General features: G+C 41.3%; 3 protein-coding genes, 1 long non-coding RNA gene and 1 pseudogene across 6 annotated transcripts; 3 read left to right on the top strand and 2 right to left on the bottom strand.

Annotated features, from left to right (window-relative positions):
* Positions 1–55,198: 55,198 nt before the first annotated feature.
* Positions 55,199–55,933, bottom strand: LOC136401166 (uncharacterized). Its single transcript, XR_010750479.1, has 3 exons — positions 55,810–55,933; positions 55,533–55,701; positions 55,199–55,342 (listed from the first exon to the last, which is right to left on the bottom strand). It is a non-coding gene; the product is annotated as an uncharacterized lncRNA (long non-coding RNA).
* Positions 55,934–56,027: 94 nt separating this feature from the next.
* On the top strand, positions 56,028–58,717 carry RRS1 (ribosome biogenesis regulator 1 homolog). Its single transcript, XM_066378944.1, has one exon. It carries the CDS (start codon positions 56,118–56,120, stop codon positions 57,213–57,215), a length of 1,098 nt encoding a protein of 365 aa, XP_066235041.1. The 5' UTR covers positions 56,028–56,117; the 3' UTR covers positions 57,216–58,717.
* A 458-nt stretch (positions 58,718–59,175) lies between these two features.
* ADHFE1 (alcohol dehydrogenase iron containing 1) lies at positions 59,176–100,480 on the top strand. 3 transcript variants are annotated; one of them, XM_066378941.1, is made up of 15 exons: positions 59,176–59,248; positions 65,356–65,393; positions 66,691–66,737; positions 68,730–68,783; positions 68,958–69,112; positions 69,259–69,455; positions 71,093–71,170; positions 72,648–72,753; positions 76,376–76,528; positions 78,333–78,431; positions 82,136–82,214; positions 83,147–83,243; positions 85,774–85,931; positions 93,758–93,894; positions 95,087–100,478. In XM_066378941.1, the coding sequence occupies exons 1-14, from the start codon at positions 59,193–59,195 to the stop codon at positions 93,839–93,841; spliced, it is 1,401 nt and encodes a 466-aa protein (XP_066235038.1). In that variant the 5' UTR covers positions 59,176–59,192; the 3' UTR covers positions 93,842–93,894; positions 95,087–100,478. The 3 variants fall into 3 exon arrangements, with proteins under 3 accessions (XP_066235038.1, XP_066235039.1, XP_066235040.1); XM_066378942.1 differs by lacking the exon at positions 59,176–59,248 and adding an exon at positions 61,751–62,037 and having other exon boundaries at positions 95,087–100,479; XM_066378943.1 differs by lacking the exons at positions 59,176–59,248; positions 65,356–65,393; positions 66,691–66,737 and adding an exon at positions 67,565–68,004 and having other exon boundaries at positions 95,087–100,480.
* On the bottom strand, positions 72,862–74,503 carry LOC136397464 (small ribosomal subunit protein eS8-like; annotated as a pseudogene).
* A 10,722-nt stretch (positions 100,481–111,202) lies between the features above and the next one.
* On the top strand, positions 111,203–139,015 carry VXN (vexin). Its single transcript, XM_066372450.1, has 6 exons — positions 111,203–111,430; positions 116,479–116,534; positions 125,654–125,804; positions 130,537–130,598; positions 135,562–135,656; positions 137,444–139,015. The coding sequence occupies exons 1-6, from the start codon at positions 111,364–111,366 to the stop codon at positions 137,625–137,627; spliced, it is 615 nt and encodes a 204-aa protein (XP_066228547.1). The 5' UTR covers positions 111,203–111,363; the 3' UTR covers positions 137,628–139,015.
* The last annotated feature ends 5,164 nt before the right edge of the window (positions 139,016–144,179 follow it).

Genomic DNA, 144,179 nt, shown 5'->3' with positions numbered 1-144,179 from the left:
CTCCTACTTTATTATTCTTTTTTAAGATTGCTGAGGCTATTCGTGTTCTCTTTTGGTTCCAAATAAATTTTTGGAATATGTGATCTATATCTTTAAAGTATGTCATTGGTATTTTGATTGATATTGCATTGAATTTATAAATTGTTTTGGGTAATATAGATATTTTAATGATGTTTATTCTTCCTAACCATGAGCAAGGTATATGCTTCCACTTGTTTGTATCTTCCCTGATTTCTTTTATCAATGTTTTATAATTTTCCGAGTACAAGTCTTTAGTCTCCTTGGTTAAATGTACTCCTAGGTACTTTATTTTTTTGGTTGTAATAGTGAAGGGGATTACTTCCTTAATTTCTCTGACTGTTCATTGTTGGTGTATAAAAATGCCTCTGATTTCTGAGTATTAATTTTATATCCTGCCACTTTGCTGAATTCATTTATCAGGTCCAGTAGTTTTTTGACTGAGACTTTAGGGTTTTCTATATACAATATCATATCATCTGCAAATAATGATAGCTTTACTTCTTCTTTTCCAACTTGAATGCCTTTTATTTCTTCTTCTTGTCTGATTGCTGTGGCTAGGACTTCCAGGATTATGTTGAATAAGAGTGGTGAAAGGGGTCACCCCTGCCTTGTTCCTGATCTTAAGGGGATTTCTTTTCATTTTTTCCCCTTGAGTATGATGTTGGCTGTGGGTTTGTCATAGATGGCTTTTATCAAGTTGAGGTATGTTCCCTGTATTCTCACTTTGTTGAGAGTTTTGATCATAAACGGGTGCTACATTTTTATCAAATGCTTTTTCTGCATCTATTGAAATTATCATGTGGTTTCTCTCCTTCCTTTTGTTTATGTGATGAATAACATTGATTGATTTGCGAATATTGTACCAGCCTTGCCTCCCCAGAATAAATCCCACTTGATCATGGTGTATGATTTTTTTTCTATATATTGTTGGATCCGGATTGCTAATATTTTGTTGAGGATTTTAGCATCTATATTCATCAGGGATATTGGCCTATAATTTTCTTTCTTTGTGTTGTCTTTGCCTGGTTTTGAAATCAGAATTATGCTCGCCTCATAAAAGGAGCTTGGAAGTCTTCCTTCCTCTTGAATTTTTTGAAATAGCTTGAGAAGGATAGGAGTTAGTTCTTCTTTGAATATTTGGTAGAATTCACTTGTGAAGCCATCTGGCCCAGGCCTTTTCTTTGTTGGGAGTTTTTTGATAACTGTTTTGATCTCATTTGGTGTAATTCGTCTGTTTAGGTTTTCTGATTCTTCCGGATTGATTTTTGGAAGATTGTATGTTTCAAGGAATTTGTCCATTTCATCTAGGTTGTCTAGTGTTTTGGCATACAGTTCTTCATAATATTTCCTTAGAATATTTTGTATTTCTGTTGTGTCAGTTATTTCTCCCCTCTCATTTCTAATTTTATTTATTCGAGTCCTCTCTCTCTTTTTCTTGGTGAGTCTAGTTAAAGGTTCATCAATCTTGTTTACCTTTTCAAAGAACCAGCTCCTAGTTTCATTGATCCTCTGTATTGTTTCTTTAGTCTCTATGTCTTTTATTTCTGCTCTTTATTATTTCCTTCCTTCTACTACATTTGGGCTTTACTTGTTGTTCTTTTTCTAGTTCTTTTACATGTAGGGTTAAGTTGTTTATCTGAGCATTTTTTAGCTTCTTAAAGTGTGCCTGTAGTGCTATGAACTTCCCTCTCAGTACTGCTTTTGCTGTGTCCCATAAATTTTGAGTTGTTGTATGCTCATTATCATTTGTTTCTAGGAATTTTTTTATTTCCTCTTTGATCTCATTCTTAATCCATTCATTATTTAACAACCTGTATTTAGTTTCCATGTGTTTGAGAAGTTTTGAGCTTTTCTGTTGTTTTCCGAGTACTTCTAGTTTCATGCCACTGTGATCAGAGAAAGTGCTTGATACGATTTCAATCTTCTTAAATTTGTTGAGACCACTTTTGTGCCCTAACATGTGGTCTATCCCAGAGATTGTACCATGAGCACTTGAAAAGAATGTATATTCTGCTGCTTTAGGGTGAAAGGTTCTGAAGATATCTATTAAATTGAGTTGATCTAATGTGTCCTTTAAGTCTGCTGTTTCTTTGTTGATTTTCATTCTTGAGGATCTATCTAGTGATGTTAGTGGGGTTAAAATCCCCTACTATTATAGTATTGCTGTTGATCTCGCTCTTTATATCCATCAAAGTCTGCTTTATATATTTAGGTGCTCCTATATTAGGTGCGTAGATATTTATAATAGTTATATCTTCCTGTTGGATTGCTCCCTTTATCATTATGTAGTGGTCTTCTTTATCTCTTACTATATCCTTTATTTTAAAGTCCATTTTGTCTGATATAAGTATTGCTACCCCAGCTCTTTTTTCATTTCCATTTGAATGAAATATTTTTTTCCATCATTTTACCTTCAGCCTATGTGCATCTTTTGTTTTAAGGTGTGTCTCTTGTAGACAGTATATATACAAGTCCTGTTTTCTTATCCATGCAGCTACCCTATGTCTTTTGATTGGATCATTTAATCCATTTACATTTAAGGTTATTATTGATATGTAGTTGTTTATTGCCATTTTATTCTTTAAAGCTGTTTTCCTCTTTTGCTATATTCTTTTCCCACTTTGTTCTGTTTACACTATGCCCCTTAACATTTTTGCAGCATTGGTTTTGTTGTAATGAATTCCTTGAGTTTTGTTTTGTTTTTGTCTGGGAAACTTTTTATTTCTCCTTCAATTTTAAATGATAGCCTTGCTGGATAAAGTAATCTTGGTTGTAGGTTCTTGTTCTGCATTACTTTGAATATTTTTGCCATTCCCTTCTGACCTCAAGTGTTTCTGTTGAGAAGTCTGATGTTATCCTTATGGGGGCTCCTTTGTAGGTGATAGCTTTTTTTCTCTAGATGATTTTAATATTTTCTCCTTATCACTTAGCTTTGATATTTTAATTATGATGTGTCTTGGTGTAGGTTTCTTTGTGTTTCTCTTTAATGGAGTTCTCAGTGCTTCTTGAACTTGTGAGAGTTTCTCCTGCATTAATTTATGAAAGTTTTCAGCTATGATATGATTGAACAAAGTCTCTATCTCTTGTTCTTTCTCTTCTTCTTCAGGAACCCCTATAATGCAGATGTTATTTCTCTTTATGTTGTCACAGAACTCTTTAAGAGTTTCCTCAGACTTTTTGAGTCTCTTTTCTTTTTTCTTCTCTGCTTTCATGCCTTCATTCCAGTTGTCCTCCCACTCACTGATTCAATCCTCAGCTCTATCCATCCTGTTTTTAATTCCTTCTACTGTGGTCTTCATTTCTGATATTGTATTTGTCATCTCTGACTGATTCTTTTTTAATATTTCAATATCCTTTTTTATACTTGCGATTTCTAAGATCCCTAAGCATCCTTACAATCATTATTTTGAACTCTGCATCCGGAAGTTTGGTTATTTCCACATCACTCTGTTCATTTCCTGGAGGTTTCTCTTGTGGGTTTTTTTGGATTGCACTTCTCTGTCTTCTCATTATGTCTGTGTGTTTGGGTGTTTTGTTTGTAGAGCTGGTTGAGTCTAGGCTTGGTGTTGTCTGCCTCCAGTTTTCAATTGTGTTATTTCTAGGTCTTCTTGGGTTGGCATCAGCTATTATTTGTAATCCATTTTCAGATTTGGGCCGCTTTGAAGTCTTGGTTTGTTTGTTTTCTTAACAGGTGATTGTCTTGTTTGCTGATCTCAGCAGGGGGCTTATTTGAAACAGTATCCAGGAATGGGGTGGGTGTGACCTGAGGCTCTGAAGTCCTCTTCTGCCAGTTAATCTCTCTGAGGGTGGGTTGCTTTCTCAGCTTCAGTAGGAGAGGTGTATCTCAGATCTCCATGGAGACCTGAGTTACTGCCCCTCCTCCCCACTTCTTGTTTTCAGCTGTGTCTTGTTGTGCTGGTTGGAGCTGGAGAGATGTCTGTATCTCTGTGACCTGGAAGTACTTTTGTATTTTGCTTTGTGGAAGGATCAGCCCCTCCCCCAGTTATGGCTGCCTCCAGCACTGAATGAGTCAGCTTTTCAGGTCATCACCTGCATTCCTCTCCCCCTCACCATGTGTGTGTCTCTCTCTCTCCTTTCTTTTTGGAAGACAAGCGGGCCCCTTCAACACACCTCATTCTCTGGTCACCAGGGAAGTGGCTGTGAGCAGTATTTACTTCTCTTTTCCTTGGAGTGAGAGCCCAGCCTCACCACCCCATTCCTGTAAGCAGGGGAGATTCAGGCGCTCCCTACCAGATTTGTTGTGGCTTATTCTTTGCTTCTTGGTTTCTGAGAGCTGTTCTTGTAGTCCAGATTTGGTTTTTCACACTGATTGTTCTTAAATTAGTTTATAATCCAGTTCTGTGGTGTGAGCTGGGAGTCTGTGTATCTGCCTAATCCGCTGCCATCTTCAGGTCCTCATCAGAAATAAGTTAAGAAAAAAGAAAACAGCAATTCTAATTTTTGAAAATGATTTGCATTGTTCAAATTACCCTGTTTTTATTCATTCATTCATTTAGTTAGTTAGTTTTTTATTGATTTGAGGGAGAGAGAGAGGAAGAGGGGAAAGGAGGAAGAGAAAAAAAGAAAAGCATCAACTTGTGTTTCATTTAGTTCTGCACTCAATGTTTGCTTCCCATATGTATCCTGACTGGGGACTGAACCCAAGACCTCTGCACACAAGGACAATACTCTATCTGTTGAGCCACTCAGTCTGGGCCCAAATTATCCCCTTTTTAAAGAAAAGCAAACTTAGAACTTTTAGAAAATCAAGAAAAAGGTCACTAATTAGATATTTAATATTGTTTATTCTAAGTAGCATATTACCGATAGGCCAAATGTTTAATATAATACAGCTCTATATAGTGTAGGCTTTATGGAACAACCTCTTTAATTAATTAATACACCCTTATTTTCATCTTTAAAAATAATAGCTATAATTTATGTAATAGTTTATATTATACAAAGTATTTTAAAATATACAACCCTACTCAATCACTCGTACCCTAATCTAGACCACAATATTTCCATATTCAATTATTGTAGAGGATTCCAATTTAGTATTACTGTTGGTTTTATTATATTGTTATGAAATCCCAAGTTACAATATTGTTCCTATTAGAAAACTTTATATGATTTATAACAATCTGTCTACAATGTCATATTTAAGGATACTTTGCTGCCAAAAAATAACTGCCTTCAAATGGTTATCTTTTCAAATTTGAACATCCTAATTCACCTGGTCAAAATAGTGTTAATGCACTTTAGTCTGAATTTCCTAATTTCCACTTTTTTGCAGTCATTGGAATAAGGGAACTAATTATTAGTCCTTCAGGAGACTGTTACTGAAAGAGAATGCCAGAACAGCTATTGGACAACACATACATGGATTCCTTAAAAGCATGTCACCACATTCTCATACTTTAAACCTATATCACTTGGTTCCAAGCTTTAAAGTTGAATAGTCTTTAATTCATCTTCAAAGTAGTACAGAAGAGGCTAAGGTTGAGTTGCTCTCCTTGATGGTTGAGAGAGTCATTAATATCTTTTTGGCACAAGGATAATTTCACTGAGGGATGTGGCAGCAGTTCCTTTTGCTTCCTCATCCTTAATCTTCAGTTCTCTCTTACTGCTACACCAAACTCCTTCAGTACAGTGTGCTGGAAGTGAGCCATGGAGCCACTGAATTAATTGCCTTTGCTCCAAGCACCTCAGGCAGCTTAGCAGCAGACAGCATCACATGACTTCAAAATGGATAATTCAGACATCAGCCTATTATAGTGTGTGCCCAAAGTAAAATGACTGGAAAAGGCCATAGTCTCAATTTATCTTTCATCTTTTTGACCTCCCTATAAAACACCTGACATAATACATTTTTGTTCTCTTTGTGCCAAATAACTATATAGCCCAGAGTGCTAATTATTCCAATTTACATGAGCTAAGTAAGGTATTGATAGTGTTCCCCTAAGACCTTCAGACAATCACTGTACAGACTGCATCTCAATTCTGAGCCTATCCATTCACCACTTCTACATCTTTCTCTTTTTTTATCTGTGAAAAATAAAACAAACCTGCTCTCTTTTTTTTCATCTGGTCATTTGCCTCCAAATACCCAAGTAGTATTAGTCCTGCCCTGAATTGGAGAGGCAAGGAGACTCCTAGCGGTTAGCCAGCTGGTTCAGATCAGTGGACCTGAAGACTCCTTCACTCATTCTCTCATTTATTCAATATCTATTTATCAACTGCCTACAGTAAGGCATTGTGCTAAGTACTGTGGGAAAATAAAGATGATTCAGATCCAGGGCTTATCCTGAAAAAGTTTACTGTCCATCCATCAGTTGAGATAAAATATGCACATAAATACCTACCATAATGCCAGGAGAGAGTACAGTGGTACCTTAAGATACGAGCAGACCAACATACAAATTTTTTAAGATATGAGCTGCAACTCGGTCCATATTTTTGTTCAAGATCTGAGCGAAATTCCGAGATACAAGTCATGATTCAGGAAGCTGCTGCTAGTTGATGTGTTGGTGCACAGGTCCAGTATTGGCAGCACAACACCAGCATCTCATTGTTTCTCATGTGTTACCCGCAGAATCAAGTTGAATCTCATGCGTTGTACTCGTTCTTGCATCATTTTTGCATTTTTTACTAACTTTTTTTGTGTGCTATCATGGGGCTGAAGAAAGTGACTGCAAAGGACAGTGGTGAGAAGAAGAAGAGAATGACGTCAATAGAAGTAAAGCAAGAAATAATAGAAAAACATGAGCATGGTGTACGAGTGATTGAACTGGCAAGGCTGTACAACCACAATACATCTACAATTTGTACCATCCTTAAACAAAAGGATGCCATCAAAAGTGCAAATCCAGCAAAAGGAACTATAATTCTGTCCCAATTAAGGACAAATATCCATGAAGAAATGGAGAAGCTTCTGCTGGTGTGGGTGAAAGAGAAAGAGCTGGCAGGAGATACAGTGATGGAGACTGTAATATGCGAAAAGGCACATATTATTCACGGCAACTTGAAGAAGAAAGAACCATCAACCTCAAAAGAGGCAGCAGAAGATATGTTTAAGGCAAGTCACGGCTGGTTTGAAAATTTCAAGAAAAGATCTGGCATCCACTTGATGGTGAGGCATGGTGAAGCTGCGAGTGCTGACGTTAAGGCAGCTGAGGAGTACATCGCAAGTTTTGCTGTGCTTATCACAAAGGAAGGCTACATCCCCCAACAAGTGTTCAACTGTGACAAAACAGGATTGTTTTGGAAAAAAAATGCCCCAGAGGACTTTCATCACAGCAGAGGAGAAGAAGCTGCCAGGCCATAAACCCATGACCCTTGCATTGTGTGAAAATGCTAGCAGTGACTGTAAAGTAAAGCCACTGCTAGTGTATCATTCTGAAAATCCTTGAGCCTTTAAGACTCACAAGATTCTTAAAGAAAAACTGCAGGTTATGTGGCGCACCAATGCTAGGGCATGGGTTACATGGCAGTTTTTTATTGAATGGGCAAATCTCGTCTTTGGTCCTGCAGTGAAGAAATATCTTCAAGAAAATGAACTCCCAATGAAAGCATTACTAATCCTTGAAAATGCTCCAGCCCACCCATCTGGTCTTGAAGATGACATTCTCGATGAGTTCAAATTCGTGAAAGTCCTCTACCTCTCACCCAACATGACTTCAATCTTGCAACCTATGAATCAGCAGGTCATCTCCAACTTTAAAAAGTTTTACACAAAGCATTTGTTCCACCACTGCTTTAAGGTGACTGAGAATACAAATCTAACCCTTTGAGAGTTTTGGAAAGATCACTTCATCATCGTGATATGTTTACGCATTATTGACTTGGCATGGCAAGAGGTTACAAGAAGAACCTTGAACTCGGCATGGAAAAAGTTATGGCCTGATGTTGTTGCAGACAGGGACTTTGAAGGATTCGAACCAGAGACTGAGACCAAGGTAGAAGCGTTGGAGGAGACTGTGTCCCTCAGAAAGTCAATGGGTCTGGAGGTAGATGAGGGTGACTTAAACAAGCTCGTTGAGGAACATGAGGAGGAACTCTCAACTGAGGAGATGAAGGAGCTACAGATGATGCATCATACAGAGCTTCTGCAAGAGATTAGTAGTGAGGAGGAGGTAGAGTCAGAGGAAGTGATTTCTACAAGTGAAATTAAAGACATGCTGGTAATGTGGGAGAAGCTTTCAAGTTTCATTGAAAAGAAACACCCAGAAAAAGTTTCAACTGGTCCTGCTTCAGCACTTTTTAATGACACTTGTTACATTTCTGTAACATTTTAAAAGGTAGGCAAAAGCAAACCTCTTTGGATAGATTTTTATTCAAAAGTTCTGCAAGTGAAAGTGCCGATAGTGCAGCCAAAAGGCAAAAACAGGTTATGATTAAATGAAAAATACGTAATGTTAAGCTTAGGTTAAGTTTAAAGTTAAGAAAGTACATTATTTTACAATTAAGTTTTTGTGGTTTCATTTTAAGTAGAGAAAGTGCAGTTTTAGTTTTGTTTAAAGAAAATGCAGTTTTAGTTTACATTTAGTGTTAAGTAAGTGCAGTTTTAGTTTACGTGTCTACAGTACCTGCATCCCTTCCTGCCTCCCTCCTCCTCCGCCATTCACCTCCATTAGCCGCACTCATCTGTCTCCAAGGTAAGAGTACAGTACTAAATTAACTTTTTCCTTTTATTTCATATATTTTTTTATGCATTGGTAAAGTATATATGTGTGTTTCTTAATTAAAAACATGTTTTTTTTCATAATTTAGGATGGTTTGGGGATGTTTCACAGGGCTGGAGCAGAGTAAATCTATTTCCGTTATTTTAAATGGAAGAAAAAATGTTTGATATACGAGTTGACTGACTTATGAGCTCGGTTACAGAACGAATTAAACTCGTATCTCAAGGTACCACTGTTCTATAAAATCATTTCTGAGGAAAAAACAAGCGAACTCTTAAAAAAATCTACAGCCTCAAAGCAGCAGTATGAAAAGGTTGGTTGAAAAGAGAGGTGGTCATGAGTCTTAAGTACTTTTCCACTCCCTGAACAATTCATTGGGCTCTCCACCCCTCCCCCCTTGTGATTAATAAAGCTTCAAGAGCTGTTCAGTCTCCAGACCATTTTGTGTTAGGAAGCTTTGATTTGAAAAATGAGACAAGTGGTTTCAGTGCTGTCATCATTAGGGGATAAAAAGAAATCTATTTAAATGGTTTTTAAATATTCACAAGAAGAGCCACAGGGTCTCGGCCATGTTCTTTTCCTCTGTCCCCCTTGCCCAGATAACCTACTGCATCAGAATAAGGAACACAAACTGTACCACTGTCAACAAAGGCTGAAGACAGTCACAAGGAGTTTGGCCAATGGTGACCTGAGCTCTTGTCCTTCAGGAACTTAGGTCTTTAGGGACATTGTTCAATAAAGGATCTTTAACATAAGTTCACTCAAGCAGGATACAAGATAAGATGGCTGGAGAGCTACAGGCACAGGGAAATAATAATCTGATTTTTTTTTTAAGCCTTTAAAATTAGTTCTATATAATTGATTGTTTGTCTTTCTTTTTAGCATCCAAGAAGATCAGAACCAAATCTGTGGCTCACACACTGCACTTTGGAGGCCCCTATAGTTGGCAGATTTATGGTCTATTGTTCCTCGGAGAGGCAGGACAGAACAGTGGTTAACAGCATGAATTCCAATATTAAACCGGTTTCAAATACTGGCTCTATGACTCACTACCTACCTGACTCTGGGCATCATATTTCATCTCTCTGAGCCTCAGTTCCCTATACCTCAAAATAAAGGTAATAATTGCAACTACCTTGAAGGACTCTTTTAAGATTAATGAAATACTGTACACAAATTCCTTTGCATGCAGGAAGAACTCAATAAAAATCAGCTGTACTTAATGAAGAAAAAGAAGTCTTTAAAAGAGGGTATAAATTGGTAGAACCTCTTTGCATGTATAGTCAAATGCATCAAAATTTAAAATGTGAATTCCCTTTGATCAAGTGATTCCACTTCCAGGATACTTATTAGAACAAGTGTGCAGATGTATATGCAAGAATGTTTGCAGACACACTTTGTAATTTAAAAACCAGCAACATAAACAGGCGTCCATAGTGGGATAGTTAAATGAATTAATTATACTTTATACTAAGGTATAGATTACACAGTGAAAAAATGGATAAGATATATGTATTTCAACAAAGAAAAAGGTCCACAATGTATTATTCTGTGCAAAGATAAAAGTAGAATGCAAGGCAGTATATATGGTATGAGCTCATGTATATAAAATATACAGATAAAATATAATCTATACACTCTAGTGGTGCTGCACAGCTGTGCTCAGTAGAAGCTCCCTGATTACAGAGTTCCCTCCTTCCTGTCATGCCTTCCCCCAGATTTGGCCTCTTCCCCTTCCTGCACTAGAGACCAGGTGGTTACCAGAAGGGCCAGCTAAGGAAGCTAAGAGATCGGGGCTCTTAAGCCTCAATCCTTCAGTGACCAAGGCTCTGCTACTGTAGAAAGGGGTAACACCCATGCTTGTGAAAGGCTGGCTAAATGCACAATCTCACTCCAGCCCTGTTCAGAGATACATTTGTATGTAAACGTGGTCACAGTGAAATCTAACCTGGGTAATTTTATTTGTTGAAAGGTGAGTGCTGGGCTGCAGAGCACTCTTCTTTTTCCATTATAAATATCTTCAATATTTAAAAAAAACTTTAAAAACCAGAATGATCCACCCCAAATGCTAGCAGTCATTAGCTCTGGGGATTAGGATGGGCTGGGGGCTGGGAACAGCAGCCTGTCACTCTACAGTATGTAGTTCTCCATTTGTTAAATTTTGACAAGCAAATGATATTTTATATTTTTTATAAGATTAGTAGGCCTCATACTTTTGAGCTTAATCCCTCATAGAAGGAAAAAATTAAGCAAATCAAATACAGATACACTAGCAAATGGAGCTTTGAGCATATAATTATGTGATTTGTTTCAGCCATTTTAACTGAGTAAAATTCAATATAATAAATAATAGAATTATGAAAATGTTACTCTGGGTTTCACAATACACACTTGATCTCAAACTGTTTAACTCAATAAATGTATACTTCGTTTTCAACTTTATCAATGCAACCTTAGCTTTATTTTCTTATACACAAATCCTTCAAAATTCTGCACACCTGCCTGCTAGGTCCTTCCACCTGGATGTTCCAATGTAGTCAAAACTAACATGTCTAAAACCAAATCCATCATCTTCCCAAAATGTCCTGCTTTTCCTAAGGATATAGTCCTTTCCTCCCATCACCCAGACCTGAAACCCTAACACTTATTGAGTAGTCCTCTGTCTTATTCCCTTAGCAAATTGGTCAAGCACTTTTTTTTCATCATCCATAGTATCTCTGACATCACTTCCTTCTTTGCCATCCCCAAGAACAGTGCCTAAATGAAGGCCTCCCACTTCAATGTCACCTTGCATCTTTATTACAATATCTATAATACTGTATACACCTCTCCATCCCACCCCCTCAACTGCAACCCTAATAGTCTATAAGCTCTTCAAAAGAAGGATTCATGTTCTAGTCATCCCAACATCTAGAATTATGCCTACAAGACAGTGGGTGCTAGATTAGTATTTTTTCAGTGAACAAATACATGGAAAGAAGTAATTCGTTTTTATTTCTAAAAGATTCTCCTTTTTTCCATTTCTATATCCCCCACCCATTTTCTTCAATTGTTCTCCCTAGTTGATAATTCAATGTATCATCATTATTGGTAATTTGCCACTTCTCAGATGAAAATGTAATGTTTTCAAATTTAGGCATAAATAGAATTTAAAGGGCTTTATTTGATATATTCAGTACTTTTCAAAGAAAATTTGAAAAATTCAAAGCTATAGAAACTGGAAAGCCTTAATAGGTCTTAAATTTCTATTGAGACCCTTACAGAACAGTAGAAATGAGCATTTATGAATTGTGAGAGGGTTAAAGACCAATTCCCTTAATTATTAACCCTTAAATATTATTTTATAAGTGGAATACATACACATTAAGAATAGAATAATGCAATTTACAAATCACTTCTAAATAGCTCTCTGACTATGATGTTCAGCTTATTAGGAGTTGTTAATATTCTATTACTCAGAGGTCATTAGCACATTCTGCTAGCAGTATAGATCACAAAATATCAAGTGACAAGGGCAGAACATGAAGTATCCTAATTATGATTTCTTTTAAAAAGAGCTGTCGTGACCTTCTTCCTAGAGTGTGAACTGTATCTTACAAAGTCTTAAAATGCTACAACCCTTCTCCATTAAATGGACTACCATAAGGAAAGGGGAAGATTACCTAAACAGAATAATAGCTAACATTTATTATCTATACTCACTATGTGCCAGGCACAGTTCTAAGGACTCTGTAATTCACTTAATCCTCAGAAGGACTTTATGAGATAGGTACTGTTATTATCCCCATTTTAGAGATAAGGAGACCAGTTCCCACTGAGGTTTTAAGTAACATGTCCAAGCTTATACTGCTTTTAAAAAAGGAGCTAGGTGTGGCATCATGGAGATGTACCACCCAGATCCCCTTCACAGAAGGATGTGTTGTCCTTCCTTGCTTCTGGAAGTACTATCAGCAACAGCCTCAAGGTGTCAGCTCCTTCAGAGTCAAGCACCTCGCCCAAGACTATATACCCTTCCCAGGGAAGCCCAACTCCAATGGTTGATTATCATTGAGTTTTATTTTTTTATTTTTTTACAGAGACAGAGAGTGAGTCAGAGAGAGGGATAGACAGGGACAGACAGACAAGAACGAAGAGAGATGAGAAGCATCAATCATTAGTTTTTCATTGCGCATTGCAACACCTTAGTTGTTCATTGATTGCTTTCTCATATGTGCCTTGACCACGGGCCTTCAGCAGACCGAGTAGCCCCTTGCTGGAGCCAGCGACCTTGGGTTCAAGCTGTTGAGCTTTTGCTCAAACCAGATGAGCCCGCGCTCAAGCTGGCGACCTCGGGGTCTCGAACCTAGGACCTCTGCATCCCAGTCTGACGCTCTATCCACTGCGCCACTGCCTGGTCAGGCTATCATTGAGTTTTAAGGTCTAGCCTTTTGGGATCTCCAAGGGACAGCAGTAATGGGTCTTACATATTCCAGGGCTCCCACTGGGGTGGGCTGAGGTTTTGCTGAACCTACATTGCAATTCCACTCTTCCCTCTGCCCAAGCCTGCTTCCTCTTTCTCCTATCCACAGGAGTCAATCCCTGTAAATATCTGGCATGTCAATCTCCATTCAAAGATGCCAGCCCACACCAGGGTTGGGACCAAGTCAGCTGACTCCACAGCCCTCAATCTTAACTCTCCACTGTCTTCTCAGGTAGAATGGAAGACAAAAAGAAATTTTCAAATCATTCTATAGCCTCATCCTAGCTATTGATTTCTTTGTCTACTTATACCAAACGTTGTTAGAATTGTTAAGCATAAAAGCAACATGGTACAAATTGGTCCGAATTCTGGAAGAAAACAAAAAAACTGAGATCTTGGCTATCTACCCCAATATCAGGCCCCAAAATACAATAATCTGCATTTTTAATAACCTGAATATACCTATTTGTTATTCTTAATTCTATAACCAACTCATCAATTCAGGTGGATTTTTCTCCTTTGTTCATCTACACTATTCAGTGCTTAAAGTGTGGGCTAAATATAGGCATACTGACAAATTTTAAGGTTTCCACTCACTTTTCTGTGGGAGAATGCTTGCTCACAAAGGAAATAACAGGGACTCTCTCTCTCTCTCTCTCTTTCTCTCTCTCTCTCTCCTTCCCTCTCCTCCTCCTCCCACTGCTTCCTTGCAATATATTAATAGCACAGCTCAGAAATGGAAGCTAAAACAAGTACAGATGTTCCCAGAGTTTTCCCATTATCAAAAACTCCCAGGTGAAGCACCAACATGGTGTCCAAAATTCTAATGGAACCGTCAGTTGAATACTGATTCATGTTTAAGGTGCAGCAAATTGGTGAGATCCTCAATAATACTTATCCTTGAATTCGTATCAGATATTTTTATTCCACATGCCTAATATTATTGTTATAACAACTCCAAAAGGAAAATAAATGTTAGTAGTACTTGTATCTATTCTTTTTTAAAAAAATTTTTTTTTTAGATTTTATTTATTCATTTTAGAGAGAAGGTACACAGGGAGAGAGAGAGGGAGGCAGAGAGAGAGAAGGGGGGAGGAGCAGAAAGCATCAACTCCCACATGCGCCTTGACCAGGCAAGCCAGGGGTTTTGAACCAGCGACCTCAGCATTCCAGATCGATGCTTTACCCACTGCACCACCACAGGTCAGGCCCTACTTGTATCTATTCTTTATGGTTCACCAGAAGAGTTTAAACAAGGCATTTCTTATTTCCGTTTACTCATTGACAAGGAGTCCACAGCTGGCTTTGTTCACTATCAAGGAAGAATGAGTCCATGTCCGCAGAGATTCTTTGATGAGAAACAGGCCAATGCTTCATGTCTTGATCTCAAGGGTCAAGAATCAAATATTAGCACTGCACATAATGCATTAAGATATAGAACATGACTTCTAACTTGTTAGACTTTTATCATTGATTTAAGGAAATGTTCTAGCAAAGGAAAGGGAATGAAATATTCAACTTAAACAGTATACAGAATCACCCCTACACTGAGGTGGTCATAGTCATGCCAAAACCATGAGGTAAAGACTAACCAACATTTATAAAGTAAAAATAATAATCTCTTTAAGTAGTAAATGAGAAGGGGGCTGTTTCCTCATTCTTCTAAACTCATTGCACACTTTGGACTTTCTCTTGCCTGCTTTGGCCCTTCCTGTGTTTTCTTACCATGGTATGTTAAAGAAAATACAAATGAGTAAATTTTAAAGACATATTGGCTTTATTCAGAGATTTATGAATTGGGTAGCATCTAATCCAGCAGATACAAGGCAAGAGATTTTATACGCAGAAGGGAGCAGGAACAAGAAAATTGCACTGAGAATTTTCTGATTAGTTATTGCAAGGTTACTTCCCTTGTATGGAGGACAGGGAAGTCTTAGAGCCAGGTGAGGTAACTTGTGTTGAGCAGGCAAACACTGACCTAGGCCTTTTGGAGGGGTGGGGGGAAGCTAAGCATAGATACTTGGCAAAGTTTTTATTTATTGACACGGGGTTTAGTAGGAATTACTCCATCTCAGATCCAAATGGTTATTTCAACAGGGAGTTGAATAAAGCCCAGGCTGTGGTAGCAAATGTAATCAGAACAAGTAAAAAGCATCCCACCTCTACCTGGCTTTTCCCTTAGATGACTGTATGATTTCCTAATCTCACCTATCCTTGTCTGCTTCTCTAGAGCACTTCCATTTCCTACCAGGCTGGTTTTTATTTTTTATTTACTTTTATTTTTATTTATTTTTTTAGTGTCTCATTGAACACCCCAAGGTTTCATTACTGAGGGAAAAGAGATATCTTTGGTCAATATTGGATAAAATCTCCCAGTCAGGTGTGTAAGATCTCCTCTGACCTCAGCTAAACAAACCACTAGAGTTTAAGCACCCAAAGCTATAACACTCTCCCTAATGTCTGCACTCTGAGAAATACAATCATGACACCCTCAGATCTTCCCAAAAAGAAGGAAGTCTCAGCTCTGGAAATGACTTTCCCAAGAAGAATGCACTCTTTCTCATGGAACTCTGAGAAGGTCAGGTCAGATCTCCCAGCTTGACTGAAGTCACCTAATAGGGACCATTTAAGTCCAGGTCCTTCTGTGCCAATGCTGGTGTTTTCTTCTATCACACTTGATTCTGGTTACATCACAAAGGTAATTTTATCCATTCATGTCCATACACATTCACTAAACTAAAGTCTGGAATTAACTGTGATTGGCTCAATGAAATGGAATGACTAGCTCTGTTAGACATCATGAGAAAAATGTATTGAAATAAAAAATACGGCCAACATATATAGTGCTTATACTAGCAGCAGAAAAAGGACTAATCATGTCCTATGAATTCCATGTTCCTAAGGGTTTTAAGCTCAGGAAGGCAGGGCCTGATAATACAGTAGTAGTAATAATAATAATAATAATAGCTAACATGAATTCAGCACAGTTTTGAACACTTTTATGAAGTAGTTCATTTAATCCTCATAACAACCTAAAAAGTAGGTATTATTATTATCCTTATTTTATAGATGAGGCTTAAAATAGTTAAATAAGTTGCTCAGGGTCAAATAAGTAGTAAGACACAGATCCTGTGTACAAAATTACCATATTTCCCCATGTATTTCTCTCATGTATAAGATGCACCTTAATTTTGGGGCCCAAAATTTGGAAAAATAATGTATTACATTAAGTTATTGAACTCAGGTTTTATTCATTATAAAATTCATACAACTCCTCATCTGCGTGAAAAAGTGGGAAATGTAAGTAAAAAAATCTACAACCACTGTATAAGATGAACTGGTTTTAGACCCCAAATTTTTCCAAAAAGGGTGCATCTTATACATCAGGAAATACAGTAGGTTGTCTGACTCCAGAGTCTGTGCTCTTCACTCCACTACAAATGTGAATCTTGAGGAAGTCTGTAAACCTCCCAGAGTTTCCTTTTTCTCCTTTGAAGCTTGAGTGAGTGGTAGACTTCCAGTTAAACATGGAGGACTGTCACTTATCTCTGTTTCCTCTCAAAACCCATAAATTTTTTTTCTGTTGAGAGGATAGAGAGATAGAAAGGGGCATGGGGAGGAGCAGGAAGCATCAACTCATAGTAGTTGCTTGTCATATGTGCCTTGACCAGGTAAGTCCAGGGTTTCAAATCCATGACCTCAGCATTCCAGGTTGACACTTTATCCACTGCGCCACCACACATCAGGCTTATAAATATAGTATTTTAAAAATAATTAGAATATCATCCACCCAGAAGAAAAGAGAATGGGAGAGACAAGAACTGCAGATGAGAGATTTCAACATGTTTGGAAGGTAGAAATCAGGTGAAAAGGAACTATCTTAAAAGAGCAGATGATGTTCCAACTTTAGATCCCTCAGAAAGGGAATATAGTCAGAAGAGAACCATGTGCCTTGTATAGACCATGAGAAGCTCAGCACTTGAAAGCAATAGAAGGAATCAGGCTTAGAACAGGCACACATCTTAAAAACCTGTGCTGATTGGTTGATCACCAGTCTTCTTCACTGCACAGTCACTGCATAGACAGATCAGTGATTATCTTTCCCCCACAGAAAAGAGGGCTATTATTTTCTGGAGAAATTGAGCTAAAGAAGCTCTCATCTTGAGTATACCAAACACAATGGTATGACAGGGAAAAGGAAACAACAGGGTGTGAAGGAAGGCAGAGAATAAAAGTCTTTCCCCACCCACTCCCAGAGTACCTACAGATAAGTATATACACACACTGAGGTGAACTTATTGAGGTGACATTTATCAATAAAATCATATAGGTTTCAGAGTTACAATTCCATAACACATTGCAGTATTCTTTTAGAGGGAATTGAAGGTCCCCTCCCAAAATACTTTAACATACTGGTATTTGGAGATCACTTTCTAAATGAAACTGACAAGTCCTTCACAAACACTCAGACACTGGTCAATATTTCATTGCCTATTTTTAAAATAAAAACAAACAGTCAAAGATTAAAAACACTTAAGAAAAGTTTCCACAGAAAGCCAACTAAATGGGAAATGATTTTTTCAAACGACAGCTCAGATAAGGGCCTAATATCCAAAATATACAAAGAACTCATAAAACTCAACAACAAACAAACAAACAATCCAATAAAAAAATGGGAAGAGGATATGAATAGACACTTCTCCCAGGAAGAAATACAAATGGCCAACAGATATATGAAAAGATGCTCATCTTCTTTAGCTATTAGAGAAATGCAAATCAAAACGGCAATGAGATACCACCTCACACCTGTTCGATTAGCTGTTATTAGCAAGTCAGGTAACAGCAAATGTTGGAGAGGCTGTGGAGAAAAAGGAACCCTCATACACTGTTGGTGGGAATGTAAAGTAGTACAACCATTATGGAAGAAAGTATGGTGGTTCCTCAAAAAACTGAAAATAGAACTACCTTATGACCCAGCAATCCCTCTACTGGGTATATATCCCAAAAACTCAGAAACATTGATACGTAAAGACACATGCAGCCCCATGTTTATTGCAGCATTGTTCACAGTGGCCAGGACATGGAAACAACCAAAAAGCCCATCAATAGATGACTGGATAAAGAAGATGTGGCACATATACACTATGGAATACTACTCAGCCATAAGAAATGATGACATCGGAACATTTACAGCAAAATGGTGGGATCTTGATAACATGATACGAAGCGAAATAAGTAAATCAGAAAAAAACAGGAACTGTATTATTCCATACGTAGGTGGGACATAATAGTGAAACTAAGAGACATTTATAAGAGTGTGGTGGTTACGGGGGGGGGGGAGGGGGGAATGGGAGAGGAATAGGGGGTGGGGAGGGGCACAAAGAAAACAAGATAGAAGGTGACAGAGGACAATCTGACTTTGGGTGGTGGGTATGCAACATAATTGAACGACAAGATAACCTGGACTTGTTATCTTTGAATATATGTATCCTGATTTATTGATGTCACCCCATTAAAAAAATAAAATTATATATAAAAAAAAAAAAAAAAAAAAGAAAAGTTTCCAAATTGAAAGAAAATGCAAAGCAAATGAAAGGGAAAAGGAGACTAGTGGAAACATAGCAATATAGGAAAATGAAACAAATGTTTTTAAAATCTATAATCATTTTCTTCTTTTTTTTTTTTTAATTAAGTGAGAGCCAGGGAGGCAGAGAGACAGACTCCTGCATGCACCCTGCCTGGGATCCACCCGCCAAGCCCCCTATAAGGAGATGTTCTGTCCATCTGGGGCATTGCTCCCAATGGAGCTAATTCTAGCACCTGAGGTGGAGGCCATGGAGCCATCCTCAGCGCCCAGGGATAACTCGCTTGAGCCAGTAGAGCTATGGCTGCAGGAGAGGGTAGTAAAGGAAGAGAGGTGGAGAAGCAGATAGTCACTTCTCCTATGTGCCCTGACTGGGAATCGAACCCGGAACATCCACACATTAGGCCAATGCTCTGTCACTGAGCCAACCAGCCAAGGCCTATAATCATTTTCAAAACAATAAAAGAATCCATCATATTCATGCAGCAAAACTGAAATGCTTTAAAAAAGAAAGCATGAAAGAATAAAAAAGTACTCCTAAAAGTTAATATTATAACCAAATGGAAATTTTAACTAAAGTGTCAAAAGAAAAAAATTCCCCCCAAAAGTTAAAAATTGGATCAAAAAGAATGACTTAGAAATAAATACTAAAGAAGAAGAAGAAGAAGAAGAAGAAGAAGAAGAAGAAGAAGAAGAAGAAGAAGAAGAAACAACAACAGCAGAGGATCAGTCCAGAAAGCCCACAATCAATAGGTGATCCCCAAAAAGAAAATTTTCAAAGAAAGAATACAAGAAAAATTTCCAGTATTAAATATAAATTTACCAGAGCACAATAAATTTTTTAAATCTATACTACATCTCATCATCATGAAATTTCAGAACATAAAATTTCCACACAAACTCATATTCAAAGGAATGGAATCATCAGTATCTCATTAGATTCTCAGTATCAACACTGGACTCTAAAAGAAAATGGGGAGAAAGTGCCTTCAGAATTCTGAGAGACAATCATTTCTAACCTAAACCTATATATTCAGCCCATCTACTATACAAATGTAAAGAAAGAATAAAGATATTTTCAAATAAGTACTCAAAAATATTACCTCTCACCTGACCAGGCAGTGGCACAGTGGATAGAGCATTGGACTAGGATGCAGAGGACCCAGGTTCAAGACCCCAAAGTTGCCAGCTTGAGTGCGGGCTCATCTGGTTTGAGCAAAGCTCACCAGCTTGGACCCAAGGTCACTGGCTCAAGGGGTTACTCGGTCTGCTGAAGGCCCGTGGTCAAGGCACATATGAGAAAGCAATCAATGAACAACTAAAGTGTTGCAACAAAAAACTGATGATTGATGCTTCTCATCTCTCTCCATTCCTGTCTGTCCATCCCTATCTATCCCTCTCTTTGATTCTCTCTCTCTGTCCCTGTAAAAAAAAAACAAAAAAAAACCTAAAATAAAGAAAAAAAATATATTACCTTTCATGTACCCTTTTTTGAGAAGCAACAGAAGTAGGGGCTGCTTCAGTTTAAGCTAGTTCCAAGAAAGATAAAGATATGGTATCTAATGCAGGAAAATTGCAAAGAAGTCCCAGGCTGACTGGTATACCAGATCTAGAGAACACCAGTCCTAATCAAAGCAAGAGGCCAGGTGACTGTGGGAGAGAGGCCTTGAGGGGAGAGATGAAACTAATACATTGTCTGATATGCTGGAGATTTTGGAAAAGTTTATTGCTAAGCCAGATATATGTAATACTGGGAGGAGAAGAAAGTAGGAATAACTATAAATATAAAGAACACTAAAAAAATGAAGGACTTTTTAAAAGTTTAGAGGGAACAAACCACCATTGTTCAAGAAAGAAAACATAACTGGAGAACATTTCTTAGCTCAACAGTAAATAATTTTATATAATAATAACAATGTAAAACTGATTCTTTAATCCAAAAATATGATATTGGGAGGTTAGGGGCAGGGAAATTAAGTGATTTTGGTATAAGAGAACTAAGTACTCAAACACCAAAACAAGAGAGCACCACTAAACAGGATAATGTATCATTTTTAAATATGAAGGAAAAAAACCCAGGGAGCATTTGAGATCTTGCTCCCCAGCATGTTGTCAGTTTGGCTCGTATATCCTCAGAACAAAAGAGAAAAAAATCCAGATATAACAAAGTAAAAGATTAAAAATGGCTGACTCTGGGAAGCAAATTAAGAGATTGAGAAAGAAAAAAAATTTTATAAAAAAGGATGTCTTTTAGTACTATTAGATGGTTTAATTATTCATAGACCACTTCAATAAAATAAAATTTAACATTATACAAATAAATATGATCTCTCAGTCAGAAGGGGCTTATTTTATGCTTTGTGGTTAAAGATTACAAAAATGTATTTCTTGCCCATGCTGTATGTACTCTTCAGGGTGTCAGAGTGGCTTTGCTCACTGTGGTCAATTTGGGACTTGGACTGATGAAACAACCATCATTTTGAATGTTTCTGATCCCCGTGCCAGAGCAAAGAGAGATCCCTGATGGCCTAGTATCACCAATGAAATGTTCCTGGTTTAAAGTGGAACAGATAATTTCTGCTCACAGCTTACTTACTGGCCAGGGCCACAAAAAGACCAGGAATGGCAATCCTACCATGTGATCAGAAAGGGTGAAGAACTGAAAATATTTGATGAATTGCAGTAATCTCAACACATATATTGATGGAAATGGTCTAAATCAGTGGTTCCCAAACTTGGTTTTGCATCTAAACCACCTGGAAAGTTGTGGGTTTAGTACAAATTCCCAGACCCCACCCCATATCTACATAATTAAAATATCCAGAGCAAAGCCTGGTAATAGGTAACCCCATTGCAGCCAGCCTGAAGTCAACCTAAAACTGTATACCTGCAAATCACAACATTAGACTACTTCAGGATTCTTTCCTCCAAAAAATGTATTCTATAAAACAGGAGACACAGATTTTGGTGGACCAAGTTGTTTTGCAGATGTGGATTTTATTTTATTAGTAAAATTTTAACTGTTTAGTCTCTTTTATTAAATATTTCTAAAACATATTCTATGTCTTCATAACTTTACATAGAGTAAATCTTTCCTTGTTGATCCTGAATGATCATTCAGTCAGCCAAAAATTCCTACCTTTACTCCAGCACTTTGCTTATGGAATATGGATACCAGAATTTAGATAGTAAATGATTAGCCAAGAATAGTGAGAGATGAAAGTTAATAAATATACTAGTATCCTAATATCCAAAAATTAAACCATACAAGTAAAATTGGGGAGACATATATCCTGATAAGAGCACATATTTTAAGAACCAAGAGTTTGTTTGATTGCCAACAGCATGATGTTACTGCCAAAGAACATAGAGATCTTGGCTACATTCTCAGAAGCAAAGTGTCCAAAATAAAGAAAGTTTATTTTCTCCATGCAAGTGGGATTATACCTAGAGTCCTATATTTGGCTCCATATAAGGTCCTTTAATAGGCTCATTAACAAATTAGAACCAATTTATTATTTATTAGTGATTGAAAACATGGAATTCAGAATTCAAAAGATGGGAATTGTTTTGGGCTTTAATTTCCTTATCTGCCAAATGCTGATATTAATAATGCATATATCATGGGATTGTTGTGAGAATTAAAAGAGAAAATACCTAGTAATATTTAATGAACTCTAAAGGTAAAATATTAAACAAAATGCTTAGCAAAGATAAGATTCTCAAAAAATGGTTTAAATATTGTAAGTATAATGAATATACAAAACAATTAATTTCCTTTGCATTAACTTCATATAAAATTATTAATAGAACTGGGAGGGTTTAGCTGGGAGAGGGTCATCTTGAGAAGAACAGAGGATTGCTATGTTCAAATATTTGAAGGTTGTCAACAGATAAAGGAACTAGGACCAATAAGTTCAATAAATTATAGGGAGACAAATGGTTTTTAACTCGAACACAGGAAGAACTGTTCAATGAGCAATTGAAAAGTTAAGCTGCTGCCACACTAAGTGGTGAGTGTCACAGCAGTGATAAGTTCTATAACTACTTCCAGAATCTATGAATCTATGAAAATCCTCTAATGCTCCTCTACTGTGTGGAGTTTCTCTCTGGACATGTCATCAACTTACCAGTCACTTCAAGGCTGCAAAGGTCTACAGACAAAAGTCCTGTATTTCCTCGTCCCAGACTCATCTCAGCTTTGAACCCTTGCCCTATGTTCTCTGTGCCAACTGCCCTTCTCTACTCTCACAAAACTGAAATAACCAAAGATATTCCTCGTTTGGGGAAAGACAGAGAAGAAGCCATAAACACAAAATAAAGTGATCACCTCCTTTAATCTCTAGCCCAAACAAAGCCCAATTTCCCTCCAGATGAATTTCATCCCATTCTGCACAAACTTTTAACTTCTGGTGCAGTAGCACTGAAATAATCTGTTGGAAACCTATCATTTTTTCTGTTTTCAGCATATTATACTTTCATTTATTCAGAGTGAAGCAGGAATCAGAAAATTGAAACTTTAAGGGATCAATTTTTAGTTTAACAAAAGAATAAATTTTAAAATTATTGCTGTCCAGTAATGAGGTGGCTGTCTCTAGGGATAGTAATGGTCTTGTCAAAGTGTTAGAACTGAGGTTATGCAGGTACTGGAGGTAGAGAGGGTGTCAAACTATATAGATTACCTTAAAAGTCCTTTGCAAACATAAGAATCTATACTTTTGGCTGACTGGTGTTGGTGCAGTGAATAGAATGTCAACCTAGGATGCTGAGTGCCCCAGTTAAAAACCCTGAGGTTGCTGACTAGAGTGTGGGCTCATTGGCTTCAGTGTGGGTTTGGCAGCTTGAGGACAGGGTCACCAGCTTAAGCATGGGATCATTGACATGATCCCCAGATCATTGGCTTGAGCCTAAAGGTTGCTTGGCTTGAAGCCCAAGGTTGCTGGTTTGAGCTCAAGGTCACTAGCTTGAACAGGAGGTCACTGGCTTGGCTTGAGCCCTCAGTCAAGGCACATATGAGAAGCAATCAATAAAAAATAAAAAATAAAGTGAAGCAACTACAAGTTGATGTTTCTCATCTTTCTCCTTCTCCCCTCTTGTCTCTCTCTCTCTTAAAAAAAAAGAATCTATACTTCTAAATATACAATGGTGTGGTAATTTCAAATAGAGTATGGAGTCAAGGAAGAAAAATCACCTGGGTGTACAAATAAATGACTCCAGGTTGAAATGACACACCTGTACTTGCTATAAACACTTTAATTTAAAAAAACAAAACAAAAACTTCCATTTCAAATAACTTTGCTGCTATTTTCTTCATCAAAGGTATTGTGTCTTAGTGATAAATACTTGTAGTATATTACAAATAAATAAGGAGTTTTCTGAGAATCTACACATAAATGACAAATAAAAAACTTAGTCTATAAAACTTGAAGTGATATCCCAAGGTGGCAATTATATAAGGTCCTCTGAAAATGTGTAAAAAGGTTTGACCTTGGCTCCTGATTCCCCTTTCATGAAAAAAATTTACCCAGTAGAGTATAAAATTAAATGTAGAAAAGAAACTACTATCAGATTATCCCAACACTGTTCCTGTAATCAAAACTCTGTATTTCTGACTCTTGCAAGGAGCAATGGTGTCTCATTGAACAATTTCAATCTTTTAATGTCCTCAGGCACTTAGGTGAAGATAGATGTGGAGACTTGTGACACACTTCCTTCATATTGCTAAGGGTATACACCTCCTCCAGAAAACACTCACTCTCTTTCTTAACAAAGAGCATAAGAGTCTCAACCCCTGGCATTTTCTCTTTAATAAACCGGAAACTTGAACATGGGCTAAAAAACCTCATTAAACACACTTCCTTTAATCACGCACTTAAATTTAGTTACCATGGTAATCTTTGGTAACTTGAAAAGTACTTAGGAATGGTCATTTCTAATGCTTTTTTTAAAAAATTCTAGAAAATTTAAAAGTCCTAGAGGATAAAGAGGCTGAAAATGCCTTTTTCTTCAATTTCTAACCATGGACTCACTAAATGGAGTACAGCTATTCACAATATGACATCCATTACACTCTGACAATGATCACTTCATCATTTCCCACCTCAAGACATTCTTATAGACTTCCCGTATCTTCCCAACTGAATGAAGAGCATTAACTCAGGTCTCTGTGGCAGTGAAGAGAATTAATGCATGAAATAAGCACTTTCCCATAATAGCCCCAAAGCTCACAATTGAGCACTGTCATTTTGGCTTTCCATCAATAATAGGGTGACAAAGTACATTTTGAAGCAGTTTAACAAGGAAACATCAGATAACTTGGGACTTGAACACATCCAAGCTGCTACCCAAGAAAACATTGTTAGGTAGGAGGCTCTGATAATTCACAGCTCTAATTCTCTCTGTTCATCAACCTCATCAGGGCTCAAAAGGTTTCAGGAAACACTGTTTGGAAAACTTTTTTTGGCGAATAGCTATATTTGACAACTGACCTTTAATCTTTATTTCACATTACCATCGTATCATTAGCCAAGGATAATACATGAGCATTTTTTATTGTAAATACGATTTTGTGGACTGAAGATGTTCTAAAAACTCTTCATCCAAAGAAAGACACTATTATTAGTTTTACCAGACTCTGACTATATCCTAGATTTTTAAAAAGAACTTAAGTAAAATTAATAGTTTACTAGAGGTAAATAAGCACTAGAGGTAAATAACACACAATTTGTTTCCTTCTTTTCTGTAGGGCTCTTGGTCACATTAAAATAGGATAACACTCATGAACTAAGTGCAGGCTATGTGGAAAGAAGTAGTGACCTAGAAGACAAGAGTCTGCTTTGATCTTAAGCAAACCTATTTACTATTCCTGAGCCTGCTGCCTCATCTGTGATCTACAAGGACTGTGCTAAATAGGAGAGCACGTGGCTCCAGTCAGTGTGTATGTGGAACACAGAGAGAGAAGTGCACAGAAGGAAAGATGAAATTTGGTTGGACAGGTAGGCAGGGATCAGGCCATGACTTGTAGATTTTCTCAGACTCTGATATTTACTCTAAGAACAGTAGGATATAAGGCACTGAAGGATCTAAGCAATGGGGTGAAGTGATCAGAAATGTATTTTGGAAAGCTCACTGTGGAGTTTGGATGGGAAATTAGAGCAGAGACATGTAAACCAGTCAGTAAACTACTTCAGCAGCCCAGGTGATTGATGATAAGTGCTTAGACTAGAATAACATAAATGAAGCTGGAAATAAGGGGATGAGTTGAAATAAAATCAACAGAAATTTGTTGTGGAGGGAAGGGAGAAGCACTTGTCAAGAATGGCTCAAGGGGGACACTTTGTAAAGTATTTAAATTGGTTAAACACTATGATGTACAAGTAAAACTAATATAAAATATTGAATGTAAACTATAATTTATTTTTATTGACTGATTTTAGAGAGAGAGGAGTAGGAGAGAGAGAGGAGAGGGGGAGAGGAGGAGGAGAGAGAGAGAGAGAGAGAGAGAGAGAGAGAGAGATTGATTTGCTATTCTACACATTTACACATTCATTGGCTGTTTCTTATATGGGCCCTGACTAGGGGTTGAATGCACAACCTTGTCATAGTGGGGCAATACTCCAACCAACTGAGCTATCTGACCAGGGCCAAACTAAATAATATTTTTAAAGATTAAAAAAATAAATTGGAATGTACTAAATTAACAAATGGAAAAAAGAAAAAGAATGGCTCGGAAGTTGATGGCTCATGCAACTAGTTGACTGATGATGCCACTGGCTAGAAAAGAAAACATTGGAAGAGAACCAGTTTAGGAAAAACTATTCCATTTTCACAAGTTCAGTTTTGGATAAATTGAGTTAGAGGTGCTTTCAGATATCCACATGGGAATGGACTGTCACAGCTGTAGATGGGTCTGGAGCTTAGAAAAGGGACCTGATCTGGAGATACACATTTGAAAGTCATCAGCATATGGAAGTCAACTGAAGCCATGGTATGGAGCAAGTACAGAATTGAGAAAGAAGAAGCCCTACAGCCAAACTCTCAGAATCTCCAACAACTTGACCTCAGTATATAAGTAAGAGTTTTTAACAAGACTAGGGAGAAGCCACATAAGAGGAAAACCAAAATGTAGCAGTACAAAAGACAAGGGAAAAAATATTTTTCTGGAAGGACTGACTGTTCAATACTAAATCTTGTGACTGGTAGTCACTGATAATCTTAAACTGTGATGAACTCAGAAGTGAGATTAGAATAAAGGGTTTAAGTCTCTAAAACTTTATTTACACATAACAGTTTATCCCAGAGGAATTTTAGATAAAGGGGAGTCACAAAAAGAATATTTAAATGAATCATTTAAATGTTTAGAAAGAAAAAAAAATATTTGAGCAGAATTCTTCAGTAAAAGACCCAAACTACTCTATAAATAAAGCTACAGTGTGTTTCTGCACCACCAGGCACAATATCCCTCAGTGGAGAATTTATATTCCATTTGAATATAAGACACGCCTTCATGACTCACAGTCCCAACAAACCCTAGAGGCTTACTATATCAAGTTCTCACAGTCTGGGTAAGGAAACTACTAAATACATGAAACTGCCTTACTGCAAGGACTTTCAAAAACATTTGTAGAGTATATTCTATGTCCAGGGGACTATGCTGGGTGCTCAAGGACAAAGAAAAGATCTGTAGGTCAGTTAAACCTATGGAGGGACTACCCTGAGGACCTTTCCTGGGTATGACTATACAATTACTCCCTTCAAATTCATAATATGGGCCGAATGAGAGATGATAATGTGTTTTAGAGGCACTGAATTTTGGTTCAATCAGTTCCTTAAATAAAATGATCCTAGAAATAGCATCACCTTCATCTCTCAAGTCTTCTTTGGCAACTGTGCTCATTTATTCATCACTCTCCAGTAATTCAACTATGTACCAGGTTCTGGGATCAGCACTGGGAATTAAATGGTGAGCAAAATGGGCATGGTCCTGGCCTTGTGAAATTTACTGGATTCCCCATTCTGGATGTATTGGCCTGAACAAAGCTGAATGATCAGTACCCAGGACTGATGGGGTGGGGCTATCAGCTTTTTATAGATGGCTATGTTTAGGATCAGGGTCCATTTTTGGCCATTATGGGAACTGTTTGGGGAAAGAGTAAGAGAGCTTCTGAGGAGCCATGGAGTGATTGGAGGTGGACAGAGGTAGTGAGGGGTGTGATGAAGTACCTGTAGGTGCCCAATGAACTCCTGATAAAGAATGATCTCACCAGAAGCTCTTTATTCATAAACTTATAGATGCTGTGATTTGGAAGGGAACTTCAAAGTCAGGTAATCTTCTACTACTTTCCCAACGCAGGGCTCCCCTCTACTGCATCCAGGTTCTTTTACAAGGTGTCATGTTGAGTAGTAGTGTTAGGGTATTGAGCTCCATCTCCACTACTCTCCTTGGTCCTAGGATGATCTTCTTATGTCCCTGCCCCTGTGGCAGAGGCCACCTTATCCACAGTAGATCCAGCCCTGCCCCCAATGTTCAACCAATTCTTCTCAATGAAGATCATAATCCCACCTTCACTGAATTGTTAAAAAATGCCCAGAAGAGTGCTTTATGAAACCATGAAACCGACTGCTGTCTTGTTCTGTAATCTCCTTGCCTTAGAACAAGGATCTTCTGATTATGAGATCTTGGGATGTTTGGTTGGCATCAGGGGTCCTTCTATTTTTTAACTTATTTTTAATTTAATTGATTTTAGAGAAAGAGGAAGGACACAGAGAGAGAGAGAGAGAGAGAGAGAGAGAGAGAGAAACATCAATTTGTTATTCCACTTATTTATGCATCTGTTGGTTGCTCCTTGAATGTGCCATCAGGGAATCAAATCTACAGCCTTGGCATATCAGGACAACACTCTAACCAACAGAGCTAACCAGCCAGGCTCAGGGGTCCTCCTAGAGACCTATCACCAAATCCTAGTTCCAGAGTTGGGATTCTGCTTCCTGCCAATAGAACTTCTCTCTCCCCCAAAGCAGGGCAGTGTTCTGCACCTCTGTCAGAATATAAACCTGTTTGGTCTTAGAGTCAGGAGTCCTAAGTCCCCAGATCCCATTTTGCTACTTCCTGGCCATGTGACTTTAACAGTATTTTTACTGTTTTATTCTCATCTGTAAAAATTGGGGTAATAACACCTATCTCACGTTGGGGTCAGGATGACCAAATGTGATCACCTATTGAAAACACTTTGGAAATCATGGAGCATTCTGCATATTCTAGACCTCCTTCTATTTTCCATTCCTGGGTATCGGTCATACAGCAGGCACTGGACCTTCCAGCCTTTGAGTCAGGAGTCCTAAATCCCCAGACCCCATTTTGCTACTTCTGGGCTATGTGACATCCCCTGTGGATGGAGCCTGGTATGGTGGGCTCTGCTCTGCCCTTAGAGCACACTGAACAAACCATCCCCTTCTAATACATGAAATCATCATATCATCAGATAATGGCCTCACTTGAAGGCCTTCCTTTGTCCTCATTCCTATTTGGTAATAACCCCCTCTAGCTTCAGTTTTCATCAGATTGCTTTTTTCATCCTCCTCTACAATTTTCCAGTTAACTTTTTGGTCTAGGCATCTAAAAAATGTGCAGGTAGGAGGTAGGAGGAGCCTAGGGAGTCCCATGACAGTTCCTGGAACACATGTGCCATGTGAAGGGTGGCTGCAGCTTGAACAAATCTCACTAGTTTTCCAGATGCTTCTGTGTGTTTACCTTTCTACTGACAATGATTATGCAAATGTGACATTTATTTAATGAGCACATTAGGTGTGTTTTGCTATAACGTAATACATGATTAACTACTACATTCAAGTAACAACTTGGTGACAACTGCATAAGAATATGTGAAGCTGTAAAAACACAGGTCTGGCAAACTTCTAACAGGTGCACAATCTCTGTGGGACAATACTAGCCTTAACTTTCTGTAAATCTATTCGCACTAAGTGACAAAAACTCAGATATTCACGACTTTTACCTAGTGATCATGTCTGCCAAACTCCTTTGGAGGCATAAAAGTGGCCTGGTGCTCCAGCTAGCCAGTCAGTATTCTTAGTTTTCAGACCATATTGGACTTTTTGGAGGAGCTGTCCAGGATTAGAGAAAGGGCATACTTTATTCTAAAGATGCACACTGGCTGATACTTCCAGAGTTAGACCATACATGAGGTTTTTTCTTCTTCTTCTTTTCCAAGTGAGAGGAGAGGAAATAGAGAGACATACTCCCACATGCACCCCAACCAGGATCCATCCAGCAATCTCCATCGGGAGCCAGTGTTCTGCTCATCTGGGGCCATGCTTGCAATCAAGGTATATTTAGCACCTGAGGTAGAGGCTCCATGGAGCCATCTTCATCGTCCCAGGCCAATACACTTGAACCAATCAAGCCATGGCTGCAGGAGGGAAAGGGGAATGGGGAGGGGTAAAGAAGCAGATGATTGCTTCTCCTGTATGCCCTGACTGGGTAATTGAACCCAGGACATCCACATGCCAGCCAACAATCTACCACTGAGCCAACCAGCCAGGGGCCACACCTGAGTTTGAATTCTGGTTTTGCCCTTTCACATAATCTTAGCAAAATAACTCTCTGTGGGTCTTGATTTTCTTAAATCTGTAAAGTAGAGATACAGGATAATTCATACTTCATGGGGTGTTATAAGAATTTAATGAGGTGTGGCCCTGGCCAGTTTGCTCAATGATAGAGCATCTGTCCGTGTGTGGATGTCCTCGGTTCAATTCCCAGTCAGGGCACACAGGAGAAGCAACCATCTGTTTCTCCACCCCTCCTCCTTCACCCTTCTCCCCACCCCCCACAGCCATGGCTCAATTGGCTCAAGAGAGTTGACCCTGGGTCCTGAAGATAGCTGTGGCCTCTGCCTCAGGCACTAAAATTGGCTTGGCTGCCAAGCAATAGAGCAGTGCCCCAGATGGGCAGAGCATCGCCCCATAGGGGGCTTGCCCAGTGGATCCTGGTTGGGGCACATGCAAGAGTCTGTCTCTCTGCTACCCTTGCTCTTACTTAATTTTTTAAAAAAAGAAATTCAATGAGGTGCTAATTGCAAAGCACTTAACATAGTACACAAGTCCTCAAAAATATTTTAGCCTGACCAGGTGGGGATGCAGTAGATAGAGTGTTGGTCTGTGCCACTGAGGACCCAGGTTTGAAACCCCAAGGTCACCAGCTTGAGTGTGTTCTCATCAGCTTGAGCACAGGTTCACCAGCTTGAGTTCAGGGTCACCAGCTTGAGTGCAAGATCATAGACATGAACTCATAGTCTCTGGCTTGAAGCCCAAGGCCTCTGGCTTGAGTAAGGTGTCACTGGCTCAGCTATAGTCCCCAGTCAAGGCATATGTAAGAAAGCCATCAATGAACAACTAAGGTGCCGCAACTGTTAGTTGATGCTTCTCATCTCTCCCTTCCTGTCTGTCTGTCTCTCACTCTCATGCATGAGCTAAAAAAAAAAATTTACATATATATATTACATATATATATTTAAGGCTAAGACTGTTAAGGCATTAGCTTTCTGTTCACCATCTTAGATGTTGGTGAAAATATTTAACCTCAGATTTGTCCTCCCATATTTTCTTCCTGTCTCTACCCTCAATTCTCCCTATCCTGATTACCTCTCTGTGCCTGTATTGTAAAATGGCAAACTTTCTTCAGAGAGATACATATAAGTGACCAGAACAATGAACTGCTGATCTCTCTTCTCGTTGGACTCTGACAGTTGTCTGGCAGGATCAGGAGAGGAGCTCGCTTCAGCCTCTGCTCTTTTGTTACACATGGTTGGGCAGGGGAAAACGGTACCCTACTGGAAGAAGAGCTCCCATCATTCTCTGGGACACAAACAGAGCAGCTCCAAGGAAATCAACACATCAAAACTGAGTAACAAAGACAACTTTTGACCAAAATCCATGGTTAGTTCTTTGATTTCTCCATATTACCTCTAGCTATTGCTCTGGTCCTTACTATCACAACAAACACTTGTACATATTTCACTCAAACCACATAAGATTGGCAGTAAAAAAACAAACATCATGGGCCACAACTTGGTTATTTTATCTTCATACTCCTAACTCTAGAAAAATATACAATGGGAAATATAGCAACAGCAAAACAGAAAACAACAACAACAAAATCTATGAAATACTTGCATTATTATGTAGTAACTATAAAGGTTTCTGAGCATTTCCTGTTGTCATAAAGGTAAAACCACTCTAGGCAGTCTAAACATCAACAATCACTTATCTGATATATGGTTTGCAAATATTTTTCTCCATTCCATTTGTTTTCTTTTCATTTTGTTGATGGTTTTCTTTGCTGTGTAGAAGCTTTTTAATTTGATATAGTTCTACTTCTTTATTTTTGCTTTTGGATAAGATACCAAAAGCAAAAATCTGTTTTGGGTGTCGTATCTAAAAGTCCATTGCCAAGAACAATGTCAAAGAGCTTCTTCCCTATGTTTTTTTTTTCCCTAGGAGTTAGAAAAACGTAATATTGAAGAAATATCTGCATTCCTATACTTATTACAGCATTATCCATGATAGCTAAGATATGGAAATAATCTAAGTGTCCATCAGCAGATGAAGGGATAAAGAAAATTACACACACACACACACACACACACACACACACACACACACTGAAATATTATACAACCATGAAAAGGAAGGAAATCCCACCATTTGCAACAGTATGGATGGACCTTAGGGGCATTATGCTAAGTGAGATAAGTCAGACAGAGAAAGACAAACACTGTATGATACCAACCACCTACATGTGTAATCTAAAAAGGCCAAACTTGTAAAACAGAGTACAATGGTGTTAACCAGGGGCTGGGAGATAAGGGAACAGGGGAGATGCTGTTTAAGGGTAAAAACTCACAACTAGTAGTTAAATAACTCCTGGAGATTTAATGCATGGCATAGTGATCACAGTCAACAATACTATATTTTAAACTTTAGTTTTGCTAAGATACTAGATCATAATTGTTGTCATCATAAAAAATAATAATAATAAACAGATCCAGCCTTTAGGCTTATTCTATAACAGTATCCAAGTCTTTTTTAACTTTGGAGACAGCACTGGTAGCACTCTGTTCTCTTCAAGTTCTTCTAGATATTTTCTGCTCAGTTTAATCTTCTTAAAATGTCAACTTTTTTTTAAAGGTTTTATTTATTTATTTTACAGAGAGAGGAGCAGGGGCAGCAAGAAGTATCAGATCATAATTGATTCACTTTAGTTGTTCATTGCTTGCTTGTTGTATGTCCCTCAACCAGGCAAGCCCAAGATTTCGAACCAGCAACCTCAGTGTTCCAGGTCAACACTTTAGCCACTGTACCACCACAGGCCAGGAAAAATATCAAGTTCTTTTCACACACACACACACACACACACACACACACACACACACACACACACTGGTTTTGCTTTATGAACTAAGGTCCTCTGTTCCCTGTGCCATCAGTGGACCTATGACAGTTTCAGAACTTGATCAGCTAAAGCTGGGTATAAATTTAATCTATGCTCTCCTTGGGTTGCTAAGCTGAATTCTTAGGTTGTATTATAAGACAAATTTACTCATTTCAAATACTGGAGGCTTTTCTGAAACTGAAATATCTGAAATTTTTAGAATAGTTTTTCTTTAATATCCACAAATAATCCAAAAAGTTTTTAATAACTAGAGTCCTCAACCTTGTCTCTCATGAAAAATTTAGCCAGAATTCCTAATGAAATGAGTGATTTGAACTTTAACTCAGTGGTCCCCAACCTTTCTTGGGCCACGGACTGGTTTAATGTCAGAAAATATTTTCACGGACCGGCCTTTAGGGTGGGATGGATAAATGTATCACGTGACTGAGACAAGCGTCAAGAGTGAGTCTTAGATGGATGTAACAGAGGGAATCTGGTCACTTTTTAAAAATAAAACATTGTTCAGATTTAAATATAGATAAAACAGAAATAATGTAAGTTATTTATTCTTTCTCTGCGGACCGGTACCAAATGGCCCATGGACCGGTACCGGTCCGCGGCCCGGGGCTTGGGGACCACTGCTTTAACTCATATAGCATAGGATTAAATATTTCCAAACCAGGTTGCTAAAAAAAAAAATCCAAAAGGCCTAAACAATTCATTGACAGTCAAGAATTGTATATCATTCCCAAACCCCAGAATGAGGTCGAGCTGAATGAACAGAGAAATGATGTATAAAGTTAGACACGGGTGGTAAGGCCTTCCCAAACTGACAACACAGTAACACCTCACCCCTCACAGCACAAATAGCAATTCATCATATGCTACTATCTTTTTAACTTAAGAATAGCATTTAACAAGCTTATTTTAGAATCTGATTCATTATCATTTTTAGGAAATTTAAAGGTTTTAAATCTTCTCCATACTGTGTGTGATTATACCTAATTAAAGTTCACATCTTTCACAGAAAGGTGGAACATCAGTTCTAATTTTATACAATAGTGTGATGGAGAGCACAAAGTATAGATTGCAAGTCAGGAGACCCAGGTTCTATTTCTGACTTGGTCACTGCCTTTCTTAAATGCCTCAGTTTTTCCATCCATAATACATGGGGAGATTCATTAGAACTTGTCAGAGTTCATTAGAACAAATTATGTCATCAGCATTCATTTTTAAACTATTGAGCCCATACTATGGGCTGGATACCATGATATTTGCTAGTATGCATGTGACCAAGAAAGGCATGGTTCCTAATTTTATAGAGCTTTCATTTGTTCCAAATATTTTTATTGCTATTGAATCACTAATATGAGACTCTCAGGGTCCACTGAGGACACATGAAGTCAATATATTGATATAAGTCACAAGTCAAAAAATATTTGTTGAGTATTTATAATGTGCGAGGCATTGTTCTCGATGAATGAAAAAAAATGTCTCTCATTAGACCTATGCTCATAGCAAGAGGATAGAGGCCACATTCATCATTGTACTCTATGTCCCCAAAGTCTAACATAGTGTCTGGTACTCAGTATGTGCTCAATATGTAACTGTTGAATGACCAAATGAGTGAGTTTTTGAGTGAAAAAAAATTATGGTCTTTGCTGTCAAGGGATTAAAATATAACAAGGAATTTAAAGTATCTGCACATTTATGCATCAACTACTATAAATCACAGCATATTATAAAAAGATATGAAGGGTACAAAAGAATTAAAAACAAGAACTCAGATACTTGTACTATACTAAAATGTCACAGCAACATTATTCATCAGCTGAAATGTGGAAACAAACTAAATGTGGTATATCCATGCAATGAAATATTATTTAACCTTTAAAAGTAAGAAAACTTTGATAAACCACAATATGAATGAATCTTGAAGACATTATGTTAAGTGAAATAAGCAAGACACAAAAGGACAAATACTGTGTGATTCCACTGACATAAGGTACTTAAAAAAGGCAAATTCACAGAGACAGAAAGTAGAGTGGTGCTGGTCATGGAGGGGAACAAGGAATGAACCGTTAGTATTTAATGAGTACAAAGTTTCTGTTTGAAATGAGGAAAAAAATTCTGGAAATGAATAGCAGTGATGGTTGCACAACAATGTGAATGTACCTAATGCCACTGACTCTAAAAAAGAATCGAAATGGGCGCTGGCCAGTTGCTCAGTGGTAGAGCATTGGCCCGGCATGTGGAAGTCCCAGGTTTGATTCCCGGCCAGGGCACACAGGAGAAGCATCCATCTGCTTCTCTACCCTTCTCCCTCTCTTTCCTCTCTTCCCCTCCCACAGCAAGGCTTCATTGGAGCAAAGTTGGCTGAGGACAGCTCCATGGCCACCACCTCAGGTGCTAGAATGGCTCCAGCCCAATGGAGCAACTCCCCAGATGGGCACAGCATCGCCCCCTGGTGGCCATGCTGGGTGGATCCCAGTCAGGCGCATGCAGGAGTCTGTCTGACTGCCTTCCTGCTTCTAACTTTGGAAAAATAATAAATAAAAAAAATTAAAATGGCAAATATTATGTTATGTATATTTTGCCATAATAAAAAAAATTGTTATAAAAAGACATGAAAGAGTCGGTGAGGCAGTAACATCTGCCTGTCTTAATCTAGGTAGGGGGTTCCTAGAAGTGGTATCATTTGAGCTCGCACTTCCTTTTAATGCCCAAAAGTCAAAGTTTTCACTGTTAACAATGAAAGCGCACATTTGTTTTCATATGACTCACCAGTTTTATATGACTCCTTCTTCTACAAGAAACTGATAAAAGTCGTTGCTTCTGGGGAGAGGCACTGGAACTCTACAGGTTTAGGGATCTAATGGGGTGGGATAGGAAAGATTTACTTTTCACTGTATATTCCTTTTGTTTAAAATACTAATATTAAAATAAATTTGTAAACAAATGGCTTCTTATCCTCTTTATAAAGATTCTCTACATGTGATCTGAAAGACAAATGAATTGTCTTAGTTCCCTACACTCCTTTTATTAAAAGGACATAAAAACAGTCAATGTTCCATGTCAGAAGCATTAATCAGATAACTACCAAAGTACCCTTTTCAATTTTAAACTCTAACCATCTCTTCTGGGGCCATTGGTTTTATAATTTTGATATCTTCCTCCCAGCTAATCACCCTTCAACACACAAATACAAAGAACTAATGATATCAAAATACACAGACATTACAATTTTAACCAGCAACCCTTCCTCCCAGGCATCTTAACTCAGGGTGGTCTGACTCTTTAATGCTCTGTGTTTTAATTTTGAGTCCTCTTCTAATAAATTTTAATTTGTCCATTTATTCCTATGGCAGAGATATTTGCAGTGGGCAATGCCCCAGTGTAAAAGACCAGTTTCCTTAGACTGCTTTGCAGTTAGGTATGACCAGGCAACTAAATTCCAGCCCATGGGAAGTATTGTGTCCTTTTCTGGCAGACTCTTCAGTGAGGAAATGCACTCCTTTTGCCCTTCCCTTTGCATCCTTCCCCAAAGTGATTCTGAGGATGGAAAGCATGTGCTGAAGATGGTGGAACAGAGAGAGAGGACACTGGATCTCTGATGGAATCCTGAAGCCTCCATTCAACACCTAGCTCCCTTTTATTTTATTTGGGAAAATAAACAATTTTGTGGTTAGCTACTATTATCTGGAATTGCTGTTATATGCTGTTTACAGAGCTTGCTTGCTTTCCCACGCCTCACCCAGATTCTATCTTCTTCATGTTCCCTTTTCTGTAATTCCTGTACTTTTGTACATTGTGATACACTATGTTTTCTGGAAGCTTTAACTTTTCAGCACATCACTCTATCTTTTGCTTAGGGCCACTTCCAGGTGTTCTCCTCCCTCTTTTACTCCTGTGGCTGCTCTATCAGCCCCTCATGCTGTCCTCTACATAAAATGCTGCACTCTCTGCAGATCCGCTATTTTGCAGTTAGTTCCCACTAGGAACGTCAGCTCCAAGAAAGAAGAGCTATCCTGTCTGTCCATGGCTGTATTCCTAGAACTTAAAACAGACTTGACTTTTAGTAACTACTCCATAAATATTTCATTGAGTTTACTGAGCAGTATTTATTGAACACCTTTCTAAGCACTGGGGACACATTAGTGAACAAAATGGATAAAAATCCCTTCTTTGTGACATTCAACTTCTAGTGTAGAAGAAAAATAAACATTAAGTCAATGAATCATTCAGTGAAAAAATGAAAAATAAATCTAATACATTGCCAGGGGACAGGTGCTATGGAAAACCAGTGGAGGACAAAAGGGATTGGGGGATCATGTTAGAGAACATGTGAAGAAAGGAAAAAAGGTCTCAGTTTTAAATAAATAAAAGAGTAAGAGCCTTGGCTGGGTAGCTCAGTTGGTTAGAGCCTTGTCCCACATGTATGTGCCCTCAATCCCCAGTCAGGGCACATACAAGACTCAACTAATAAATGCATAAATAAGTAGAACAACAAATCAATGTCTCTGTCTCTCTCTTCTTGTCTCTCACTCTCTCCCCTTTCTCTCTCTCTCTCTCTCTCTCTCAAATCAATGAAAATAAATAAAAATAAAGAAGTAAGAGTTGGCCCTTGGAGAAGGCAAAAGTTGGGTAAAGACTTAAAGGTGGTAAGGAAGGAAGCCATTCAGATATCTCAGGGTAGAGCATTCTAAGCAACTAGTACAATGAAGGAATAGCTAGTACAAAGGCCCTGTAGTTTTAAAAAATAGTGTTGAAGATACTGAGCCTATAGGAAAGTGAGCAAGTAGGAGAGGGGTGTGAGAAGAGGTCAGAGATCTTGACCCTTATAGGTCTATCTTAGATCTATGGCTATTACTCTGAGTGACATGGGGAATCATTGCAGGGCTTAGAGCAAAAGAGAGAGAGGATATGGTTTTAATTTTAGAACACTCTTGCTGCTGTGTTGAAAACAGGTTATAAAGGAACAAGAATGGAAGCAGGGAGACCAGTAAAGAGACTTGCAATGATTCAAGTGAGAGATGGTTAAAAGCTTGGACCAGGGTGTAGCAAAAAGTGGGGGGAAATGATCAAATTCTAAATACACTTTGCTCTAGAGGCAAGGGGATTTGACAGCCAATTGGATGGGGGTATGACAAAAATAAAAAAAGAATTCCTCGCATGATTCCAAGTTTTTTGGACAAAGCAACTGGAAGAATGATGTTGCATTAACTGAAATAGAGAAAACTGTAGGTGGAGCAGGCTCAGTGGGAGGATTTGAGTGTGTCTGTGGGAGGTAGGAGAAGTCTATCAAACATTTAAGTAGAGGTGTCCAGCAGACAGTTGAAATACTCACTTGGAGTTCAAATAAAAGTTCTGCATTAGGAGTATAAACTTTGGAGTCATCATGAATATATGAAAAAAGAACAACAATAAAACATTTATATTTACTCAAGGAACTTTAATACTTTGTAGCTGATGGAATGGCTTCCAGAGAGTGAATAAGACCATTTAAAAAAACAAGTCAAACCATCTATGATACTTCCTAAACTTTTAAAGCAATGTCTCTCAAAACATGGTCTGAGCCCTGGCCAGTTGGTTCAGTGGTAGAGCATCGGCCTGGCGTGCAGGAATCCCGGGTTCAATTCCCGGCCAGGGCACACAGGAGAGGCACCCATCTGCTTCTCCACCCCTCCCCCTCTCCTTCCTCTCTGTCTCTCTCTTCCCTTCCCGCAGCCAGGGCTCCATTGGAGCAAAGTTGGCCTGGGTGCTGAGGATGGCTCTGTGGCCTCTGCCTCAGGTGCTAGAATGGCTCTGGTTGCAGCAGAGCGATGCCCCAGATGGGCAGAGCATCGCCCCCTGGTGGGCATGCCGGATGGATGTGGGCCTGCGGGAGTCTGTCTGACTGCCTCCCCGTTTCCAACTTCAGGGAAATACAAAAAAAAAAAAAAAAAGCTTTTATTTAATAAAACCTATTCAGATGGTGTGATTTTTCTCCCTTTTTCTATTAATTTGAATTCTGAATGTGACCCTGGCCAGTTGGCTCGGCAGTAGAGCATCAGACCGGCATTTAGATGTCCCAGGTTCGATTCTCAGCCAGGGCAACAGGAGAAGCAACCATCTGCTTCTCCACCCCTCCCCCTCTCCTTTCTCTCTCTCTGTCTCTCTCTCTCTCTCTCTGTCTCTCTCTTTCTCTATCTCTCTATCTCTCTCTTCTTCTTCCACAGCCATGGCTCAGTTGGAGCAAGTTGGCCCCGGGCGCTGAGGATGGCTCCATAGCCTTGCCTCAGGCCCTAAAATAGCTTGGTTGCCAAGCAATGAAGCAACGGCCCCAGATGGGCAAAGCATGGCCCCCGTGGGCTTGCTGGGTGGATCCCGGTTGGGACACATGGGGGAATCTGACTGCCTCCCTGTTTCCAGCTTCAGAAAAGAAAAAAAAACAAGAAAAAAAAAAACAAAAAAACATGGTCTGCCGATCCCCTGAATCAGAATAAAACTGACTTTTGTCATAAGCATTCTTAGTGATTCTCACGCATATTCAAATCTGAAAATCACTTCCTCTGTGTATGTAACTCTGTGGCATACAGTGTCATTTGGGAATTTCTACTTTCATACTTACAATGGCATCTAAGTGTGGGTTACACGTGATGGGCACACCTGTGGGCAGTCAGTAGGAATCACTGATATCCAATTCATTTTATAACTGCCACAGATTGACACGTTTTGCCTGAGATTTATCAATATTCAAGGAAATATATTTCTGGGCAATCTTCTGAATCATTGCCTGCAGCATCTCCATAGCAACTTTGATCATTCACTTTAAGATGGTTCTCTCTTGCTATGAGTTATAACAACTTAAGTTCAGGTGTTTGAAGAAAGAGGCTGCTGTTTCTCAGCCATATTTTTTTTACTATTTTTGCTTGCTGATGAAGTTTAAGAGCATATGAGACTATATAGTCTGATGAACTGGAAAGTCCTTACAGAATAATTGGTTACTCAGAGAAACGAACACAGCAGACATGTGAAAGGATTACTCAGGTACCCTTTCAGGGAAATGTTAATTCCAGACGACTATGCAAACACACTTCACAGGTTTCTTGACTAACTATTTTTATCACAGATTAACCTATAATAACTAATAGTTTCAAATTTTCTGGACCAGGGAAGCCATAACCCAAATAAACAAATAGTTTATCAAAATGTGTGGTAGCTATGGGCATCATTCATGTACATTTCCTGTGTGATCCTTTTGAGTACTAAAGTTACTATTCTTAACCTAGATCTAGTGTTCTCACGGGTTCCAGATCCTAGAGCTACATGTTTAATCCACTATATCTAAAAAAAAAAAGAAAAAGCCACTATGTTTGGTATGCTATGAAGAATCTGGTATTAGAGAATCTTTTTTTTTTTTTTTTTTTTTACAGAGAGGGATAGATAGGGACAGACAGACAAGAACGAAGAGAGATGAGAAGCATCAATCATTAGTTTTTCGTTGTGACACCTTAGTTGTTCATTGATTGCTTTCTCATATGTGCCTTGACCATGGGGCTACAGCAGACTGAGTAACCCCTTGCTCAAGCCAGCGACCTTGGGTCCAAACTGGAGAGCTTTGCTCAAAGCAGATGAGCCCACACTCAAGCTGGCAACCTCAGGGTCTTGAACCTGGGTCCTCCGCATCCCAGTCGACACTCCATCCACTGCACCACCGCCTGGACAAGCTGTTATTAGAGAATCTTTAGAAAGTACTTAGGCCATTTTTAAATCATAAAACCCAAATTTATGATATTTCTAGGTTTTGTTTTCCAAAATTTTAGGTATTTCTGACTTCAGTTCCACTGGACAAATGTTTTACATTTGAAATTATAGTTGTCACTTTCATTTGTCTTCATTTAAAAATAATATAGTATCATATATTTATAATTTTATTATATAGAACATTAATAAATTTGATAGATTGCACTTAATTCAGCAACAGGACCCCAGGACTGAGTCTGGAACAGAAATTAGAGATCATAAAGAACCACAAGCATGTGGTTAGGAGAAAGCCTAGGTTGGAGGTCACTGACCACAGCATCTCAGAACTGACATTTGTAACCCAAAGAATAAAGGACCCAGGATAGGGGAGAGCAAATGGTGCAGTCAAAAAGTGTCGACTCTGATGACTCTCTAGCGCTGTCCTAAGAACCGGCTCTGATCTGGACTCTGGTAGTAGTGGGAGAAGAGTACAGTGGAGGCCCCAATCCAAAGACAGTAGTCGGAGAACAGAGCTGCCAGAAAAGTCACTCCGCCTCTCTGAACATAAACTGCAAGGAGCAGCAGCAGCATCAAATAAACTTCGACTTTTTCTAATTAAACTCATGAGCTATGATTCCTGGCAGAAAGTTTGTAAGTTTTCTCTCTCTTTTTTTTTTTTTTTTCATTTCCCACTGGTTACTGCTAAACAGATCAGAGAGGGCTTCATAAATATTGAAATATCCCTTCCACTTTATTCAGATGAAACTTCATTCAAATCTTGTTTCCTCCTGGGAGGCATGGGATCTTATTCCAAAATATTAAGCTACATGATTTCCCTTCTTTTTCTACCCATGGTAAGGAAACACATGGCCATGAAAAGCAGTGGGACTGGTATTGAGGTGTGATGGGAAGGGAGCAAATACCCGTGCCAAGGTACATTACAATGTCTGGGAAGTTCTGCCACACTTTCTACATGTCTCCCCATGATGGTATTTTTAGTTACATTAACAGTCCCTGCAATACAGGCATCCAGGTGTCTTTCTATAGCACTTGGAGTTACGTTGTATTAGGGATTCACCAAGTATTTGTTGACTCATGATCTAGGCAAACTAGAAAAGAAACAAAATTAAGATACCCTATTATGTGTCCATTTTCAAGGCTACAAATAGGATGAGATGCAGTCATGGAGGCTTAGCAGAAAAGTTGCAGTGTGCTTATGTACATGGCTAACCTGGGAGCTGTAAACAGAAAGTAAAATATAATGTAACAAAATGTTCTCAACACTTATGTGCTTAGAAGAAATTACAGTTTGGAAGATATCAACAGAGTCTGCTAAATCATCCCTTATTAAATATATTGTCAAGAGAATAAATCCTTTTGTTGCATATTGGAAGAAAACAGCTTTAAACAAGATTACAAGAGAAAGAAAAGGAAAAGGATATTTAGTAAGATATCTTTGTTAAAGTAGCAGTTTCCATTTCCCCTTTATATTTATAGCTGTTAAAGATGATAAAGGCCCTGGCCAGGTAGCTCAGTTGGTTAGAGCAGTGTTTTTCAACCAGTGTGCCACGAGACATGGTCAGGTGTGCCGTGGGGAAATTAAACATGGATCCCCAAACTACGGCCCCGCGTGCCGGATACAGCCCATGGAGGCTATTTATCCGGGTCGCTGCTAGCCGCCTCCATCCGAACATAAACATTCCCCTCACAATCCCTCCAGCTATCAGTGACAGGAAGAGTGGAGGCACAGGGAACGCTCACTGACCAATCACCTTCTAGGATTCATCCCGACCACTAGCGATGAACCAATAGTAGGCCGCCTCTCATCCACACCCAGGAAGGTCCTCGCTCGGGCTGCCATGCACTTGTCATTGTGTGGCCCCGGCGAGTAGTTGAAGCTGCTACTCCTCCCCATGGTCCCGATTTCTAATCCTGGTCAGGACTGGAGGTAAATGTTGCTACCACTAGATAAAGCCTCAGCCTCAGCTGGTTATGTCTATCCTGATGGTGTATAGATATTTGACCTTTTTCTTTTTAAAAGAGGCCCCCGCAGAGGGTGATATACAATGCATCACAATGTTATCTATATTGTATATGGCCTCCTGAAGGGTCATCTTCTTAAAGAGCTCAAATCTCTATATACACCATCAAAACAGACAGAACCAAGGCCCCTGCACCCAGCTGACCATGGGATTTGAACCCACAACCTCAGGGAGAACTCTAGTATTTATCAGAATCCTTACCTAGAAAGCAAACTTCTCAATCTAACAGTAGAGATGCTCTGAGGACTTATAATGTTACACAGGTACCCAACATTTTCTAAAATTGATTTTGTCCAGTCTCTATATAGAGAGAGTATTTGCCAAATTGATTTGAACCTTGTATCTATTAGCAGGACTATATATATATATAGTATCTATTAGCGGGACTGTATATGAGGGGATACATGGGACTGTATATATGAGGGGTTACATGGGACTGTATATATGAGGTTACATGGGACTGTATATATGAGGGGTTACATGGGACTGTATATATGAGGTTACATGGGACTGTATATATGAGGTTACATGGGACTGTATATGAGGGGATGTTACATGGGACTGTATATGAGGGGATGTTATGTGGGACTGTATTTATAAGGGGATGTTACATGGGACTGTATATATGAGGGATGTTACATGGGACTATATATATGAGGGGGTTATCCTTTTTTATTTAATTTTTTTTAATAAATGTAATTTATTTAAACTTTAAATAAATTCTAACAGTTAGAGTGTCATTTTGTGTCATTTTGGTAGGTGGTGTGCCCCAGGATTTTGTAAATGTAAAAAATGTGCCACGGCTCAAAAAAGGTTGGAAAATCACTGGGTTAGAGCATCGTCCCAATATGTCAAGGGTTATGGGTTGGATCCCACAAGAAACAACCAATGAATATATAAATAAGTGTAACAACAAATTGATGTTTCTCTCTCTTCCTCCCCCCTCCCAAAGTCAATTTTAAAAAAGATGAAGAGTGCTCAGTTGGTTAGAGCATCATCCCAAAGTGTAGAGGTTGCTGGGTCAATCCCCAGTCAGGGGACATACAGCAACAGATGTGCCTGTCTCTCTCCTGCTCTCTCCCTTCCTCTCTCTAAAATAAATAAAATAAACAAACACAAAAAAAGATGGCTTGACCAGGTGGTGGTCCAGTAGATAGAGCATCCACCTGGGTCTCTGACGACCCAGGTTCAGAACCCTGAGGTTGCCAGTTTGAGCACAGGCTCATCCAGCTTGAGCACAGGGTCAACAGCTTGAGCTTGGGATCAGAGACATGACCCCACGGTCGCTGGCTTGAGCCCAAAGGTCACTGGCTTGAAGCCCAAGGTCGCTGGCGTGAGCCTAAGGTCGCTGGTTTGAGCAGGCAGTCACTGGCTTACCTGGAGTCCCCTGGTCAAGGCACAGATGAGAAAGCAATTAATGAACAAGTAAGATGCCGCAACTATGAGTTGATGCTTCTCATCTCTCTCCATTCCTATCTATCTGTCCCTGTCTGTCTCTTGCTTTAAAAAAAATGAAGACAACAAAAACTAACAGTATCTAAATATTTCAAACTATGAACATATAAGTACAATTATACGATACTGTCTTATTTAGCAATTCTTGTTACAACAACTATATGAGATGATTCACAAAACTGCCCTAAAGGGATCTCTAAATATTCCAGTAAAACACTTAGAAAATAATTGAATCCTCCACAGGAGCATTTCCAATAAGTCAACAATGATAAAACAGGATGTTAACTAGACTTAATGTGGTGATCATTTCATAATACATACAAGTATCACATCATTATGTTGTATATCTGAAACTAATATAATATTGTATTTCAGTTATATCTCAATTTAAAAAAAAGAAAGAGCCCTGGCTGGATAGCTCGGTTGGTGAGAGCATCATCCAAAACACAAAGGTTGCAGATTCGACCCCTGGTCAGGACACATACAAGAACAGACTGATATTTCTGTCTACCTGTCTCTCTCCCTTCCCACTCTCTAAAGTCAATAAATAAATTTAAAAAAGGAAAAGAAAACTCAAGATAATAAAATGCAGGAGCAGAGAAAAATAGGTACAAAAAAGACCAGATAAATAAAAAGCATAAGATAAGAGAAACAAATATTAATAATCACAATAATACAGTCTAAATGTATTAATTAAAAGTCATATATTGTCAGATTTGATTTAAAAAGCAAACCACCAACAAATCCAACTGTGCACTGCTTATGAGAGACATATCTATGCAGTTTGGAAATAAAAAAACAGAAAAATAAGTCAGACAAATACTAAACAAAAACAACAATATAGTTACAGTATTATTGAAAGTGTAATTAAGTACAAAGATGACCACTATGTTATGATAAAAAGATAAGAAATTCACCAAGAGGATTTAGTAAGTCTAAATTTTCATTTGCTTTAATAACATAACATCAAAATATAGAATAAAAATTTGGTAGAATTATACACTGAAGAATCTATAATTAAAGTTGATCTCAACATACTCTTAGTAATTGATAGATTAAGAAGATAAAATATTACTAAGAACATGGAAGATAGAAACAAAATTAAGAAAATACCATTTTGGTTATATTTTCACTGGTCTAAAATCTTCCATGGCTCCTTACTGCCTCTGGCATCAAATCAAAATTCCTCTTTTTGACCCTAACAGTACTCCACATTTGGTACTGCTCTACCTATCTAACCAAGCTATATCATACCTTTCCCAATACAAATCATTTATCCTAGGAAAACCAAACCACCAATGGACCAGAAAGAAGCTCTATTGTATTAGTGCATATCTGCCTGGATTGGTAGACTACAAAGGTTCAAATCCTGGTTCTACCATTTACTAACTGCATGACCTTTGACAACTTACTTAACCACTGTGATCTTTGGTTCTCTCATCTATAAAATGAGGATACTGGTAATATCTACCTCCTAGGTTTATTTCGAGGATTTATAAAGGAATCAGCACCTGATACACACCTCTCTTCCACCTCCCATCTATTCAAACTCTAAGCTCACAGGCCAACTCAAGGTCATTTTGTTTCATAAAGCCTTCCCAATAACTCCCTCTCAATTTTATTTATCTCCCTCTTCTACAGTACACTAGTTCTTAACCTGGTGGGGGAGAGGTAGAGAGTCAAAGATGCCTTAAGAGAATCTAAGGGGGGAAGAGTCTCCCATCTATAATAATACACACGCATAACTACGTTTGCATAAAACGTCAGGGGACTCATGTTTCTCCGTAGCTTGCCCATGGAACTCAAATTAAAGAACCTCTGTCTTCAAGTCTATGCTTCACTCACTCTTTTCTCCTGGGACCATATTAACAAAAGCACAGAATGCTACTCCAAGGTAGAACAGTCATAAAGAGAAGCTAATGAAGCTCACTTCAAGATAAGAAAACTGACTGAGAGAGGTGAAGTGACTTACCAAAGCCACACACAACTACAGAGTGGCAGAGATGAAGCCAAAACCTGTCTTCTGACTACCCTTCTAGGGTTCTTTGCAAAAGTGAGTTTAAATAATTTACCTTCAACTCACAGAACTCTAAACTTGAGAAATAATATTAGCCTATTTTTCAGGTGGGGTGATTATCCCTTGGGGAATTTGTCCCCAGGTAACCAGACCGGAAATCACCAAGACTCATTCTCAGAATGGTAATTACTAAATATACCAGAAATGTTATTATATTTTATTCTACTTTACCTTCCATATTTTAAAATTCTCTCATTAGTTTTCTCTGAAGCAACTCCAAAGTAGGAAACAGAAAACTGCTCCAATTTTATTATATGAGGGAGTTAATTTTGAAGCTTTCTTTAAAACTTTCCTGTAATTGTAATAATCAAAAATATCATCAATTCCACATCTTGGGCCAGGAAAGACACAAATAAAGCCAATCGAAAATCTCTCATTCTCAGACTTGACCTTATAAAATATAAATAATTTAATAAATATTTTATAAATATATCTTCTATCTTTTTTCCCTATATTTTTCCAGAACCACTAACAAATAGTAAAATGAATTACACCTTGCTCATTTTCTACTCTACCTTCCAATTCTTAAAGTAGTTCAATGGTAAAGAAACAAAAGCGGCCCTGGCCGGTTGGCTCAGCGGTAGAGCGTCGGCCTGGCGTGCAGGGGACCTGGGTTCGATTCCCGGCCAGGGCACATAGGAGAAGCACCCATTTGCTTCTCCACTCCCCTCCCCTCCTTCCTCTCTGTCTCTCTCTTCCCCTCCCACAGCCAAGGCTCCATTGGAGCAAAGATGGCCCAGGGCTGGGGATGGTTCCTTGGCCTCTGCCCCAGGCGCTAGAGTGGCTCTGGTCGCGACAGAGCGACGCCCTGGAGGGGCAGAGCATCGCCCCCTGGTGGGCAGAGCGTCGCCCCTGGTGGGCAGAGCGTCACCCCTGGTGGGCGTGCCGGGTGGATCCCGGTCGGGCGCATGCGGGAGTCTGTCTGACTGTCTCTCCCTGTTTCCAGCTTCAGAAAAATACAAAAAAAAAAAAGAAACAAAAGCATCATAAATAACCTACAAAACATAATAATCAGCCTCCATGTTATTAAAAACTGATTAGCACTGGTGTAGTCACAGTCTCTTGTGCATGCAGGGAGCTGTTTCACTATGTGGAGTTATACAACCAACCTAAGAATGAGATAAATGACTCAGGAAGAGGAGGCGGGGTTGTAAAATGAGGTATATTAGTCAAAAACTTTAATCAACAACCAGGAAAGACAGCACTTTATAAGAAAATAATATTGGAACACCTGAAGAGCACAGATTGTTAGCAAAGGGATCAAAGAGATGGATCAAAAAGGCCACCTAAGTCAAAACCTTTTATTTTCAAGATAATACACTGAAGCCTGAGACCTAAACTGTATCTCCTTTGAAATTCACAGGCTTTTCAGAGAAGAGAACCCAGGACCCACCATAATAAGCCAGCCTTCCCAACTAAAAATTAACACTATCTTGGATAACGTGGCAAGTGAAATAAAGACTGGTAAATACCAGGAACATTATTTATACATTATAAAGAACAAGTTTTCCTTAGGCCTTATGGAAAAGTACACACTCCATAAGCAACTGGATCTCATAGATTACAAGTGGCTCAGGGAGCTAGATGAGATTGCAGTGCACTCTTGGATGCTCATAAAGATACAGTGACATATCTCTTTGCCTTTAAGAGTCTCTTTCCTTTGCTGTCTTCCTTTGGTCAGTAAAAACACCTAGAAAAAAGGAAAGTGTTGGCTACAGAATTTACCATATATGTAGTCATATTTTTAGTATTTCTCTCTCTCTCTCTCTCTTTTTTTTTTTTTTTTTAGCAAGAGAGACAGAGAGAGGGAGAGAGAGGGAAAGAGAGGGACAGACAGGCAGGAAGGAAAGAGATGAGAAGCATCAGTTCTTCATAGTGGAACCTTAGTTGTTCATTGATTGCTTTCTCATATGTGCCTTGACCAGGGTGCTCCAGCAGAGCGAGTGATTCCTTGCTCAAACCACTGACCTTGGGCTCAAGACAGTGACCTTGGGCTTCAAGCCAGCAATCTTTGGGCTCAAGTCAGCGACCATGGGGTCATGTCTATGATCCCACGCTCAATCCAGTGACTGCACTCAAGCTGGAGAGCCCACGCTCAAGCCAGATGAGCCTGCACTCAAACCAGCAACCTTGCATTTCGAACCTGGGTCCTCTGTGTCCCAGTCCAATGCTCTATCCACTGCATCACCACCTGGTCAGGCTATTTTTAGTATATCTATTCATATTTTTCATAGATGTATCTAAAAAATAATAGGTCAATAATGTCTATAAATAATTCTTGTTTAGGTGAGGCCAAGAATTTATGTTATTTAGCATAGCAGTAACTTATTGTGAATTAATAATATGGCTTATGTAGAAAATATAGAAGAAAAACTTGATTAATATATATTCACACATGGTCTATGACGACAAAGACAAACTGAAGGCTGCATGACAACAAAGTTGCTTTCCTGAACAAAGAGACATTTATGACTCAGATGACTAATCGAGACTAACTCACTCAAGTTACTTGAAAAAATTGTTTCTATTTTATTGACTCAGAATACACAAAAGGATTTTTCACTTACTGCTATTTTCCTTTCAAAAAGTAAAATATAACAGATTTAATAAATAGATCTACATTTTGTTTTTTGGGGTTTTTTTGTTTTTGTTTTTGTTTTTTTGGTGAGAGGAGGGGAGATAGTGAGGCAGATTCCTGACTGGGAGCCACCAGACGCTTAAGAATTTTTAGTGTCTGAAGCTGATGCGTTCCAAAGGAGCTATCCTCAGCACCTGGGGCCACACTCAAACCAATCAAGCCACTGGCTACAGGAGGGGAAGAGGGAAAGGAAGGGGGAGTGGAAGGGGGAGAAAAGAGGGAGAAAAGGGAGAGAAGGGAGAGAGTGAAAAGTAGGGGAAGGGAAAAGAAGGGAGGAGGGGAGGAAAGGGGAGAGAAGTAAAGGAGGGGAGGGAGAGGAAGGAGAGTAGAAGCAGATGGTTGTGCTTCTCCTGTGTGCCCTGACCAGGGATCAAACCTGGGCACATCCAAACACCGGGCCAACACTCTATCCACTGAGCCATCAGCCAGGGCTTACATTTAGTTATTGTATTCTTTGAGTACAAATATTCCTAAAATTCTGAAACTTCAGTTTTCCTTTTTATACCAATCTTTCATCCTCATATTAAACTACTCATAGAAGTAAAATCTGAAGCATAGCACCAATTTCATCCCCTTAGGATTTGGTTATAGAGTCTTATGAATGAAAACCATCAGCCAGTAGGGCTTACCTATTTTACAGGTGGTAACAAGATTTTGGCAAATAAATAAAACTGCACTTGTCAATTTGTAAACAGAAATCATTGGATATTTTACAGAAAGCAAAACAAATTAAGTCAATTCCAAAATGTTACCATCATTTTTACTATCCTAAAATCCAAAGTACTTTCTAGGCAAGTGTAAAATGTTTGGTAGTTTTTTGTTGTTGTTTTTTCAAATTTGCTTCTACACTAACTATACAAAATTCTTTTTTTATAAAATGTTAAATGTATTTTATTTCAGAAAGAGCTGCTTATAAATATGACATGAATAGTTATATTTTCTAGATAGTTAAGTGATTTTTATTACTATGTACTTTTTATTGATTTAAATTTATTGTGTTTACATAGATTCAAGTGTCCCACCGAATACACCCCCCCACCCCCCGTGTTTCCCTCAACATCCCCTTGCCCCCCTTCCTCAAGGCCGTCCCCCCTCCCCTCCAGGATTTGCTTTTCTGCTCTCTATAATGCTGTTATGTATATATAATTTCACCAATCTCTTTCCCTTCTCTGATCCCATCCTCTCATCCTCTTTCCCTCTGTCCGCTTTCCCTCTGGTCCCTTTGATCCCTCCTCTGCCTCTGTTCTGTTCTTTACTTTACATTGTTCATTGAATTCCTCAAATGAGTGAGATCATATGATATTTTTCTTTCTCTGCCTGGCTTATTTCACTTAACATAATAGTTTCCAGGTCCATCCATACTGTCGCAAAAGGTAAGATTTCCTTCTTTTTCATGGCCCCATAGTATTCCATTGTGCTGGTGGGAATGCAGACTGGGGCAGCCACTGTGGAAAATAGTATGGATATTCCTCAAAAAATTAAAAATGGGACTGCCTTTTGACCCAGCCATTCCACTTTTAGGAATATATCCTAAGAACACCAAATCACTGATTCAAAAGAAGAAATGTACCCCATGTTCATGGCAGCATTGTTTACAATAGCAAAGATCTGGAAACAGCCCAAGTGTCCATCAGTGGACGAGTGGATTAACTACACAAAATTTTAATGCTATATCTTTTTGTTCCTTTTTAAAATAATGATTTCTTGTACAGCTTTTTGACTAAAACTGAAGCACATGAATACACAGATTTTTGTTTATGATTTAAAATTTTTCAAAATTAAATTTTCCCTTCTAGTACTTCCAAATTAAAATTATAAATCAGTAAAAATGAACTAGGTCAGTAATGTAAGTGTCTTAAGGGCCCTTTTCTTCTATCTTATCAACTTACTAGCAGATTTAATTTCCTACACAAAAATATTCAAAACAAATATGTTGAAAGAATGGTTGAATCATCCCTAAAAATTTCCATTACCAGAAAGGAGCAACTGAAAAACATTTAGAAAGTAAATCTTAAGTTCATACAGTATCAAAAGAATGAAGAAATTGCTTACAAAAATGTTTTACTGGATAAAGTAGTTACATTTTGAAGGAAGGTGAAAGGTGTAACTTTCATGTCCTTAACCTTCTCATCCCTGGTTGAAGGTGGGAGTTGAAATCTCCCTACATAATTACTCTCATTAATAAAAAACTTCTCAATAGTTGCTACTAAAATGTAATTGGAAAAAAAAAAAAAAAAAAAAAAAAAAGCCTGACCAGGCGGTGGCGCAGTGGATAGAGTGTCAGATTGGGATGCGGAGGACCCAGGTTCGAGACCCCGAAGTCGCCAGCCTGAGTGTGGGCTCATCTGGTTTGAGCAAAAAGCCCACCAGCTTGGACCCAAGGTCGCTGGCTCGAGCAAAGGGTTACTCCGTCTGCTGAAGGCCTGCGGTCAAGGCACATATGAGAAAGCAATCAATGAAAAACTAAGGTGTCGCAACGAAAAACTAATGATTGATGCTTCTCATCTCTCTCTGTCCCTGTCTGTCTGTCCCTGTCTATCCCTCTCTCTGACTCTCTCTCTCTGTCCCTGTAAAAAAAAAAAAAAAATGTAATTGTTTCTTCTTTCCTGCACCTCATTTTTGCCTTTCTTGAGAACTGTTCCTAAGGTTGTAGAAAGGTAGCTGAGATAAAACATAGGAATGGGGAGGAAATATCTGGAAAACAAGCATATGGAGTACTATCATACAATGTCAGTTAAGAGTTGTTTGGGGCCCTGGCCGGTTGGCTCAGCGGTAGAGCGTCGGCCTGGCGTGCGGGGGACCCGGGTTTGATTCCCGGCCAGGGCACATAGGAGAAGCGCCCATTTGCTTCTCCACCCCCCCCTTCCTCTCTGTCTCTCTCTTCCCCTCCCGCAGCCGGGGCTCCATTGGAGCAGGGATGGCCCGGGCGCTGGGGATGGCTCCTTGGCCTCTGCCCCAGGCGCTGGAGTGGCTCTGGTCCCGGCAGAGCGAAGCCCCGGAGGGGCAGAGCATCGCCCCCTGGTGGGCAGAGCGTCGCCCCTGGTGGGCGTGCCGGGTGGATCCCGGTCGGGCGCATGCGGGAGTCTGTCTGACTGTCTCTCCCCGTTTCCAGCTTCAGAAAAATACAAAAAAATAAAAATAAAAAAAAAATAAAAAACTTAAAAAAAAAAAAAAAAAAAGAGTTGTTTGGGACCAGATCATGAACATTCAGCACCAAAAACAATCATATTTTGTTGGGTAGAGAAGGGAATTTTTTTTAAAGGTAGCCCTTCCCTTCAGGGATGTGTTTGTTTGTTTGTTTGTTTGTTTAAGATTTTATTGATTGATTTTGCGGAGAGAAAGAGGTAGAGGAATGACAAGTATCAACTTATAGTTACTGCACTTTCGTTGTTCATTGATTGCTTATTGTGTGTGCCTTGACCAGGCAAGCCCAGGTTTCAAACAGGCAACCTCAGCATTCCAGGTCAATGCTCTATCACTGTGCCACCACAGGCCAGGCAAGAAGGAAGTTTTTGAGTAATGTGATTTGACCAAATCTGTAGAAGATAAATCTTCAGGACTGGCCTGTAGAGAGACCGTAGGCAGGAAACTTGGTAGGATGCTTCTGGGATAGCTCCCTGGGTATCAGTCAGGGTCCTGGTGGGAACAGTCAAGCAGGGTAATTTAAGAAAGGTCAATAAAAGAAATATTACAAAGATGGGGGCATAGTTTCAGGAAACTCAAAAAGAAGAGTGCTACAATATCAAGAACCACTTTCAGGCCTACAGGAAGCAGGGGAGCAGTTAGAGGAGTCTGAGAGGCTGCATGGAGAGAACTGCCTGATTGGAGCTATGGCCTTTTAGAGGAACCAGCCAACCCATGGCAATCTGCAGGGGACTACCGGTGTGCATGCCTTCACCCTACTTTCTTCACACCCTATGATCTTCTGTCTCACCCGCCTCTGGCTAGCTGTAACCAGCTGAAAGGCAGAGGCAAAGAACCTAGTAAAGGGAAGATCTAAAGAAGAAAATGAAAGAGACCTTGTCCAGGGTTAAGGTCATGGTAGTGGGAATAAAAAGAGACAAATTTAACAGTACTTTCTGCCTGAGTGGATTTGGAGATGGAAAGAGAAAAGTTAAGGATGACATCATAGTTTCAAACCTTAGTTACTAGGCTAGAATACAATAACATCAAGTGAGCCTACTTTTACTAACCAAACTAACCAGTATATTCCCAATGCCTAGCACAGTTCCTTGGGCATAAAAGGCCTTCTATAAACGTTTGTTGGAGGGGGAGGGGGGGGGAGGAGGGAGGGCTGATGAAAGAAGCAATTTGTTATGTGTTACGTAGACTTACACACACTGAGTTTAGAGTATGGTGGAAGAGCCCAGCAGGTGACTGGAGATTAGAGCCTAAAGCTCTGAAAAGGCAAGAAATAAAAGCATACCCCTAAGAACCATCTGCACAAAAATGTCAGCTGATACCACAAGAGAGGACCAAATGGCATAAAGAGAGGGTATAAAAAGAATAGAAGGAGGGCCTAATGACAAAACTTGAGAGCTATGCCTTATAGGACAAAAAAAGGAAGGGACGCCAACAGAGAAAAGACAACAAAGGGAAAAGACAATATGTGCAACTGTTTGCTGTACTATTAAAATAATTTCACATATATTTGCACATCCCTGGCAGGCTCTCTTCTTGACACTGCAGTGTTGCCTAACATACAGATGATACAAATGCAAGCTGGAGACCACTTACCTACTTGCCTCAATAAAAAAAATTTAAAGCCCTAATTCCCCATCTTACCCATTTTGCTTACCTTGAATCTAACGCAGCCAACATTAATTCTTTTATAATTCAGAAAAGTCTATTTATTAAACTTATTCTTTCAAGTAATCATGTATTGAATAGCTCTTATGCATCCAGCAAAGTGGAAGTAAAAATCAGTCTCCAGTCATCAAGGAAATTAAAATCCACTTGGACTAAAAAAATCATTGAGCATAAAATAAAAGTTCAATTAAGAGCTAGCCTGTATGATTCAAACCAAATAGCATTTCATCCACTGAGAATTCACACCATTCAGCACTTGCCGACATCTGCTTTTTCTCCCCCCTAACTCAGGTTGATAGAGGAGATAAATCCAATATAGTTGTACTTCCTATTTAATGCCCAAGCATGCCACAGGGTAAATTCTTTTTTACCTTTGTTTCTTCCCCATTGTTCCATAAAGACTCAATAATCTTTACATCTGTTGTCTAGAACATGGTAATCATTCAAATGTTTGTTAAATGTATAATACCAATGAATCAGAAGCTAAGCCAAGCCCAGAGCAGCTGTCAATGTCCTTAACTCTCTCCAAAGGCAAATCCCAAAAGCTTTAGAGTTAAGAGCTGTTACCTACTATGGCCATTGACCGAACCTTGGCCCAGGAGATGGTTGGTATTAAAGACTTGATACTGAGTGTTAAGGTAAAGGCTCAGAAAACCCCTGACAAAAGCCTAACACCTTTAGAAAAGAGAAAGAAAAGATTCTGCCTGAAGCATAAAATGTGTTCATTAAATGTTTTATGAGTGAATGAACTAAGGAAAGAATGTGAGCTCAAGAAGGGACCAAACTCAGGACAGCTGTGACAGATGGGTCTGTAGCTAAAGCCTTCTCTAACAGAAAATCAACTGAGTCTATTTCCTAATAGCTATTACGTCCGTTTCTATAGGTTCTCCTGCATAAACCTCTCTTTGCTACTCCCAAGCTCCCTTTAAAAGGAAACAAAACCTTTAATCCCACAATCAGCAGTGCCTTCCAAACCTGACTGTACATACCCATCACCTAGAGATCCTGTTAAAATGAAGCTTCTGCATGACCATATCTGGAGTGAGGCCAGCAATTCTACATTTCTAACCAACGCCCAGCAGGGCTAAGACGCTGGTCCAGATACCACCCTTGTAGACGATCCGGCTCCCACATTTCCCAGTTGTTGAACCTTAGCCAAGTCATTTTACCTCTGAGCGAAGCCTTTATCATCAGAGGAATATGGTGAACAACAGCGAAGAATGACTGAGTGCTTTCCATGTGCCAGAAACTGTTTTATATTTATCAAATTATGAATAGAATTTGGGTCGAACAGCCTCTCCAAGGTAGGTACAGTAACCACAGATCTGTGTCTATGTGGTTTGACTCATGCACCCGCTGTTTAATCACCGTGTAAGATGCCCGTCAGCTCCGCTCGCAGAGCCTGTAAGAAAATAGTAACCTTGTAGAGGTCCAGGCCCCAGTATAAGATCTCGTGGGGTCATATTAACTCACTTATCTTTATAAAAAGCCCTAGAAGGTCACAAGTTTTTAAATAGGTCCAAATAAGGTACAGCTGGAGGTCAAACGGTGGCACAGTCAGCGCCGGACCGGCTGTCCAACGCGGAGCGTACCAGGGCTCCGACTCAGCGCTCAGCCGCCAGGAGGCGCACCGCTCAGCGCCGGGCACGCCGGAGCCGGGTCTCCATTCGCCGCTTCAAGTCTGTGGAAACTTTCTCGGCCCGCACCCCGGACCCCTCCACAAATGGGTCAGGTTTCTGGTGAAACAGAATTTGTCCAGTTCTAAAAAAAAGCTGACTGGTTAAATATTTTGAAAACACATTTTCACTGAAATTGTGACGGAGTCGCAGGAGAACACAATCTGCGGCCCGACGAATTTGCACTGCCCACCTGCGCAGCCACCTCCCCGGAACTGTGGTAGCAATTACACCCTGGAATTTGTAGTCTGGGCTCCTCGCGCCAGCTCCGCCTCCACCCGGGCTCAAGCCAAAAAGGCCCCGTGGAATCCCATCTGCTCTCCAACACCGCCCTCTGCCGGTCTCTTCTGGAGACGCCCGGATTATGAGCCAGTTCCGGTTGCTCCGGAAGTGAAACTTTCTCTTCCGGGGAGCGCTTGCACGTGGTTGTTTTACCCTGGCTTCAGCCGGCGGTAAGTGATTTGAACTGTCTTCTTTGAGCTAGTGAGCCGAGCCGGAACCATGGAAGGCCACAGCGTGGAGGAGCTGCTGGCAAAGGCGGAGCGGGATGAGGCCGAGAAGCTGCAGCGTATCACGGTGCACAAGGAGTTGGAGCTGGAGTTCGACCTGGGAAACCTGCTGGCCTCGGACCGGAATCCTCCCACGGGGCTACGGCGCGGAGAACCCACGCCTGAGGCTGAACTGCGGGCCTTAGCGCGGGACAACACGCAGCTGCTTATCAACCAGCTGTGGCAGCTGCCCACGGAGCGCGTGGAGGAAGCGCTGGTGGCGCGGCTGCCGGAGCCCACCACTCGCCTGCCGCGCGAGAAGCCCGTGCCCCAGCCGCGGCCGCTTACACGCTGGCAGCAGTTCGCGCGCCTCAAGGGCATCCGTCCCAAGAAGAAGACCAATCTAGTGTGGGACGAGGTGAGCGGCCAGTGGCGGCGCCGCTGGGGCTACCAGCGCGCCCGCGACGACACCAAGGAATGGCTGATCGAGGTACCCGGCAGTGCGGACCCCTCGGAGGACCAGTTCGCCAAGCGGATTCAGGCTAAGAAGGAGCGGGTGGCCAAGAACGAGCTGAACCGGCTGCGTAACTTAGCCCGCGCGCACAAAATGCAGCGGCCCAGCTCGGCCGGCTTGCACCCTACCGGACACCAGAGTAAGGAGGAGCTGGGCCGCGCCTTGCAAGTGGCCAAGGTCTCCACCGCGTCTGTGGGGCGCTTCCAGGAACGCCTGCCCAAGGAGAAGGCGCCCCGGGGCTCAGGCAAGAAAAGGAAGTTTCAGCCCCTTTTCGGAGACTTCGCAGCGGAAAAAAAGAGCCAGTTAGAGATGCTGCGAGTAATGAACAGCAAAAAGCCTCAGCTGGACGTGACAAGGGCCACCAATAAGCAGATGAGGGAGGAGGACCAAGAAGCTGCGATCAAGCGGAGGAAAATTAGCCAAAAGGGCAAGAGAAAGGGGGGCCGGCAGGGTCCTAAAGGCAACAGAAAAGGCGGTCCGCCCAGCCAGGTGGGGAAGAGGAAAGGAGGCTTGGGAGGCAAGATGAATTCTGGGCCGCCTGGCTTGGGTGGCAAGAGGAAAGGAGGGCAACGCCAAGGCGGAAGGAGGAGGAAGTAAAGTTCGCCCCCGACTTGCTTGCCTGTAAACCAAGAACTATTCTAAATATTAAGGCCTAAATCCTGTAGCGGGAGGCAGAAGAAGGTGGCCACTACCTTCATTGAACTTGAGGTTGAAGGGATAGGACTGCCTTCCCATCAAGATTGTATGTACATGTTGGACTTCACAAGTTAATGTTTTTCTAACAATGCTTTGGCCGGAGATTTAAAAGATGTGGTTGAGGACATAAAAATTAGGGAATTTGGTCGAAACTGAGAATGAAAAACTTTGGATGTGGTGTGGAGAGTTCATATTTCAAAGATTTAAAATAGATTGATTTCAGCTTTATTTTTTATAAGAATCGTGTATTTATCAAAGCAGGTGGGGGCATACAGATTATATTTTCAGAGCTGGCCTTAAAAATAATTGTTGTGAAGTTGTTTGATAAGTATGTCTGTAACTAATGTTGCCTTTAACTGGTTGGCTGTTGGTAGAAATCTTAAGTACAGCCAGTGACCTGGATATCTGGTAGATTATTTTCGTATACATTCTAAAAAACACATAGCAGCTAAGTTGTGATGTCAGCGACACCACTATAAAAATAATATTGAAGATATAGTGTAACTCATGTTTCTGAAAAAAAGATTACCTGTTCAACACTGAAAACATTGGTTTGCTGTAAATGATAAATTGGGGCTTAACTAAATAAGTGACATTAATCCAGAAAACACTTGTATCTTTCTCAACATTTTATGTTCCCCAATTTTTTAAAGCTTCAAGTAGGGTCTATTTGGGGAAGACAAAAAACCTACCAAATTCTTAGTTGTAATATTTTGTTTTGTTGGTCAAATTGACCTGACCTGGTTTCTTTAGCTGAACTTATTATAGCTATTCTAGGTCTATTTTCCTAACTGATCTCAGTAACGTGTCATTGTAAAAATAAATCTCTCCTGAAAAGAATTCATTAGTAGAGCTAGAAGCTAAGAAGTCTTTTTTGCTGCTATTACAGAGCTGAGTGCCACTCTACTCTGCTATGTGGTCTGACAAATGATAGGGAATTTAAATCAGGAAGGTTTTCTTTGTGTGTTTTTCTGGGGGGTTTTTTTGTTTTGTTTTGTTTTTTGGTGTCTCATTTTTATAAGGTTACATTTAGAAGTTGCTATGAAAGAAAGTACTCGGATTTCATACAGGTTACTTAAAACATGTTCAGTCATCACTTAGGATATTTTCTGATTAAATCAAAGTTGAGCCTTGCCAGGTTGATCATTGATCAGCTTTTCCACTTGGACATGATGCACTTGGGGTTGCGGTGCACTCCACCAGTAGCTAAGGCATTTCTCAGAGCATTTAACCTTTGCTGGCTCAGTGGATCAAGGTTGACCCAGTGCACCACCCCAGCCTTGGCTCCCCACTTTCTTGTCAGGGCAGCTACAGAAGCAATCAATGAGTACACAACTAAGTGAAACAGTGAATGCTTCTCTCTTTCAAATAAAAAATAATAACATTTTTAAAAATTCACAACTTGGAGGATTGCTGTTTTTTTGGGGGTATTGTTTTTGCTTTTAGACTTGATTCAGCAGTTGAACACAATACAGGCTCTGTGAAAAAGGACCCTCGGGCTTTCTGCAGCTTTCTTGTTTGTTAAAACAGTCTAAATGGAGTGTCTTAATTTTTCTCTGAGAATACTTGAAGAAGTCAGGGCAGCATTTTAAAGACAATCGTGGGGAAAGAATGCTCTTGTTTTTGCCTAAGTAGAGAGACAAGTAGCCAAGACTCTACCGAGCAGTTACATTCACGGCAGTCTCCCAGGTGGGAGACTTGGCAGCTGGGTCTGCTGAGGTTTAATTCACATGGGAGAGTGGGCTCCAGGGCTAACGTCGGGGTTTGACACCAAGGTGGGTGGACAGTCCGTGCTGAGTGGGCGGGAGGAGGCGGGCGCCGCAGGGGTTGGTCGGTGCTGGGGCAGGGGTGGGGCCACAGGAAGGCGACCGCACAGCCATGGCCGCCGCCCAGGTCCGGGTCGCGCACTTGCTGAGGCAGCTGCAGCGCGCAGGGTGAGTTCGGCGCTCCCTGGGCCCACGCAGCCCCCTTGAGTGTGACTTGCCTGTCCCGTCGCATTCTTCCTCGGGTTGCTTCTAATAACAGGGAAGGGGCTACCGCAGTGCGTGCCCGTTGTGCGCCGGCGCGGGACAGCATTGTCAGTGCACTGTGCAAGCACGCACTGCGCTGCGAGACCGGCTTTACCTTGTTCTGTGTACGGTTAAGGAAACTAAAGCCTAGAGAGGTCATGCCCGAGTCCATGTTGTGGCAGGTAGTGGGGGGCTTGGAGCAGTGACCAAGACAAATTCAGTATCCAATCAATGCATTTATGTTGGGTGCGTGTTTATGTGCCAGAAACTGTTCTAAGAGCTGAGGATACAAGATGAAAGACTCTGGAACAGTTTGAAGTCTAGTAGGATATTGAATGAGGGGACAAAGTCTGTAAAACAAGGTGCAGCGGACAGAGGGTGTTGAAGAGAAAGACAGACCTGAGGAATCACCGGGAGCTTCATTCCCTGGCTGGTGCAGGGAGTCGAGGTGTTCAGTGCTTTGACATGCTGACTCCGCCTCCTTTAGGAAGGATATGTCGGTACACAGCCGCCTGATCAAATACTTTTTGAATGTGCAAGTGCAATAGTGAGCCAAAGAAAACATGGAAAAATTCTAGCAAGTGAATTGTGTTCTGTGAATAATGGAAAGCAGTAATCTCACTGTGAAGCACTAATACCTTGGTATGTCCATGAGAAAATAATTCCATGGCCAAATACGGTAGATTTGGGAAACTGCTCACTGCTGCAAAGCCCTTTTGGAGATTCAGTATGACCATGAATTGCTCTATGAAGTTCTCCAGGGGGGAAAATGGTTAGCTCAATTTAAATCTTTTTTTCTAAATCTGTCATCATAGAACTTTTTATCAAGCAACATTATTCCTATCCCTTGGAACTAGTGTCATGTAGAACATGTTTTTAGAATGGTTGCGTGACAAAGGAGTGTGGCATAATTAGTATTGTTAGCGCTCCAGCTAAAAAATGATGGCTTCAGACAACAAGAAGAGGCAGCTGGTACAGGGGTATATATGAGAAATATTGAGTTGGTTACAAGCAGCAAGATTTTGTATATTTTTAGTGAGACAGAGAAATTTAAGTTTCTAGCTGGGGCGTCAGGTAAACCATGGGGCCATTTACCAAGATAGGGACTGTAAGAGGGTTCACTTTAGGAGGAAGATGATGACTTAAGTCTTGGGCATTTTGAGTTGGACATGCCTCAGGTACATCCAGATGAAGACCCCCAGCAGGGAATTGAAAATAGTGTTGTAGAGTTGAGGAGCAACTTCAGAACTCATCCATGGTGTGGCAGCAAAGGCCTTGGCAGACTAGGAAGAAAAGGGCTAAGAATGAAGTCCTGGGGAGCAACACTGTTGTAGCAGGGGTAGCAAAGTGGTGCTTTGTCATACACAGGTGTTTTTTTGTTTTCTTATGTTTTTTGTTCCTTTTTGTTTTTTTGAATAGGTTAAGCATTTAAAAGCAGGAGATTTCAAAAGATAATCTTGGAAAATGTGGAAATGGCATGATGGAGCCCACATCTGCAGGGGCTGAGGTTAAGTGGTGGCTACCTTTGGACAGGGGGCACTCCTGTTTCCTGAGAGACCCAGCAGAGCCCGCCACTCACCCCACAGAGCAACCACTCTGACAGCCAGCAGCTCTGGCCTCTCATTTATATTACCTGCCTGCCACCTTAGGCCTCTGGATTTTCAAACAATTTTCACTTTGAACGGAGGAAAAGGAACCAGAATTAAAGGATAAGAGTCATGGCCAAAGAGAGGGGAGAAAACCCCAGAGGGATAGGTCACATTCCCTGCAGAGTTCCACTGTTCTCATCCCTGGGATACAGCAGGGAACAGAACAGCCTAACAGCCCTGGTGCTTCACTGTGTGGGGGGCAGGTGGGCAGACAGTAAACCAGTAAGTTTAATATATATTAGATGTTGATGAGCAAGATAAAGTAAAGGGGGACTGGGTATTGAAGGAGAGGATGCAATTGTAGAGAAGTTGGTCAGAGAAGACCTTACTATTAGTTTCCTATTACTGCTGTAACAAATTATCATGGATTTAGTGGATGAAAACAACACACACTTATTCTCATACAGGTCTGGAGTTTGGGAAGTCTAATATCAGTTTTACTGGGCTGAAATGAAGGTCACACTCCCTTCAGAAACTCTAGGGGAGTACCCCTTGTCTTGCTCTTTCTAGTCTCTAGAGCTGCACTCCTTACACCCCTCAGCTTATGGCCCCTTCCTCCATCTTCACGGCCAGCAAAGTAGTGTCTTGCTTGTGATTACATTAGGGTCCAGCCAGATAATCCAGGATAATCTCCCATCTCAATGTCCTTAATCACCCAGCAGATGTGCTTTAAACATTAACAGAGTCCAGGGATTCGGACCCCAGATGTCTTCTGGGGCTCAGTTGACCACACTCACCGAGAGTTAGTTGTTATGGAAAGAGCAGTGCGGGGGTGAGATTGAACCATGTGGCTCTCTGGGAAGGTTCCTGGAGACAGAGCATACCTGGTGTGATTTCAGAACATGGTGACTGGAGCAGAGTGCATGAACAGTAGATGAGGTCAGACATTGGGGGCCATGTGGGTGACCAAGGATGACCTCAAGATTTTTTTTACATGAACAACTGGAAAGATGAAGTTGGCACTAAACTGGGGTGAGGAGGAGGCTTTCAGGGAAGACCGGGAGCTGAATCTTAGGGAAACTGAAATATCTAATGGACATTCAAGTGCAGTTGAATCAAGTTCAGGTAAGAGGTCTGAACCAGCAGGTAAATGTGGAAGTCTTGAGCATAGAAGGTATTCAAGGCTCTGAGACCAGCTAAGGTCACTAAGGGAGTGTGTTATGAGAAGAGAAGGATTCATGGACTGAACCTGGGGATTCTCCAGCATTCAGACTCAAGAGCATGAAAAGAAATTAGGCCAGGAGCAAGCAGCCATTGTGGTAGGAAGAAAACCAGAGAGTGGTGTCCTGGAAGCCAGGGGAAGACAGTGTTTCCAGAAAGGAGGGAATGAACAGGAGATGCTGTTCACAGGTCAGGTAATGTGAGGACTGAACTGAGAAGTCAGTGGTGTATTAGCAAGGTGAGGGTATTAGAGACCTTGTCAGTGGAATCATGGGGCAAAGACCAATTGAAAGAGGTTCCAGAGAGGATAAAGAGAAATTGGTGAGATCAGGTCTGGTCAGTTAAAGGAAAGGAGAGAGGTAGGGACAGCATCAGGAGAGGGGAGAGGGACAAGAGAAGGTTATTGTTTGTTTTTTAGTATAATATGGGGAGAAGTCTATTGGGAGGGAAGTTTTGATGATGAGGCGAGATAAAGAAGAACAAGTGGTAATGTAGAGTAGATGGATGGGGCTGAGATACAGTGCACAGGGTTAGGGGCTGGCCTTTGCTAAGAGCATGGCCAGTTTATTAGTGATACAAGGAAGGAAGCCAGAATGATTGGGCCAGAGCCAATAGATGCAGGGTTTGCTCTAACTGGGGTTTCCTAGCCTCAGGAGGGGTCTAAAGGCCCATCAGTAGTTTCAGGCCATCCTAAGAAGGGCAGGGAGCCCACAGTCTATACTCCCTTCCCGACGTTAGGCTCTGTGTCTGCACACCAGGGAAAGAGAAATTCAGGAGATTTTAAATGTCTGCCTTCCTTCATTCATTCACTTATTTATCCAGTCAGTTTTAAGGGCTCACTGTGTCCCTAGGACTATGCTATCCACTGCAGATAAAGTTGTGAAAAGAGGAAGTTCTTGCCCTGTTATCACAAAATGTACATTCTGAACGCAGGTGGAAACAGGAAAGGGGCACAGACAACACAGTACAGTAACAGTTTTAATGGGAAGGAAGAGTAGTACCAGGGACCACAGAGAGAGGGGGGGTGTTCTCAGGCCTTAGGGAAGACTACCCAGGGAACTGACATCTGAACTGACCTGGGAAGAACACTAATTACCCAAAAGAGGGGGAAATCAAGTTCTCGGCGGAGGAAATAACAAGGACAATGTTCTGGAGGCAAGAGAGTGGCGATTAAAGGAAAAGAACCAAGTTAATTTTTCAACAGCTCAATCTGGGAGGTGGAGGTTAATGAGAGACCAGGTTGGAGAGGTTAGCAGGGCCAGTGAGGAAAGGCCATGTCTGAACTTGATCCTAAGAGCCATGACAGGCCATTGAAGTACTTTTAAACAATGGAGTTACATAATTGGAAATAAGTGTCTGACCACAGTGTGACAAAGGTGGAGTAGATGGATTTGGATAGAGAAATATTTGGGGCCTTGATGTATGGTTTTTTACAAAGGGTGAGGGGTGAGCCCAGGATAGAAGCCCAGGTTTAAAGAGTGGGCTGCATGGAACAGAAGCCAGAAGGAGAATAATGAGAGGTGATCAGGGAGGGGCAAGCCCAGAAGATCCTCTCAGCCAGCCAGGGAGGGGCGGCCCACTGAGCTCAATGCTATGCCAGTTAGGTGCTAGGAGGAGGTGTGAAAAGTGAGGATAACAGCAGGAAAGCTGGGACTTGTAAGGACAGCAACCAGATTCAGAGAGTCAAGAAATGTGTAGGGGGCAAGGAAATGGAACCGGCAGTGTAGGTCAGAAGCAAGCCAGAGGGGACAAGAGGTTGAGAGTTCTAAGCATGAAACTCTTCAGCATTATATGAGGAGGATTAAGCGAGCAGCAGGACTGGGAAACACAGGACAGATGGAAGTCTCAGGAAGGCAAGAGGGGGTGGGATTCAAAGCACAAATAAAGAAGAGAATTGACGAATTGCAGTAGCCTCAGGGCCTGAAAAAAAAAATAAAAAGAAGGGGAGTGTGGAAGGAAGCTTGTGTTCTCATGATCCAGTGGAAAACTTGAAGTTTGAGGGGTTTGGGGTTTGTTGTTTGTTTTTGTCACTTTGTCTCTCTCCTCTTGTATTTGTTGGGCGTAAAGCCACCCAACCCCAGCCCCGTGAAGAACACCTTGGCCTTGCCTACTTTCATTTCTCAGTCCAGAGCCTGCGGCTGGATGGGACCAGTTGGGACGCCGCTGGGAAACCGTTAGCACTCGGCGTGCTCAGCAGCGCCCACGAGATGGCAGCCTTGATTCACCGTATCGCTCACAGGCGCTTCCCACGTGGTTTCGACTCCGCGATTGTTTTTGATATCTTGGCCACCACTAAGCTGAACTCTTTTCCTTCTTTCTCCTTCCCTCTCAGATGTTTTCATTCCAAATTCGAATGGGGGTGAGGCGTTGGTGGTATAGTTTAATCCAGCATAGCTGCCTTCCAAATTTGAATGATGGAGGGAAGGTTATCCCCTCACTTCTCTACTCTATTATGACAATGTCCCCTGGGCAATAAATAGAATCAAAACCCTTTCTCAACGTTCAAACATAGTGATCAAGACAAAAGGAAGCCAGAGAAAGGATTTTCCAAGAACTGCAGGCGACCAGGACAGGGAAGGGATAAGGCAAGTGTAGAGAAGCGGACTGAGCTGAGAAGACGTGCGGAATTAAGTGAGAAGCAAGGGGCAGGTGTGAGCGTAAACTAGGCAGCCAGTGGACGAGCCCCAGGAGCCTGGACGGTGGTCACTGGTCCCTGAGGGTTGGCAGAGAAGGGATGACAGCGTGAGGTGGTCCCCAGGGAGACCAGGGGAACAAGGCCAGAACCTATTTGAAGAAAAATTGAACACCTTGAGGACAATGGGAAAATAAAGGAAATTACCCCCAACCTCAGGGAAGGTGGGGGGGGGGGAGGAATGAGGTGCTCGAGTAGTTGATTTTGGGCCAATTTGGTCAAAGCTCATAACCTAGTAAGAGCTGGGACCTCACCTAGATCAGGGGCTCCAACCTTAAACTTACTTGTGTCCCAGAGTGCTCATCTCAGCTCCCAGCAGACATTTATTTATGAACTTACAACACTGGAGAGACTCTGAGCACACTTTTTGTCCATGATGATTTCTGGTTTTTTCTATGTACAGGGATTGCTAATCACTACTACTTTGCTAGCATCTTAAGACTGCGGAGTGAGTTACCTGAAGACTTCTTATCTTTCGGTTTTCTAGTTTCACTTTACATTTTTTATTTTATTTTTTTCCTTTTCCCTAGATGCCAGTGCCCAACTCATTCTCATACTTACTCCCAAGGTAATAATACCTTTTGTGGTTTTAAACTGGCTACAATTTCCATTTCCACATTGGCACTCCAACACATTTGGGCAAAGGGTAAAGCAAGAAAATCAAGGGATATAAGGGAGGCTGATGAAGGAGTTGCCTTTTCACTTGAAAAATGGTAATGCGTAGCTCTAATTGCATGATGGTAACTGAATGTTTGTTACTGATTGTGTTTGGCTCAAATATATACTATATATATTTAATGATATTTATTATGTTTTTCTATTTTATTATTGATTTGAGAGAGAGAAAAAGAGAGAGGCATTGACATGTTCCACTTATTCGTGCATTCATTGGTTGATTCTTGTAGGTGCCCTGACCAGGGATCAAACCCATTACCTTGGCGTATCAGGTGACCCTTTAATCAACTGAACTACCCTGCCAAGGCCTGTTTTTCTATTTTAAATAGAATTATTAATTTAAAGAAAGTTAATTTCACTGTTTAACAGGATCCAATTTATATCTTTTCGTAAACTTTAGTCACAGAAGTAATAGATTTTTTTTTAACTACAGAGTTCAAACAAATTTGAATTTTGATTAAGGATACTCTTGCCCTCAGGAAACTGAACGTAGGTTGTTGTCTAGTTATGGTGTCTTATTGTTTTCAATCTTATGACTAACCAGGCTGATTTTCAATCTTATGACTAACCAAGATAAAAACAAGGAAAATATTTATTTACTGGGGCCCTCTTGTTGTTACAATATGACAGAAAGTCATTTTTGCCCTAACTACAACTGTTGCAAAGAAGTGTCACTTTATAAATTTTATTATTAAATTTCACAAAGAAAATGACATTTTTATATTTATAAGCTTGAGAAATAGAATTATCTTAGTGTGATAAGTAATCTCCATGGAAAAATATCAATTGAAAGAAATGATCACAGATGCTATAAGAAGTGTAAGCAAGAGTAATTAATAAATTTACTAATAGTTATTCTCTAACAATAATCCAACTCTAAAGTCTAGAAGATTTTTTTTCTAGAAGATTTTTACACATTATGTTTTCAAAAGTATATTTTAATTTCGATGGAGAAAATATTTTATGCAACTTTATTTTCACACAATCAGCATCAAGTTAGCATTATGTTCCCTTAAAATGCAAGTTTTAATTTTATTTTGATATACAACAATGAAACCTAAAAAATGTAATTTAGGTACGACTTTAAGGGAGATGCTTATACTCACTGTTAGAATATCAATTCACTATCAAATAATAATATTTTGCTTGATTTTTGAGGCCTACTTTGATACTAAGTTTTACATTTTTAGCTCCTGGACTTTCACCTTCTGGAAAAACAACAGATTATGCCTTTGAGGTAAATTTAATCATTCCATTCTTTCTTTTATGTATAACCTTTAAAAATACAACTAAAGAGTCTTGCTAATGCATTATTATCTCATTTAAAATCTGCTATTAATTGATGTCCCCTAATCTCATTATTTGATCAGGCTCTATTTTGTAAAGAACCTTGTTAGGATAATAAAATATAAATCTTATGATACCTGAGTAATGTAAAAGTATATGTCTTCTATATAGCCAGTAAATTGGACAAATTCTTAGTTCTACAGACTTTCAAATTTACATATGTTGTATGCTAAATCTTCTTTAGTTTTGTAAGTATAACAGTCCCCAAAGAGATCCAAGTAATCTTTTGGCACAGGAATAAAGGAAAAATTAGTTCTGATTAATTTTTATCACACTGTAATTACATAACTATTTGTTTAAATTCCTGTCTCCTAGTTCAGGACTCATAAATTAAATGTCACCAGGGGCCTGACAGTCAAGCAGCCCAGGAGCAGGCTGTGTGAGGACAGCGCTGAGTTCACTGAGAGCACAGGCCCACGTGAGGAGTGCGGCCTCCACTCAGCCCCACATGATTGCTGTGACTTGGGAATGCAGGCCCCGTGTTGCCCTGTTATTCAAGAGGGATCAGACAGTCACACAGGATATTTCTATTCTCATTTTTAAGAGTGATGAGCCAATTCAAAAAAGAAGAAATCTAAATATAATGTGAATCAAACAAAACATGTCTGTAGGCCAGTAGTGACCCCTCATCCATTTGGTATAAGAGCTCTTCTCTCAGTTGTAAACTGTATGAGACTGTTTCTCTTGTTCGTAGTTGTGTAACAAGAACCTAGCACAGTGCCTAGAACATAGCAGGCACTCAGTAGTGTTGGGTGAGTGGAAGGATGGCTAGACGGATGGATACATGCATGCAACGGTAGTTAGATAGATGAATGACTAGATGAATAATGAAGAGGTGGAAAATACACAAGGAGTCAACGTTTAAATTGGAAAAGGAGAAGAAAATTGAGAGATAACTTAGTTGTGGAGACAAGGTAAGGCAGGCATTTCAAGCTGAGAGAACAACTGAGAGTTTATGATGTGTTTGGGAAAAGATAAATAATTCTAATGTGATTAGAGCCAAGGTTATCTTAAAGAAGTATAACGAGAGAAGAGCAGAGAAAGCCCACGTGGAGGAGAGGAGAAGCAGCCAGGATGGCGGAGTGCTGAAGGAGAAGCCAGTTTGTGCAGAGTTTGTACAGAGAGAAGGAGATGGGGAACAGAGGTGAATAAACAAGGTGAGATAGAAACCTTTGATTCTAGGAAACTTGGATGAGTCAGTGGCTTTGGGATCCCTGAATGGAAAGGGAAGTGTTTTCCAACTGTGTGTATTTCTTGCCCGCCCAGTGCGAGCTAGGATTAAATGTAATGGCCCACAAAAAAAAAAAAAGAAGAAGAAGAAGAAGAAGAAGAAGAAGAAGAAGTATAATGAGTCTGAGGCCAGATGGGGTGACCTGGAAGGCCATGCTACAAAATATCTACTTTATTCTCTAGGCAATGAGGAACCATTTCAGGCTTTTAGAAATAAAATGGTTGGCCCTGGCCAGTTGGCTCAGTGATAGAGCGTTGGCCTGGCGTGCAGGAGTCCCGGGTTTGATTCCCAGCCAGGGCACATAGGAGAAGTGCCCATCTGCTTCTCCACCCCTCCCCCTCTCCTTCCTCTCTGTCTCTCTCTTCCCCTCCCGCAGCCAAGGCTCCATTGGAGCAAAAGATGGCCCGGGCGCTGGGGATGGCTCCTTGGCCTCTGCCCCAGGCGCTAGAGTGGCTCTGGTCACGACAGAGCCATGCCCCGGATGGGCAGAGCATCGCCCCCTGGTGGGCGTGCCGGGTGGATCCCGGTCGGGTGCATGCAGGAGTCTGTCTGACTGCCTCCCCCATTTCCAGCTTCAGAAAAATACAAAAAAAAAAAGAAATAAATAAAATGGTCAATCTCAAATATATTCATCACTAATTTTTTTTTCAGATGGCTGTTTCAAATATTAGATATGGAGCAGGAGTTACAAATGAAGTGGGAATGGCAAGTATTTAAAATTTCTAGAGCTACTGTAGAGGTTTACATAGCTTTTAAAACAAGTGCCAATGGATATTGAGTCCTTTGTTTTTAAAAATGTTTAATGTTAAATTGGTCAGAAGTGTCTATTGCATTTCTATGCAAGCAAACCTAATTTATGAATTATTTTTGCTGTTGTAGGATCTACAAAACATGGGTGCTAAAAATGTTTGTTTGATGACAGACAAGAACCTCTCCCAGCTCCCTCCTGTACGAGTAGTTATGGATTCACTCGTGAAGAATGGCATAAACTTTAAGGTTTATGATAATGTGAGAGTGGAACCAACTGATAGAAGGTATTTTGTTGTTGTTGTTGTTATTTACTTTTAGTGAAAACCAACACATATCTGTTGCTTAAAACTTGCCCCAAGACCAACTTAGCGGTGTGACAGTTTGTTTCCGAAAAATATGTCATAATGTCTTTTCTTTTCCTTTCTCTCAGCTTCATGGAAGCTATTGAGTTTGCCAAAAAGGGAGATTTTGATGCCTATGTTGCTGTAGGGGGTGGCTCCACCATGGACACCTGTAAAGCTGCTAATCTGTATGCGTCCAGCCCTCGCTCTGATTTCCTGGATTATGTCAGTGCCCCCATTGGGAAAGGCAAGCCTGTGTCTGTGCCTCTTAAGCCTCTGATTGCAGGTAAAGACTGTTTGCTCCTTTGTTAGTTTGTTTTGCAGTTGGCAAGAGGCCTTAGGAAAGATACAAGCCAGGAATTTTAGGGTATGTGTTTCTCAAGCTTTCTGATGTCTTCATTTCAGTGTAGTACCTTGTTTAGAGTGCAGAATAGATAGCAGTTCATTTATGTTTAAATTCTGATCTTCATTATTCCACAGATAGACACAATCTGGGTCAGTGGTAGGAAAGTTTGCAGGTTTAAGACGTGAAGTCACTATGTGAAGGAGGGGGGAGGTCATTATTTATGTATTATTACTAGATCTCTCTATAGGCAGATTTGTCTTCTAACCCCCTTTCTGTTTGGTCCCATTTTGCCAACCACTGTGGAGTTTAAGGGGAACATTGGCTGTTATTTTTCTGGTGTCGACTCAACCCTTTCTTCCACATAATGGCTCTTCAGCTGACCTGAGGCTTTGTCTCTGTCCTGGGACATGTGGCCAGCATGGCCACATTGCTCTGGGAGACATCTGCTCTCTGGCTGCACAGGGCACAGACATGCAAATCCAATTCAGAGTAGCTTGTCTGTTTCACACAGACCTTAGCATCTTTCTGTCTTTTCTTCCCTCGAATTTTATAGTTGTTAGCATATTACTGTTTAAAGTTTTATAGCTAAAATGCACTGATCAGTCACTGGAAAATATCAGTTTGAAGTCTTGTCCTGTCTCTTGTCCTCCGCTTTTGTCCCCATTGTGAATGGGCCGTGTGATGAGACGGGTGAGTTGGTGGCAGATGAACGGGCTTTGATGTGAATGAGCAGTCAGCGGGGAGCAGCGTAATTGATGTCTGGCAAATGGAAGCCTCTGGTGAAACTGTGTCGGCATCACACAGAGGGGTGATTAGTAAAGTTTAGAAACTTAACAGAACTACAAACCCACCAGCTCAGCAAAGGCACAGCGTTACTATGCTTACTGTCAGGAGGGGATAAAGACATCTTTCAGAAAAGCAAATACAAGTGTTTTTCCTGGAGATGCCCAGCAGCCTGCATTTGAATATCCAGCTGCAGCTGCTTAAGCTCTGGCACTAGAGGAACCTGAGATTCCCAGAGCTCCTCACTGTTAATACAGAAATACATTAAAACTGCATGTGTATTTGTACAGACATGGACATCATACATGTTAATGCAGATAGGTATCACACATACACATCCAAGTGCACACACAGCCCTGGCTGGGTAGCTTGGTTGGATGGGGCGTCATCCCAAAGCGTAGAAATTGCCAGTTCAATCCTCGATCAGGGCACATACAGGGACAGCTTCATGCTCCTGTCTCTATCTCTCTCCCCCAGCCCACTTCTCTCTAAAAAAATAAATTATTCAAATGCACATACAGTTACATATGTATGCATGTTAATACAGACATGAACATACACGTTAAACATGCATGTTGATACTGACACGGGCTTCATGCTGTTGTGAATGCTGACACACACATACATGTATGTGAAGCATACATGCATGTAAACAGAGATATACATATCAGCAAGCAACGGGAGTAGCAAAACTTTCTACTCTAGCTTTGCTCCTTATTTCCTAAGGCTGAATTAAGTATTTCCTCTGACCTTTACTTAGATGCTGTATTAACATTAATATTATTTTGTTCAAGTCCCAACTACTTCAGGAACTGGGAGTGAGACTACTGGAGTTGCCATTTTTGACTATGAGCCGTTGAAAGTAAAAATTGGTAAGAACTTTGACCATTCACTTTTTTAAATATTCTCTCTTTTACCTTTTAAACCTAGCCCCCTTTTTAAATCCTAATCTTTAACAATCCAGAAGTTACAGAGTTAAGGGAAGGGTATATACATATATACATTTTCTTTCTTTTTCCAAGTACACATAAAAATATGAAACAGTCTAATAAACTTCCTTTTGAGAATTGCCTACAAAAGGACACTGAAATGAATCTTGACTGGCCTTTTTTCTGCTGAAGTTAGTGACTGTATGTCAATGATAAAGTGTTATTCCCTTTCTTGACCATCTTTTTTACATTTTAAATCAATTTTATTAGGATATAATTTTTATGTAATAAAATGCATACATTTTAAGAGCCTAGTTTGAAGGGTTTTGACAAATATAGGAATTCCAATCAAAATATAAAACATTCCCGTCACTCCAAAACAATCCCTCCAGCCCCATTCTCAAGTAACCACTGTTCTTCTTTCCATCTTCTTTGTTGTGTTTATCCTGTTGTCTGTCTTCTCTAACTCTCAGCAAAGGTGGTAATGAAATGTCCCTCTCCTCGTCTGGCTCAATATTCTTCTTTCATGCCATGTAGCAGAATAAATTGACATTCAATCACACATTTCTAGTAACTTCTCTTTTTAAAATTAAATTACATTATGAACAAGAATGTGATGATAAGGGGGGGGCAAGGAAGGAGAGAGAGGGGATGTGGGAAGGGGAGGGGCACAAAGAAAACCAGATAGAAGGTGACGGAAGACAATTTGACTTTGGGTGAGGGGTATACAACATAATCAAATGTCATAATAATCTGGAGATGTTTTCTCTGAACATATGTACCCTGATTTATCAGTGTCACTGCATTAAAATTAATAATAAGAAAAAAATAAATAAATAAAATTAAATTACATTATCCTTTGACATCAGGAAAGAATAGTTACCAACACTTAATTTCTGCCTTACCATTTTTTAAAGACTTCTTCATAGTGTTATCTGATGTGATTCTTACAACAGCTCTCTGAGGGATGGAGGGCCTGTGGTGTAGTCTGATCTCATAGAGTGCTCAGGGAGGCTCAGGGGCTTTCCCAAAGACATGATAAGTTGCAGAGCAAAGACCCAAACCAGCGGTGAGCTAGTAAATTGGCTCTCTGCCATTTAATAAGTAAATAAGCCCTGATTTGTAGCATTTGCCAGTTTCTGTGGTATAAATACTCCCACCATAGCCAATGACATCACTCGACCTGCAGTTGGACAGAGATGCACATACTTGGCTCCTTTAAACTGAAAGGAGTTTCCACTCCACAGAAAAACTCAGGTAGGAACTTCAAATCTCTTTCCCCTGCTCCTTGCTGCCTCCCTACATGGGAATGACTCTTATTTCATTTTTTATTTTTTAGGATAATTTGTTATCCTAAAGTTACTTAATGTTTTTAAATGAAGTCCATACCTATTGCCTCCATTGCAAATTCCTGTCCTAGGCATTGCTTCCCAAGCCATCAAGCCCACGCTGGGACTGATTGACCCTCTGCACACCCTGCACATGCCTGACCGTGTGGTCGCCAACAGTGGCTTCGATGTGCTTTGGTAGGTACCTGGAGGGGCATTTTCAATACCTGGGTCTTTGGACAGTATTTTATTTTGTTTTGTTTTTAGAACAATAGACACCTTTATTACATGAGCTGAGTTAGGAAGCAGGAGGATGTCTTTCCCCTTCCAGGCCTTGATTTTCCTCCATGAGCACTCCTGCTCCTTGTCCTCTAGCACACGGCCACCTGCTCGGCCAGAATGGCCTGGTCTTGCCGCAATGCTTTCAAGAAGCTCGCCCTGCTGGGACCACTCCTCCAGAAGACTGCTGATTTTGGCATGCTTTTTCCTTTCATCGTGTTTCTTCTGAATTTTCTTGGATGGCTTTTTGTTTAAGATCCCTTCCTTCTTGCAGCCCAGAGGCAGTGCACAGCACTGACCATACCATGTGCTGTCAATGAGCACAATGCACTTCTTTACTAGGGTCTTGGAGTGGATCAGTTTGTTGTTGGGTGTATTGTAGACCACATAAGTAATCCTTGTTTTGCGTGTACAACACTCTGAGCCCCAGAGAAGTTGCCCACATTCCACTTCAAGGCCCTGTACTTCCTGTTGCCTCCCCACTTGCAGACTGTGTACATGCGGTGAGGGCCATCTTCGTGGTGGCAGCAGGCTGGCCCAGCTCATACTTTTGCTTCCTGTGGTGGGGTTTTCTCTTGCTCCCGTCTCATGGTGCTTGGGCCAGCTGTCTTGAGAGATGCCCGTGGCTCAGTGCTGGCTGGAAAGAGCACAGCATTTTCTCACTGAAAGCACTTACGAAGCAGCCGTTGACTAGCACTACACAGCAAGCCCAGCTTGGACTGTCATTATCCCCTTTCCTAAATTAAAATAAGCACGCTGTTAGCGAGTAGGTTAGTGAATAGGTGTGGCCCTGGGTGAGCCACAAACCTGCTATTCAGGATGGACCACCCCAGCCACAGCTGTGGCCACAGGGACATGGCAAAAGGAGCAGTCAGTCAGAGTTGGCGTGCCCCTGTGGCTACATTAACCATGGAGCGCCCCAGGGCTGCCACAGCTCAGAAGAGGGCAGGAAAGGGCTCTGACATTCCCTGAGCTGGACTGCGCACATGTCAGCACTTTATATGTGTTACCACTTCCGTACAGCTCTGTGCCGGATGAAAGTGAGAACTTGCTTTGAGATGTTTAGTAATTTTCCCAGAGTCAGACACAAGCTCCCTGGGCTTCAGCGACCATGGACCACGGTTCCCTAATCAGTGGCTTCTACCACAGACCTCACTCTGAGCTCCAGGCCATTCATTCCAGTGGCTTCATGGAGGTCCCATGGGTACTTCACATTCAGCATGTCTTAAACTACCCTATTTCATCCATTCGCACATGTACACTTGTTCACTCCCAACAGCTCAAATCAGGACATATCTTAAAATCTGTGGCATGGCAGTTTGGTTTTCTTCCTCGGTACACTTTTTAAAATGGTACATCTTCTAATGCATGGCATCTTAAATTTGGTGAAATGTGATAATTCTCTTAATTCTACCTATCCTTAAACCCCTTCCAGCATAACTCACAGCTTCTCCTCCTCGGTCCCTTAACTTAGGGAGCAGTAGGACTCAGTATGGACGTCTCCTTTCTGCCATGCCAACCCCAGCTGGCAGGTCCTCTGCCTTGTCCTGCTGCATCGCTCTCGATCTGCTCCCTTTTCTCGGGCCTCCTCTTCCTGCCGTGGTGGAGGCCTATCCCAGCCCTTGCTGGATGGTTGCAGTAGTCTCCTCATCAGTCTACCTGCTGCCATCCGTAGTCCTTCCATCTTTCCTCCATACCCGCCTCACCATGCTTGCAGAATGCAAGGTGACCATCAACAGACACACACACACACACACACACACACCCCTCTACCTGACCAGTCTTTCAGTGGCTTTTCATGCCTATGTCCAAAGGCCAAATTCCTTTGGCCCCAGAATGTTCCTGATGCTCTGCTCTTTATCTGCCTGGATAGCTCATGTTTCCATTCCACTGGAGCAATCTCTCCCTGATGGAGCTTTTGCTGACCTCCCCTTCCCTCTCCTCAAGTACAACTGGCCACCCGTCCTTTGCTTTGCTCTTCCCAGTTGGGGGGCCTGTACATTGCTTCTGAGACACTTCTTTCTTCATACGCCTATCTCTCTCTCAGTGCGCTGTGAGCTTGGTGAGGACAGGACCATCTTACTCATCTATCTCTGCTCCCATCACACTGACTGTCACGTCACCGGTACTCAGTTAATAGCCATTGAATGACATTCACACAAGCAGGAGGCAGCAGAGTCAGGATTCAAATCCAGGTTTATCCCAGTCCGTGGTCTGCTTTTCTCATAACATTATGCCACCTGCTAAAAAACGAGAAAATTGTGTTCTACTCCAGCCTAGTCAAAGTTGTCTATACTTCGAAGAGTTGTCCCCTAACAACTTGGAAATTAACAAAATAAGATTACCTTCCCTAACTGGAAACTACATAATAATATACTTATATATAATAAGTATATAATGGACCAAAGCAGTCATCTTTAAGTGAACCCAAAGACTTCACTGTCAGTCACAGTGGGGAGGGGACTAGGAAGAAAGAATGATGGTGGTATTTGCCCTTCCAAGCATTTCTCAAGGATGAGAATACCTGGCCTGAGGAATCTGCCCCTAGGGGCCAGTGGCCAGTTCTGAAGATGGACACACCCATGTGTCCAACCTTACAGGCAGTTCCCCTGGTTAGGACTTCCTGGATCTTCTGATTATAAACTAGCATCCAGAGGACTTACCAAAAGGGAGAAAAGGTACCCTCTAGAAGACTCAGGTGTCTGTTGCCCTCAGCAGTTTCACTTCTCATTGTAAATTAATAATCAGACTTTCAGGTTTTATATGTAGTCTCTGTGAGCTCCGCTCGGTGAGTCTGCCCCTGAGAGATGGAGCTACTTGTGGGTCCAGAATCCAGATGCATGCAGAGCACCTCAGGGAACTGCTCGCCACCCTGCCCATCCTCCTGGACACCTTATTCTTGCATTGCCCGCAGATTCCTTGTTTAGCACCATAAAGCTCTAGGCCTGTCTACCAACACAGTTTTTTAAAAGTTTTATGCTCTCTTCAAAAGATGTTATCTGCTTCTCAAATGTAGAAGAGAGGAAATTCTCCATTCTAAGGCTGAAAACTATAATTCATGTGAAAAATAGTTCACTTTATATTGTGTTCCCAATGCACCATTAATCTAGATGGTTAAGTTTATTCTTCAGCTAAAATTGGTGGTGGGTCAGCAAGTGGCAGAAGTTCTGAACCTTGGGTCTTAAAATAGTCGACCCTGAATTTAGGGCATTTAAGAAAAATGAACTGGATTTTTTCCAGGCCAAGAACTAATACTAATGGTGATTGGTAACTTTTACAGCATGCTGGTACAGTGTGCTAAGTACTTTATATACGTCAAAAACACTGTAGTGCTGTTAATATAAGCTTCACTATGTTAAATTCTATAACAAGCAATGACTGTTGTGGGCAAGAGGCTAACGAGTAGAATGTATTGTGGTTATCAGTGCCACATAGCATATCCACGGTGGAGTGAGTACATTTCCAAGACAATTTGTAATCATAATGGAGGGAAGGAGGAAGACCATGCTTTCAATCTGTGTATTTTAAATATTTTTGTTAGCCATGCCCTGGAGTCCTACACTGCCCTTCCCTACCACATGCGGAGTCCCTGCCCTTCAAATCCCATCTCTCGGCCAGCCTACCAGGGCAGCAACCCAATCAGTGACATTTGGGCAGTCCATGCACTGCGGATCGTCGCTAAGTATCTGAAGAGGTATGCCACCCTAAGGGGACAGACATAGAGCAGAAAACCCCATTCCACCCTCATAAAATGTAGTGTGCTAGATTCTGACATGTCCTGAGTAAATCTGTTCACCAAAAGGTCAGTGAGTGGATGTTGAGAAGCACCAGCAAGCTTCTGGAGAGAAGAAAAGGGGGAGAGCACATAAGGACAGATGAAAACTGGGTTCTTAAGCCTGAAAAGTCAAAGACTACAAGAGGGCAATATAGGAGCCCCTAATTTAGGAAGGATGTAGATACAAGGTTTATTCATTGAATTCTCAAAATCAAAAGATAAGATGAAGGGAAATACCCTTTGGAATTTAGCTACCATGGGCAAACAAGAGAACCACAGAGGCAGAAGTTGGCTTAGCCTTCCCGGGTCCTGGGCAAAGGCACATGGAATCAACCCAGTGAGCACACTCAGATGAGCTAAATTTAAGGATTAAATGTGTGGAGTTGTCTGTCCCAGGAGATAAAAAGGCTTCCTGAAAGGTTCTGAAAGATTTATGAATGACATAGCCACAATAGGCTCCTGGGAAAGCAAATATATACTTAGAGATGAAAGCTGATCCCTGAGACAAAGACATCTGCAAAGTCGGACTCGCTATTGTGCTTCTACAGAAAGCAGGGAAGGAACGTGGCAGGTTAGGCCCAGATGTGAGCACGGTGCCTCCTCTGGCCCCGAGGTGGAAGCTGCCCTGGTGAGAGGACTAGACTGCATTTGTAGTAGAGCAGGGAGGGGACAGAACTATTTCAGGCTCAGGGGGACCACCGGGGAGTATGGAAGCATTTGACTGGGTAGAAGTGTCAGCTGGTGTGTTTTGGCAAGAGTAGAAGGCTTGGCAGAGCAGCCATGGCAGGCGAGGGGGTAAAATGGACAGAGGAAAGGCTGAAGCTCCATCATCTACTATTTCATCTTGTTATTCGGGGCATGCAGCATGAACACTGGGTTTTGGAAAGGAGACTCAGAACACCCAACTGTTTCAAACAAAAGGAAAAAAGGCCATGACAGTCTTATTTCGTAACAGGAATCCTTAACTCCAGGCAAAATCGCAAAAAGGCAAGTGAGAAGTGGCCCTCTTGGCAGTCTCAGGCTTCCTCCCCAGGCCAGGGTTTCCATGCCTGTGCGCAGGAAGGCTGCACTGCATCTGAAAGGGGCCTGTGAGAATTGGCTTTTCCGAAGTGGCACTGGGGACAAACAGAGCAAGCAAAAGCTTGTTCTACAATAACATCCCGCTTCCACAATAATAAATATTAAAATAACACGTGCAGTTTCCACAGATAACAAAAGAGGCCTCCAGTGAGTTGGACTGGCGCAGTGTCACAGAAAGAAAGATGGCTGGGTGGCTGCATGTAGCCTGCAGGTAGCCCCAGGCGACAGGGACTCACTTTGGGGAGCCAGTCTGGGCCCTGTGCATTCTGAGTGTGTGTTTACTCTAAGCCCATTCACAGCTGCAGTCAAGGTTATTGACAAATGAAGAAGAAGAATGAGTCTCAGGACACTTTGCCAGAGCAGCTCTCACAATGCAAGGGTCAGTGCTCTGCTTCCCCTGGCACTTTTATCACACGAGCAGCCTGACAGCATATTTATTATGCTTTTGCTGAAACCATTGATGAGGAAATATGTTTACCCTCCATTTTCCTGTAGAAGACAAGATGTCGTTTGAATAACTTGCCTAATTTTTCTTCCTACCAAGTAGCATTTTTTCCCCAGATCTTTTCCCTAAGGTGGCTCTTTATTCAGTAGGAAATACCAATGTTGATGTGTTGTTGTTAGGGATTTATATCACCCACAGGGCTGTCAGAAATCCTGATGATCTTGAAGCAAGGTCCAATATGCACTTGGCAAGTGCTTTTGCTGGCATTGGCTTTGGAAATGCTGGTGTTCATCTGTGGTGAGCAAATTTGAGATTTTATTTCTTTAAGCTATGCTTTTAAATTTTTTAAATGTTCATTACTTAGGACAGGTAGTAAATTTTAAATATGTTATAAAAAGAAAGTATTTAGCTTAGGGTTCTGGAATATTTCCTTAATTCAAATGTAGTTTATTGGGTCATAGATATTTTTGGTAACAATTTTATTGAGATATAATTCACACACTATATAATTTGCCTACAAGAGGTCCTCAGGTTATGACACTTCTGTTCCTATAATAGTGACGTAACCTGAATTATGGTGTAAGTCAAAACACACCCTAGCCTAAGTCACTTACCTATACTAACACAGTTGTAAAATCATAATCTAGAACATAAAAACGCAACTAAGCCACAGAAAAAGGAAAAGGACATAAATATACTGTACTGTACATTGTACTGTAATAACAGAAAAAAAATGAGTGTAAAAAAATCCCTTACCTTTATTCCCATGGTTGGCTTCTTTGTACACTGGAAGGGGCATTGCAAGGTGGGAGAGAGTGACCTATTGGGAGGAGGAAGCTGGAGAGGCAGGAGAACCTGCAGAAGGTGCTGGAGATACTGGGTCAGGGGAACCAGGATTGCCTAAGGAACATGCAGGAGACTCTGGAGATGACTCTACCTATATTGCATGTGTTTCATCTTGAGAAGCAGATGATATAAAGGGTACAGGATCTGTTGCAGGTCTCTCCACCTTCTTAAAGAATTGTCCCAGGCTAGTCTAGAACTAGTTCGCCTATGTAGTCCGTAAGTAAGATGCTAATGGTGTAAGCCCAAACACGTCTCATTTTTTTAAGTTTTTATGGGAGTGAGCTCCATAAACTCGAAATGTTATATGTTGAGATTGTCATAACCCGAGGACCCCCTGTATTTAAAATGTACTATTCAGTGGTTTTCAGTGCAGTCATAGAGTTACCATTACCACAATCAATTTTAGAACATTTTATCACCCAAGAAAAGAAATTCTGTGTCCCTTTGCTGTCACCGCCAATCCTCCTACACCCCCAGTCTTAAACAACTACTAATCTACTTTCTAGCTATAGATTTGTCTATTCTGGACATTTCATACAAATAGGATTAAATAATATCTGGCCTTTTGTGTCTGGTTTCTTTCATTTAGCATAATGTTTCCATGGTTTATTCATGCAGTATCAGCACTTCATTCCTTTATTGTCGATAACAGTCCATGTATGGATATAACACATTTCATTTATCCATTCATTAGCTGCTGGACATTTGAGTTGTATCCACTTTTTGGCTGTTATGAATAATGCTGCTGTGAGCATTCACGTACATTTTTGTATGGACACGTTCTCATTTTTACTGATTACATAACTCAAAGTGGAACTGCTGTTAATTCCGTGTTTAAGTTTTGAGGCACTTCCAGACTCTTCACAGCGGCTGCACCATTTTACATTCCTGCCAGCAGTGGGTGAGGGTTCTGATAGCTCCACATTCTCACCATGTGTCATGGATCTTTAAAAACTCAAATGCACATTTTTTTCTTCTAATCTCTCACAAAAATAGAGATCAGAATCTTTGCCAATAGCTCAGATTTAATCTTTTTGATCAGAACTTTATTGGTAGATTGCCTTAAAATTGAATACCAGCAAATACTGAGAGTTAGGAATAGGCCTTTGCTAGGGAGAGTACAATAAAATAAATGGTCACCCCTCCCCAATTCTGCTGCCAAGAGGAGCTCAGATTGTCACACCTTTTTAAAAAGCCAAATGAGCAAAATCCCTCCAAAGTTTGAAAAATGAATTTACCCTTTGTCCCACTAATTTTACTTCTAGAAATATAGGCTAAAAAAATAATTCTATGATCAAAGGATGTCCTTATATGGATAATCACTTTAGTGTTATTTATAATTGAAAAATTTGGAAACAATTTAAATTTCCAACAATTTGGGGATGGCTAACTCAAGGGCAGTAATCAAACAATAAAAAAATGAGGCTATTAAAAATAATGTTTTTGAAGAATACAAAACGACATGGGAAAACATTTACAAAGAATATTAAGTAACAAATGCATTGTCTAAATTTATAGTCCTAAATTAAAGATATGTATAAGAAGACTAGAAGGAAATACTCTGTAATGGTCATCTTGAGGGAACAGGATTATGGATTATTTTAATTTTTTTACAAAGAACATAACTGTTAAAAGAAATTAAACAAAAATATTAGCTATCATTAGAGAGGTACATGAAGCCTTTCACTTTGTGAAAACACACTAAACAATAATTTTCTGAATGCTCTGGAGCCCAAGAAAGGTAAACACATTCCCAAGTACCCAACAACTCAGAGGACCCAAACCTCTGACCTGCCTCAGATTATAGGCAAGGGGAACCTTTTGGGGGGGTGGGAATAGATAATCATACAGTTCACAAAATATTTCATCTGTCTGTGAATTGTAAATTGTTTGGTGAATAAGCACAAAGTCATCCAATTATCTACATTAATAAATTTACAGACCATTTTACTACTATAAAACATTTTATTTTAATATGTTAATTGTAACTACACTAACTTCTCACAATGTATATCTTCTGAGTCACCTATTAAGCTATAATATTATCCTATTTGTTCATTAAGAATTCAAGAGGATATAGAGTTTTTCCATTAAAACAACCCCCAAAACTCCCACAGATAAAAACTATGGTGCCAATTCTTGAAAGTCTTTCAGACTTGCCTGACCTGTGGTGGCTCAGTGGATAAAGCGTTGACCTGGAAATGCTGAGGTCGCCGGTTCGAAACCCTGGGCTTTCCTGGTCAAGGCACATATGGGAGTTGATGCTTCCAGCTCCTCCCCCCTGTCTCTCTCTCCTCTTTCTCTCTCTCTCTCTCTCTCTCTCTCTCTCTCTCTCTCTCACTCTCTCTCCTCTCTAAAATGAATAAATAAAAATTAAAACAAAAAAACCAAATGAACAAAAAAAAAAAAAAAAAGTCTTACAGACTAGACCAGTGGTCAGCAAACCGCGGCTCACGAGGCACATGTGGCTCTTTGGCCCCTTGGTGTGGCTCAAAGGCCAGTTTAGGAGTACCCTAATTAAGTTAATAACAATGTACCTACCTATATAGTTTTAGTTTAAAAAATTTGGCTCTCAAAAGAAATTTCAATTGTTGTACTGTTGATATTTGGCTCTGTTCACTAATGAGTTTGCCAACTACTGGAGACTAATCATTTATGATTCAACTCCATTAGCACATGAGATTCAAAAGGATGTATCAATTATTGGTGGCACAGATCACTGGCGGGTCAAAATTGCATGTCTAATGCAGCACATATTGGTTCACAAAACTCCCACTGACATAGTCAGCTTGTGCAGGAACACATTGCCAAAATAGTGCAGAGTAAGATTGAAAATGCATGTTCTGAAATTTATTAAAGAAACTTCAAAGTGAATTCTCAATTTCTTCAAGATTATGAGGTGGGGAGAGTCTTCTACATCAACACATTTTAATGGCATACAGTTTTATGAACATTTGAAATTGAATATTTCAGAGGTTCTGTTAAGAATAACACCAAATACCAAGTGTATAACAATATGTCCTTATAGCACAGAAAACAGAATGCATAATTTTATGAGATAAAGAGACTGTAAATGGCTGTCTGGTAAGAGAATCTTTGTATAACTTGAATTTTTGGTATCTGTATGTCACATAAAGACCTTCTTTCTTTTCCAGCCATGGAATGTCTTACCCAATTTCAGGCTTAGTGAAGACATATAAAGCAAAGGATTATAATGTGGATCACCCATTGGTGGTAAAATCATAACAAATTCTTTGATTAAATCATATATTCCTTGCAACCGCTATAATGTATTTGCCAATCCTTGATTGCCTGGAATACAAGGTAAAGCAATTTAACATCTAGAGCAGTGGTAGTCAACCTGGTCCCTACTTCCCACTAGTGGGCGTTCCAGCTTTCATGGTGGGCGGTAGCAGAGCAACCAAAGTATAAATAAAAAGATAGATTTAACTATAGAAAGTTGTTTTATAAAGATTTATTCTGGCCCTGGCCTGTTGGCTCAGCGGTAGAGCGTCGGCCTGGTGTGCGGGGGACCCGGGTTCGATTCCCGGCCAGGGCACATAGGAGAAGCGCCCATTTGCTTCTCCACCCCCCCCCACTCCTTCCTCTCTGTCTCTCTCTTCCCCTCCCGCAGCCAAGGCTCCATTGGAGCAAAGATGGCCCCGGGCGCTGGGGATGGCTCCTTGGCCTCTGCCCCAGGCGCTAGAGTGGCTCTGGTCACGGCAGAGTGACGCCCCGGAGGGGCAGAGCATCGCCCCCTGGTGGGCAGAGCATCACCCCTGGTGGGCGTGCCAGGTGGATCCCGGTCGGGCGCATGCAGGAGTCTGTCTGACTGTCTCTCCCCATTTCTGGCTTCAGAGAAATACAAAAAAAAAAAAAAAAGATTTATTCTGCCAAACTTAGCGAAAATCCGACATAAAGTACTTGGTAATTATTATATGCTTTAACTTACTGTAACTCTGCTTTATAAATTTTATAAAGTAAAGTTATTTCCCTACTTTATAAATCACCATTACTGTGGAACTGGTGGGCGGTTAGAAAATTTTACTACTAACAGAGATACAAAAGTGGGTGGTAGGTATAAAAAGGTTGACTACCCCTGATCTAGAGCATGCAGGTTGAAGACCAGGTTTGCCCAGCATTCACCGTGTTTCGTTTCTCCCTAGCCTCATGGCCTTTCTGTGGTGCTCACCTCCCCAGCGGTGTTCACTTTCACGGCACAGATGTTTCCTGAGCGGCACCTGGAAACAGCAGAAATATTGGGTATGAACTGTCACTCGTAATTCCGTGACCCACATAGGTGGAGCATTTCCTAGGTTTGCTTCTGAAGATAAACCATAAAGGATAATACTAAAAATGTTGCTTTGAGATAGTTTAATAACTTGTCACTGACCTGCTCAAAGTCCCATCTAGTTCTAAAATTCTATAATTTTGTTTCTAATAGTCCGTTAACAATGAAATGGAACCAGATACCATTTATGTTAAGTTTGGAGTAACTATAGTTCCAGTTTTTATCCCCAAGGAAAGTGAGACTCCGTACATACTACAAATGTTATAAATGGTTTTTGGTATGTTTACCAGGTAATAAAATGAATGTTAATTCCCAATTATCTAAACAACTAGAAGCTGTATAAAAAGACCCCCAAAGAAGAAATGCTACTGCTCTCTAGAGTAAGTAATGTCTGTAACAAGATTCCAAACATGTCTTTTGCACCTTATAAGAAAAAAAAAATTATATTCAGGATAGCTAAGTACATTTTTGGTATTTTTCAAAGATGAGGACTTTTTAAAGTAAAGATAATTAACTTTGCAAACATCTTATTCCGCTACAAGCGCTTGGGGTAGGAAGGGAAAGGCCAAAAAGAGAACTTTATTGTTTTTCTCCAGCACCAGCCCTCAGATTGTTTCCAAGAAGGTAGGGCCGACCCACAGACATCCTTCCGCGGGCCACTTCACTCGCATGGCTCTCTCACATTCTGACTCTTGTGTTCCGCCGAGTTCCAGGTGATGTGCTGGGAATGTTCCTGAAAGAAGTCCGGGGCACGTGCTGCTGGAAGTGTGATGCCACATTTACCAAGGATCTTGTGCCCCTTTTCCCTTTGGGACTAGGAATGTTGTTCGGCCATTTGTTACGACTCAGATGCCTTTGTAAATATGCAAACAGTGTAAATGGGCAGGATCCCAAAGAGTAGAGTTAAATGGATACTGAATGGGAAAATCTTAGAGAATTTACAGCTAACATTCCACACAACCAACAAAGTTACTGAGAAAGCGATTTCTGTATTAGACAAAACCCAAGCCAAAAGAACCCACGAATTCATTCTTCTTGCATCAGAAATTTTGTTTAATATTATTCTATTCTTAGCCATTAATGTTTTGATTCCCTAAGCAATCTTAGGTTTTTTTAGCTTTATAACTATGTATTCTCTTTCTACCCTCTCTTTTTTTCTAAAAACAGTTTATAGGAAAACCCAGAGGTTTTGATGATGTGGTTTATGGCAGCAATCCCAAGAAAAAAATATCATAAGCCTCGTATCATGTGTTGCCGCTCCACCTACTCCATATTTTAGCGGCTGTGCTGTAATATAGAATGGTCTTATCAAGCAAAGTTTACCTTCTATTCAGCTGCTCCACCAACCAGCCCCATATCTGGTTCTATTTTTTTTTTTCCTGGATTACTAAAGCAGTTCTCACTGTCCTAGAAGAGAGGTTAAAACTGGCTTAATGTGCTTTAGTAGAGAAGTGAAGCATACATTCTAGTCTCCTTTTGAGCAATACAGAGAAAGTGGACTTGGAGGACAACATGAGGCATTTTGGATAATAACTAATGCTACATTCCATTGGTAAAGTGCTTTACTTCCAGGTAGAGAATGTGATCAACTAGAATAGATGGGGTCAAGGTGCTAAGGTTTGGGGATCAGTTCCCTTCATCTGGGGACTTTCACTGCTACCCCTACTAAGGGCAAAACTCCCTGGCTCTTCCAGATTGATGTCTCTGTGATGTCATGTGTTAATTATTAATTGTGCTCTTTCAAATAATTCTGCCCTTTCAAATCTCCAACCCTTGGCAACCTTCCTGCCCCTTCACTAATATCATTATCATCTATGTATTTAAAAACTTTCCTGAGAGTCTTCATGTTCTTGGTTCTGTCTGACTAATTCTGTAATATTTATTTAGAGGAACCTACTTTGCCCATTGGTAACAGTATCCAAAATAAAAACTTATAGCTATAGAGAAGAAATACTTCCTTCACTGGCCACACATAATTCTTTTTTGTCATCTTCCTTTTTGGCAGTTAATGTTAGGGATAAATCCTTATATCACAAAGTGTTTTTGTAAAGGGTTTGTCTTTTCCTTAGATGCTGCTGTGAGAAACATGTAATACCTCTAGATGTCAGCAAATTCCAAGTCTTACAAGTTACATAAACTATGTTTTCTGCTACAAATGCTCCTTCTTCCTCATCAAAACACTAGCCTTCTTTCTTGGTCTCCTTCCTGTGCCTCTTTTCTTGGCTCTGTTCCTTGTCTTCCCACCCCCACATGAGGCAAGCAGCCCCTTGGAAAGGTGAGAGCTGGGTTAGCTGCCCCAGCCAAGTTCTCTGCACTGGCTTGGCCCATCTGTCTTCTGTGGGGCTGCCCGCTGGGCCAGCCTCCATGTGGAGGCATATTGGTGCCCTTGTCCTCCGTGTCAGGGAACCAGCAGTAGGTTATATATCAGCTATCGTGTGACTGAATTACACCCAGGGCCAGCTTCCTCTTCTCTGTCTACAGTTAGCGCTTTGTATCTTCTAGGAGCCAACAGTCGCACTGCCAGGACCGCAGATGCTGGGCCTGTTTTGGCCGACACACTCCGGAAACTTTTATTCGATCTGGATGTTGATGATGGCCTAGCTGCCATTGGTTACTCCAAGGCTGATATCCCCGCATTAGTGAAAGGAACACTGCCCCAGGTAAGAGACCCAGTGCATCTTCACTCCCTTCAGGAAGCTGCAGGAAAGCCATGGTCCACTTGGGATGTGCTGGGGGAGATGAAAACCCAGGGCTCCTCCTGCAGCTCTAAGGTCTCCTCTACACCAGAATGCTCTCCCCTTCCCCAGGGAAGGAGTTCGAGGCTCCCTCACCTTTAAATTCTTCCATAAACTGTGGCATGTGTGATACTTTTATGACATAACCAAAGAGAGCCTTTACAGAAATTCAAGGCAAAAACAACCACATTTATAGTGAGGTATGGCAGAACCTCCCTTTTCTCCATTTCTGTTCTCTTAAGAATCCCCTGTAAAAGAGCCACTAACTTTGTTTTCCATTATAATTACAGATTCCTACAACTTTGTGAAGAATAGAAATGGCCTATAAATTAAGACTACTACAAAATCACTTTTTAACATATTTGGGAGATTGTATATTTTATATATGTATATAATATACATATCTCTATCACTTTGGGTCTTATTTCATTTATTTACATGTTGCTAAAGAACTTAAAGTAAGCTGCCATCCTTTATTTGGTAGAAGAATTATAATAGATGTAGAGTTTCCTTCCCGAGGTTCTCATGGAGAGAGTTTATTCTTCATTGGACCTCTCTTCTGTTTAGGATCAGATACCCTTGTGCTATAGCCTCAGAACCTAACAGGCCAAAGCCCTAAAGTAGAGCCAGAGCCGCAAGTGCTCAGTGTGTGAGGACACCATGCTCCCCAGGCCGAGTGCTCCTTCAGTCCTCCTGTCCAAAATGGGAAAAGCAAGGCTTGTTTAAACACTGCAAGGACAGGAAGATAAGGCATGTCTATCCAGAGATATTCATGGGTCTGTCCCTGAAATGGGAACAGAGTCAACAGCTAGGATATCCACTCACACTGCTCGCCCTACTCCAGTTAAGCAAGGGCCCCCCACGAGCTTCTTCCCCACTTAGCAAATGCTTAGAATGTTGAAGACCTCAGCAATTTCGTATGGGTTCACTCATGTCCATCGGAGCCAGGGAGGTAATAGCAATGAACAAAGTAATCTGAGACAATAGCTAGTAGTGGGTACTTTGGTGAACTGGACAGTGCATGGCTTATTTCATTGGCTAAGTCGCTTTTCATCTACAGTTTATTATGTCCAAGTAGAAATTCGGATCCCAGTGTGGGTAGAACTTTCCATTTTCAAGAAAAATCCACAGTCTGGATGTTTGTGTTAAATTCCCTCATTTCCCAATGTACAAACCAAATGTGGCCATGGGCTGTCAGTTTCCCTGATTTAGACTGAGGGTCAGTGGATTCTATTGCATCTAAAAATATAAATGAATGAGAAAAAGAAGAGTCTCAAAATGTAACAAAGCTCCTAGGCTAACTCACAAACTCCTGGTTCTAACCCACAAGTTCAAGGGATTAACTGGCCAAAAAATATGACCATCCCAGTTATTTTATCCAAACATACTAGACTGTAAGTTCCATGAAGGCAGGAACCTGTCTGTTTTGGTCATCTATCCTCTATTGCATCTAGCATGGGCTAGTAAACATGTTAAATGAACACATACCTGCAACCCTCTCCTCCTAGACCTTCTGTCCAATGAGCTTAATCGCTGAATGGTGGTAACTTATTGAGAAGTTTCCTTAGATTTAATAGAACTAACCAATGACAAAGAACCATAAAAGCCTGTCCAGGGACACCAGAGACCAAATGGTCATCACGGTTTTGATGTAGCTCTGGCTCGTAGAGTGTGGTCTCAGTGACAGTGTCAATTCTGTAAGGGCTCCTCTAAAAATTTCTGCTTGTGTAGCCTACAAAAGTGTTTGGGAATATTTGATTGTCAACCTCTATGAATGGTATCCATGGTTTTCAAATAAAACTGCACAATATTCTTGGCCACTTAATTGCTGGTGGCAATACATCTTCTAGCTATCAGGACACATTGGCAAGTATTTAGTTTTAATTCTACTGTGCTCAGACTTCCACTTTCAGAAACTGTTCCAGATGAACATTTGAGGCTATCCACTAAAATAGCAAGTTAATTAGGTATCATTCTGAATGACTCAGTGAACATGCCATACTGGGAAATACAGATAGCAAACCCTTAACTAGACAAAGCTAATTTCTTCACTTCATAAAAGAGTCAAGGTAAATTGAATCTTTGGAATCCAAGTCATGTTCATAAAGTAGGGTTCCCTTGAGCTACGTTCATAAAGCAGCCCCAACATGTATGCTGCCTTTTTCTCTTTTGATCATGTTAGAAACATAGTTGATTGGAATTAACTATCACATTTGAAATCAATGTCATATATGTGATATATATAGAGAGATACAGATATATAGATATATTGATATTGTATAGGTAAATATGTATAAAGATATAGATATAAATGTCATATATGTGATATATATAGATAGATATAGATAAATATATAAATATAGGTATATATGGATATAAATAGAGAGGAGTATATTCATAGAACCTTAGAAGGAATCTTAGAAATAAGTTTGTCTTGCAAATGAAAAAGTATGTGTTTTGTTTTGTTTTGCAACAATGAACATTTTACAGGAATGCTGTGGCAACTTCAGAATTTTACATGTGCGGCTTGCTAATCTAGGCAGTAAAGGGGTATATTCGTTCCTGCAAAAAAAACCCACGTTATTTCATGTAGTTGACATTTGATAAAGCTCCTTTTATGTTCAGCAATGAGGGATCGGTTTTCTCTGGAAGGAACAAGCAGGCCAGTATTCTTGACCAAACACCACGGCTCATACTGGCAGTGGCAAATAGCAGCACTGTGTGCGGAGGCCCCCAACCGCCGCAGCCGTGTTGTGAAGGGAGTGGACAAGAATAAATTAATCTTCCAAGCTGGATTTCTGAAACCTCTGGAAAAAAACATTTACATTCCAAATCAAAACATTTCATTACTGAAGAGAGCTGTCTACCAAAATGAGCACTTCCATTCCCTGGCAGACAGGCCAGCTGAAATGTTATTTTATGAATGTGCTAAAAGTAGTAGTCTGGATTTATTTCAGTGCCCATGTTAATCAGTTGTCCTTCAGTCTTACACGTCTATAAATAATAGCACATTGAAGACACATCTTAGTTTTGAGAGTTTAGCTTTTATATAGCATCGATGGTGTGTAGAGATATATTGCAGACTTTGTCTTTGCCCCATTGAACCAGTCATTGGGGATTAGAAATCTGAAAGAGAAACTCAGCTCAGCTTGGACTGAAGTACAATACTTCAGGAAGTCCTGAAGCACTTCACCAGTGACAAGGAAGATCATGTTAAGGGTCTTTCAGCTCATCCAATAAGACTCTCTCCATTAAGAAACAGAATAATGAGCTGGCAGTCTTCATAGCAAATGCTGAACTTCAGTTCTTGACCCTGCCACAAAGGTATCCACAGGTCACCGGGAACAAGTCTCTGCCTTGCTTTAGTTCAGGGGTCAGGAACCTTTTTGGCTGAGAGAGCCATGAATGCCACATATTTTAAAATGTAATTCCATGAGAGCTATACAACAACCCATGTACCTTATGTATTATTCAATAAAAATTTGGTGTTGTCCTGGAGGACAGCTGTGATTGGCTCCAGCCACCCGCAACCATGAACATGAGTGGTAGGAAATGAATGGATTGTAATACATGAGAATATTTTATTTTATTTTATTTTATTTTTTTTTTTTTTTTGTATTTTTCTGAAGCTAGAAACGGGGAGAGACAGTCAGACAGACTCCCGCATGCACCCGACCAGGATCCACCCAGCACGCCCACCAGGGGCAATGCTCTGCCCACCAGGGGGCGATGCTCTGCCCCTCCAGGGCATCGCTCTGTCGCGACCAGAGCCACTCTAGCGCCTGGGGCAGAGGCCAAGGAGCCATCCCCAGCGCCCGGGCCATCTTTGCTCCAATGGAGCCTTGGCTGCGGGAGGGGAAGAGAGAGACAGAGAGGAAGGAGGGGGTGGGGGTGGAGAAGCAAATGGGCGCTTCTCCTATGTGCCCTGGCCGGGAACCAAACCCGGGTCCCCCGCACGCCAGGCCGACGCTCTACCGCTGAGCCAACTGGCCAGGGCCGAGAATGTTTTATATTTTTAATGTTATTATTTTTTTTATTAAAGATTTGTCTGCGAGCCAGATGCAGCCATCCAAAGAGCTACATCTGGCTCACGAGCCATAGGTTCCCGACCCCTGCTATAGATTTTCAACATTCTTTAGAGTCTCTGAAAGATTTGCTGGCATGTACAATGTTACCTTGGCTTCACCTACACTCGTCAGCATTGCCCCCATCCTCTCCCATCTGTCCATCCATTTTTCCTTTTTTTAAATTATTTTTTTAACAGTGGTAAAATATACCTAACAAAAAACTATTTTAACCATTTTAAAATATACAATTTATGCCATTAAGTACATTTACAATCTTGTGCAACCATTACCACTGTCCATTTCCAGAACTATTTTATCATCCCAAATAGAAGCTCTACTCTTGCTTAATGGTAAATAATATTACCATTGTCCCCTTTGTCCCCTTTCCCCAGCCCATGGTAACCTCTATTCTACTTTCTGTCTTTATGAATTGGCCTATTTTAGGTACCTCATGTAAGTGGAATTATAAAATATTTGTCTTTTTTTTTTTGCCCTATTTCACTTAGCATAATGTCTTCAATGTTTTAGAATTTTATTCCTTTTTATGGCTAATATTCTATTGTGTGAATATACCATATTTTGCTTATTCATTCCTCTGTAGATAGACACTTCGGTTGATTTCACCTCTTAGCTATTGTGAATAGTGCTGCTAGAAACATTGGCCTGTTTTAGTCCCTGATTTCAATTTATTTGGGTATATCTAGGAATAGCATTGTTGAGTCACATGGTAATTCTATGTTTAACTTTTTTGAGAAACTGCCAAACTTTTCCACAGTGGCTACACCATTTCATATTCCCACCAACAATGCACAAGGTTTCCAGTTTCTTCACATCTAATATTTATTAAACACTTGTTCTTTTCTTTTTTTCTTTTCTTTTTTATTTTATTTTATTTTATTTTTTTGATAGCCATTCTAGCGGGTGAGTGAAATTCATTTTGGTTTTAACTTGTCCTTTCCCTAATGACTAATGATGTTGAGCATTTTTCCATGAACTTATTGGCTATTTATATGTCTTCCTTGGAGAAATGTCTATTCAAGTCCATTGCCTATTTTAATTCTTTTTTTTTCTTCTTTTGCCTATTTTTGAATTGAGTTGTCTGGGGTATTTTGTTGTTGAGTTATAGCAATTATTTATATATTCTGGATATTACTTCCTTATCAGATATCTAACTTGCAAATATTTTTCCCATTCTATTAGTTATCTTTTTATTCTCTCGATATTGTCCTGTGATGCATAAAAGTTTATGATTTTAATGTAGTCCAGTTTATCTGGGGGGATTTTGTTGTTGCCTGTGCTTTTGGTATCATCCAAGAAACCATGGCCAAATCCAATATCATGAAGATTTTCTTCTATTTTCTTCTAAGAATTGAAAGGTTTAGCTCTTACATTTAGATTCATTTTGAGTTAATTTTTTATAAATCCTTTCTTCTTTTCATTTTTTTCTTTTACCAGAAAAATACTTAGTAGAGTCTTACGATATACAATTCATTAGGATACAGTGAGGAAGAAAACAAAGTCCTGTCCCTTTCTTATGAAGCTTTCATTCCATTGAGGAAAGACGGACCTTAGACATCTAACCAAATCTATAAAATACAAGTAAAATCATTTTAAATAATGGGTAGTGGTCAGGAGGAAAGCCTGGGTGATTTCACACAGGACAATATTGAGGGAACTCCACCTGAGGTGGTCAGAGAAAGCCTCTGGCAGTCAAGAGGGGATCTGGAAGAAGCACTCCAGGTCCAGGGGAAGGGCCTTGTGCCAGGGTGAAGATCAGCATTGTCATAGGACTGAATGGGGACATGGGTCTAAGTGAGATGGGTTGATGAGAGAAGAGTTGGGGCTGGGGTGAGAACCTGGGCCAGATAGGGTGGCATTAGAGCAGGGGTCGGGAACCTATGGCTCACGAGCCAGATGTGGCTCTTTTGATGGCTGCATCTGGCTCACAGACAAATCTTTAATAAAAAAAAATAGTAACATTAAAAATATAAAACATTCTCATGTATTACAATCCATTCATTTCCTACCGCTGATGTTCATGGTTGCGGGTGGCTGGAGCCAATCACAGCTGTCCTCCGGGACAACACCAAATTTTTATTGGATAATGTTTAACGTACACGGGTCATTGTATGGCTCTCATGAAATTACATTTTAAAATATATGGTGTTCGTGGCTCTCTCAGCCAAAAAGGTTCCCGACCCCTGCATTAGAGGCTATGGTTTTGTTCTAATTGCAATGCAAAGTCATTGGAGAGTCCGGGGATTGAACCTGAAACCTTGGTATATCAGGATGACACACTAACCAACTGAGCTACCTAGACAGGCAGAATATACATTCTTTCAAGTTAGGAACAAACTGCTTCTGTTTTCTTTGGCTGCACAGGCCTGGTATAGTGTTCTTACACAGAACTGGTGAGGTTGCTCACCAATGTAGTTTGGTCATTATAGGAGGGTTTTTTGCCCAAGGCTGGCTTAGTTCTGTACATTTGGACAAAAGGCTATTGGCAGGGCATAAGACAAGGACAGTTATGCCAGACATAAGGCTTTTGAAATCTGTATAGCATAGAGAATGTAGTCAATAATATTGTAATGACTATAGTAGTGTATAGTGTAGTGCCAAGTAGGCACTTTATTTTTTTTCCTTCTTTTCCAAGAAAGAGGAGGGGAGATAGACAGATTCCAGCATGCATCCTGACTGGGATCCACCCAGTGACCCACGTCTGGGACCGATGCTCTGCCCATCTGGAGCCATTATCACAACCAAGCTATTTTTAGCACCAGTGGCTGAGGCTCCATGGAGCCATTCTCAGCGCCTGGGGCCAATTGTGCTCAAACCATGGCTGTGGGACGGGAAGAGAGAGGGAGAGGGAGGAGTGGAGAGGCAAACAGTCGCTTCTCCTGTGTGCCCTGACTGGGAATTGAACCCAGGACAGCCACATGCCAGGCCAACAGTCTACCACTGAGCCAACAGGCCAGGCAGGTAGGCACTTTATTTTATTATATTTTTTAATTCAGTGAGAGGAGGGGAGGCAGAGACAGACCCCTGCACGTGCCCTGACTGGTATCCAACCAGCAAGCCCACTAGGGAGCGATGTTCTGCTGATCTGAGGTATTGCTTTGTTGCTCCAACTGAGCTTTTCTTAGCACCTGAGGCAGAGGCCATGGAGCATCCTCAGCACCCAGGACCAACACACTCCAATTGAGCCATGACTGCAGGAAAGGGAGAGAGAGAGAGAGAAAGACAGAAGCAAGGGGGGAGGGGTGTGGAGAAGCAGATGAGTGCTTCTCTTGTGTGCCCTGACTGGGAATCGAACCCAGCACATCCACATGGCGGGCTGATGCTCTACAACTGAGTCCACCAGCCGGGGCCAGGTAGGCACTTTAAATATTTTGAAAGTATATGGCTGTCTAACCACCATGCTGTACACTTGAAACTAATGCAAAATAATATTGAATATAAACTGTCATTGAAAAATAAAATAAAGCTTTATGGGAAAGAGGCATCACTTGATAAACTTCTGAGTTAGCAGGCAGCTAGTATGATGCAAACAAGAAATATGATTTTTAAAGGTATAACTATTATCAAGTTATTGTTTCTTATGCCCAAATTAATTTGCATAACCTAGTAGCTTTTACGCACTGCCTTCTCAAAGCCCTGAGTAACTCCTTTTGTTTACTGTTTCAGGAAAGGGTCACTAAGCTTTCACCACGCCCTCAGTCGGAAGAGGATCTGTCTGCCCTGTTTGAAGCTTCAATGAAACTGTATTAATTTTCATTTTCACTGAAAGAATTACCATTGGCTATCATTTCTGAAATCAGAAGGTTTTTTTTGTTTGTTTTGTTGTTTAATAAATTTTTATTAATGTTAATGGGATGACATTGATAAATCAGGGTACATATATTCAAAGAAAACATGTCTAGGTTATCTTATCATTAAATTATGTTGTATAGGCCCTGGCCGGTTGGCTCAGCGGTAGAGTGTCGGCCTAGCGTGCAGAGGACCCGGATTCAATTCCCGGCCAGGGCACACAGGAGAAGCGCCCATTTGCTTCTCCACCCCTCCGCCGCGCTTTCCTCTCTGTCTCTCTCTTCCCCTCCCGCAGCCAAGGCTCCATTGGAGCAAAGATGGCCCGGGCGCTGGGGATGGCTCTGTGGCCTCTGCCTCAGGCGCTAGAGTGGCTCTGGTCGCAACATGGCGACGCCCAGGATGGGCAGAGCATCGCCCCATGGTGGGCGTGCCGGGTGGATCCCGGTCGGGCGCATGCGGGAGTCTGTCTGACTGTCTCTCCCTGTTTCCAGCTTCAGAAAAAAAAAAAAAAATTATGTTGTATACCCCTCGCCCAGAGTCAGATTGTCCTCCGTCACCTTCTATCTAGTTTTCTCTGTGTCCCTCCCCCTCCCCCTAACTCTCTCCCTCCTTCCCTTCTGCGTCCTCTCTCCCCCGACCCCTGGTAACCACCACACTCTTGTCCATGTCTCTTAGTCTCGTTTTTATGTTCCACCAATGCATGGAATCATGTACTTCTTGTTTTTTTCTGATTTACTTATTTCACTCTGTATAATGTTAACAAGATCCCACCATTTTGCTGTAAATGATCTGATGTCATCATTTCTTATGGCTGAGTAGTATTCCATAGTGTATATGTGCCACATCTTCTTTATCCAGTCTTCTATTGAAGGGCTTTTTGGTTGTTTCCATGTCTTGGCCACTGTGAACAGTGCTGCAATGAACATGGGGTTACATGTGTCTTTACGTATCAGTGTTTCTGAGGTTTTGGGGTATATACCCAGTAGAGGGATTGCTGGGTCATAAGGTAGTTCTATTTTTTTGAGGAACCACCATACTTTCCTCCATAATGGTTGTACTACTTTACAGTCCCACCAACAGTGGATGAGAGTTCCCTTTTCTCCGCAGCCTCTCCAACATTTACTATTACCCGTCTTGTTGATAATAGCTAATCTAACAGGGGTAGGTGGTATCTCATTGTAGTTTTGATTTGCATGAAATCAGAAGTTGATCAAGCCAGAGCTTTGTCTTTTCATCTCCTCACATAACTTATCTGTTACCAATTTGAATGTGATATACATTTATCCTGCAAAAGATTCTATTATGCTCAAAGTCAAGATACTTCCATAATGCAGGTTACACAAATGCTTACAGTGTCAGACCCTGGTCTGTGTTCCTGCCCTAACCCTTGCAGACCAACCACCCTTGCTTCATGTATCAAATGGATAAAAACTCAGTATCTATCAAAAATATTCATGTCCATATCCTTTGCCCAGTAATCCATGTCTAGAAATTTATACTATAGTGCTAACACAAGTGTGTAAAGAAATATGGCAAAGAAGTTTCTGGCAGCATTTTTCTAATAAAAATTTTGAAAGAATCTAGACAGTCATTAAAAATATGTTGATAAATTATAGGATATTAAATAATGAAATGCTCTCATGCTACTAATAAGAATTAGGTAAAACTATTGGAAATATGTTCATGATATACTGCTAAGTCGGAAAAAGGTAAAGTGCAGAACAATTATATATTAGTGTGATCTGGTTTTTATGTTTTTAATTATATGTAAGTATATGTCTATATATACTTAGGAAAGAAGGATACACATCAAAATATTAAAAGTTATTACTGCAGAAATGAAATTTGGGGTATAGAGAAGAAAAAATATTCACTTTATATTACACTTTCACTTTTTATTTTATAAACTTCCGTATTATTTGGATTTGTTACAAGCTTAGTGAATGAGGCAGAGAAGAGCTAAACTCTGCCAATCTGAGATGCTTCAGAAAACTTTTGTAAAAATCGTTAATGAATGTTTCAAAATACATTTAGAGTAAAAAGACATATTTGTCCCCTGCCTGCCCCCCAAAAAATCCAAGGAAGTTTTAGAACTCTTGTAATCTGTTCTGCAAGGTGACGTGTACCCTTAGAATGGCATTAGACTAGGAGTTAAGTACCCTGGGTTCTGCTCTAGTCCCTTGGTCTGTCTAAGTCTTATTCAACCTAGGCCTCTTCCAGCTTAAAAACCCTATGACTAGATTTGATGTATTGCTTGGTCCTTACTGTGAGATTTTGAGTATGGGGAATCTAATGTAAAATAATTTGAGATAGAAAAATTTATTCTCTATCTCCCTTAAATGTTCGGTGCCTTTACTCCCAGTAACCAGATGTCTAAATGTGACTCACCAGGAGGAGTGTTTGCTATTCATACTGATGATGACTCTAGAGGAAGGATTTAAAGGTCAAGCATGAAGAAACAGATTTTGAAAGCTTTTATGTTTTTTACCTTAATACCCATCATTATTGGTCCTCACAAAATTTAAGAATATAAAAAAGATATGTTTCTTGACTTACCAGCTATTCAAAGAGTGTGAGATAATTTAGGCCCATTTCCATAAGCCAAACACTTTGATGTTTCTGAGTCAACTAGTGCGTTTTTCTAAATCAAATCCTATTTTTTCTGTTGACTTTAATTAAAAAATCAAAGACTCCTTAGGACTCGCAGCTCCATCTGTATGGATTAATTTACTTGCTAAGGCAAGGAGCATTAAAGAAAAGTATTCAAATTTTTGTGAAATACTACTTTCATGAAACTATCCTATAAGGTGGCATTTTCACTTAAAGTACATGCACATCCCTAATTTATTTCATGACACAAAATACTAACTTGTTCACAGGTAAGTCACATTTCTAGTTTTTTGTCACGTGCCCCAGTGACTAGCAGACTAGTTTTGCACTCCTGTCTCTTTGTGCATAGGGAGTGCGATGTTGGGCTTGGCATTGTTTCCATAGTTGTGGACACAGCTGTGGGGTGTTTTCCAGTGGTCAGTGAAGTTGTTCTGCTCTTGTAAAATACAGACAAGTACAGTATCAAAATAGAGAGAGAAAGAGAGCAAAAATTGTTTTTCTGGCCTTTTAACCCTAAAAAAGATTAATGGTTGTTTAGATTAGAAACTGTACCCTAATGAGGGACTGTTGCCTCTGGGGATTGGGTATGAGAAACGGGACTGTTCACCTCGGGGTCAACATCGCACAGGCTGCTGTGTCTCTGATGACCAGCAACCCCAAGCTGAGACAGCTGCCCAGGCTCCTCCATTAAATGCCTGATCCCCTGGGAGCTGTTGAGGCCAGGCCACATCCCAGCCATCACCATCACAATGGCCTGCGGGAACCAGTCACCAGGAAAAGCCACACTTTGGGCAGAAATTGGTTTTTGAAGCCCTAGGTTGAATTACTGGCAGCTGGGGGTAGGAGGGCCTTATTTCACGTGCTATTATTCTACTGTCTTTCCAACCACCCCCACGACTCTCAGAATAAATGAATATGCCCCACAAATTGCAATAATGTTTGCAATTTTGTCTCACATGAAATCCCTCCTGAAGCTATAAGCAGGACAGCTAACTTTAAAATAACCTCATCTTATTCTCTCTGGCTTTAAATGTTAGCTTTTTCATGTGAGTGTTTTTAATTGATTTTCCAGTTTATAAAATTGGAAATTAATTAAAATAGTCATGAGCAAAAACGAGGAAAAAAACTACCACCATGCCATTACCCAAACACAGCTGCTATCATTTGATATATTTCCTTTCCATCTTTTTCATTTGGGTGATGTAATCTTTAGCTCATAAGGCATGACATTTTAAGTATTTTCTGTGTTGCCACAGAATCTTCATTAATTTAAGAGGTACATAACAGGAATCTAATAATTTATTCTTATAGGGCATCAAGATTGCTTCTAAATTTTATCCGTATGAATACCATAGAAATGAATATTGTGTGTATGGATTTTAAATAAATTTCTTAGGTTAATTCCCAATTGAATTTTTATACATTAGGGTATAGACATTTTTATGCTTCTTGATTCATATTGTCAAATTATATACACCTTACTATTGTTTTAAATGCTGCTTACTCCTTCAATCTTCTCTTCAAAACTAATAATAGTGTACAGAATGGGAAATATAATCAATAATATTGTAATAACTATGTATGGTGCCAGATGGGTACTTGAATATCAGGGGGACTACTTTTTAAAGTATATAATTGTCTAATCATTGTATTATATACTCAACACTAACACAAAATAATATTGATTATAAACTGTAATTAAAAAATAAAATTTTAGCTTGGCCAGGTAGTGGCATAGTGGATAGAGCATCGACCTGGAACACTAAGGACCCAGATTTAAAACCTGGAGGTCATTGGCTTGAGTGCAGGTTCATCTGGCTTGAGCCCAAAGTCACTGGCTTGAACCCAAGGTTGCTGGCTTTTGCAAGTGATCACCGGCTCAGCTGGAGCTCCCCACCACCCAGTCAAGGCACACGTGAGAAGCAACCAATGAACAACTAAAGTACCCAACTGTGAGTTAATGCTTCTCATTTCTCTCCCTCCTGTCTTTGTCTTTGTCTCTCTGTCTCTCTCTTGCTAAAAAAAATTTTAAATAAAAATACAATTTTAAATGAAAAATATCAGTAGTAGTGCAGAACAACAAGTAATGAGACAAAGTTCACATGGATGGACTGACTAGACTATTTGTGCAGACCTGTAAAATTCAGCTGTGGTTTTTCTTTTATGTCAGCATATCTTTTTTTTGTTTGTTTGTTTTTAAGTAACAGAGAGAAAGAGAGAGACAGGGACAGACTGAAAGGGAGAGACATGAAAAGCACCAACTCATAGTTGAGTCACTTTAGTTGTCCATTGATTGCTTCTCATATGTGCCTTGACTAGGGGGCTCCAGCCAAACCTGTGACCTTGTGCTCAAGCCAGCAACCTTGGGTTCAAGCCAGTGACCATGGTATCATGTCGATGATCCCATGCTCAAGCCAGCAACCTCAGGTTTCAAACTTGGGTCCTTGGTGTCGACACTCTAACCACTGTGCCACCACCTAGTCAGGCTATGTCAGCATATCTTAACAGTCCATGTAAACAGATTAAATTTTTCAAATAAAATTATGAATCTTACCTTAGTGCTATGTTAGTGCCTTTTAAGTGAAACTATAGATCACCAAGTCTATTTTTCTTGGTCACTTCCTTTTTTTTTTCTTCTAGGACCCTCTGTGGGCCCCTAAGTCTACGGACCAGTGTTATTCATGGTCCTCAATTTTGCTGGCCAAGAAAAATATCCCAAAAGAGCAACAGAAAATATAAATGTCTTTTTTCTAAGGAAGTTCTAGAATTTCAGCACCTGAAAGCAAAAGCATTTCTGCACTAGGAGGGAGGTGAGTGACATCAAACAACCACACTGCCAAGATCTCTTCCAAGAGTCTAAGTTGCTCCTCGAAATCCAAAATCTGCCAAAGCTTTGCAGTTGTGCACACTAATTCCTTGATGGCTTTGGCAACATTTACTGGAGGCCAACCTGAACTTTATACCAAGCATTGCAGATGAGAAAAGAATGTTTGTAAAACAGCATACAATTGGAAAGATGTCCACATAATAACAATAGGCTGGAGTGACAACCCGAGTAAGGACAGGCTAGTTTTCTTTCATTTTTTATATCTCATTTTAACAACTATAATAAACTCAGTACCTTGAAAACTACCGTATTTTCCCACGTATAAGATGCTCCCATTTATAAGATGCACCTTAATTTGGGGGCCTGAAATTTGAAAAAAAAGACAACAAGCATGAAAGCGGAAAATGCAAGTAAAATAATCTACAACAATGAGTGTAAAAACAAGCGCAAAAAAAGCAGGAAATGCAAGTAAAAATCTACAACCACTGTGTAAGATGCACCTAGTTTTTAGACAGCAGATTTTTCCAAAAAAGGTGTGTCATATACATGGGAAATACAGTAGTTTCCCAAAGGAAGAAGGAGAGCATTGATTTGGGGAGAGGAGGAGAATTGAGGTTCTGAAGGCAAGCGTATTTTGGAGGAGGCTAGGGAATAACTGGAACATGACATTTTGTAGTATTTTTAACCAAACTATTGACATTTTAAAATACCTACTTTTATGAAACACAGTGACCTATTGAGTGAAGCATCTATTTCAGCTGGCAATAATAAACTAAAGGCAATAATAATACAAGCATACCTCATTTTATTGCACGTTGCTTTATTGCACTCCTGTTTTGCAAATGGAAGGTTTGTAGCATCCCTGTGTTGAGCAAGTCTATCAGCACCATTTTTCCAGCAGCAGTTGCTCACTTCATGTCTCTGCCATGTTTTGGTAATTCTTACAATATTTCAAACGTTCTGTGATTATTATATTTGTTGTGATTGGTTGTTATTGTTTTGGGGTGCCATGAAACATGGTCAACTAAGATAGAGAACTTCATCAATGAATGTTGTATGTGTTCTGATTTCTCCACTGACTGGTCATTCCTCCTGTCTTTCTCCCTCTTCTCGGGCTTCCGTATTCCCTGAGACACAACAATATTGAAATTAGGCCAATTAATAAGCCTACAATAGCCTCTACATGTTCAGGTGAAAGGAAGAGTTGCATGTCTCTCACTTTTAATCGGAGGCTAGAAATGATTAAACTTAGTGAGGAAAGCATGTTGAAAGCTGAGATAGGCCAAAAGCTAGGCAGGCCTCTTGTGCCAGCCAATTGTGAATGCAAAGAAAAAGTTCTTGAAGGAAATTAAAAGTGCTACTCCAGTGAACACATGAATGATAAGAAAGTGAAACAACTTTATTCCCGATATGGAGAAAGTTTTAGTGGTCTAGATAGAAGATCAAACCAGGCATAACATTCCCTTAAGTTAAAGACTAATTTAGAGCAAAGCCCTAACTCTCTTCGGGTCTATGAAGGCTGGGAGAGGTAAGGAAGTTGCAGAAGAAAAATTGGAAGCTAGCAAAAGTTGGTTCATGAGGTTTAAGGAAACATAAAAGTGTAAGGTGAAACAGCAAGAAAAAAAAATGTTATCCAGAAGATCTAGCTAAGATAATTAGTAAAGGTGGCTACACTAAACAACAGGTTTTCAATGCAGATGAAACAGCCTTTTATTGGAAGATGCCATTTAGTATTTTCATAGCTAAAGAGGAGGAGTTGGTGCCTTGCTTCAGAGCTTCAAAGGACAGGCTGACTCTCTTGTTAGGGGTAATGCAGCTGGTGACTTTAAGTTGAAGCCAGTGCTCATTTACCACGCTGAAAATCCTAGGACCCTTAAGAATTATGCTGAATCTACTCTGTCTATGCTCTATAAATAGACAACGAAGTCTGGATGACAGCACATCCGTTTACAACATGGCTTACTGAATATTTTAAGTCCACAGTTGAGGTCTACAGCTCAAAAGAAAAAGATTCCTTTCAAAATATTAAAGCTAGATTTTATTTCTTTCTAATGTTTATGCTTAGAAAGTTTATCAGAGTTGGGTTATTTTTGTAATCAAAGGATAAAGCAATCTTTCCCATTTCCATTTGAGTCTCCATTGCAGGTTTCCACTGCAGTCTCTCCTTTCTCACTCGGGGAGTCAAGAAACCCTCATTTGAGGTCTTCTCTGAACTCTCATAGCATCATTTGTGTGCATCTCTTATCCCTCTATATTGAAAATACATCTTATTCTGTGGGTAATCATTTATTTTCTATTACCCCCTCTAATCTGTTAACAGAGGGTAAAAGTTTGTCTTAATCATCTCTAGATCCTTATCACCTAGCTGCTATTATAGCTGGCATCTACAGCAGTAAAATATCAATAAGTTCTTGCAAAATAGAATGGAAAGGAGAGACTAAAACAACCCTGATTTTTTCCTACTCGGACAATCTGATCTTTCGTCAGCCATAGTCTTAAACTTTACATGTGAATAAATGCCAAGCCTGCATGCACCGGATCCTCAACTATAACCAGTGAGTGACAGAACTAATATCCCTTACCTATTATATCCTGATATTAAAACAACCTGGCAAAAAGCAAAAGTGTTCTAGGATCCACTTTTTAAAGCCCTGGACCATTGAGAATGTTGGGACGGCAGCTTGGGAGTCCACAGAACTTAGGAGCCTCCTCTCACAGATCAGTACAGAGAGAACTCCCCTCACTGAGCCAGTGAGGGTCAACTTTATAAAGAACAGAAAACTATTTATCCACACAAAAGAAAATCTTTCTACCAGTAATAATGCCATTAACATCTCAGCAGCTTTTCGATTATGAAGCTGACATTTCCTTCTTCAAACCCCAACTTGAGTGCTTTTCATTTTTAAAATGAAAAAATAAAGCCATCAACACACAATAAAAGCTATGCAATATTTATAACCAGGGGTCTTTAGAGTGTATTTTATGTTAAAGAAAAGATTGAATTACTAGGCCTTCTCTTTTAAATCCCTTAAAACCTTCAGCTTTAGAACAAGAGACTCAAACTCTTCTCTTACATCTTAATTTTTATGTGGCTTCTCTTTTTTTTTTTTAATCTTCTCTAAAACTTAAAATCCCCTCAACGTAGCTTCAACTGCTTCCACTGAACAGGCAGCAGGTTGATCTTTTTATGGGTGGGTAGTGGATTTAGTTTGATTGCTGACACAGGAACAATAAGAGGATAAACAATTCTGTTTGTGACCATGAAATTCCCCATCTGTTGAGTGCGGTCATGATTGAAGAGTGCTGGGCAGAGACAGATGAATGAGCCCGCCATGCCTGATGTGAAGGACATCCATCATACAAGCTGAACATGTGGCTTGATAAATCAAGAGCTAAGAACAACTCTGGTTGCTCATGTCATTAACTCACCAGCCCTTTAATAACTAAAAATGTACCATAGCGTTAAGTATAAGGACCTTATTTGCAATTCTGATCTTACCAAGAAACCATCGGTAGCAAGGGAAGCCAAAAATCATTTTCTAAGTTGAAAAAAAAAAGTATATTTTTTTGTCCAGATGCATGCTCAAATATTTGCAGAAGAAATATATGATGTCTGAAGCTGGTTTCACAATAAAATGGAATGGGAGAGTAAGTCGAGGTTTAGATGAAATAAGATTGGCCATGAGTTGCTCGTTGTTAAAAATGAGTGATGGGAAGCTGGGGGTCCATTATACTATACTCTTCACTTTGTATATATTTAAAATTATTCATAATGAAAAGTTTTTTTTATTTAAATAAACTGGAAAGTGGGAGTTTGCATTGTGTAGCACAAATATTTTTCTATAATTCCATTTGTTCTTAAAGGAAAAGAAAAAATTAGGCTCACACAACAGGTCAAGCATTTAACAAGGCGAATAAGCCATCATCACTAAATAGGAAAGCAATCATTTCAGAGGTAGAAGATCAGGCAACACCTACTGTGGTTTTTCGGAAAACCCTATCACTCCACTGAGGAGAACCATCTTGCCCAAGATTACACCTCTTCCCAAGGTGGTCGCCATCCAGTGAATCGAGAAGGAAGTCAGTTAAGGAGGCTTGATTTAGCATATAATACAGGATACCCATTTAAATCTGAATCTCTGTAAACAAATAATTTTTAGTGTGAGCATGCCCCATGCAATATTTGAAACTTACATATACTAAGAAAACTGCTTGTTATTTTTCTTAAATTAAAACCTAACTGAGTAACCTGTATTCTATCTGACTACTTATACTCTAAGCACCTACCCCTCTGATAAGGAGAGTCTTCTTCACCTACAAAGGACATCATTTTGCATAAGTTAAAGATCGAAACCATTTCTCTCTCTCTCTCTCTCTCTCTCTCTCAGAGGAACTGAAAGTTGAATGTTCTGCCTGCTAAAATTATAAGTGTATCTTCAATTTCACAAAACAAGCCACTGAACATTAAACACAGAAACTCCTCGGAGGCCTACAGCCTGTGCCCCCAAGTCTGCAAGGATTGGCTTTGTGGCACGGTGGGGAGTCCAGGATTTGAGTCATGAATGACCCAGGTTAAGGACTCTCTTCTGTAAAGTGGTAGTAGGCTCACCTGGTAGGGTTGTTGTAGGGGTAATGTATAAAGTGCCTGGTACATAATAGCTATTCAACAGTAAATCATGTGCACATTGTCTGGCACATGGTGGGTTCTATAAATGTGGAGTAAATGGATGAACACTGCCCGGTACAGGCCAGGAGGCACAGACCACCATTCATTTGGAGGGCCCCTCTGCTCAGCCACTAAATCCATATCCTGCAGGTGGTTTTTAAGTCATGTATATACTCCTGGAAACCACTCCAGATCTTTGGCACCAGAAAGAACAGGTATAGGGCCCAGGCATGCAAGCATTTATCAAGCTGCTTAGCTGGTCTGACGTGCAGCCAGGGTTAAGAACCATGGATCCAATTGTTGGAGGAGCACTTTGTCAAGGACCCTCCTCTGTTCATCAGCAGTGGTTCTCAATCTTTAGCAACGATCAGAAGCTCTGAAGAGCTTGTTCAAACACAGATCGCTGGGCTCTCTACCCAAGCGTTTCTGACTGAGAAGGTCACAGGGAGCTGAGAATTTGCATGTCTAACAAGTTCCCAGGTGCTGCTGGCCTGCAGTCTGTGGACAATTTGAGAACTACTTGCTTTATCCAAACCCTAACTGCGTATTATAATTACCAGTGGCATTTACAATACCTGGGCTTGGGCCTGAGGGGATTATATTATATTTAGTCTGGTGGGGGACCTGAGCGCCTCTAATGCACCTGGGCCAGGAACATCTGCTCTCCTTTTGTGAGCTCTCTGCTCTGGCTTCTGTGTGCCCTGGGGCCAGCAAGTGGGGCTTTACAGGAACTCTTTAGAAACTGGGGCCCCTCCCCAGACTTGTAGAATCAGAATCTGCACTGCAACAAGAGTCCCAGTGATTCCCAAGCACACGGAAGTCTGAGGAGCATTGCTTAGGTTTCAGCCTAAATGCAACTTCCTCAGAGAGGGCTTCTGCAAGCACCGTTGAGAGGGTGGGTCTTCAGAGTCCCACCTCCCCCCATTGGAGAAAGAAACAGAGGTAGCCCTACTCAGCTTTTCCCATTAGCCAAACAAGTAACCAAGTATTTTGTAGAACATGCACTAAAGAAATAAAGGTTTCTGTATTGATGTCGCCCCATTAAAAATAAAATTATTAAAAAATAAATAAATAAATAAATAAAGGTTTCTGTTGACATTGATTGATGGCTCTTGGAGTAAGTGTGGAAGCAAATTTTTATTTTTTTGAATTTTCTAAGAGTTTATTTGAGCCAAAATGAAGACATTTGCTGGGGATCTCAAATGCCCCAGTTTTGCAGCTGCTTCTATGCATTTGATAATCAACTTTTCTTTTAGAGAGAGAGAGTGAGAAACATTGATTTGTTGTTTCACTTATTTATGCATTTATTGGTTAATTCTTATATGTGCCCTAATAGGGGATTGAACTGGCAACCTTGGTGTATCAGGACAATGCTCTAACCAGCTGAGCTATACCTAGCCAGAGATGCATTTGAAATTAAGAAGGGAACTAAGGAAGATTACATGGAAGTGGAGGAAAGCAAGGCGGAGATTGGATTATGGTATAGTTAGCAAGATTATGTGCTTTCCTGAGGGTGGTTATTTCAAATGTGTGTTAATTGACATGCACAAGAACAATAAAGAGGGCTTGCTCCAGGCAAAGATAAACCTTTTACTAAAATGTTTATAACTTACCCAGTTAGGACTTTATTGTTACCCTATATCAGGGGTCCCCAAACTTTTTACACAGGGAGCCAGTTCACTGTCCCTCAGACCATTGGAGGCCCACCACTTACAGTGCTCCTCTCACTGACCACCAATGAAAGAGGTGCTTCTTCCGGAAGTGCAGTGGGGGGCCAGATAAATGGCCTCAGGGGGCCGCATGCAGCCTGTGGGCCACAGTTTGGGGACACCTGCATAGATCCCAGTTTTTTCCCCCCCCCCCCACTGTTCTGTGGAAGGAGGGGCAGGCCCCCTCTTGGCTTAGAAGGAAGAAACGAAAAGAATACAAGGGAAAGGAGCCAGCTGGGGTAACAAGTCAGCCAGTGATAAATTATATCCCAGAGTTACAATACAAAACAAGAACAGCAACTATGGCCAGTGATCTGGAAACCTCTTCCCCCTTGTTTACCCCACTGAAATTTTTCCTCCCCTCTCCTTGAGTCCTGGAAACCTTAAAGAAATCACATGTCCATAACTTAGATACTGTAAAGGTATATAACCTAGAAGAAAGTCAACTTCGAGGAACCCGTGTTTTGGAGTTACAAACATCACATGCTCTGCCAGCTTTAATAAATCCTACTTCCTTCATCAGTTCTCTGGGCGTTTTTGTCCTCCTTGGATTCCTGCAATAGTTCCTCCTTTTGGTAATAAATAAACTTGAATGATGCATTGATGACCACACTTTTGGTTGGATAGTGTGTCTCACAGTGCTACGAAGGCTCATTCCTAAGAAGTCTCTGTATCAATATTCTCTTGTTGATCATTAGGGAAGGGGTAATACTGAACCATGGGATCTGAGTTGAAGCAAAATTTTCCCCAAACAAGAAGGGTAGGGGGCAGGTAAATGGAAGGCATTCAGGTCTTGTGGCTATAGAAGAAAAATTTTTAAATGGTCATAAGTGCTCACCAATATACCAATAGTGTAGAACTTTTAGCAGGGATTGTCCAGAGGACCCCAGGCCAGGACAGACCTCCCTTACTTAGTCTGGTCCTGGAAAGAGATTGTCACCAGTAATCATAAGTGTGGTCTATACTTACTATTATGTACAGATTATAGAATTTGTATTCCAAAATGAGTACTCAGCCATTCACCCCTCCAGACATTGTAAAGCACCTGGGCTTAAAGGACTCAAGTTGTGCCTGACCAGGCAGTGCTGCAATGGATAGAGCATTGGACTGAGATGCGGAGGACCCAGGTTTGAGACCCCGAGGTCACCAGTTTTAGCACGGGCTCATCTGCTTTGAGCAAAAGCTCACCAGCTTGAACCCCAGGTGGCTGGCTTGAGCAAGGGTTTACTCAGTCTGCTGAAGGCCCACGGTCAAGGCACATATGAGAAAGCAATCAATGACAACTAAGGTGTTGCAACGAAAAACTGATGCTTCTCATCTCTCCATTCCTGTCTGTCTGTCCCTATCTGACTCTCTCTCTGTCTCTGTAAAAAAAGAAAGAAAGAAAGAAAGAAAGAAAGAAAGAAAGAAAGAAAGAAAGAACCCAAATTGTGTGATGTGATCAAGAATCTGGGCTCAGAGCACAAAAGCCAAACAGGATCATTTCAGCAAAAATTTTAAAAATTAATAATATCAAGTATTGCCAAGAGTGTGAGGAATAAGCCCCTCATATTCTATTGTGAAAATGTCAACAGATGCAGAATTTGGGGGAGACAATTTGGAAAAGTCTGTCAAAATTTTGAACGTGTGTATTCTTTGACCCACATTCCCGCAACTAAAAATGTATTGTAGCTTATAAAAATATGGTAAGACATACATATATAAGGATTTGCAACATTATTTCTACTTTTGAAAAATGGAAGTAAGCTCTAGGTTTATCAAGAAAGAAATGGATAAATTCTAATGATGCATTTGTTTCCTGCTCATCTATTTAAAGGAGAGGAACTCTATATGCTTACACATGATCAGTGTGTGCATGCAGGCGTGTATGTGAAGTACGGCTCCATTTCTATTTTTTAAAATTATATATATATGTATGTATATATAAAAAAATCTGTAAATACACTCACTAATCTGTAAACAATGATTACTTTTAGGAAGTGAGACTAAAATGGGGGAAATGTGTTTCACTTTTTCTGTATACCCATCTATAATTTTTGCATTTGTTATAATAAGCGTGTATATTTTTATTATTTAAAATATATTTCAAACAGGTAAAAAAGATTTCTTAAGAATTGTTTTTCTCGCCTGACCAGGTGGTGGCACAGTGGATAGAGCATCAGACCGGGACGCAGAGAACCCAGGTTCGAGACCCCAAGGTCACCAGCTAGAGCCCAAGTTCGCTGGCTTGAGCAAGGGTCACTCGGTCTGCTATAACCCCCAGGTCAAGGCACATGAGAAAGCAATCAATGAACAACTAAGGTGCTGCAACATAGAATGAATGCTTCTCATCTCTCTCCCTTCCTATCTATCTGTCCCTATCTGTCCCTCTCTCTGTCTCTCTCCATCTCTGTCACAAAAAAAAGGGGGGGGGGAGACGGACAGGGTTGGGGGAGGGGAGAGGAGGGACACAAAGAGAACCAGTTAGAAGGTGATGGAAGACAATTGGACTTTGGGTGATGGGAATGCAGCATAATCAAATGTCAAAATAACCTAGAGATGTTTTCTCTGAACATATGTACCCTGATTTATCAATGTCACCCCATTAAAATTAATTTTAAAAAAATAAACGCAGTGAATAAAAAAATATATAAATAAAAAAATTGTTCTTGTCTGGGTGTGTTTTCTCACATTAGCCCATTGAGTTATGTGTTTTAGGCTTACTCATTGGACATAGTACATTATGCTCTAATTGATTAAATCTGGGCTTTCTTAGACAGTCTTGACCCTTTGAGATTAATGCAGGTAACCCTGATTGGCTTCTGGGAGTCCCTTAGGGGTCTTAATTTCAATTTAGTACCAAGTCCTTGACACTGTATTTGTCTTTTAGCCTCCTGCCCTTTAGTATTGCCTCTTATGAAACGTGTGGTTAACCAGACACCAGATTTTTTTTTAATTGCTGCTAAATGAAGTCACTGTATTTCTGTGCTTAAAATTTTTTAAATGTAAAGGTAGATGTTTTTATTTAGTTCTGTTACATTTTATCTTGCAGATTTTATTACCTACAGTGTGTTAACATAATTTCAGGCTATTAACATAATTTTGGATCTTGCTTTCTAATGCACTAGTCCTCTTTTACATTATTTTTTAAAATATTTTTTAAATTTATAATTTTTTTTTTGAGAGAGAGAAAGGAAGGGAGAGAGAGCAAGAGAAACATTGATTTGTTGTTCCACTTATTTATAAATTCATTGGTTGATTTTTGTGTGTGCCCTGACCAGGGATTGAACCTACAACCTCAGCATATCAAGATGATGCTCTATCCAACTGAGCTACCTGGCCAGGGCACTAAATTTTACATTATTTTAAACATGCATATTTAACCACTGTAGAGGTTATAAAATTTATAGACATGTCTTTTAGACAGTACTCTTTTTAGCTGAAAATGTCCAAAATGTATTTAAAGTTAAGCAAAAAGGAAATTTATCTGATGGAGATTGAAGTACCTCATTGACCACAAGACAGGAGTGACTATAGACCTGAGAGAGACAGGCAAGAAATGGGAAACTATTAAAACCAGGGCAATATTCTTTCTCTCTCTTATCTCTCTCTCTCTCTCTCTCTCTCTCTCTCTCTCTTCCTTCCCCCCCTCCCACCCCACCCCCTCTCTTTTAACTAAAGATAGACAGATAAACAGGGACAAACAGTCAGGAAGGGAGAGAGATGAGAAGCATCAACTCATAGTTGTGGCACCTTAGTTGTTCATCGATTACTTTCTCTTATGTGCCTTGACTGGGAGACTCCAGCCGAGCCATTGACCCCTTGCTTAAGCCAACGGCCCTGGGCTCATGCCAGCAATCCTGTGCTTCAGCTCAAGCCAGCAACCATGAGTCATGTTTATGATCCTACGCTCAAGCTGGTGAGCCTGTGCTCAAGCTGGGGACCTTGGGTTTCAAACCTGGGTCCTCAGTGTCCCAGGCCAACACTCCATCCACTGCTTGGTCAGACTATCTCTACATCTTTCTGCTCTCTTCTTCTCAACACCCCATACCCACTGGTCATTGTCCCGACACTACCCTCATCCCAAGCCCCCATCTCACAGACACACCAACTGTGGGCCGAGGTAAGAGTGCCTGCTCCCTTCCCCCAGGTAGAACTCCTTACCCAGAATCTGCATGCAGGTCTCAGGCCTCTTCCAGACCAACAGTTCGTTTATTTGCTTGCTCTCAACTTCACCCTCAGAGGCCCTGAGAGCCACCCCAGATATTCAGAGTTAATAGTAGCTTCCTATGGCCACACACCAAGGCCCAGTTTCAGTCTCAGGAGGCAGCAGTTTGGCTGGGTGTCCACCATGGTTGAATCAAATGTGGCTAAGGGGACAAATTCAGGTAGAACATACATGACTTTCCAGAGTCATCCTCTGTATTTGAGTGCCATTCTCAGAGGCATAGGGTATAATACTGACAACTACCTGATGAGCAAATGCCCCAAATTTGTCTACTATAAAAATGTCAGTGGATGCCAAGTTCAAGTCTAAGAGTTTATGGCTCAAGTTCTCCTAGGTTCAGAGTAGGGGGAGGGATGGCTATGGCGGTAAAGAATGGAGTATAAGTGGTTAAGTACATTGGCTTTGGGATCAAGTTAGGGATTAAATACTATTTCTGCCATGAACTAGGTATTTTAATCTCAAGCAAGTTACTCAATCTCTTCGTGTCTTAGTTTTCTCACCTATAAAATGGCAAAACTATGAATCTTATTGAGTAATTGTAGACATTAAATGAGATTATATATCAGGCTTCCTAGCTCTTCTTAGCAAGTGTTTCACAAATGCCAACTCTCATTAATTAATATTATTATATCGCCATCATTATCAATATGAAGAAGTAAATCTGTAACAGTGTAATAATGAAAGACAGTGTGTTTGACATAAGACACATAGGTTTCAGCCCTATTTTGTGTTTGTATATAATATACACAATGTGCAGGGTAAAATATAACCTTGTAACTGGGTACCTTCAGTGTCAGGACACAGCTTGTCCTACGTCCTGCAAGCACCTGAAGGCTGTACAGGGAAATGTAAGCACACGGCTCTAGAAATGTCAACCTAGGTCATGCACTGGCATGAGGTGAAAACGCGATGGAGAAACAGTCCTTTGGTTTAAAATAGAAATTTTGAAGAAAGCCAAATTAATACATGACAAGTTATAGAACATTCAGTTCTTATGGAGGGGAAAAAAAACAAAGTGAAAAGGAGAATTGCTGTTAACAAAAAACATGTTTCCTTTTCAGTACAATTCTCCAGCCAAGCTGGGCGCGAACCGAGTAGGCGATTCCACTTCGTCACCTCACAACAGATTTCCAAATTCACTGCGGCAGACGTGGCAAAATAAAAATGTTAAATACATCCTGGCTGGGAGGGGACTGAAGCTTCCACACTCAATCAAAGGTTTGCAATAATAGGATTCATAAAAAAAAAAAAAAAAAAAAAAAAAAAAAAAAAAAAAAAAGACAGATGGGATTAGAAAAAGTTGCAGTGAAGACTCTGGAATGAGATGAGCTCACAGCACCAGCCTGTCTTTTGTGGACCTACACAATGATCCCCGAGCCAGACTGGATTAGGAAACCTCGCGACTAGGGGTTCAGAGAGAGGCCTCCGGTCCCCAGGCATTTTAGGGGAGAGAAGACTGAAACGATGCATCAGATTTACAGCTGCAGTGATGAAAATATAGAGGTTTTCACCACTGTGATTCCTTCCAAGGGTGAGTAAAATCCTCCTTGACTGTTCTCTTAATGTGGCACCTTATGCTGGAGGGTGAGGACAATCACGTGCTGTTTTACTATGGTTTTCCCTCAGGTGTCTGAGCTCTGACTGCTTCTCTGTCTTGATGATATTTTTTGTTGTTGTTTCTGAAAAGGAGGTTCATGCATAAACATCAGTTTTTGAGAAACAGTCCATCTAGGGAGACAGGACAGTTAAATATTTCTATTTCACTTAATTCTATTCTGCAATGCAATATGCCAAATGAAAGTGACAGCAAGCCATTGTTACAGGAAACATAGACGAACACAAAATTCCCCGGCAGCCAGATAGATTCTTTTCTTCTCCTGTGAGCAAGTGGGTTCTGAAATGGGAACCAGCTGCCTCAAATGTCTGATTTCTAACTGTGCTGTGAAATAAGAGAAATTCTTCCCACGGTGACTCAAAGTCCAATGAAGTGGTTAATAATGCCCTCACCAGGTTGACCTCTTCCCAGACCCTAGGGCTGTGCTCCCAAACTTAACCTGGAACTAGCACCACCCAAAAGTGTGACTGTCAGTATTTGTGCTCCAAGACAAATGGTGTCAAGTCCAAGGAAGGGCTTTGGGGGAGAGCCCAGATGGCTGCAAGTGTCTGGTGGCCGGACAAATTCCCTTACCCCCTCCAAAGCTCAGCCCTCTCTCCCGCAGCCTCTGTTCTGTCCCTTCAGTCACTGTTGTGCTGGTTGAGTCCGGGTCTCCAGCTTAACCCTAGCCTCATTGTCAGACTTGAATGAAGCTGGCTGGGTATTTGCTGGTGTTGTGACCCCCTGTTGGAACAATTTCTTTCTTCTTTCCTCCTCAACCATCAACAGGGCCATTGCTGGAAGGGGTGGGAGTCTGGGGGAGAGACTGAGCCTGGTCACAAAGAGAGAGCCAGCAGAACATAAATTAAGCTTTAGACATCTATTGCCAGATAGCCAGAGAGAAAAAAGAGCTAGGAGTCTGCCCACGTGCAGGAGTGGGAACTCTCTCTGGAGACTCTCGAAAGTCAAGACAGCCATGACCCTCTGACCCAGCCATTCCACTTCTCCCGTAGACATGGATGTTAATGGTGGCACTGATGCTGTGACAGTGAAATTAAAAAGAACCTAAGTGTCCTTGAAGAGAAGAAGGGGCCTGACCAGGGAGTGGTGCAGTGGATAGAGCATCAGACTGGGACACAGAGGACCCAGGTTTGAAACACCGAGGTCGCCGGTCTGAGCGCAAGCTCACCAGCTTGAGCATAGGTAGCTGGCTTGAGCGTGGGATCATAGACATAACCTCATGGTCACTGGCTTGAAGCCCAAGGTTTCTGGCTTGAGCAAGGGGTCACTCGCTCTGCTGGAGCCCCCCACCCTCAAGGCACATATAAGAAAGCAATCAATAAACAACTAAGGAGCCACAACGAAGAATTGATGCTTCTCATCTCTCTCCCTTCCTGTCTGTCCCTATCTGTCCCTCTCTCTGCCTCTCTGTCTCTGTCACACAAAAATAAAGAAAGGGGGAGGGAGGAGCAAAATGTAGAGCCATTGTACTATGGAACACTCCACAATAGTCAACAGCAATGGAGTAGATCTGCGTGTATGGACATAGATCTTCACACATAATGTTGAGTGAAAAAAAAGTAGGCTAAAAAATTACATATGTAATTACATATGTATGATAACAATAATTAAGTTCAGAAATACAAAACAATGCTATATATTGTTTATGGATACATATTTTGAGAAAAGTATGAAAATATAAGCTGGAAAGATCCAGATAAAATGAGTAATCTTAGTTGTCCTGGGGAGGGAGGGAAGTAGAATTAGGGAACACAAAGAGAGGCCTAAACTTGTCTTTTAATTTTTTATTACTTTTATATGATAAGGAAACCAATTGGAAACAAATATGAAAATGTTAAAATGTCTATTTTCTGTCATTTTTTATTTAAAAAGTTTTAAAGGGAGAAAAAAAATCATTATGTAGTCCAGGAGCAATATCACACTTCACCTGAATAAAATTACTTAAAACAGGGCCTTTAACTTCACGTGTCTAGACTGCTGCCACGTCTGCACTGTGTGACCTCAGACAGGTCACTTGACCTCTCCGGGCCTGAGTTTTCACTTTTGTCAAGGGGAGAACTAGAACTCATCTCCCAGGGTTATTATGTGGGGAACATGAGATACAAAGGCTTTTAGAACAGCACGTGGCATTTAGTAAGCACCATTAAATACATCACTGACCAAGTGATTTCTACTTTTGCTCCATATTTATAGCAATGAATATGTTCGGTCAAAGATAAATATTTAATCCCTTATTCCTTTCTTGCCATTTTTATTCACGGCTCTCTGTAGGTGTTAAACTGAGTATTCACTGGTATTCATGCACATTCAGTGCTCAGGAAGTTGTTCTCTAGAAAAGGAGTATTTGCTACTGATATTAGACCAGAAGTGAAAGACGTTGCCTCTTCCTTCTTGTTTTGCCCCAGCTTGCTTCCCCAAAGCCAATAAGCAAAGGGCCATCAGTGAGAGAAGACAGTGCTAGCTCATCTTACATCACCACTTGTGGGATTGGTAACTATTCCATCCTCACATTCCCTAACTGCAGAAACAGAGGTTGCTTTGATCTATCTAAAAAGGGTTATAGTCCTCCCTGATATGCCCTTTCCCAGATGCCACAGTTTAGCCGTGTTTATTCAATGGGCAATGACCAAAACAATTTCAGAGGACAAGTTCAGTCACATGGGCAGTGTTGCCTAGTGGTTAAGAGCATAGGCCTTGTTCCATCATCAACTGTGTGACCCCAACCCTCAGTAGCCCCATCTATAAAATGAAGAGCACCTACCGTAGAGTTGCTAGGAAGCTGAGTACAATAAGGCAGATAAGCCATCCACCTAGTAAAGCTTAATGAGGAGCTATTATTACATTTATTATTGTTATATTATAACCCTCTTTCCAACACACATGTATTGAGTTTAACCTAATAACAATATACTCTTTTTAGCTGAGCCATCTTAATAACTTACAGAGAGATGGCCACAGCAAATGTTATGGTGTTTCTTAAGTATTTTAAAGGCATAGGACATAGATCAAGTCTATAACTGAGGACAAGTGTGTATGTTTATTTTCTAGAGACATTTCACAGAAAGATTTCACAGACACAATTCACAGTAAACACAAAAGATAAAAAGCTGTGGTTTTACCAAGAATTTATACCAGAAGCTATTTCCTGAGGCACACCAGAGTGGGTTTAATTCTGGGGGAATTGTAGCACAGCATTCAAAATAATCTACTTGGGGATAAACAAAGATGGGGAGGGGTTAATGAGGGGAATAGGAGAGAGAGGAAATGGAGAAAACTCCAGAAAGAGAAATTATAATGGCATGCTACAGTCTCTAGACGTTATCACCTATTCCTTTCGCTAGTCTTCATCTTGCAGAGAAAGAGAAAAATCATAATAACCACAATTAATTCCTGGGAACTTACTCTTCACCAGGTGATGGCCCAAGGGCTCAATACAAATTAGTTTATTTAATCCTTACCACAGTCCTTTGAGGTAGGTGCTGGTATCATCCCTAATTTATAGATGAAGAAAGTGAGATTTAGCAAGGATGAGTAATTTGCCCAAGGTACATTACTGGCAAGTGATTCACACCCGAGTGAGAAGAGTGGGGGGCCCTGGCCCTTAACCTGTATACTGGGCAGGTCGCTGGATGATTGGTGTCATGGCTGCAGGTGCCCTGAAGAAGATAACACAGCACTGTCTGATCACTTATCTGATAGGTGACAAGAAGTCATTTCAGTGCTAAGCAGGGCAGTGACATAGTGGGGTTTAGATTCCAAGTAAATCATTCTAGCAGCAATATGGAAAAGAGATGCCATGGGAATCTCTTTTTTCAACAAAATGCAACTTTTATAACCAAGTAATTAAAATATACATAATATATGACTTACCATTTGGCCATTGTAGGTGTACAGTTCTGTAGCATTAAGAAAATTAAAACTGTAGTGCAACTATCACCACTATCCATTTCTGTTAGGAACTTTTTCATCATTCCTAACAGAAACTCTGTACCCTTCAAACCAGCAATTTTCAACCTTCTTTTTCTCCTGATACACATAAACTAATTACTAAAATTCTGTGGCACACCAAAAAAATATATTACATTTTTTGCTGGTCTGACAAAAAAAAAAAAAAAGGTATAATTTTGATTGATTTACAGAAGAAAAATAATAATAGTAATTATCTACCTTTTTCTTCCAAAATGACTTTTTAAAAACTTGAGTGACTATACTTGTATATAAGGATTTCTGGTATCAAGAATTAACAAATCAGACAAAACCTTACTATGGGACATGACCAATAAGATGCAACTCTATTATATGACCTATATCATTATGGTTTAAGGGCATTCACACCAGATGGCTATTGTTGTGTTGGCTGTTGTTATTTGTTTATTCATTCATTCATTCATTTATTTAAACAATCTAAGGGAAAAGAGGTAAATAGTCAGGTATTGTATGTTTGAAAAATTCTTGTGGCACACTGGTTGAGAATCACTGCATTAAATAATAACACCCAATTTCTTTATTCCCCGCCCCTGGTAACCTCTATTTCACTTTCTGTCTTTATGAATTTGACTAGTCTGGTATCTCATACAACAGACTCATACAATATTTGTCATTTTGTGTCTGGCTTACTTCACTTAGCTTAATGTTTCATTATGTTGCAGCGTGTATCAGAATTCCATTTCTTCTTGAGAACATTAATATTCTACTGAATGTATAGAGTACATTTTACCTATTTATCTGTTGATGGACATTTGGGTTGTTTCCACCTCTTGCCTATTGTGAATAATGCTGTTGTGTACTTTGATGCACTCAACCAAGTAACATCTAAAATTGCTATTGCACCTTGCCTCTTTTTCCCATTCCCCCTCCTCTGTGACCCTGCCCCACTGCAGGCGTGAACCTCTCAGTTTTGTTACTGTAGCTATGCCAGCCTCAGGGGTATTCTCTAAAACTATTCCTTTAATCTCTCTTTGCAGTGTCCAGTCCAGCCAGAAGAAGAGTCAAAAGCTCTCAACACCTCTTGACAAAGAATGTAAGGAAACTTCAGTTTTGATTTCTTTATTGACTTTTCATTTAAAAAGCAATGTCTAGCTTCTTCACTCTCTCTCTCCTGCTCTCACTCTAACCAGGAAGGTTTTCTATAGCCCACATTGTTGTTGCTACATTCTCTCTTCTCCACTTAACCAAAATAATTGGCAAATGTCAACCAGCACATAGCTCTAAATCAGACCCCTCTATTCTTCCATTTTTCCAGACACAGAGAGTAAATCTCATTTTATTAATACTTTTTTTCTTATTTAAACAGAGTCCACGATGGGGATATAGCATCGCTGACTTACGTATTCTCCTGTTGTTGGCATTTGCAATGTTCCATTTTTTTTTCACTGTTGTAAATAGCAATGCAATGAGTTTATTTGTACAAAATACTATTTTGGGAATTAATTATTTGGTTCATAGGTCTCATAGAATTAACAAGTAAAAGAATAAAAATAATTCCATCCATCCATTTATCCAATATTTGCATTCTTATTATGTGTGAGAGACACTGAGCTAGATGGGAAGAAATAATGGTGATTTTTTAAAAAATAGTTCTGCTTGCAGTTTTGTCACATATGACCAGTAGTTCTGAACAACTTCCAGGCTCACAGCCATGCTTTTTCATTTACCTCCAACTTCACCAACATTGGCTTTTATTTTTTTGTATTATCTTTCCCTACTTTAATAAGCATAGACATTACCTTAAAATTAATTTACATGTCTTTAGAGCCTAATGAGGCTGTGACTTTCACATTTTAATTACAAATTTTTTTTATGTAAAAGCTGTCCATACATCTTTGTACTTTAATGTAAAAGATTTATTTTAACTGCTAATCATTTCCTCTTGGTTATACTGGAATTTCTATCACAAATTTTCATAGACCAGCATCTTGATTTTCTGAGTATCTCAAATTTTGAAAATTTATTCTCCATTAAAAAATAATTTTAAGTGTCCTTGGAATAAGGTGGGATTTTAGTCATTGTTGCTTTTATATACATTTATTACTTTTTTTTTTTTTTTTTTTTTTTGTATTTTTCCGAAGCTGGAAACGGGGAGGCAGTCAGACAGACTCCCGCATGCGCCCAACCGGGATCCACCCGGCATGCCCACCAGGGGGCGATGCTCTGCCCCTCCGGGGCGTTGCTCTGCCGCAATCAGAGCCATTCTAGCACCTGAGGCAGAGGTCACAGAGCCATCCTCATCTCCCGGGCAAACTTCGCTCCAGTGGAGCCCTGGCTGTGGGAGGGGAAGAGAGAAATAGAGAGGAAGGAGAGGGGGAGGGGTGGAGAAGCAGATGGGCGCTTCTCCTGTGTGCCCTGGCTGGGAATCGAACCCAGGACTCCTGCACGCCAGGCCGACGCTCTACCACTGAGCCAACCGGCCAGGGCCTACATTTATTACTTTTTTAATATCCAAATCAGTATGTGCCAATTATAAAATTTGAAACATTATGAAGATATAAAATATGGTATTAATAAATCCTGAGAGGTTGTAGAACACAGTAATTAGGTGTATAGACTTAAGAGTCAAACTGCCTGGGGTTAAATTTCAGGTTTATCTATTTCTGGCTTTCTGACCTGGGGTAAGTTGCCCAACCATGCTGGGACTTAATTTCCTTAGCATTAGAATGAGAATAAAAAAAGAGTACATAGCTCAAGAACCATTGGAAGGAGCAAATTATCTCTAAAGTGCTTAATTCAAAACCTGACACATACTGAGCATTCAATAAGCATTGGCAGTTTTCTAAGTGAATATTTCCCATATACTATCAGAATTATTATGCTTTATTGCTTAATAACATACTGTTTTGCAGTTTTTTTCACTAAACAATAAATCTTGAACATGTTTACATGCCTATTAATACATATAGACCTACCCCATTCTTTATTATTATTATTATTTTATTGATTGATTTTTAGAGAGAGAAACATAAATTTGATGTTCCACTTGTTTATGCATTCATTGGTTGATTCTTGTATGTGTCCTGACAGGGGATCAAACCCACAACCTTAGCATATGAGGACAGCACTCTAACCAACTGAACTACCCAGCCAGGATCTACTTCATTTTTATAGAGACTGTATAGTATGCCATTGTATGAATGTACCATAATTTTTTACCTGAACCAAATCAGAAGTTTTCTTAGGTTAATTATTTAATCAAATTGTCAATAAATGAGATTCTCCATTTTTTCCACTAAAACAATGTCCTAAGAAATACTCTTAAACACGTTTTTTATACTCTTATGTAAATGTTTTTAAGGATACATCATAGATATGAAAATTCTGGGCTATCAAATCAACATTTGTGTTCCTTAAGCTTACACAATTTATGTCAATTATGTATCAATTAAAAAAATAAAAGACAATGCTCAAAGAATATGAACATTGAAAAAATTATATAGCCATTGTCAAATAAGCAACTGTGTTTTAAAAGTACCTTTATTAGAACACCTGAGCCAATACTGTGTGGTATCAATGTTGTTGATCTTTGACAATCTAATTAATAGGTGACAATATCTTATTGTTTTAATTTGCATTTCTTTAATACCATTCTTCATCTTTTCATATATTTTTTTTTCACTCCGGGTTTCTTACTTCTGTCTTTTGCACATTATTTTTTGTCAGTCATATACTTTTTAAAATAACTTTTGCAAATATTTTATGTATTAGAAAGAAAAGGGATTTCAGTGGATGGAAAATTTCTTTGTTGTAAGGCATGAAAATTTCTTTGTTCTCTAGTCCCTGAAAACTTAAGCCCATCTCTAGTAGAAAAATGTTCCTGACATTTTTATTTAGGGATTTTAAATTTTTTATTTTATTTATTAGTATTTTAAAATATATATTAAGTTATTTTAGAGAAAGAGAGGAAGGGAGAAAGAGAAAAAGAAAGAAACATCAATTTTTTGTTCCACTCCTTTATGCACTCATTGGTTCGTTCTTGTGTGTGCCCTCACTGGGGATCTGACCCACAACCTTGGCATATCAGGATGACTCTCTAACCAACTGAGCTACCTGGCTAGAAAATTGCTCCTGACTTTTAAGGAGCAGTGGGTTTTACCAAAATGGAAAGGGAAGCAGTTGTTTGTAGGTAATTCAGAGTTTAAGAAAAGTTTCACAATAGATGTTTCGGTCTAGGCCTTAAGTTTGGCATTACCTTGGATCTGAAAGAGCCACAAATCATTCATGACTCAGGAACAATCCCATTGGGAGTTAGGACTATTTAGTTCTCAACCAAGTTCTTGCCTTGAATTTCTAACCTTAAATAATGTTCCTGTGTAAATCACTTCTTATACCAATATCAACTGGCTTTATAAGGACAGAACAGTGGTTACAAAAACTTTTAGTTGTCTTTAATTTTTTCCCCTTTTATTTTTAAATTAAATATATTGGGGTGACTTGGTTAATAAGATTGTATAAGTTTTGGCCCTGGCCGGTTGGCTCAGCGGTGGAGCGTCGGCCTGGCGTGCAGGGGACCTGGGTTCGATTCCCGGCCAGGGCACATGGGAGAAGCGCCCATTTGCTTCTCCACACCCCCCCTTCCTCTCTGTCTCTCTCTTCCCCTCTGGCAGCCAAGGCTCCATTGGAGCAGGGATGGCCAGGGCACTGGGGATGGCTCCTTGGCCTCTGCCCCAGGCGCTAGAGTGGCTCTGGTCGCGGCAGAGCGATGCCCCGGAGGGGCAGAGCATTGCCCCCTCATGGGCAGAGCGTCTCCCCTGGTGGGCGTGCCGGGTGGATCCCGGTGGGGCGCATGCGGGAGTCTGTCTGACTGTCTCTCCCCGTTTCCAGCTTCAGAAAAATACAAAAAAAAAAAAAAGATTGTATAAGTTTTAAGTGTTCATTTCTATGATACATGATCTGTATATTGCATTGTGTGCCCATCACTCAAAATCAAATTTTCTTCTGTCACCATGTATTTGGTACAAAAACTTTAAAGATGGAAACTAAATCATCATACTTTCTAGAGTCCTAGAGAAAGAAGTTCTCAGGGAACTTAGAACTTTAAAGTGATATTTCTCAATGGTGGAGGTGAAGCCTCATGAATGTGAGAAGCACAAGGCCACCAAAACATGGGGCACAGCCTCCTGAAATATCCAGTTGGCTTCAGCCAGGCGCTATACAGCCATGCTCTCAGGTTTTGAGTGTGGAAGTTTTTGAGAAAGACTGCTATATTTATAGTTTCTGACTTTCCCTCTCTAAAGTACTTTTACTCAAAGAAAAAAAAAAGACTCAAGTATATGAATACATATAAAAATTGCTTTTGATTTAAAAAAATCAGAAGCTAGAGTCTTGTCTTCAAATATGCAATATTCCTCCAGGTGAGACAGCTTCACAGAGCCCCCTGGCCTTTGAGCTTGCTTCTGAATTTCTGATTTCCCCTGACAGCCTGACTCATTTTTTGCTTATACAGAACATTCAAATTAGAAAAGACAGAAAAGGTGTCTTAGTCCACCTTAGATAGGGGAAGCGAGTCCCAGAGAAGAATGAATTGGCTCTGATCTCTTCTTTCCTCATCCATTTTACTCTTGGCTTCCCTTTGCATTCTTGAGAAAATGATTCGTATTTTGCATCTGCTCTAAAGTACCAATGTTTATGACATTTTTTGTCCTGAAATTCTTATTTGTGTCTATTCTCACTCCTCTGGCTACCATGTGGATATCAGGTTGCTTCTTTAAGATGTTTCTTTTCTTTCTGAAACACCCTCAGTCCTAGTTTCCCTTCTCTATGGACTCCTCTTAAGTTCCCTTTTCTTTCTACACCTAGGGCACAGCCCCACAATGTTCCTTCTCTAGACAGTCTCTCTTTTTTCTCAACTTGGATTCTTAGGCAATTTTATTGACATCCTGATCAACTTGATGTCATCAACATTATAAGAGTAGCTCAGCCCTGGCCAGATAGCTCAGTTGGTTAGAACATCATCCCAATACACAGAGGTTGCTGGTTCGATCCCCAGTTCAGGCACATTCTGGAACAGATTGATGTCTCTCTCTTGTCATTTCTCTCTAAAATAAATGAATAATGAAACAAATTTTTGTAAAAAGAGTAGCTCAAAGTAATGAATTTACACAAAGGTGTGGGTCAGTGAGGACTCCCAGTACAATGGAAGCCCTGCCACTGGGATTCACAGCCCCTTCATGACAGGCAACAGGCCACCATCAGGAAAGGTTGATCAGGAAGGATGGAGAAATGAGATTGCAAATGTCGCATTCTCCCCATGTTTCAACCTTGTGGAGGAGGGATTTGTCTGGTTATCTACTAATTTTTCAAAATGCACTGAACAATCAATTGTACTGGAAAATTCTTATCTGAATGTAGGTACCTCTGTGAGTCTGTCAAAGAGCACTCAGAAGTCATAAAACCAGAGTTTGGGGTTTTTTAAAGGTACAAGCTCATTTATAAAATGTCTAGAAAAGGCAAATTGATATATAGAATTGTATATTTGAAATGAGACAATGTTATGATATACAAATTATCATCAATAAAGTCATATTGCTAAAATATTCATCATATCACTAGCCATACAGGCCCATAACTGAAAGCTACTCAAATGCCCATAAACAGTAAAATGGATAAATAGTGATATAGTCTCATGATGTACAGCAATGAGAATAATCTGTAACAATCATAAAATAAAGGATTGTCACATAATGAAAAGTGAAGAAACCCTACATGAAAAAGTACATACAGTATTATTTCATTTATATAAAACTCAAAAACTATCAAAACTAATCTTTGCTATTGAAAGTCAAAATGAAGTTTACACTGAGGGGTGGTCAATCACATTCTATTTCTTGAGCTGGGTGAGGGTTCTATGACTCGCCTTGTGACCATTCATGAAGCTGTACATTGATGATAAGTGCACGTGTTATATATCTTAATAGATCTTTTAAAAATCACCTGTAATCCCAGAAAAAATACTGAAATATCAAATGTCCTTCAATCAGGTATGATTAAGTAAATAAAAACACACTTTTGTCCTGGTTCTGCCCCTTATAATCTCTGTGACCTTGAAGACGTACAACTTCTCTTGGCCTCAATTTCTCGATGTGAACATTGCTGTGGATCTCATCAACCCCAAATCATGATGATTCTCCATTACTCAAGTCTCATCTGTCTTTCTAACTCCCTGTTAATATGCCCCACCCACTGCTGCCGGTTCACCATCTTAACTGTGTACTCAAGGTGTTAAAAAACCTACTCTCAAACCAACTTGTTGTAAGACCACAACCAGTAGCAACAAGCCCTACGGACTGTGTCCTATAGACTATGTCCTACAGAACAGAAATAAACCAGGCTCTCAGGAGGCCACAACCATCCGTTCAGCTGCCCATTCCCTGGTGTGGGCCTAACGCACTGCCCTGGGGTCCTTTCAGAGCCTCTGTTATTGTGGGAAATGAGAACCAAGCACAAGGCCAGCTACAAAAGGGAAATCTCAGCTGGACCCCTCTCAGTTCCTTCCCGCTGTTAGCATCCTTTGGCAAAAGGGGGCGGAGGGTGGTTGGAGAAGATACCCTGAGGAGACATTTGGCCCTAAGTCATGACCTGGGAAGGAACCAGCCTCATCTCCACCACCAAGAACCTCCTACACCAAACAATGGGCAGAGCCCCACTGCCTCTCTCCACTCTCTCCCTCCCCAATCTCTTCCCCAGCCCACGTGCAGAGAGGGGATAGCCGAGGTGGCGGTTCTTGTTGCTGACAGAGAAGGAAATGCTGGGTCTTTCCCCAGGACTCCTCAGCCTTTCACATCCTGCCTTATTTTCTCCATCTACAGTGGGTCTGAAAACACATCAGTCCTCACTTTGAAACAATAAAAATAAAATCAAAAATACTTGTGATGGGAGGTTAACCTCAGAGAGCCCTGCAAGTGTCAATGAGACAGGTATTATTCAACTCGGAGGTTCACATTCTGGGGCAGGGCCCTTAGGTCAAACAGTCTGTGTGTCCGTGAGAATAGGACTCTGAGCCAGCATTACTCCAGAAAATTACAGTATTCTGGACAACATCATGGCAGAGCACAGAGCCAAAAAGAAGGGAAGGAGGAGAGCAAAGAGGATGTATGTGCAAGGTGTCAGGCCACCCACAGCTGCGCCAAAGCACAGACTGTCGAGTGGAGGGTGCTGCCCCCAGCCTGCACTGAAGGCTTGCGGAAAACAGAAACACCACCTTCTGCAGCGCCCTGAGGAGACAGGGAGCCAATCCCAAATGCTCCTGAATTATCAGCTTTCTCCAAAAGCATAGAATGAATAAGTCTGGGTCCTAAAATTGTCCCAGGAAGAGTTTATTTCCTACCCTAAGACCAAATTTGGGATATATTAATTTTCTAAGCAAAAGACTGTTTGTGGTAAACTGAGGCAAAGAGTGACAGCTGCCCTTATTTTCCTCTGTGGGAGACATGAACCACTGTCAGACACTGTAGATAAATACCAGGGTGGGCAAAGGTAGGTTTACAGTTGTGAGTATGCAAAACAGTTTACTCTTGTAATATTATTTATATTTTTTCATGAGAACAACTGCAAACCTACTTTTACTCACCCCTTTATGTGACATGAACTAAAAGAGTGAGCTGTGCTATTAAGATCTCTACTAGGCTCTGGCTGGATAGCTCAGTTGGTTAGAGCATTGTTTCAATATACCGAGGTTGCAGATTTGATTCCTGGTCAGGGCACATAAAAGAATCAACCATTGAATGCATAAATAAGTGGAACAACAAATTAGTGTTTCTCTCTCTCTCTCTCTCTCTCTCTCTCTCTTTCTCTCTCTCTCTCCCCCTCCCTCCCTCTCTCTTTTTCTCTAAAGTCAATAAAAAATAAATTAAATTAAATTTGTCTTAATGACAGGCACTTACTATGCCCCAATACAGCAAGGGCAGACAAGGGTGTCCCTTTCCCACCTAAACACAAGATGTCAAAACTGGGGTTGAACTCAGTTTTGCCTGAACCCAAATGAGTATTTTTTTCATCATTGACAATCTAATAGGAGAAAAAATACAATGATTGTTTTAGTTTATTTAATTACGAATGTTGTTCAGCATCTTTTCGCATTTATTGGCCATTTGTATTTTTATTGTCAATTGCCAGACCATGTTTTATGCCTCATTTTTTAATATTCTTTCTCTCTTTAAAAATTATTTAGAAAATTAATTTTAATGAGGTAACATTGAGCAATAAGAGTATAATAGGTTTCAGGTAAATATTTCTATACCATTTGAACTATTGATTGTATTATATGTCCATTACCCAAAGTCAAATCATTTTTCATTACTTTATATTTGTTCCTCTTTTTTTTTTTCTTTTTTTTTCTGAAGCTGGAAACGGGGAGAGACAATCAGACAGACTCCCGCTTGAGCCCGACCGGGATCCACCCGGCACGCCCACCAGGGGCGATGCTCTGCCCCTCCGGGACGTCGCTCTGCCGCGACCAGAGCCACTCTAGCACCTGGGGCAGAGGCCAAGGAGCCATCCCCAGCGCCCGGGCCATCTTTGCTCCAATGGAGCCTTGGCTGCGGGAGGGGAAGAGAGAGACAGAGAGGAAAGGGGGGGGGTGGAGAAGCAAATGGGCGCTTCTCCTATGTGCCCTGGCCTGGAATCGAACCCGGGTCCCCGCACGCCAGGCCAACGCTCTACCGCTGAGCCAACAGGCCAGGGCCTATTTGTTCCTCTTTACTCCCTCCATCCCCTCCCCCTTAACCCCTCTCCCTAGTAACCACTTTATTTTTATCTATGTCCACTTACCTGCCAAGACCCTAAGACCCCAACTTCTAGGTTTATCCTTATTTCAAATAACCTGTACTGCTGTCAGACTGGGTCAGGCCAGGGTGCAGGTGACCAGCCTTGATTTTTGGCATGATAGCCCAGGATGCCGACTCTGTAATTGGACTGCTGGCGAGGAACCCCCAGAGCCCTCATTTTCCTGCACTGTGACACCACTGGACATGCTGAAGTTCAATATGCGGTTAGCTGTTTCTAGCCAGTGTACCCAAGTGTTTTCAGTGTTCCTAGCGTTCAGTGGAATATGAATGGCTCCAAAACATGCAGAGCTGCAGCCCTGGCCTGGACCATGGCTCCCTAGATTTGATTTGGGAATGAGCTGACTGTCCTTCCTCTTCCCCGCAGGTGGTGATCGAGTCAGACCTCTACCCTTCCCGGCCCCTGGAGCTGCTGCCACACCGTAGTGACAGCCACGACAGTGAGGGCTGCAGGTGGGGCCGGCTCCAGAGCTCATGGCAGCAAGGACCCCACCCTGCCAAGACCCCTGCGAGGCCAGGTATGTGCGCCCTGACCCCTGTTCCTGGTACCTCCCTGGGGGACAATGACTCACTTGGAGCAGCAGCAGCAGTGTCTGCATCCCGACTTGTGTTTGGTCTGACTCCTTAGTCAGGCCAGGTGAGCAGAACACCTGTGGTGTGGGGATTGCACTTTGCCCCCACACATGCTGTTCCCGCTACGAATGCACCTGCTCTCAGATCCCTCTACAGCGGCCCCCACAACGCCTTCTACCTATAAAACTCGCTTCGGGTGTGTGTAGTGAGCAAAGATGCTTTCATCCACCATCTTGCTCCACAGGAAGCCCTGCTGGATTCAGGAGATGAAAGTCATTATGTTCTGGGGGAGAGAAAACCAGTGTAGTCATGACTCATAAAGCAGATGACGCCTACATTATTTATTTTCTAGGCTGTGTATATATACTTTTACAGACTCTTGATAAACAACCATCTTAAACTCTCACCATCTTAACTTTGAATGATAGGCTGTTTCAATAAGTTATAAAAAGAATTTTGGGACAAATTTGTATTGGAAGGTGGAAATACTATGTTTACCTTTCACACTATATTTATAAATGGCTTCCACTTCAAGCAGTCAAGCAGGCATCTTCCTCTAACTCACTGAAGTCTATGATGGTATTTTGCCTTTAATTGGTGGTTTAGGTTATTTCTGTTATGCCCACAGCCTAAAGTTATTCATATTTTAACTCCAAAAATACATAATAGAATGTCTGGCGTGTCCTTGTCAAAGCCTTTGTGGGTCAACAATTTTGTGTGCTACGAGAACTGAAATAAGACTCCACTGGATACGTCCCTTCGTCCATGCCTCTTCTATAAGGTTTCTTTGACCACTAACACCCTGATCCTCTTTACAATCCTACTATAAGAAGGCACAAAGCATCTATATTCTCTCATTAAGTGATTACATATACACATATGTGTGTAGAATGAAAGCATTGGAAAACCACAATCTGCCTTGCAAATTAAGAAGAGATAAATTTTCTCTGTCTATATTTAGGTGAGTGGGTGGCGTGTGTGTGTAGAGAGAGAAGAGAATATCTTCACTACAATGTCATACAGTGAATTTAGGGCCATGCTCCTCAAAGTTTTACGTGCAGCAGAATCACCTGAGAATCTTGTTTGCAGATTCCAGTCCAGTAAGACTGAATGAGGACCCAGGTTTTATGTTTCTCATAAGCTTCCAGATAATGCTAAGGATGTTGGTCCAAGGAGAATGAATTGATTAGCAAGGATTTAGAGATGATTTAATGAGTGGTTTTCAAGGTGGAGTCCTCACGGCAGCAGAATCACCTGGGAACTTGTTAAAAAATATAAATGTTGGGTCACTCCTAAGACTTATTGAGTCAGAAATTCTGGGGTGGGGCCCAGCAATCTGAGTTTTAATAACTTCCCTGGGTGATTCTAATGCCCACTGAAGGTAGAGAACTACAGACGTATTGCACGTACCCCTGCCAATTTACAGAAGAGGAAACTGAAACCATGAAAACTGTGTGACCTACCCAAGGTCACATTGCTCATTAGTAATGAGGCTGAGATTAAATTTTAGATCTCCTGATTTCCTAGCTGATGCCTCTTCTCTTCCAGGAGAATAACATCTTCCCAACTGTCTCGTTTTAGGAGACACTTTCCTTCCTTTCTAAGTAGCTCATGGAAGCTTCGATTGCCCAAGTCAGTCTTTTATTCTGAAAGAAGAGGACAGTAAGTTATGAAATGGAGAGAATCTACCCAACATGTGACAGTCAGCTCATGCAGGGAATGCGTTAGTCATGTTCAGAAGAAGAAAAAAGTTGAGCTGGGTGTTGATTCAACCTTCAGCTCCCCAAGTCTGATCTATTCTAGAGGGGGTGGAGGAGCGGGAGGGTTTCTGAACCAAAGCCAGGCCCCAGTGCTCTCCAGAGGAGGGCTTCGCACCAGCCTTGGGCACTGAGCCTTCCTTCTCTCTGTCAGAGGATGTGCATCTCCAGGAACCTCAGATCTGGGGACTTGTTTCTCTTCTGAGCTATAGGAGGTGACTGAGGAACCCGGGAATGGGAAATTGTGGGCACTCTGAAGGCAGAGGCCCAGCTGGAAAACTCTCACCATGAGCTCTTAAGCAGGTGAGCCTCTGGGGCCTGGAAAGGGGATACCCTACCTCCTGGGCCTGGCAGAATTGGTCACTCGTGGAACCCCTACACCAAGACGTCCTTGGGTTCCTCGGAATCAACTTTTCCAAATGGAACTAATCTTCCTCATTCAAACTTCTTTTCCTTTCTCAGCTAGGACCACTGCCCATCTTTCCACAAGCTTCTGGGATGTTTTCCTAACATTCCTTTCCTCTCCCACCCCCATACCACCTACCACTTCACACACCGAACACTGAGCGTGTCAACTCCTAGATATGTCTCATCTCTCCCTCTTGGAACCTACCTCGGGCTGCTGGACTCAGTGTCCCTTCATCATCCCTTGTGTGTAGCAGCCCACCCTGGCCCTCAGCCACCGGGCCCCCTCTCAGAAAGGTCTTTCTAAAGCCAAAGCCTGCCTCTGCCATTCTTTGCCACCTGCAGCTACCCATACCATGCCCAAGGCCCTCCAGGACCTATCCTCTGCTGACATCTCCAGGGCCACTTCCTGTGACACTCCTGTCCCTGCCAGTCCATACACAGAGCCACCCGGAGCTGCTGTGTAATCCTGTGACTACTCCCTTATATGCTTTATCCCTGGACCTTCACTGACACTCTTCTCTCTGCGGCTTGCCCTCCCTGTGTCTGTCTGCCTGGCAATCCTCCCAGACTGAATTAGGGGGCTCCCGGGTCTAATTTCTCCAGCCCTGCAGTTCGCTCTTCCCGAGATCATCTTCACCAGCTTCATTGAAACTGTTGTGTATTATAAAAGCCTCAACGTTCTCATCTGGAAAATGGGGACTATGATGACAACATCTTGTCTAGGTAGTGGTGAGGATTAAATCAGACAATGTGTGTATGTTTTACACTCAGCACAGTGCCTGCCACAGCAATCACTCAAAATTTGAGCTGCTAACATTATTTATTCCAGAGCACAGTACACCATGGTTTGATCTCTGTAGTCTTGTAACTTTGTTTAAATTGGTATAAAGATGTTATCTCAGGGGTCAGGGTGCTTTATTACTACAGGAGTGTGATAGGATGGGCCTCATCCTAGAATGTCTGCCCCAGGGGAGGACAACATTGAAAGCCAACCCTCTCCCCCCACCATCTCCTACCCTAGGTCAGCTCCCTCAGCTCAACACGTGGATGCTCAGATGCTGGAGGCTTCAGAGTAGAAATTACTCAAAAGTAGATCAGGCCTTGGAAATAAAGGCATAGCAAGAAGGTCCTCACATACCTCTCAGGCAGCCCATGTGTCAGGACTCTGAGAAGCTCCGAGTCGTCCACATTATGACGCCGTGCTTCCCACCACAGACAGGACTTCTCTGCTCCTTCTCACAGAGGAATGTCTAGGAGCGGCAGGGTAAAGAATTGATTCAAGCCATAAAGACTTAACTCCTGATCACCTCTGTGATCTGGTGCTTTAGGAAGGGAGGGGAGGCTGAGGGTGTGTTCTCTGAGTACCTACTTATTACATCTCAATCCTTGCCCCCTGGAAGAGGGCCAGGGGTGCAGGCAACCTTCTCAGCAGTTAGTTGCCCTGCTACCTGAGCCTACTATCCAATTCTGCTGCTTGGTACAAGCCCTTTAAAAATCCCCAGCTTGTCCTGACCTGTGGTGGTGCAATAAATAAAACATCAACCTGGAACTCAGAGGTCATCAGTTTGAAACCCTGGGCTTGCCCGATCAAGGCATATACAAGAGTTAATGCTTCCTGCTCCTCCCCACTTCTCTCTCTCTCTCTAAAATGAATAAAGTTTTTAAAAAATAAAAAAAATCCCTAGCTTGTCATAAAAAAGAATGAAATATTACCTTTTGCAACAGAGTGTATGGACCTAGAGAGTATTATGCTAAGTGAAATAAGTCAGAGAAAGACAAGTACTATATGATTTCACTGATATGTGGCATCCGAAGAACAAAGTAAACAAAGAAAATAGAACTAGACACATAGATGCAAAGAACAGATTGATACTTGCCAGAGGGGCGGGGGTTGGAAGGCTGGGTAAAAAAGGTGAAGGGATTAGAAAGTACAGATTGATAGTTATGAAATAGTCATGGGGATTCAAAGTACAGCATAGGAAATACAATCAATAATTTTGTGGTAACTAAGTATGGGGCCAGGTGGGTACTTGAAACATTGTGGGGACACTTTGTCAAGTACATGATTTTCTAACCACTATCCTATATACCTGAAACTAGTATAGAATAAAATTAAATGAAAACTCCAATTTAAAAATAAAAAGCCCTGTCTGGGTGGTTCAGTGGATGGAATATCATTCCCACACACCAAGGTTGTGGGTTTGATCCCTAGTAGGGGCCTTGTAGGAGGCAATCAATGAGCACACAACTAAAATGGAACAGCTAAGTGGACAGGCAAGTTGATGCTTCTCTCTCTCTCTCTCTCTCTCTCTCTCTCTCTATCAATGGAAAAATACATATGATAATTTTAAAAAGAAAGAAGGAAGGAAGGAAGGAAGGAAGGAAGGAAGGAAGGAAGGAAGGAAGGAAGGAAGGAAGGAAGGAAGGAATTGCCAGCTTTAATAATTGATGTAGACCCAAGAGAGGCAGAGCAGAGTGCACTGAGTAACGTGTCCTTCATTCATCTTTGCAGTGGGAATTGCTGAACCCAGACCGTCACATCTGTGTGGGAACCGAGCCTATGGAAAGTCTTTGGTGCGTATCTAAGTCTGGGTAGTTGTTTCTGTTGTGCTGTCTGTGTCATTGTTACCTGATGGGGACAAGGCCTGGAGCAGGTCTTTCTAGGTCTGGCCAGTAGTGTGTGGGTTCTTGGCTTCGTACAGGAAAGATTTCACGACACAAGTGCAGGTGATTTCAAGACTGTTTGTTACAGCTAGGGACAGTGAAAAAAAGGAAGGGCTTAGCATAAAAGAAGCTTCAGGAAAGAGCCTCAGCAAGGCTGCCTTTATTTTTTAGAAATGGAAGGAGCCTGACCTGTGGTGGTGCAGTGGATAGGGTGTCAACCTGGAACGCTGAGGTCACTGGTTCAAAACCTTGCACTTGTCTGTTTGGTCAAGGCACATAAGGGAGTTGATGCTTCCTACTCCTCCTCCCTTTCTCTCTCTCTCTTTCTCTCTCTCTCTCTCTCTCTCTCCAATGAATAAATTTAAATATATATATATATATATTTTAAAGAAAGAAATGTGAGGAAAGAAGTGGGCCACACTGGGCTGCCTGAGCTCAATGAGAAATAAAATCACAGTGACAGAGTGAGTCAAGGCGAGGCTGCTGTTCACGCACTGGAAAGTCAAAGGAAAAGGGGGCCTTGGAGACAGGTTCTGGGATGAGCTGCTGCTGCCCATTGCTCCACTGGTTGCATTTTGTGAGTTTTGTATCGTTTAGGAGAAAAAGCAGAGATACAAAGTGTGAGTGTGTTAGATAGAGTACACTTTTGGGTCCTTAGTCTTGAGGCTTTTTTCTTTCCTTAGCCTGCAGGAATCCTAGGGGAGATCTCGGGGGAGGATCTTAACAGAAGATTCATTAGCTTTCCAGGTGTGTCCTTCAATAGGTTGATTCATCAGATGTGCTTATAGAGGAGTCAGGGTTGTTTTCTGGTTAGTTTTTTGTTTGTTTGTTTTTAAGTGAGAGGAGGGGAGATAGAGAGATAGACTCCCGCATGCTCCCCTGCTGGGATCCACCCAGCAACCCCTGTCTGAGGCCTGAGGCTGACCCTGGGTGCATCCAAGCTATCCTCAGCATCTGGGGCCAATGCTCAAACCAATCAAGCCACTGGCTGCGATTGGCAAAGAAACAGAGAGAAGGGGGAGAGGGAGAGAAAGAAAAGCAGATGGCCACTTTTCATGTGTGCCCTGACCGAGGATTGAACCGGGACATCTGCATGGTAGACTGATGCTCTATCCATTGAGCCATTTGGCCAGGGCCCTGGTTAGTTTTATTTTTAAAGAATTCCATCAGCCTGACCAGGCAGTGGCACAATGGATAGAGCATCAAACTGGGATGGAGAGGACCCAGTTTCAAGACTTCGAGGTCACTGGCTTGAGCATGGGCTTACCAGCTTGAGCACAGGGTCGCTGGCTTGAGCAAGGGATCATAGATGTGACCCCATGGTCACTGGCTTGAGCCCAAGGGTCACTGGCTTGAGCAAGAGATCACTCGCTCTGCTGTAGTCCCTCCCATCAAGGCACATATGAGAAAGCAATCAATAAACAACTAAGGAGCCGCAACAAGGAACTAATGCTTCTCATCTCACTCTCTTCTTGTTTGTCTGTTCCTGTCTGTCCCTATCTGTCCCTCATCCCTCTCTCTTTCTCTTTTTCTCTCTCTGTCTCTCTAACAAAATAAATAAGTAAATAATGTCATCAAAGAGGGATGCGGGGGCGGTCTGCCCCAGAACATCTGGAATGCATAAACCATTTGCTCCTAACCAAATTGGTTAGGGAATATAAAATGTTGTGATTCATTAGCTGGCTATAAGTTTCTCAAATGGTTCACCCTGGCTTAATTGTTTTATCTCAGCTTCTCTTATTCCACTTGTCAAGGAACTGCCCTAGCCTCTTACTATCCTGCCTCACCATGATGAGAGACTGAGTGTCCTTTTGGGCTAGTTCTGAGGGTCACAGAAAAGCAGGCGTGAGGGTTCTTTGCTCCTACCGTCTGTGGGCTTGCAGCACACCACTAGCTCCTGCTGTCTTTCTTGCCAGAAATTCAGCTATTAGGCCAGGGGTCCCCAAACTTTTTACACAGGGGGCCAGTTCACTGTCCCTCAGACTGTTGGAGGGCCGGACTATAAAAAAAACTATGAACAAATTCCTATGTACACTGCACATATCTTATTTTAAAGTAAAAAAACAAAACGGGAACAAATACAATATTTAAAATAAAGAACAAGTAAATTTAAATCAACAAACTGACCAATATTTCAATGGGAACTATGCTCCTCTCACTGACCACCAATGAAAGAGGTGCCCCTTCCAGAAGTGCGGCGGGGGCCAGATAAATGGCCTAAGGGGGCCGCATGTGGCCCACGGGCCGTAGTTTGGGGACCCCTGTATTAGGCAAACAGAAGAAGGTGTTACCAAGTAGACATCTAAAAGTGGAAGGAAGAAGCATTTCTGTGGCTGACCCCCCACAGTGGATGTGCCTAATTCCCAAGTGCAGCTAAGGGCGAAAGATGTAAGGGGTCTCGAGCACTGTGAAAACACAAAACACCTGTCATCTTAGGCTAGGACACCTCTGGAGGCCACCTGCTCCAGCTCAGGCTCTCGGAAGCCAACCCTGAGATTGGGGTGTAGGGTAAGAGACGTGCAGTAGGGATCAATACCTGTGACAGGAGAAGGGGGGCAGGCAGGGGGGCATTGCCACACAGGCCCAACCCTTCCTGGTAGGAGCTGTGGGGCTAGCAAGTGTTGCTCATCTGGGTTCTCCCAAGTTGGGTCCAAGTGGCCAGGCCTTTATATTTCCTCCTCACCCTGTCACAGCATCTGAGATGCCCAAGAAAGTGTGACCTCAGACCATGTGGCCCTTCTGCACTGAGACCTACCTGAGGGAGTTGAGAGCCATCCTACAGTCGGTCAACTTGTCCTTCCCTGAAGGGGGACCATCTAGCTTAGCGTCACTCTGAAAAAAATTATGTCTTCTGTATCTCCTTCTGAGCATGAGCGTGGGCACTCTCTGTTAGCCCAATAGGGGCTGAATCATAGCTGGAAGTGAGGTTGGCTCAGCACCCTGTGCTCAGTAAACATCAGCCTTAAGATTCATGGGCTGTGCCATGTGAGAACCAGAAGAGATCCGACAGATTGTCTGCCCCTAATCTTTATGGAACAAGTTGTTCAGAGATGTGAGCACTTCACTCCTGGTCAGAGCAGGAAATCTAACCCCCGTGTCTCATCTAAGTCATCCCTATCCTAGGAAAACCACACAACAGGCCAAGATGAAACAAGCTGTTTTGTCAGGAGCTCCCTGTCCCAACCTAGTACTCATGGGAAAATGAGGATGGCAGGGCCATTGTCACAGGTTGTCAGATACTCGAACAGCTGGTATCACACAAACATAGTGGAACCCTGACTCAAAAGGGAAGAGAGGGCCCACAGCCTGGATCACAGGCCTAAGGCTGAGGTCAGACAGTGCCTTGGCAGAGAGGTAGCTGTAGCTGGGAGGTCAGAGCAAGTCGGGATGGGATAGGGTGGTGAAGGAGACATGGTTACAAAATGGGGGAGGGAGGGACAGTAATAATGCAGAAGACAAACAGGCAGCATGATTAACCCTTTCCTCTGAGCCTGAGACAGGGCTGGGGTCCTGCAGCTCTTCAGAGGCTGGAGAACAGCTCGGAGCTCACACAGCCAACTCTGACTCAACCCTGAAGTGTACTGACGGACATCGGGCTGAGGACAGTGGGGAAGAAGGGCAGTGGGTATATGTTCCCCCAGGGCTTTGGCATGATGGGGAGGGAGAGAGCTCCCAAGAGGCTACAAGGTAGCACAGTAACTCTGCCCACAACTCTGGCCAGCTGAGGAGAGAGGCAGGAGGTGAATCATGGCATCCTCATTGCGGAATTTCTGAGCAGTTCCAGACACACTGTGACCTTCACCTTCATGGGCCTTGGGGTGGAGGAACAAAGCATAGTGTATGTCCACTGACAGAGCTGGACTTGGCCAGGTTGGGCCATCAGTTAATGTTTACCTCTGTACATGTTTCTTGACCACCAGCACCTCCTTTAGGAGAGCTGAGGAAGGCCATCAAAGGCTGAAGTCTCAGGCCCTGCCACATGCCATGAGACCTTTCTGGGGACTAGGAAACTGGACAAACATGAAACAAGTAGAGAACCATAAAAAAAGAATGAATTGGTGGGATGCTGAAACATGTCAGAGGTATGCAGTGCTGTGGGGACAGAGAGAAATCAACTTAGGCCACCAGCCTCAGGGAAGGCTTCCTGGAGGGAGTGGGCTTGAAGGGCAGGCAGAGATGAGGCTCAATCCAGAGAGGGAAGGAAAAGACAAGTGAAGATGCAGAGCTGGGCATGAACACTGGGAAAGGCAGGTATGGCCCTGCTGGGACTGCAACTACTGGTACCCACGCTGGTGGCGGAAGGCGGAGTTGGGGGTGACAGAAGGTAGGGCTGCATAGATGAGATGGAGTCGGCTCTGAGGAGCATTGAGGAGCAGCTGCAGAGGTGGCCTCCGTCTGCCCTGCAAATCTAGGAGGGGCCTGGGGAATGTGGCAGGTCTGCTTGGAAGCAAGGAGGCCTCAGTGCCTGGCCCCAAAGACTACAGAAGAGGAAGTGGAGAGGCTGGCAGAACTCTAGGCAGTATATCAAAGCAAGAAACAGCAGGGTTTGACAAAAAAGAGACACAGGCAATGAAAGTGTCCTCTCTCAAGTTTTTCTCAAAGTGAGGTCCCAAGATGAGCAGCACCTAGGAACTTGTTCAAAATGCAAATTCTCAGGCTCACATTGGATCTACTGAATTGATACCCAGGTGGGCCCAAGACAAGATGGTGCTGACCAGCCCTCCAGGTAGTCTGGTGCCCACCTAAGTGTAAGAACTATTGCCCCAGGTTGCTGGTGGTTCAGTCTAGCCATTCCCCTTTCAATGGCTCCAGTCAGCCAGAGTTAGGGCCATACTTACATCCTCAAATTCTCTTCCCCTATCTGACAACACAGATTGTTCCAGTGGCCAGGATCTCAGTGAAGGCCCCCACCGCTGTGCCGGAGGCGGCTGCCCTGGGCTCAGAGAACAGAGCTGTTCTGCCAAGAGGGTAAGTGCTGTGCTTCCCCGCCCGCTGCCTGCAGGGCGCCCCACCTGCTCTGGCCCCCAGGGCAGAAGAGTAACAGGTGGCTGGGTTGACAGACTCTCAGGATGATGACACAAAATCCATGCCAGCTGCAAATTCCCTTTTAATGAGGGCAATAATCCTGCATAACTGTTTCCCTAGGCCGAAGTATTTTTGTGTGTGTGTTTTTATAATGGTTTCCACTTCATTAACGCCACTCTTTAGACTTGAAGAACTGTCATTTGGAAGATTTTTGGTTAATCAGATAAATGTAATCACAGGCCATATTCACAACCTCCCACAACATGCTGAGGTCAGAAACGCCTCTTGAATTAGGTTCAGGGCCCCTGCACAGAGCTAAAGAAGCACATAAGATATAAAAGTTTCAAACCCAGTTTATCACTCTCACGTTGCTGTTACCTCTGAGCCAGAGCCAGCAGCCAGAGTCGCAGGAATGCGTAATTCCCCAGCGTCCCTCCCTGCCTTCAGTGGTGCACTAAGAAGATGGCACGGGAGTCTTAAGCTCAGTTCCCTTTGTCCGTGTTATGTCCCCACCACTGTCCTCCATGCTGCAGGCGGCGGTCAAGTGGTGCTGCTTGCCTGGCATGCCACTGCCTTGCTGTGACTTCAGCAAGTTATTCAAACTTTCATGTCTTCGTTTATTTTAATAAAAATAAAATGGGGATGGTAATAGTGAGAACTGAATGAGATAATGAGTGAAGAGTTTAGCACAAACCATTGCTATCATTTTCTACTAGAAACTTACAATCTAGTAGTTGGAAGGACACATACTAGGGAATGTGTTAGACGGGGACGTGTGAGGGACCAAGGGCTAAAATGTCAATGTGAGTGGTACACACCTTGAACACTGTGGGAGTCCAAGGAGAAAAAGACCAGTACAAAGCTCTTCTAGATAAAAGAAAGCCATCCAGAAGGAATTAAGAGAACCAAGTCACTCAACGTATTGGGACCTAACTGGAGAAAACTAAGAAAATCATTTGGATTGTATTAAGTTCTAGTAGCAAATTGTTCTAAGCAGCAGTGGTTTTTGGTGACTGCCAGAGTAAGTCCACAAAAACTTACAACATCTCAACAGAGGCCAACCTTACTAATCCACATGGCTGCATTGTGAAGGGTTTGAAATGGGGCCGGTCTCTCTAAACTCAGACATTCTCATTTCAGTTTGTTGTTGGGCCCTGGCTATTGACAAGTAAGGCCATTTCTTTCACCTATGGAGACAAAGTGAGGAGAAAAATGAGCATTCGTGGAGGCCTACAGTGTGCCAGATACTTTATTTTCTCATTTTCCTCCTTGCAAAAGAATGAGTTAGATGAAATTATTCCTATTTTACACATGAGGAAACAGACTGGTTGAGGTTAAGTCACTTGCCTGAGGTCACACAGTAAGTGGGCAGCAGTATTCAACCCCAGGGCTCAAGCTCCTTCAAAAGCCAATGCTTTGGGACATCCACCCTTTTCAGCAAGATTGTTTATGTAGAGGGGGAAGGGGTGGGAAAGCAGAACTTTGGACAAGGGCAGAACTTGAGGTCCATAAACCAGTGTGCCCAAGGCCACCTCATTCCCTCACCCTATTCAAGGATCCCCCAGGGGGGAGTCATTCCTGCCTGGGTCCCAACAGTGACCTTTCCTCCTTGTCCCAGGATGTGCAAGGGGAGGATGAATAAGAGCTCAGGCCACTTGTCTTCAGAGCAGAAAGTAGAGTCTGGCTCAGTGAAGTGACTGCCCACCCCCACACCCCTGACTTTTCTTTAGATCCAGACATCACAAGAAGATGACTGAAGAGTATCCAACCCTTCCCCAGGGAGCAGAAGCCTCCCTACCACTGACAGGAAGTGTGTCCTGCAGCGTTCCCAGGATCCTCCGGAAAATGTGGATGAGGCATAAGAAGAAGCCCGAGTATGTGGGCGCTACCAATAGCGCCTTTGAGGCCGACTAAAGGTGACTTTCCCCAGGAGCCCTTCGTTAACCAAAATTCACTGCACAGGGGAAGAAAGCTGGATTGGAATGGAGCCACACTTACCTCTTCAAGGAGCTGGTCCAAACACATCATCCCCCCTGCTACCCAAACACCCCATCTTAGGACGCAGGAAAGGAACTTCTCTCGAAGGCAAAAGAAAACTGTTCCTTCTTAGAATTGCTAAAGCCCCTGGTCTGAAAGTGACTTTGAGAGGTGATAAGTTTGTATGTATCTTTAAGTAAAAGCACACCAAAATAACATTTTCCAAACCAATTTTAAAGTCCTTCAATGAAGGAAGCAGGTGATTCTTCCACCTTCCTTGTGAGTTGTTCTAATATGTGTGATTTCTGGTGTAAATGTAAGAACTTGATGTTTGAAGCACTTGTAAACACAATGGCTCTTAATATTCCTGCTGTCATTCCTATTTTATTTTGATGAGGTATGATTTCCAATGACAAAGCACTATATAATTAACTTAATAGTTCAAATACCCGCTTGAGAGTAAGGTCAAGATGAGTTTTGGTGATCACTGGACATGATTGCATGAATTTTCTATTCTTTTACATGCAGCTTTTCTATAGAAAAAAACATGATGAAATGTTAAATATTAATGTTTTCTGAAATGTCATAGTCTAGTGAATTAATAATGCCTTGCTTTGGTATAATGATTTCAACTTTTGAAAATGCTTCCCATCTGGTATCTATCTTTACAAAACCCCCATTAGAAAAAGCACAATTGTTCTCAATCTCCAGGTGGGGAAGCCAAGGCCGTCAGAGGTTGTGTGACAAGATATCAGACAGTGGAACTAGATACTAGGTCCACTTCTCCACCAGACTCCTTGCTTTGCTTACCCTCGCAACTTATTTGAAGAAGGTTTTTAGAGGAAGGAGTGTGTCTCCAGAAGTAATCTTTGAAGGGAAGAATTTGATAAATTTGGAACAATAAATGATTTGAATGAAATACATTATTTTGCATTAGGTTGAAATAGAAGAAATTGTCATATTGGTAGGTCAAAGCCAATTGGTTGTCAATTTTATACATAATGTATAATATTATGCTTTTCTTCTTGTAATGGGAATGTCATTACTAATTCCGTTGTCAACATCAGTAGCTTTAAAGATAATATGATAATGATAGCTATCATTTAGTAAATGCCTACTGTGTGCCAGGCATGATACTGAGCACTTTATGTATATCATCCCAGTCTTTCTAACTACTCTGAGTTAGGTGGCTTTACCCATTTAATAGCTAACAAGTTTAAAGTAGTTAAATGTTTAGTCTAAAGGTACCTAATCATATGAGGCATTGTCAGGCCTCAATGCCTGTGTTCTATCTACTCCTTCACTCAGCATAGTTTAGAACAGGGGTTGGGAAGCTTTTTGGCTGAGAGAACCATGAATGCCACATATTTTAAAATGTAATTCCGTGAGAGCCATACAATGACCCGTGTACGTTATGCATTATCCAATAAAAATTTGGTGTTGTCCCGGAGGACAGCTGTGATTGGCTCCAGCCACCCACAACCATGAATATGAGCAATAGGAAATGAATTGATTGTAATACATAAGAATGTTTTATATATTTAATGTTATTATTTTTTTATTAAAGATTTGTCTGCGAGCCAGATGCAGCCATCAAAAGAGCCACATTTGGCTCGCGAGCCATAGGTTCCCAACCCCTGGTTTAGAACATAGAGAAGGATCTATCCATTGTTGATAGGCTGAGGCTGCCTGGTGTTTGGTGTAGAGATGGAATCTGAGATGAAGGAGTGCAGTGATCAATTAGTATGCCTGCCTGAGGAGGGGCTCAGGGGCGTATGCTTTGTGTATTGTCATCTGTGCCTTCAGCTCTTCCCCCGGAAGCTTAAATTAATCCAACTAATTCAGAAGTTTTCTATTTCAGAAGCTTAAATTAATCCAACTTATTCATCAAAACCTGATACTCCGTGGTGAAATTTAATCTAAAACGAGGTTGGAAATGGCCACATCTTGGTACAAAGAAGAATTTGGCCACATTACCAGTCTCGGACTCAACTGCTATGTATAAACTGCTGCTCTGCGGCCACGTGTTGCTTTTTGCTAAATTATCTGTTTCCTTGCATCCAGGTGAACTGTAAGAGTCATTGCCGGTGGGACGGGGGTGAGGGGCGGTGTTAAGAGGCCTCGGCTTTGCTTTTGCCTTGCTGATCTCTGCTCTTCATTGTTGATCTAGATTCTGCACTCAGTCCTGGCTCCAGAACGTGTGATTTGGAGATTAAGGAATCAAGTGCTCTTTCAATGATGGCTTAGTCTCAAAAGACTATTGTCTTACCTGGTAGATGATGGGGCTTGGAACAAAGTTAGGGAGCAAACGGGTAGGTAAGCTGGACTCCTAGTATCTCAAGACTATTTGTTTTAACTTATTTAATTTATAACTAATATCCTTTATTTGTATGTGGCAGTTGTGGATTTCTGTAGGATGGAATTAACTTATTTATTTTTATTTTAAATATTTCATGATGAAGTGTTTACCTTGTACAGAACATTTTCCTTGGCCAACTGAAATAAAAATGAAATATGCTTTGTTTGTGACATTAGTAAACCACCACAGGAGTGTGCCTGAGGCTCTCTCACTGAGTGAATACAGACAGAATTATGCATCTGGACCTCTTGTTCCTTTACCTAAACGAGGAGGATTGTGAGAAAGAGCCTATCATGTTTTTTTTCATCCTAAGGCAATATTTGGTTTTGATGTTACAGGCCCTGCCCAGCAGTCAACACCAGGGCCATTTCTGATGGGGGCTGGCCTGGCCTGGCCTCTTTGAGCTCACCCTCCTCTCTGCTGATGCTGACCCCTCAGTCCCCACCACAAACCCAGGGTGCCAGGGCCAGGCCCAGCCCGCTGGCCTCTCGGCCCTGAGGTGAGGGAAGATGCAGCTTTTTCCCCTCTGTGCTCACCTCATGGTCAACCTCACTGGAGGCTGCCCACTGTGACTCACATCACAGTCACTTACAGAAAATGCCAGGGCTAGCTACAGAGGGCCATCTGGGAATGCCAGAGCCTGGAATCTTCTGACACCAGAGGCAGCAGGGTTTCCAGGACATTTAGGGTAATAAAATCGCCTCTGTTAGGACCAAATCCAGTCAAATATTTCAGTTCTTACTTGAGTGCTCGCTGTGGCGTCCCCCTGCCCCTCCCAACTTGGGTTGCCTTTCAAGCGAGCAGATGGGCAGTGGGTAGAAAAAGCAACAGCAGCCAGAGCCCAATTTTAAAAGAAATCATGTGACATGTTGACTAAATTGGCAGAGACCGAGGGACCAGCAAGGAAAATCACAGACAAAAAGATGAATTTCCTAAGGATTAGAATTGCATTGGGTTTTTAATTTCTTATGAGAATGGCAGCCTCTGGTTGAGAGGTTTTTGGTAAATGCATCACCATGGGGCCCAGGGGTAGAGAACTCATCCTACTGATCAGGCCCCGTGCCTAGAAAAAAAATGGGGTAGGAGGAGTCACTCTGGACCTGGGACAACACTCATACCTATTAATATCCTTTATATCCTTTGTTGAGGCTGTTGCTGGCTCTAAGGTTCCCTGATAGATTTCAGAACATCAGGAAGTTACTCCCACAGTAACCACGACTAATTCTAGAGCTGCTAGCTAGTAGAACTACCTGTAGCACTGAGGCCAGTGATTCCCAAAGGAAGAACCAGAGGTGGCTGCAAAACCCCACATCTACCAAAACCTATGGGGCTGCCCGCCCCTGCTGGAGGGTATATATGGCCTGTGTTTCCCTTCTGCCTCCAGTTCGTAGGAGTGCCTCACTGAGGAGTCTAAACCTAGAAGCCTGCTGGCAGTGGATTCCAGAAAATATAGTTCCCAAGTGTCCAGCCTCTACATTACAGAGGGGATTTGGGCTTAATTGGAGGTGAATACCAAGAGTCAATTTGGTACAGTAGGCAACCAGCCGTGATCCCTATACGCATGCTGGGTGGAAGCATCAGAATCTCCATGTGTGTGAGAGAGGGTGGAAGTCCCCCCAGGTGCTCCCACTACTGTGCTGCCTTTGAGAGTCACTTCTCTAAGATCAGAGAGGCACAAATGCGTATGCTGGTCACAAGGACAATGGGTTATCTCCAGAGAGGGAAGGGAATTTCTTAAACAATCTGTATGTGTGCAACTCGGATCACCCTCTCCCATCGCATGCTCCTTTACCCAAAGCCCTCCAACGCAAGTTACCTGGACCTGTGTCAGAGTTCTAAAGGAAGGAGTTTAGGAGAGAAAAAGGATTGTGCCACAGGGGCAAGGCTGGTCACCTTGGGGCTGTTGAGGGGTGGAGGATGTTTTGCTCACTTTAGGCCATCAGCTCTCAGAACTGAGACGGGGTGGGGGGAGTGTTAGAAGCTGCAGCAGTCTGGGCGTTACTGGCCAATGTCAGGAGGAGAGGGGTCCTTAGTAAAAGAGCCACTGAGTCACCATGGGTTCTGTCTCGAGCAGCAGCCTTGGAGCCAGAGACCAACGTGGCCAAGACACAGAAAGTGCCACAGAGTGGCCAAGGGCCCTGAGATTGAGGAGCTGGGGAGGGAACTGGGACAGGGTTGAAAACATCTTTAACATCCTTTGCTGGGAGAGAACAGATAAGTTGGGGAAAGGTGTGTGCTGGCCAGTGAGTGCCAACAGCAGGAATCCATCAGGTGACATGTCCATTGACAGGGTAGCTGGCCTGAGCTAAACTGGTTCCCAACCCCTGCTCTTTCCTTCCCACACCCCCTGCTCCAGGAGACCTCAGAAGTCCCCAGCCCTGGGCTGGCCCCTCAGAACACAGGTTGCCATGCCCCGAAATCTCATCCCCTGGGAACAGGCAGCAGGGCCTTTGCCTGTTGGCGTCAGAGGGACCTGTGCTTTTCCAGGATGGCAGGCGGAGCTGGATCCTGTCCAGCCCCACGTAGGGAGGAGTACCTGGAATTCAGGCCAAGTGCTTACCAACGTTTAGGACTCTATCAACAGAAGAGCAAATTGAGTTTCTACTCTCTGACCGTCTGGACCCCACGGCTCAGGGAGATGCCCTACTTCACCGTCAACCAGCTTTTGCTCACATCAGACTGTGAGGAGTTCAGGATTCTCCTCAGCCTGGCAATGATGAGGGCGGGAGGGTGGGGTACATCAGAAGGTAGGAGCACTTGATAAACAAGACATGGCTATTTTTAAAGTGCCACAGCTAGTGTCCCAGTGTCACATTCTCCCCATGGACAGCATTCAGGTACAAGGCAAGAGGCAAAGCAAACAATTGAAATGATTTTTTTGGTTCACTCAGCTCAAGTTCTGGCCACAGCAAAACTGTGGGGAGGGCAGGCTTGTTTTCACATTCTCAGTGTCTCCCACACCCACCCTGCCATTTTCCCAAGCAACCCACGTGCATTCACATACACACACACACTCATGCACACACACTCACACACCTGTCCTTTCTGGTTTTTGTTCCTTTCCTCCTTGCGCCACACTCTGTTCCTGGACCCCTGGTGGGGCCAAGCCTCCTGATACCCTTTGCTAGCCCAGGGCTCCCACCTCCTGTATCCCATCAAGGGCCTCCCATCTTGAGTACCCCATGCTCTGAATTTCCCTTACTGCCAGAAACACCCACTGGTTATGAGAGCTTGAGAGCGTTAAATGTCATGGAAACTTTTTTCCTCAGCAGTTGAAAATAAAATGTAGTCTCTTTCTTCAAATGTTTTAGAAAAGATTATACAAAATAATTGGTGTTAATATGTAGCCAGTAGGTAATATGTGTGAGAAAATGTTGCATTGCTTCCACCCTGTCTGGTAATGGCCAATGGCAGGAGCTCCCGCATGGCCCTAATTGTTCAGCCCTCCCCAGGGGACTGTCACAGACCGCTCCACAGGTCAGCAGCTGTGGTTAATGCTTGGCACTATGGAGGGGCAATGGGGGCCCTAGGACCCACTCAATCCTGTGACCAGTGTTTGTTTTCAATGGTCATTTGCCGAAGCTAAGCCAGTTGTTAAAAATGTGGACTTTCTTCCTGGAACCAATGTGTTCAAATGTGCCTGTCTTGTACCTTGAGGCATAGACCACAGAACTGTAGGGTGTACTAACGTATGGAGGGGCAACTGTTTAAACTGTTATCAGTCACCAGGCCTTAGAGTAGGGGAGGGAGGGAGGGAAAGGAGAAGAGGTTTCCTTAGGGACCAGGAGGTTCTGTGACAGGAGGGGGTGAAATGCTGAGGGAAGGAGGGTTAGAAAGACTCTGAATGGGGAAGTAAATTCTGGCTACTTTCTCCACTTTGTCTAGAGTACTGCTTATCCTCCACAAGCATTTTAAATTCCTCGGATTCAAAGGCATATCCCCAGAAGCAAATGTTCTCCTTGAAGAAGAAAGGAAATGGCCACCACAGGTGGTCCTGCAGGGTCTCTCCGCTGGTGCCATACACCATGGACACCTGGACATGAAGGGTGGGGGGAATGAGCACCAGAGTCTAGGCGTGAAGCCTGGTTTTAAGACTCAGCCTCACACTGACCTGCAGATGTGCAGGGTGC

Source organism: Saccopteryx leptura, chromosome 3 (assembly GCF_036850995.1).
Source record: "Saccopteryx leptura isolate mSacLep1 chromosome 3, mSacLep1_pri_phased_curated, whole genome shotgun sequence".
Taxonomy (NCBI): Eukaryota; Metazoa; Chordata; class Mammalia; order Chiroptera; family Emballonuridae; genus Saccopteryx; species Saccopteryx leptura.
The sequence above is the reverse complement of the archived record's forward strand: the minus strand, read 5'-3'. Positions and strand labels throughout refer to the sequence as shown.

What these genes read in the sequence shown, in the direction of transcription:
- RRS1 (XM_066378944.1), top strand. Translation starts at nt 56,118, where the DNA reads ATGGAAGGCCACAGCGTGGAGGAGCTGCTGGCAAAGGCGGAGCGGGAT.
- ADHFE1 (XM_066378941.1), top strand. Translation starts at nt 59,193, where the DNA reads ATGGCCGCCGCCCAGGTCCGGGTCGCGCACTTGCTGAGGCAGCTGCAG. An exon ending in CAACAGATTATGCCTTTGAG is followed by an intron (nt 66,738 to 68,729) that starts GTAAATTTAATC and finishes TTTTTTTTTCAG; the next exon opens with ATGGCTGTTTCAAATATTAG. An exon ending in TGAAAGGAACACTGCCCCAG is followed by an intron (nt 85,932 to 93,757) that starts GTAAGAGACCCA and finishes TTACTGTTTCAG; the next exon opens with GAAAGGGTCACTAAGCTTTC.
- VXN (XM_066372450.1), top strand. Translation starts at nt 111,364, where the DNA reads ATGCATCAGATTTACAGCTGCAGTGATGAAAATATAGAGGTTTTCACC. An exon ending in CACTGTGATTCCTTCCAAGG is followed by an intron (nt 111,431 to 116,478) that starts GTGAGTAAAATC and finishes CTCTCTTTGCAG; the next exon opens with TGTCCAGTCCAGCCAGAAGA. An exon ending in CAAGACCCCTGCGAGGCCAG is followed by an intron (nt 125,805 to 130,536) that starts GTATGTGCGCCC and finishes TCATCTTTGCAG; the next exon opens with TGGGAATTGCTGAACCCAGA.